Source organism: Scomber japonicus, chromosome 6 (genome assembly GCF_027409825.1).
Source record: "Scomber japonicus isolate fScoJap1 chromosome 6, fScoJap1.pri, whole genome shotgun sequence".
Lineage (NCBI taxonomy): Eukaryota > Metazoa > Chordata > Actinopteri > Scombriformes > Scombridae > Scomber > Scomber japonicus.
Window position 1 is genome coordinate 11,977,981 of NC_070583.1, and position 143,433 is coordinate 12,121,413.

General features: G+C 39.3%; 9 protein-coding genes across 10 annotated transcripts in view; 4 read left to right on the plus strand and 5 right to left on the minus strand.

Annotated features, from left to right (window-relative positions):
• Positions 1-3,789: 3,789 nt before the first annotated feature.
• Positions 3,790-13,146, minus strand: LOC128360567 (von Willebrand factor A domain-containing protein 5A-like). The gene is made up of 13 exons (XM_053321020.1): positions 13,125-13,146; positions 11,509-11,556; positions 11,007-11,209; positions 10,691-10,913; positions 6,463-6,629; positions 6,271-6,385; positions 5,974-6,149; positions 5,799-5,887; positions 5,543-5,687; positions 4,673-4,752; positions 4,458-4,572; positions 4,181-4,339; positions 3,790-3,992 (listed from the first exon to the last, which is right to left on the minus strand). Exons 2-13 carry the CDS (start codon positions 11,546-11,548, stop codon positions 3,885-3,887), a joined length of 1,620 nt encoding a protein of 539 aa, XP_053176995.1. The 5' UTR covers positions 11,549-11,556; positions 13,125-13,146; the 3' UTR covers positions 3,790-3,884.
• Positions 13,147-14,362: 1,216 nt separating this feature from the next.
• LOC128360316 (von Willebrand factor A domain-containing protein 5A-like) lies at positions 14,363-26,576 on the minus strand. The gene is made up of 19 exons (XM_053320717.1): positions 26,555-26,576; positions 24,916-24,963; positions 24,414-24,616; positions 24,098-24,320; positions 23,363-23,529; positions 23,169-23,283; positions 22,872-23,047; positions 22,697-22,785; positions 22,441-22,585; positions 21,626-21,705; positions 21,411-21,525; positions 21,133-21,291; positions 20,841-20,944; positions 20,355-20,575; positions 17,202-17,249; positions 15,943-15,993; positions 14,851-14,996; positions 14,576-14,699; positions 14,363-14,465 (listed from the first exon to the last, which is right to left on the minus strand). The coding sequence occupies exons 2-19, from the start codon at positions 24,953-24,955 to the stop codon at positions 14,386-14,388; spliced, it is 2,286 nt and encodes a 761-aa protein (XP_053176692.1). The 5' UTR covers positions 24,956-24,963; positions 26,555-26,576; the 3' UTR covers positions 14,363-14,385.
• A 1,329-nt stretch (positions 26,577-27,905) lies between these two features.
• On the minus strand, positions 27,906-48,772 carry LOC128360139 (NADPH--cytochrome P450 reductase-like). The gene is made up of 16 exons (XM_053320492.1): positions 48,743-48,772; positions 45,952-46,139; positions 40,400-40,448; positions 39,436-39,564; positions 38,794-38,946; positions 37,558-37,682; positions 35,121-35,210; positions 34,308-34,406; positions 33,559-33,675; positions 33,295-33,413; positions 32,526-32,707; positions 32,224-32,373; positions 31,799-32,066; positions 30,719-30,864; positions 30,131-30,216; positions 27,906-29,825 (listed from the first exon to the last, which is right to left on the minus strand). Exons 2-16 carry the CDS (start codon positions 46,119-46,121, stop codon positions 29,681-29,683), a joined length of 2,028 nt encoding a protein of 675 aa, XP_053176467.1. The 5' UTR covers positions 46,122-46,139; positions 48,743-48,772; the 3' UTR covers positions 27,906-29,680.
• Positions 48,773-50,228: 1,456 nt separating this feature from the next.
• Positions 50,229-53,064, minus strand: LOC128360141 (ion channel TACAN-like). Its single transcript, XM_053320494.1, has 12 exons — positions 52,996-53,064; positions 52,760-52,878; positions 52,538-52,654; positions 52,340-52,399; positions 51,980-52,075; positions 51,762-51,851; positions 51,541-51,606; positions 51,374-51,435; positions 51,179-51,271; positions 51,002-51,066; positions 50,683-50,751; positions 50,229-50,342 (listed from the first exon to the last, which is right to left on the minus strand). Exons 1-12 carry the CDS (start codon positions 53,062-53,064, stop codon positions 50,229-50,231), a joined length of 1,020 nt encoding a protein of 339 aa, XP_053176469.1.
• A 2,668-nt stretch (positions 53,065-55,732) lies between these two features.
• Positions 55,733-63,567, plus strand: gdpd1 (glycerophosphodiester phosphodiesterase domain containing 1). Its single transcript, XM_053320493.1, has 11 exons — positions 55,733-55,869; positions 56,041-56,190; positions 56,438-56,480; positions 56,875-57,010; positions 57,754-57,799; positions 58,068-58,189; positions 58,625-58,714; positions 59,190-59,323; positions 61,117-61,176; positions 61,510-61,561; positions 62,748-63,567. Exons 2-11 carry the CDS (start codon positions 56,055-56,057, stop codon positions 62,880-62,882), a joined length of 954 nt encoding a protein of 317 aa, XP_053176468.1. The 5' UTR covers positions 55,733-55,869; positions 56,041-56,054; the 3' UTR covers positions 62,883-63,567.
• A 7,980-nt stretch (positions 63,568-71,547) lies between these two features.
• Positions 71,548-76,051, plus strand: ypel2b (yippee-like 2b). The gene is made up of 4 exons (XM_053321088.1): positions 71,548-71,750; positions 72,394-72,437; positions 72,819-72,927; positions 75,962-76,051. Exons 1-4 carry the CDS (start codon positions 71,634-71,636, stop codon positions 76,049-76,051), a joined length of 360 nt encoding a protein of 119 aa, XP_053177063.1. The 5' UTR covers positions 71,548-71,633.
• A 12,431-nt stretch (positions 76,052-88,482) lies between these two features.
• On the minus strand, positions 88,483-132,794 carry hip1 (huntingtin interacting protein 1). 2 transcript variants are annotated; one of them, XM_053320713.1, is made up of 32 exons: positions 132,777-132,794; positions 130,711-130,839; positions 114,001-114,064; positions 112,918-113,060; positions 112,679-112,735; positions 111,083-111,163; positions 108,502-108,578; positions 107,611-107,672; positions 106,125-106,265; positions 105,027-105,084; positions 104,795-104,870; positions 104,354-104,497; positions 103,727-103,824; positions 103,372-103,444; positions 103,033-103,216; positions 102,326-102,414; positions 102,006-102,122; positions 101,714-101,815; positions 99,390-99,584; positions 99,057-99,204; positions 98,862-98,948; positions 98,226-98,333; positions 96,121-96,257; positions 95,832-95,942; positions 95,594-95,652; positions 93,715-93,808; positions 92,651-92,751; positions 92,254-92,359; positions 91,923-92,046; positions 91,629-91,690; positions 90,634-90,751; positions 88,483-90,541 (listed from the first exon to the last, which is right to left on the minus strand). In XM_053320713.1, the coding sequence occupies exons 2-32, from the start codon at positions 130,825-130,827 to the stop codon at positions 90,531-90,533; spliced, it is 3,144 nt and encodes a 1,047-aa protein (XP_053176688.1). In that variant the 5' UTR covers positions 130,828-130,839; positions 132,777-132,794; the 3' UTR covers positions 88,483-90,530. The 2 variants fall into 2 exon arrangements, with proteins under 2 accessions (XP_053176688.1, XP_053176689.1); XM_053320714.1 differs by lacking the exons at positions 130,711-130,839; positions 132,777-132,794 and adding an exon at positions 124,152-124,646.
• Positions 132,795-135,894: 3,100 nt separating this feature from the next.
• bcl7bb (BAF chromatin remodeling complex subunit BCL7B b) lies at positions 135,895-138,835 on the plus strand. Its single transcript, XM_053320968.1, has 6 exons — positions 135,895-136,038; positions 136,501-136,576; positions 136,673-136,760; positions 137,561-137,719; positions 138,053-138,156; positions 138,322-138,835. The coding sequence occupies exons 1-6, from the start codon at positions 135,926-135,928 to the stop codon at positions 138,391-138,393; spliced, it is 612 nt and encodes a 203-aa protein (XP_053176943.1). The 5' UTR covers positions 135,895-135,925; the 3' UTR covers positions 138,394-138,835.
• An 821-nt stretch (positions 138,836-139,656) lies between these two features.
• Positions 139,657-143,433, plus strand: part of baz1b (bromodomain adjacent to zinc finger domain, 1B) — a 14,905-nt gene continuing 11,128 nt past the window's right edge. The window contains exons 1-4 of the mRNA XM_053320101.1: positions 139,657-140,374; positions 141,670-141,786; positions 142,844-142,988; positions 143,113-143,305. Coding sequence (XP_053176076.1) covers positions 140,256-140,374; positions 141,670-141,786; positions 142,844-142,988; positions 143,113-143,305 — 574 coding nt within the window. The 5' untranslated portion in view covers positions 139,657-140,255. The remainder of the gene's footprint in view (positions 140,375-141,669; positions 141,787-142,843; positions 142,989-143,112; positions 143,306-143,433) is intronic.

Consider the following 143,433-nt stretch of genomic DNA (forward strand, 5'->3'; position numbering starts at 1 on the left):
GTTTCATGCCAGTCCATCTAATAAATGTTGAGATGTGTGACTAGGAAAACTGATCTGAAGTTATTTTATTCAGATGTCCATAACAAATATAGCCTTTGATATCAAAGAAAATGATTACATGCATTATTGAGTAGTTAGTAAGAATATAGTTGGGACACAATAGTTTTGCGCGTAACCACCATCACATGTTTAATTTAACTTAATAATTTAAGTATTTTTGCAGTATAATCCTCCAAATGATATGTTTTGGGTAGAACATAGATTAAAGTAATGCAGCTAAAGTGCAGTAACTGATGTACATGAAAGCAAAATGTCTTTCTCACATATGTTTTACTGGATCTCATCTTAACAAAGCATGCTAATAAATTCTGCAGGACTCTCTTAAAAAACCTCTGCAGCATACAGGACATCATTTTTCCCATAGTTTGAACCTTTTTTACCTCTACCAGAGGGAAAGCAACTCCTACATACAGTAGTTCAAAGTAAAGTGCATTTCTGCCATAAAAACTAATGTTGTATTATTGTTTGTATTTTTTTAATATATATTCTGTGTGTTTCTATCCACTTACTGTATTTGTAGAAATACATAGATGTGTGTTCATCCCAATCAACTTTTTACTTACAATTCATTGTGAGTGCAGCACGACAAGCCCGACCTTCGGGAAATCCCATTTTGTCTTTAAGAAGAAGAAAAAAAAAGGTCAAGAAAATATAACTTGAGAAAAACAAAAAATATCAACTAATAAAATTCTGGTTTCTGAGTTTATTGCAATGACTCACAACAACACGTAGTTAAAAGTATTACACATGATATTTAAGATGTTCAAATATTCAAAAGTGCAACTGAGGAACAGCTGGCTTTTATCTCATGCAATAATCTAGGTCTAGTCTAGATTTTGTCACAAGGTGAAAAAGATTATAAATGGTTAAATTTAAAGTGCTTAATATTCACATCAAGAGTTTTAATTCAGATGTAACAAATATAGCTTTGATATAAAATAATAGATTACAGTAATCCACACATGCATTACTTGGACTAGATTACATGCATCATTGAGTAGTTACTAAGAATATAGTTTGGACACAACAGTTTTATGTATAACCATCATCACATGTCTAAATCTTTTAAATGAATAACTTATTCAATAATAATAATAATAATAATAATAATAATAATAAACATTTAAGTATTTTTGCAGTATAATCCTCCAAATGATATATTTTGGGTAGAATACAAATTAAAGTAATGCAGCTAAAGTGCAGTAACTGATGTACATGAAAGCAAAATGTCTTTCTCACATATCAAGTTGAGAAAAGTGGAGTTGAGTTATTCGTACTGGTTGACACAGGAGAGCTGTGCACTGAGAGTCATATGTGGCAGTTTTGTGGAGATTTTATTATTCATGTTTTTATTTATTTAAGTTGTTAAACAGTATGTCAGACAAAATAAATGCCTCTGCCTTCCAGGGATAATAGACCCTTAATGATGATGATGATAAGGATGATGAGGATGAGCAAAAGGTAGTAGAAATCAATGTAAACAAAAGAGTATATAAAAGTCAAACAGTAGAATCTACGGAGGATGGTTTTGAATCTTTTACTGGATCTCATCTTAACAAAGCATGCTAATAAATTCTGCAGGACTCTCTTAAAAAACCTCTGCAGTGTACAGGACATCATTTTTCCCATAGTTTGAACCTTTTTTACCTCTACCAGAGGGAAAGCAACTCCTACATACAGTAGTTTAAAGTAAAGTGCATTTCTGCCATAAAAACTAATGTTATATTATTGTTTGTATTTTTTAATATATATTCTCTGTGTTTCTATCCACTTACTGTATTTGTAGAAATACATAGATGTGTGTTCATCCCAATCAACTTTTTACTTACAATTCATTGTGGATGCAGCACCAAGAACCTGATATCGGGGGGCTGACCCACCTTTAAGAAGAAGAAGAAGAAAAAAAAAGGTCAAGAAAATTTAACTTGAGAAAAACAAAAGATATCAACTAATAAAATTCTGGTTTCTGAGTTTATTGCAATGACTCACAACAACAAGTAGTTAAAAGTATTACACATGATATTTAAGATGTTCAAATATTCAAAAGTGCAACTGAGGAACAGCTGGCTTTTATCTCATGCAATAATAAGAGTGATTAGTAGATCTGTGAATGATGATTTCAATCATATTAAAGCATTAAACCATAGAGAATCATTGTGCTTCTTGATACTGTCTTGCTGCCCTAGGCCAGGGGTCTGCAACCTTTACTATCAAAGGAGTTTTTGGCCCCTCTCACAAAATACAATTCGTCTGGAGCTGCAAAACATATTTGACTCTTCAAATGAAGATAACACAGCCTATAAAGTTTTATATGTAGTTGAACTATTTATACAAAACCTAGAATCACAATAAAGAAAACTGTTGATATTGTATTGCTATTTTTTCCTGTTATAACAAATGAAAACACTCTTATAAAGAGGAGGGGGAAACACACAGGCATGTGTAGGCCTACTTTGAAATAGATTAAACACAGAATTATATGAAGACCACTAACAATAACTGACACAGACACACAACAGGCTCGCTGTTCCTCTAGTCCTCTCTCATCTTTCTCAGTGGGGGCGGGGCCGAGCCCTCCATGTGCAGCAGACACAGATAGCAGTGGAGAGTTATCACATATGTTACCTTTACCCTGGACTGCTAAAGCTTAGTCAATATAACTATTACATACAGTAGTTCACACTGAAAGCTGCAAACAATGAAAGAGCATTTCTGCAACAAAAAAATCATGTATAATTTGCTCTGTGTTGATATTCATATACTGTATTCATAAAAATACAAATATGTATGTTTAAATCTAATTCAGCATTTCACTTACAACGTCTAACAGCTGGAGCACCATACGCAGTAGCCATCATACTGCACCTCTTCATCAATCCTTGAAGTGAAAAAAAAGATGAGGTCAAGAAAATATTACATGAGAATTACTTCACAAGAAATATCAACTAATAAAATACTGTTTTTGAGTTTATTCCAATGTCTTAAATGTCATTGAAATGATTACATAAACTGTTCCAGATGTTCAAATATTCAAAATGTGAATAATTGTAAGTTATTACAAACACATGCAGGTATGTGAACAGCTGATAGACACAGTGAGTACAGAGGAAATGCAATAATAAGAGTGATAAGCAGCTTTGTGAATGAAGAATGATGATGTCCATACTATTAAAGCATTACAACACTGTGCTTCTCTACACTATCATTAGTGTGTTTATTAGTTCTTACAAACACTCACTGGGTGCTGGGACATTTCTGCGCAACAGAGGCCCTTGAATGGCCTCGCCATCATCTTTATTGACAGCAATGAAGGCGGTGAAGGAACTGCTTACTCCTGATTGGACACTGAGCTCCACCACCTTCTTCTTCTCTCCTCCATCTTGCTGTCCTCTGTGCTCTCTCTCCTCCATCTCCAGGGAGCGAATCAGAGTCCGAGCAGCCAACCTGTGTACTGTTAGTCTGCAGACACACACACATGCACACACGCACAGACACAGACACACACACACACACACACAAACAAACACACGCACGCACACACACACACACACACACACAAACACACACACACACACGCACACAAACACACACACACACACACACACACACACGCACTCACACACACACACACACACACACACACACAGTTTATATCTCTCTCCATTTCAAGTACTTGGTCTCTAAATGAACTTACATTTTTATCAGTTGAGGGCTATTAATGACATGGAATGAGTGTGTAATTAGTTTTCTACAAAACAAACTGATTATTTTAAGGTCAGTATCTAATTTATAATAACTTTCCAGTCTGACCACCAAACCCTGTTTTACCCAGTGTCGTCTGCAGGTTTGAGACTGAAGTGGAGCTGGTTGTGGGATGGATGACCTGCCAGGCTGTACTTCACCGTCACACAGCCCTCTGCTGCCTCTGGACTCTGAGAAAGCATTACATTTATAGAAATCCATCCTCTTATCATAAATACATACCTGATGAAACATTCAATCTCTTAAACATGGACACAGAGGATGCATCATAGTTTTTGTCACTTTACCACTGTTATTTTTAAAAGTTAAAGTAATCAGACCAGAGAGGTATTTCTCTATGACATGGTGCTGCTCCTACCTGTCCAGTGAGCTGAGCATAAATCAGTGACCTTTGACCCTGGAAAATTGTTGTGATTGGTGGAGAGAGGACAGTGACAGACACTCCCTTTGGTAAATCCCATGTGACTGAGATGTCCACCACAGTTGGCTGTAGACCAAATCGCAGCGACTGCATCACCTGATCAATAAAACATATTCATAAAAAGTTTAAATGCTTTTTTTACTAAACATACTTACATTTGTAATAATGGCTTCTGTTCAAATACAAATGAATAAAAACTACGGTCATGTCTAACTTTTGGTTGCATCCTGTCAGTTCCTGTGATGAACTGAGCGTGACCTCCTCCTTCTTTGGCCAAACCATTGATAAGAGCAGAGCTGGCCCCTTCCCCGATCCCAAAAGAGAAACACCTGCAATAAAGTACTTTTGTTTTTAACACACAGAATTCAGACATGGGACATATTCTGGGAATTGTGGGTGATTGTTGTGTTTGTATTATTGTGGTTTCACCTGTGGTAGCCTGAGTTCTTCCTCACCAGATTTATAACTTCTTTGGTGTTCCCCACCTCTCCATCAGTAAAGACAAACAGCTGGGGTGGAGAGTTTACATATTAGTTACTGTTAGTTACATGTCACTACACTATGAAACATGCAACATGTGCTATAAGTCATTCACATAATTCTGAGAGCAGTGTCAGTGTTACATCCTGGTGTAGTTTGTCTTTTATTTTGAAAGTTATTCTCTCCCTTGTGTTAGTTTTACTTCCTGTGTTTCCCCTGCCTTGGTTCATTGCCTCATGTGTTTCACCTGTCTTGTTTCACTCACCTGTGTCCTGTTTGGTTACTACCCCATGTTTATATAGGTTTTGGTTTTCAGTTCAGTCTTTGTCTGAGTCACTGTGTTGTTTTGCACAGTTGAGTGTTTAATCGTCACTTTTCCCTGTGAGTTAGTTCCTGTTCATCCTGTGAGTTAGTTCCTACTGTGTGTTCTTTGCTGCCCATGTGGCCTGAGTTATTTAGTTGGTTTCTCCTAAGTTGGCCAATAAAGTGCCCGTTTTCCAAGACTTTTGGGTTCACCCACTACACAACCGTGACAGACAGGTTGCTGTTTCAGTACCACACGTGACAGTGAAGTATGGAGAACAATAAAGGTGTGGTAAGTATGAGCCTCAAGTAAACCAGTTTGTCCAACACTATATTTGAAATGGACAAAAAGACCCATTGTTTATAGATTGTAAATGTTACCTTTACCGTGTCAGTGCTGGACTAGACACAAAAACACAAACAGGCAGGAGAAGCTTTTTTTTTTTTAAATTAGGAAAACACCAAACTAGCACACAACTTAAACAGTGTGTGTGTGTGTGTGTGTGTGTGTGTTACTTGTCTTGGTTGACTGGGAATGCAGGGCTGACTGTAAATGTGTTTTAGGGGCTGCAGGATCTCTGTTCCTCCCAGATTAGCACCCATGTTCTCAACTTTCTTCAGAGCCTCTTCCATTGTCTTCTCACTGTACTCCACACTCTTACTGTCAGAAACACAAACCCATGAACACCAGTGCAAACACACTTGTAAAAACAGTGATATTAAAGACAGGAACACATTTTTGTTGACTTAGTGAAATGAGGGAGTGATTTACGGAAAGATGTGCTCATATCTGGACCCAAAACTGTAGATGTTGAAGTAGCAGCCCATTGGTAAACTCTTCAGCAGGAGCAGTAGAGTATCCTTGGAGGAAGAGAGAGAATATAGTGAAGGCCACCGTGTGAGAGGGACACTATGAATGCTTTTACGACAGAGTTAACACAGAATACCCTGGCACTGCCAATGCGAGTCTGTTGTCGGTTGCTGTTATCCATTGGATAATCCATACTTCCTGATCGATCGATTAAGAACACAAACTCTCCACATGAAGCCACTGAAGACATCACAGCCTGGGGGAACTCAGGGTACAGGCTCAGCATCACCACTGGATCACCCATCAGAGTGCCTTAAAAACAGGAAAGAGACAGAAAAATGACCACAAATCTGCTTTTTATCATTTATTACAACACATGTAATCATTAACTTTTAATAACCACCTAGTAACCACTTCTCTAATTTGTCCTCACCAGGCTTGGCAGAGGTCTGTCCTGCCTCCACCACAGCATTGGGTTGGTGGGCATCTTTGTAATAAATCAACAGTTCAACATCCCTGTCAAACTTGTGTCCTGCAGCCAACTTGACCTGCAGTTCACAAAACACACATAGATCAAAATAAAGTCATCAATCACACACAGCAGACACATCAGCACTCTGCATACCGTAGCCTGGGTTTGCTCTGTGTTGAGGTACTGGAGAGGGTCCAGGGAACAGCTGGACTCTACTTTAGAGACTGGACGAGGAGAGGACACCCGGGCAGAGAAAGCCAGACTGTAGGGCACCAGAGAGGCTGGAACAGACGTCACCTGGACGCTGCCACCTTCACTTCCTGTGAACAACATGAAACATGTTTAAAATGTTGTAATCAAAGACACTGAAGTCACTTATGTAGCTGTAAACCTTCAGTCCACCTGATGTTCTGGATGACCTGAGAATACAGAAAACCTAAATATAAATTTTTAAGGACAAACACTCCTACTAGCTACTCTGAAGGAAGACTCATCAATTTTCTACTGCTTATCTGCAGCCACTATAACCTGCAGTTCTTAAAACATTGAGGCACAGTGGTGGAAAATTGAGCAAAGTAGAATAAACACCCTGCAGTATTCAATTTCCTCTTGATCATGGGGTGTTCCCAGGCTAGATGGGTTATATAGTCCAGCAAACTCTGGGTCTACATCAAGGTTTCCTCCCAGCTGCAAGTGTCTTGAATACCTCCAGAAAGAATTGTTCGAAGGGTATCCTAATCAGATTCCTGAATTAAGTGAATTTGAGCTCCTAACTCTGTCTCTAAGGATGAACCCAGCCACCCAACAAGGGAAACTCTCATTTCAGTGTCTTGCATCCACTCCTGGAGTCAGACCTGGGAGGACAACTCAGGAACAAATGCCAAACACGTGATAAAGATGAAAAACAAATCAACTGTTAAACTGACTTGGACACAACACTACCTTATGGGTATTAGAATAAAAAATAAAACACCTCCCACACTCGGCCACCAGTGAGGAGAATAATCATGCTGTCAGTTTGAACACAGTTTCATGCTGTTTATCAAGTGTGATGTCAAGTATGTTTAGTTAGTTTCTAAATCTTCCAGGTTCATTTGAACTTCCTTTATTGAAACTTTGACTTTTCTGTAACTCCAAAGTTGTCTCATTCCAATGGTACAATGTAAATGTATACAGTATGTAGACATTGTTCAATTCATGTAACTCTCGCTATGTATTTGGTTATAGAAGGAAAGTTCTGGGGGATGAACACTACGTAATAATTTCTAAACACAGTGTTTACTGGAAGACAGCTGCAGGTGAGGTTGATATTTGTTTCCTGTTCTTCTGTGGTAAGATAACCCAGTTTCTTTCAGTATTGATACTTCGTCAAACTAAGTTTGCGGCAGCCTCTACATCCAAAAGACCCAATTTTCCCACGAACAAATGTCAGTCACATCAACCTCACATATCGCAAGTACTCTTTCTGCCTGACCATATACTCCTTCTGTACCAGAAATCTGTGTCTATATTCTTTTTATTGTAAAGAATAGTTACACATGTTTTTCTTGTGAATAGGATCATTATAATTCCTTTTTTGTTGTGCTAGATATCAACACACGCCAGGATGCTTGATGTTATGTCTCATATTTCACATTTGAGGCACAGACATACATAAAGCTCAGAAAAACTCAAATGCCAGAAATATGACTCACTCTCTGATCAAAACATATTAACATTACCAACCTATACCCAGCTGGGGTCGGAGAAGCACACTTCCCACCTTCTTGGATAGTTTTCATGAATGACAAGGCCTTAATAGATATATTGAATATATGTAGCTATTATGGTGGCCTGGTCCATGAGACATACATTTCACCCCGGTGTGCCAAGAGGTTTGTTAATAAGTTAAAGAAGCTTTGCAGTATACTAGAAAACATGTGAATGATAATGTTAGTTTTTTATGGTGTGACTGTGTAGAAATATGTAAACCATCCCAAACCATATGCAACCTGCTTTGGTATCATTGTTTTTAAAGTGAACATAACTTCTTAGCTGGCTAGCTAACAACTAGTACCACTGAGACTCACTTGGTTTTTGTTAGCTAACTGGTGGAGGTCAAAGAATGGCTCCAATACTTGATAAACCACATTGTGTCAATTAATATTTATACAGGATTTAAATACAGGAGATACAAAGTATTTGAGTGGTGACCTTGAAAAAATTGTTTAACATGTTCTGATATTATTTTCTGTCGTATAATGAGCGTTTGATGAGAAAATTATTGTTTATATGCAGCTGGTTAGCTAAAAGTCAAGAAAATCAAAGAATATCTAGCTTTGTTCAAACTAAACATTCAAATTTGATCAAGAATTGCAGAAAATGTTTATGTCAAAGGTACACGGAGGAGTTTTTGACTACTAATGGTGCTATGAAGCAAACTAGGTCTTGTTTTTGAAGTGTGAATACACATACATGTTAACCGTACCGTACCGTCTTCTTCCGCTTTATCCGGGGTCGGGTCGTTAACAGTTTGATACTAATTTCTAGACTGACTGTTGGTGGTGCTAACTGCAAATATGCATTTCAATGCCCTGGCCTTGCAAAGACATAAGAAGTATACTGCTCGCCAGTAAACAGGCACGTGCAGAGGGGGTGGGGGGGCGGAGGGTGCTGGAGTGCCCTTTTGTCAATTTTTTTCTGTAAGTGTGTGTGTGAAAGTGTGTCTGTGTAGCTCTTCAAGAATAACATTTAATAACAATTATGCTCTACCCTCGGTCAGTCACATGATCCACATAGACCTGCCGTCACTGCCCTGACGTGCCCTGTTGCTAAGCTGCTAGAGACCGAAGACCCGAGTAGTAATTAAACAACTGATGGCCCTGTGAGTAGGTTTTATGCACGGTGTATTCCTGCAAGATGACTGATAAAGTGAAATTAGCATCTTTCCTGTGTGCGTGCATCTGACTCTGCACACTCTTCTTATACATTATAGCCCCAGTTAACCACACACAGCGTGCTGAGGGGAAAAAGTATGTGGGGCTTCTTTTAGTTTCTTTTTGTTTCAATATGTTTCTTTTGTCATGAGCAAAGTGCATTAGAGAGATGTATCATTTTACTGTCAAGTAAGTTGCAGTGTGTTTCCTATGTTTCTAAAGGTAATGAGGCATACGCTGTGTTATTTCACTAAAACTACAATTTTGGACTATTACTGTATAAATATAACATCAATAATAATTAGAAGAAATTGAATTGTGATTTTTTCAACCTCTCATTAAACATAATTGTTTATAACAAATTAAATATAATATGCATAAATATAAAATATATAACTTTTATAACCTTGTTGTCTTTCACAAAGTTGATAGTCAAACTGAATAAAAGCTCAAATACATTTAACTATATTATTTCTATATCATTTAATTATTTTTTATTAGCATTAGGAATAATGAAGGGCAGATTATGAATCAGCACCATGGAGTAAATCCGTGGCTATACAGTATAATTCTTGAAAAGGTATGAAATGTCACTGTGTGTGTGTGTGTGTGTGTGTGTGTGTGTGTGTGTGTGTGAGAGAGAGAGAGAGAGAGAGAGAGAGAGAGAGAGAGAGAGAGAGAGAGAGAGAGAGAGAGAGAAAGAGAGAATGTGTTTGTGTGTGTGTATTTGTTCATTAGATTGTAGTTTATCAATCATATTTCATTCTGCAGAGATGCCTCCTAAGGAGAGGAGGTTAAAACAAAAACAAAAGGAGCTGCAAGAGGCTATTTACATTACAGAGGTATTCAGTTAGAGAAAACAACAAGAACAAGAACAGTTTCAATATTGTCATTATGTATGGTGGAGATGGAAGGAGAGAAAGAGGAAGACAATCATATGGTATGTTGTGAATCCATGTTACATTCTTTATGAATATGGTTTGCTACAATTCAACCAGTTACAGTATACTGTAAGGTATGTTTCTGTATGGTGTTTCAAATTCATGCTCCATGTACCCCCTTTTAACTTTGAGCACCTGCCCCTCCAAAGGTCTCTGCACGGCCATGCCAGTAAACATGGTTATTCAACATACTGGACTCACAAATGTTTTATGGGGAAGTAAATTCACAAACATGTTTGTAAAGGATAAACACAGTAAAAATCAACTTTAATTTCAGCCTCAAAAATCACAGATTATTTGGGGTCTACTCGTCACCACAGTTGCTGATGCTGGAAGATGTAAAAGGATGAAGAGTAAAAGGTGTTTTGAGATGAAGTGTTCTGCCAGTTTATTGCACAGTGGTTTTTGGCTTCCTCCAGTGTATGTGGGTGCACTCAGCACCAGATGTGTCACTGTCTCAATAAAACCCTCTGTATGGACAGGTGTGGTGTGCACTAAGTACAAAGTGTAGGCTGGTTTTCTTACCCTGAGGTTGGTAGCGAGGGTTGAGCACAGCAGGCAGACAAAACCTCAGCCCGTCATCGGCCTGCACAGCCAGCTCAGTGACGTACTCCAGCCTGATGGAGGCGCTCTCTCCTGGAGGCAGACTGCCCACACTCAGAGAGAATATATCTGGGCTCTGATCACTCTCCTCCAATAGGAAGGCCTGCTGACCGGAGCTCAATGCATCATCATACTCCTCGCGAGCCTGCAGCACATACGGCACATGAGAGTAATGTTTGGTGTGTTGAATTATTTTTCAGATTCATTATAGTGAGAACATCTTTACTGTCCTGCTCACCTGCTGTTTCTCCTTCACCTCAGCTACAATCTGTGTCTGTCCAATCTTGGCACTGAAATGACAGACAGCAGCATCTCCAGGCAGAGGGAAGACAAAAACAGCCTCTAGTGGTTTGTCCTCCTTGTTCTGGTAGAGCAGAGTGGAGACCACTGTAGCCACATGGTCCCTCACCTCCAGCTCCACTTCAATGCTCTTCAGAGGAACTGATGAGACACAGAGACAAACAACACAAAGACTGTGTGAGAACTGCTGTTTTCACTGTGGGTGAAGATATGATTGCAGATTGTAATTAAGGAATTGTTACATTTTAAGCCACACTACAGTTTTACCTGCTTGTTAACGAAGCTAATCATTAAAATACTGCAGAGTCATAGGCTACTGTGCAGCAGGAAACCAGTATGTACCAGATGGCCTTTACAGTCAACATTTGAAGCTTAAATGAGTACAGAAAAGGTTGGACATCATATATGTATGTGTTTGTATTTGTCAAACAGTTCTGTACCTGGTTCCTTCTGGACTGTCAGCAGACCACAGTAGTTCATCTTTGTACCTGAGCAATAAATAACAAGGACATATGAAGACTTAATGCTGCAGTGATCAATAAATAGCTACAATTACTGTACATTGTAGACAACTGACCAACAATTAAAACAACAGCAAAAGAACAGATTTCTTGTTTCTTGTTGTACATGACTGTGAACAAAGATTTGTTATCATCATAATAATCACAGTGATCAACAGATGTTTTAACGATAGGTATCACATCCCATACCCACGCAAATAAGCCACAATTAACCCAAAATATAAACCATCACGAAATAACTAAGTTACGATTCATGCTGAATCACAATACATTCATTCATGGCTTCAGTGACGCCTGCATGTCACTTTCCAGACTGTGGTCTCATTGTTTTGTTTTTTTATTCTAAGGGTGTTTATTTGATAGTACAGAAGCATACAACGGAGTATTAGGGCAAGACCAAGATAAATGTTTTTTTGTTTAGTTTTTTTGGAAATTACGAGAATGAAGTCATAATATTATGAGAATGAAGTCATAATATTATGAGAATAAAGTCATAATATTAGGTCTACAAGAATAAAGTCGTAATATTACGAGAACAAAGTCATAATATTGCGACAATAAAGTAGTAATTAATATTATTAGAATAAAGTCATAGTATTACGAGAATAACAACTCTTCCAAGAAAGAGCATCTTCCTCCTGCGTTAAAATGAGGAATGTAAAAAAACAAAAAATGACAAAAAGTGTTACGGAAATTCATTTTTCATTTTCATATAAGTGATATCATCCAGATGTTTCTGATTTTCAAGTTTTATTTCAGAGCTTTTCCAGATATGCATTTTTTACAATTACAGTAAATAAATAACCTTATTATGCTCCCTGACCTTTTGACCACAGGATGTCAAACTGTATGTTATACAGTTAGTTGGTATATAGACACAGTCGTTTGCACAATCGTTTCATAGTCCTGATCTAATCATTTGATGCGATGTACCAAAAGATGAAGTATTTATTTATTTGTGAAAACAAAGTATAATTTCACAAGATGCTCAACATTCCTCATTTTAACGCAGGAGGAAGATGCTCTTTCTTGGAAGAGTTCTCATAAAATTACTACTTTATTCTCGTAATATTATGACTTTATTCTCGCAATTGGAACATTTATTTCCTAGGCTGATCTCGTAATTATGAGAAAACATCTCGTAATTATGAGAGGAAAGATGCCACATTGGAGTTCTGTCAAGTTGGAAAGATAGTCACAGATTGGGACTTCCGGGATCAATAAATAACAGGCGAAGCGTTATTTAAACAAATGATGCATTTTCCACACCGTAATAACCCGATCTCGTAATTATTATTATTATTTTTTTCTTCTTCTCATAATTATGAGATAAGGTGTCAGTATGACAGAAAAAAATTGAAATTGAAGAAGAAATGTTTTCACTCGCAACCTGTTACCTGTTGCAATATTTCACTCTGATTTGACACGTTATGCAGCACTACTGTTATAGTTGTAGTATTAAAGCTTTCCAAAGCTTTCACTGCTTCTGCTAACAGCTTCGTCATAATGAACAAACACAAAGAAGAAATGCCTACCTTTGACGATAAATATGTCTGAGATTGTAAATATGTGTGCACACAACTTGTGTTTATAAAGCAGGAAGAGCAAAGTGTACACAGTCACGCCTCCTGGGTTTGCTCGATTTTAGTTCAAGAGAGCACTGGGTGGGTGGAGCTTGAATGAGCAATTTCAGTTGATCTTTTTTTTGATCTTGGCTTTATGCTTGAAAAACAAATGTCTGACTTTTTCTCTTTTTTTTAAAGCCACATTGCTTATTTTATATGAATTGAACAGACTTGGCTACATGCATTATTATCTACACAGGCTCCTTAAGTTCTGTCTAATATCATTTACAAATACTAAAATATGTTAATTATGTAAATTACTATTTTACATAATTAACATATAGTGTACATATGTTTTTTAAGGCACACTTACATTTGTTGTATCTAAGACACAACTTCTAATACACTAAAAAAAGTAAAAACTAAATATTAAAGGGGCCCTGCACCATCATACATCAAACATGTGATACATAATATACAAGGTGTAGCTAACTTTTACATGTTCACAGTAGTTGAACTCTATCTCAAAACAATAGTCAGTTCCCAAAATGAACACAGTAACATGTTGTTTTATTGCCATAATTATTTCTCCTGTTCATACTGACCATTAGAAGATCCCTTCATAATGCATTTACAATCATTTGGAATTTATGAAGACAAAAGTGAAAATAGATAAATAAATAAAAAAATGTTTTTACCTGGTTCCTTCTCCACAGGAGTCTTGGGTTAGACAATGTGTTACAGCAATTCATTTTTCATTTTCATATAAGTGATATCATCCAGATGTTTCTGATTTTCAAGTTTTATTTCAGAGCTTTTCCAGATATACATTTTTTAGAATTTAAACTTTTTGAACTTGTTAGGTCACAGTGAGGCCACTACTTTATGTTAAAAGCCTGTGGTCTGGTTTGTGAGATAAGTGTATTGTAATACATGTATGAGCCTACATTCAGTATATTCAGTATCTAGTGAAGACATGATTTCTCACAGTTTTATGCAACGCTGTCAGAGAAAACCAACTCTGTCTTGTTAGATGGCTGATCCTGCATGGATGAAGTACAGTGCAAATATATATTGTCTGTAATTTATATAAGGCACAAAATATCATAAAGGCAGATAGCCACAAAGTAGCAGCCATAATAGACATTCAATGTTGATGAAGTGAATACAGGATGGAGTAAATCTGTTCCTCTCTTCCAGTCTTGAAGGAGAAGCCAGAATAAATAAATCCTTAAATCCCCAGGGAATCTTTCTGCACCTCACATCCCAACAGTGCATTTCCAGCTTCCACACACTCTGTCACACATGGTTCTGACATAAAAAAAAGAAAAATCAGAACAAGCCAGTAATACACTGAATATAGAGTATAACCAGCACACAGTTAAAATCATCAGATCAGCACTTATTATTATGGTGATTACCTTTCTGAGCACGGATCCATGACGCAGCCTTCATAGCCAGAAGCTGCCACTCATCCTGAACATCCAACTTGAAACCATGAAGCCAGATCAGAGCCAGAATGGTGGCCCACACTTCCTCTTTCACCTAATTCACCAAATCAAAAAACACATGAAATGGAACAGGCAGAAAGGAAGAAAAACACCACATAGCACCAAGAAGACAACATTTATGTAAGGAAAATGTTGCTGTAGTCCCAACATTAATTTGTGGTTTTTGTTTTTTTACAGTGACCCACCGATTCAGGCTTTGACATTTCCACCTCCTCGCTGGTCTTTCCCAGCAAAGCAGCCAAAGCTGGGTGGATCTCCCAACAGCCAGACGCCTTCTGGAGGGACACCAACTGCAGCAAAGGATCTCTGTGAGGCTGACTGACTGAGCAAGCTGCATTTAAGGAGAAAATCAATCATTTAATACTTTTGGATTATTACTTGGTGTGTAAGTATGGTGTGTATTTGGAGCGTGGTTTCTTTTTCCATTATGTTTACATAAGTTGTGGCTTAAAAATGTAAATGAAAGTGTTTTCCAGGAATATTTCACTTTATTCTTGTTCCTGTTATGTATGGCTGACTTCAACTTTTCCTCATAATTATTGAAAATTAAACATGAAACATTCCAGTTTGGTTTCTTGCAGAAACTGGGTTATTTCTATCCTAACTTTGATAAGTGTGCAGAGCTGAGAAAAAGCCAGAAAGAGAAAGTCTACCAAAAAAACACATTTTATATTTTGCTCAGTGTTTCTATTCATATACTGTATTCATAGACATACACAGATGTGTGTTCAAACTATATTCTTACTAACTACTCAATGATGCATGTAATCTAGTCCAAGTAATACATGTGTGGAGATTTTATTATTCATGTTTTTATTTATTTAAGTTGTTAAACAGTATGTCAGACAAAATAAATGCCTCTGCCTTCCAGGGATAATAGACCCTTGATGATGATGATGATGATGAGGATGATGATGATGATGATGATGAGCAAAAGGTAGTACAAATCAATGTAAACAAAAAAGTATATAAAAGTCAAACAGAGTAGAATCTAGCTAATAAAGCTAAAAAGCTAATAAATTCTGCAGGACTCTCTTAAAAAACCTCTGCAGCATACAGGACATCATTTTTCCCATAGTTTGAACCTTTTTTACCTCTACCAGAGGGAAAGCAACTCCTACATACAGTAGTTCAAAGTAAAGTGCATTTCTGCCATAAAAACTAATGTTATATTATTGTTTGTATTTTTTTAATATATATTCTCTGTGTTTCTATCAACTTACTGTATTTGTAGAAATACATAGATGTGTGTTCATCCCAATCAACTTTTTACTTACAATTCCTTGTGGATGCAGCATCAACAGCCCAACCTCGGGGGGGCCTCCCACCTTTAAGAAGAAGAAGAAAAAAAAAGGTCAAGAAAATTTAACTTGAGAAAAACAAAAGATATCAACTAATAAAATTCTATTTTCTGAGTTTATTGCAATGACTCACAACAACACGTAGTTAAAAGTATTACACATGATATTTAAGATGTTCAAATATTCAAAAGTGCAACTGAGGAACAGCTGGCTTTTATCTCATGCAATAATAAGAGTGATTAGTAGATCTGTGAATGATGATTTCAATCATATTAAAGCATTAAACCATAGAGAAGATTTGTACTTCTTTATACTATCTTGTCTAGATTTTGTCACAAGGTGAAAAAGATTATAAATGGTTCAATTTAAAGTGCTTAATATTCACATCAAGAGTTTTAATTCAGATGTAACAAATATAGCTTTGATATAAAATAATAGATTACAGTAATCCACACATGCATTACTTGGACTAGATTACATGCATCATTGAGTAGTTAGTAAGAATATAGTTGGGACACAACAATTTTGTTTATAACCACCATCACATGTCTAACTCTTATAAGTGAATCATTTAAGTATTTTTGCAGTATAATCCTCCAAATGATATATTTTGGGTAGAATACAAATTAAAGTAATGCAGCTAAAGTGCAGTAACTGATGTACATGAAAGCAAAATGTCTTTCTCACATATCAAGTTGAGAAAAGTGGAGTTGAGTTATTCGTACTGGTTGACACAGGAGAGCTGTGCACTGAGAGTCATATGTGGCAGTTTTGTGGAGATTTTATTATTCATGTTTTTATTTATTTAAGTTGTTAAACAGTATGTCAGACAAAATAAATGCCTCTGCCTTCCAGGGATAATAGACCCTTGATGATGATGATGATGATGATGATGGAAGATGATGATGAGCAAAAGGTAGTACAAATCAATGTAAACAAAAAAGTATATAAAAGTCAAACAGAGTAGAATCTAGCTAATAAAGCTAAAAAGCTAATAAATTCTGCAGGACTCTCTTAAAAAACCTCTGCAGCATACAGGACATCATTTTTCCCATAGTTTGAACCTTTTTTACCTCTACCAGAGGGAAAGCAACTCCTACATACAGTAGTTCAAAGTAAAGTGCATTTCTGCCATAAAAACTAATGTTATATTATTGTTTGTATTTTTTTTAATATATATTCTCTGTGTTTCTATCCACTTACTGTATTTGTAGAAATACATAGATGTTACTTACATTTCATCATGGATGCAGCACCAGCCAGACCTCGGGGGGCTGACAAACCTTTAAGAAGAAGAAAAAAAAAAAGGTCAAGAGAATATAACTTGAGAAAAACAAAAGATATCAACTAATAAAATTCTGGTTTCTGAGTTTATTGCAATGACTCACAACAACACGTAGTTAAAAGTATTACACATGATATTTAAGATGTTCAAATATTCAAAAGTGCAACTGAGGAACAGCTGGCTTTTATCTCATGCAATAATAAGAGTGATTAGTAGATCTGTGAATGATGATTTCAATCATATTAAAGCATTAAACCATAGAGAAGATTTGTACTTCTTCATACTATCTTGTCTAGATTTTGTCACAAGGTGAAAAAGATTATAAATGGTTCAATTTAAAGTGCTTAATATTCACATCAAGAGTTTTAATTCAGATGTAACAAATATAGCTTTGATATAAAATAATAGATTACAGTAATCCACACATGCATTACTTGGACTAGATTACATGCATCATTGAGTAGTTAGTAAGAATATAGTTTGGACACAACAGTTTTATGTATAACCATCATCACATGTCTAACTCTTATAAATGAATAACTTATTTAATTATAATAATGATGATAATAATAATCATTTAAGTATTTTTGCAGTATAATCCTCCAAATGATATATTTTGGGTAGAATACAAATTAAAGTAATGCAGCTAAAGTGCAGTAACTGATGTACATGAAAGCAAAATGTCTTTCTCACATATCAAGTTGAGAAAAGTGGAGTTGAGTTATTCGTACTGGTTGACACAGGAGAGCTGTGCACTGAGAGTCATATGTGGCAGTTTTGTGGAGATTTTATTATTCATGTTTTTATTTATTTAAGTTGTTAAACAGTATGTCAGACAAAATAAATGCCTCTGCCTTCCAGGGATAATAGACCCTTGATGATGATGATGATGATGATGATGATGATGATGATGATGATGATGATGATGATGATGATGAGCAAAAGGTAGTAGTAATCAATGTAAACAAAAAAGTATATAAAAGTCAAACAGAGTAGAATCTAGCTAATAAAGCTAAAAAGCTAATAAATTCTGCAGGACTCTCTTAAAAAACCTCTGCAGCATACAGGACATCATTTTTCCCATAGTTTGAACCTTTTTTACCTCTACCAGAGGGAAAGCAACTCCTACATACAGTAGTTCAAAGTAAAGTGCATTTCTGCCATAAAAACTAATGTTATATTATTGTTTGTATTTTTTAATATATATTGTCTCTGTTTCTATCCACTTACTGTATTTGTAGAAATACATAGATGTGTGTTCATCCCAATCAACTTTTTACTTACAATTCAGTGTGGGTGCAGCACCAGCCAGATATCGGGGAGCTGACCCACCTTTAAGAAGAAGAAGGAAAAAAAAGGTCAAGAAAATTTAACTTGAGAAAAACAAAAGATATCAACTAATAAAATTCAATTTTCTGAGTTTATTGCAATGACTCACAACAACACGTAGTTAAAAGTATTACACATGATATTTAAGATGTTCAAATATTCAAAAGTGAAACTGAGGAACAGCTGGCTTTTATCTCATGCAATAATAAGAGTGATTAGTAGATCTGTGAATGATGATTTCAATCATATTAAAGCATTAAACCATAGAGAATCATTGTGCTTCTTGATACTGTCTTGCTGCCCTAGGCCAGGGGTCTGCAACCTTTACTATCAAAGGAGCCATTTTTGGCCCCTCTCACAAAATACAATTCGTCTGGAGCTGCAAAACATATTTGACTCTTAAAATGAAGATAACACAGCCTATAAAGTTTTATATGTAGTTGAACTATTTATACAAAACCTAGAATCACAATAAAGACAACTGTTGATATTGTGTTGCTATTTTTTCCTGTTATAACAAATGAAAACACTCTTATAAAGAGGAGGGGGAAACACACAGGCATGTGTAGGCCTACTTTGAAATAGATTAAACACAGAATTATATGAAGACCACTACATACAGTGATGACAGGAGTAATTTAGTATCTTCCTCAACGACACATCCACATGTGGACTGGAGGAACTGGGAATCAAACCACTGCCACCCACTTTAAAATACTTTAAGAGTAAATATAAAAAATAAACTAGTTTGTAATTCTGACTAAAGTCCATATTTGTATATCAAGTAGTCTATCCTATATTTGATCTGCTCAGCTGCAGCCAAATCGCTCTTTCATTGCTCATCATCAACTTGATGCTTTTAAGCAAATGCAATAACTAACAATAACTGACACAGAAACACAACAGGCTCGCTGTTCCTCTAGTCCTCTCTCATCTTTCTCAGTGGGGGCGGGGCCGAGCCCTCCATGTGCAGCAGACACAGATAGCAGTGGAGAGTTATCAACAACTTAGCTCAGTAATTTAACAACATTCACACGAAAGATGAATAGATACTAAATGGAGAAAAATGCTGCTGTAAAGAGTGAGGAACTTTTCAAAGTTACAGGGAGCCACTGCAGAGGGGCTGAAGGGCCACACGTGGCTCCAAAGCTGCTGGTCACAGACCCCCACCATAGGTAATCACATATGTTACCTTTACCCTGGACTGCTAAAGCTTAGTCAATATAACTATTACATACAGTAGTTCACACTGAAAGCTGCAAAAAATGAAAAAGCATTTCTGCAACAAAAAAAATCATGTATAATTGGCTCTGTGTTTATATTCATATACTGTATTCATAAAAATACAAATATGTATGTTTAATCTAATTCAGCATTTCACTTACAACGTGCGCTAGCTGGAGACTTCATAAGGCACATCCCCATCAATCCTTAAAGTGAAAAAAAAATGAAGTCAAGAAAATATTACATGAGAATTACTTCACAAGAAATATCAACTAATAAAATACTGTTTTTGAGTTTATTCCAATGTCTTAAATGTCATTGAAATGATTACATAAACTGTTCCAGATGTTCAAATATTCAAAAGTTATTACAAACACATGCAGGTATGTGAACAGCTGATAGACACAGTGAGTACAGAGGAAATGCAATAATAAGAGTGATAAGCAGCTTTGTGAATGAAGAATGATGATGTCCATACTATTAAAGCATTACAACACTGTGCTTCTCTACACTATCATTAGTGTGTTTATTAGTTCTTACAAACACTCACTGGGTGCTGGGACATTTCTGCGCAACAGAGGCCCTTGAATGGCCTCGCCATCATCTTTATTGACAGCAATGAAGGCGGTGAAGGAACTGCTCACTCCTGATTGGACACTGAGCTCCACCACCTTCTTCTTCTCTCCTCCATCTTGCTGTCCTCTGTGCTCTCTCTCCTCCATCTCCAGGGAGCGAATCAGAGTCCGAGCAGCCAACCTATGGACTGTTAGTCTGCAGACACACACACACACACACACACACACACACAGACACACACACACACACACACACACGCACACACACACACACACACAGTTTATATCTCTCTCCATTTCAAGTACTTGGTCTCTAAATGAACTTACATTTTTATCAGTTGAGGGCTATTAATGACATGGAATGAGTGTGTAATTAGTTTTCTACAAAACAAACTGATTATTTTAAGGTCAGTATCTAATTTATAATAACTTTCCAGTCTGACCACCAAACCCTGTTTTACCCAGTGTCGTCTGCAGGTTTGAGACTGAAGTGGAGCTGGTTGTGGGATGGATGACCTGCCAGGCTGTACTTCACCGTCACACAGCCCTCTGCTGCCTCTGGACTCTGAGAAAGCATTACATTCATAGAAATCCATCCTCTTATCATAAATACATACCTGATGAAAAATTCAATCTCTTAAACATGGACACAGAGGATGCATCATAGTTTGTGTCACTTTACCACTGTTATTTTTAAAAGTTAAAGTAATCAGACCAGAGAGGTATTTCTCTATGACATGGTGCTGCTCCTACCTGTCCAGTGAGCTGAGCATAAATCAGTGACCTTTGACCCTGGAAAATTGTTGTGATTGGTGGAGAGAGGACAGTGACAGACACTCCCTTTGGTAAATCCCATGTGACTGAGATGTCCACCACAGTTGGCTGTAGACCAAATCGCAGCGACTGCATCACCTGATCAAGAAAACATATTCATAAAAAGTTTAAATGCTTTTTTTTACTAAACATATTTACATTTGTAATAATGGCTTCTGTTCAAATACAAATGAATAAAAACTATGGTCATGTCTAACTTTTGGTTGCATCCTGTCAGTTCCTGTGATGAACTGAGCGTGACCTCCTCCTTCTTTGGCCAAACCATTGATAAGAGCAGAGCTGGCCCCTTCCCCGATCCCAAAAGAGAAACACCTGCAATAAAGTACTTTTGTTTTTAACACACAGAATTCAGACATGGGACATATTCTGGGAATTGTGGGTGATTGTTGTGTTTGTATTATTGTGGTTTCACCTGTGGTAGCCTGAGTTCTTCCTCACCAGATTTATAACTTCTTTGGTGTTCCCCACCTCTCCATCAGTAAAGACAAACAGCTGGGGTGGAGAGTTTACACATTAGTTACTGTTAGTTACATGTCACTACACTATGAAACATGCAACATGTGCTATAAGTCATTCACATAATTCTGAGAGCAGTGTCAGTGTCACATCCTGGTGTAGTTTGTCTTTTATTTTGAAAGTTATTCTCTCCTTGTGTATTTTGTTAGTTTTACTTCCTGTGTTTCCCCTGCCTTGGTTCATTGCCTCATGTGTTTCACCTGTCTTGTTTCACTCACCTGTGTCCTGTTTGGTTACTACCCCATGTTTATATAGGTTTTGGTTTTCAGTTCAGTCTTTGTCTGAGTCTCTGTGTTGTTTTGCACAGTTGAGTGTTTAATCGTCACTTTCCCCCGTTTTCCAAGACTTTTGGGTTCACCCACTACATAACCGTGACAGACAGGTTGCTGTTTCAGTACCACACGTGACAGTGAAGTATGAAGAACAATAAAGGTGCGGTAAGTATGAGCCTCAAGTAAACCAGTTTGTCCAACACTATATTTGAAATGGACAAAAAGACCCATTGTTTATAGATTGTAAATGTTACCTTTACCGTGTCAGTGCTGGACTAGACACAAAAACACAAACAGGCAAGAGAAGCTCTTTTTTTTAAATGAGGAAAACACCAAACTATAACACAACTTAGACTTTGTGTGTGTGTGTGTGTGTGTGTGTGTGTGTGTGTGTGTGTGTGTGTGTGTGTGTGTGTGTGTGTGTGTGTGTGTGTATTACTTGTCTTGGTTGACTGGGAATGCAGGGCTGACTGTAAATGTGTTTTAGGGGCTGCAGGATCTCTGTTCCTCCCAGATCAGCATCCATGTTCTCAACTTTCTTCAGAGCCTCTTCCATTGTCTTCTCACTGTACTCCACACTCTTACTGTCAGAAACACAAACCCATGAACACCAGTGCAAACACACTTATAAAAACAGTGATATTAAAGACAGGAACACATTGTTGTTGACTTAGTGAAATGAGGGAGTGATTTACGGAAAGATGTGCTCATATCTGGACCCAAAACTGTAGATGTTGAAGTAGCAGCCCATTGGTAAACTCTTCAGCAGGAGCAGTAGAGTATCCTTGGAGGAAGAGAGAGAATATAGTGAAGGCCACTGTGTGAGAGGGACACTATGAATGCTTTTATGACAGAGTTAACACAGAATACCCTGGCACTGCCAATGCGAGTCTGTTGTCGGTTTCTGTTATCCATTGGACAATCCATACTTCCTGATCGATCGATTAAGAACACAAACTCTCCACATGAAGCCACTGAAGACATCACAGCCTGGGGGAACTCAGGGTACAGGCTCAGCATCACCACTGGATCACCCATCAGAGTGCCTTAAAAACAGGAAAGAGACAGAAAAATGACCACAAATCTGCTTTTTATCATTTATTACAACACATGTAATCATTAACTTTTAATAACCACCTAGTAACCACTTCTCTAATTTGTCCTCACCAGGCTTGGCAGAGGTCTGTCCTGCCTCCACCACAGCATTGGGTTGGTGGGCATCTTTGTAATAAATCAACAGTTCAACATCCCTGTCAAACTTGTGTCCTGCAGCCAACTTGACCTGCAGTTCACAAAACACACATAGATCAAAATAAAGTGATCAATCTCACACACAGCAGACACATCAGCACTCTACATACCGTAGCCTGGGTTTGCTCTGTGTTGAGGTACTGGAGAGGGTCCAGGGAACAGCTGGACTCTACTTTAGAGACTGGACGAGGAGAGGACACCCGGGCAGAGAAAGACAGACTGTAGGGCACCAGAGAGGCTGGAACAGACGTCACCTGGACGCTGCCACCTTCACTTCCTGTGAACAACATGAAACAGGTTTAAAATGTTGTAATCAAAGACACTGAAATCACTTATGTAGCTGTAAACATTCAGTCCACCTGAAGTTCTGGATGAGAGAAAACAAATCCTCAACCCAAATATCAATTTTTAATGAAAAAACATCCTTACTAAATACTCATTAATTTTCTACTCCATTGAAACATAGAGACATAGTGGTGGGATATAAAGCAAAGTAGAATAAACACCCTGCAGTCTTCATTTCCTCTTGAAGGGTCCTGATGTGTGGCTCGATGGGTTATATAGTCCAGCATACTCTGGGTCTACAACAGGGTTTCCTCCCAGCTGCAAGTGTCTTGAATACCTCCAGAAAGATTTGACCGAGGGGTATCCTAATCAGATTCATGAACTAAGAGAAATTGAGCTACTAATTCTGTCTCTAAGGATGAACCCAGCCTTGTTGGTTTTTGGCTTCCTCCAGTGTATGTGGGTGCACTCAGCACCAGATGTGTCACTGTCTCAATAAAACCCTCTGTATGGACAGGTGTGGTGTGCACTAAGAACAAAGTGTAGGCTGGTTTTCTTACCCTGAGGTTGGTAGCGAGGGTTGAGCACAGCAGGCAGACAAAACCTCAGCCCGTCATCAGCCTGCACAGCCAGCTCAGTGACGTACTCCAGCCTGATGGAGGCGCTCTCTCCTGGAGGCAGACTGCCCACACTCAGAGAGAATATATCTGGGCTCTGATCACTCTCCTCCAATAGGAAGGCCTGCTGACCGGAGCTCAATGCATCATCATACTCCTCGCGAGCCTGCAGCACATACGGCACATGAGAGTAACGTTTGGTGTGTTGAATTATTTTTCAGATTCATTATAGTGAGAACATCTTTACTGTCCTGCTCACCTGCTGTTTCTCCTTCACCTCAGCTACAATCTGTCTCTGTCCAATCTTAGCACTGAAATGACAGACAGCAGCATCTCCAGGCAGAGGGAAGACAAAAACAGCCTCTAGTGGTTTGTCCTCCTTGTTCTGGTAGAGCAGAGTGGAGACCACTGTAGCCACATGGTCCCTCACCTCCAGCTCCACTTCAATGCTCTTCAGAGGAACTGATGAGACACAGAGACAAACAACACAAAGACTGTGTGAGAACTGCTGTTTTCACTGTGGGTGAAGATATGATTGCAGATTGTAATTAAGGAATTGTTACATTTTAAGCCACACTACAGTTTTACCTGCTTGTTAACGAAGCTAATCATTAAAATACTGCAGAGTCATAGGCTACTGTGCAGCAGGAAACCAGTATGTACCAGATGGCCTTGACAGTCAATATTTGAAGCTTAAATGAGTACAGAAAAGGTTGGACATCATATATGTATGTGTTTGTATTTGTCAAACAGTTCTGTACCTGGTTCCTTCTGGACTGTCAGCAGACCACAGCAGTTCATCTTTGTACCTGAGCAATAAATAACAAGGACATATGAAGACTTAATGCTGCAGTGATCAATAAATAGCTACAATTACTGTACATTGTAGACAACTGACCAACAATTAAAACAACAGCAAAAGAACAGATTTCTTGTTTCTTGTTGTACATGACTGTGAACAAAGATTTGTTATCATCATAATAATCACAGTGATAAACAGATGTTTTAACCATAGGTATCACATCCCATACCCACGCAAATAAGCCACAATTAACCCAAAATATAAACCATCACGAAATAACTAAGTTACGATTCATGCTGAATTCACAATACATTCATTCATGGCTTCAGTGACGCCTGCATGTCACTTTTCAGACTGTAAATAAATACTTAATCTTTTGGTACATCGCATCAAATGATTAGATCAGGACTTTGAAACAATTGTGCAAACGACTGTGTCTATATACCAACTAACTGTATAACATACTGTTTGACATCCTGTGGTCAAAAGGTCAGGGAGCATAATAAGGTTATTTATTTACTGTAATTGTAAAAAAAAAAAAAAAAAGACGGCTATCAAACTATAAAGTTATTATCAGTATCAGGACTTTGAAACTTGCAAAGGACTGTGTCTATTCTGAAGAAAGAACCACACGGACTTGCTGGTAGCGTCTGGTAGAGGTCGACTGAAAGGACATCTGTGGTAGCGACATTAACTTAGTTTAATATATATTAATAACATTCATTTGACATTCAAAATACAAACCTATTATTATACTATTTGAGTGAATGATGTCAAACCAGCTGTATAACATACAGACTAATATCCCTCATTTGCCACATATGTCTTTTTGTCATTTTTTGTTTTTTTACAATTACAGTAAATAAATAACCTTATTATGCTCCCTGACCTTTTGACCACAGGATGTCAAACTGTATGTTATACAGTTAGTTGGTATATAGACACAGTCGTTTGCACAATTGTTTCAAAGTCCTGATCTAATCATTTGATGCGATGTACCAAAAGATGAAGTATTTATTTATTTGTGAAAACAAAGTATAATTTCACAAGATGCTCAACATTCCTCATTTTAACGCAGGAGGAAGATGTTCTTTCTTGGAAGAGTTCTCATAAAATTACTACTTTATTCTCGTAATTGGAACATTTATTTCCCAGGCTGATCTCGTAATTATGAGAAAACATCTCGTAATTATGAGAGGAAAGATGCCATATTGGAGTTCTGTCAAGTTGGAAAGATATTCACAGATTGGGACTTCCGGGATCAATAAATCACAGGCGAAGCGTTGTTTAAACAAATGATGCATTTTCCACATCAATAACCCGATATCGTAATTATTATTATTATTTTCTTCTCATAATTATGAGATAAGGTGTCTATTTTTTTAATCCAGTGAATGCAATGCGCTTCAGTATGACAGAAAACTATTGAAGAAGAAATGTTTTCACTCGCAACCTGTTACCTGTTACAATATTTCACTCTGATTTGACACGTTATGCAGCACTACTGTTATAGTTGTAGTATTAAAGCTTTCCAAAGCTTTCACTGCTTCTGCTAACAGCTTCGTCATAATGAACAAACACATAGAAGAAATGCCTACCTTTGACGATAAATATGTCTGAGATTGTAAATATGTGCACACAACTTGTGTTTATAAAGCAGGAAGAGCAAAGTGTACACAGTCACGCCTCCTGGGTTTGCTCGATTTGAGTTCAAGAGAGCACTGAGTGGGTGGAGCTTGAATGAGCAATTTCAGTTGATCTTTTTTTTTGATCTTGGCTTTATGCTTGAAAAACAAATGTCTGACTTTTTCTTTTTCTCTTTTTTTTAAAGCCACATGGCTTATTTTATATGAATTTAACAAACTTGGCTACATGCATTATTATCTACACAGGCTCCTTAAGATATGTCTAATATCATTTACAAATACTAAAATATGTTAATTATGTAAATTACTATTTTACATAATTAACATATAGTGTACATATGTTTTTTAAGGCACACTCACATTTGTTGTATCTAAGACACAACTTCTAATACACTAAAAAAAAGTAAAAACTAAATATTATATATTATCATACATCAAACATGTGATACATAATATACAAGGTGTAGCTGACTTTTACATGTTCACAGTAGTTGAACTCTATCTCAAAACAATAGTCAGTTCCCAAAATGAACACAGTCACATGTTTTATTGCCATAATTATTTCTCCTGTTCATACTGACCATTAGAAGATCCCTTCATAATGCATTTACAATCATTTGGAATTTATGAAGACAAAAGTGAAAATAGATAAATAAATAAAAAAATGTTTTTACCTGGTTCCTTCTCCACAGGAGTCTTGGGTTCGTTAGACAATGTGAAAATGTCATTGAACTGAAAGTCAATACTGTTTCAATAATGATGCGGGGTAGTTGCGCCTCCAAATACATTCAACAAGTGCTAGTGCTAATTAGTGCATTGAATAAAATATCATGTCAGTTTGACTGGTAAAATACATGACTGAGACATGGCAGTTTTGTGGAAATTTTGAAATTTTATTATTCATGCAGTCATTTTTTGTTGTTAAACAGTTGTTTGTTGTTTGTAACTGTTTTATTGAGCTTTTAACAGCTGTAACATTTACTATTTGCTATGTTACCACAGAGAAACCAGAGTTAAATTCCTTGTATGTCTAAATGTACTTGGCCAATAAAGCTGATTGATAATTTCATAACCACTAGATTAAGTCTTAACACTTAAGTCTTAACATTTTCTTCAAAATGTTAAGACTTAATAAAAACATTTTTATGTACAATAACTTCCTATAATCTTCTGAATGCATGCACCACTTACTTTCAATGTTTTACCCTTCAGTTGTATTAATTCATGTTCTCAACTAAAAGCAACTGCATCTCAACAATTCTCACAAAATGTAATCCCATTTTATCAAAAGACAGACATCAACTTGAGAAATTATTCCAAATTTATTCATTGAAAAAAAATGCATGCCGTGATACAATCAAATAATCACATCATAAACTGGAATGAGAAAAAGTGACAACGCTGGATAAAGTGTCTCAGATTAGTTAGACTTTCTATGAAACTTTCAGCAGGGAAAGAAAAAAAAAACTGTTAAAAGACAAGAAAAGTATCAAGTGTTACCCTAACACATAAGGCAGTGTTAAAAAGGCACAGGCTGCACTCTTCAAGCTCCTCATATTAACAAAACAAAAAGCACTGAGATGAGCACTGACAGAGTTAAGAGACACACAACAATGTTTGGATATGTCTGGTCATCTTCTACATGTAGTGATGCATATGTGACTGGACAATTTAAAAATATATATATACACATATAAAATTGCCAAACAGCGATTGCTGTCATACATCTTGAGTGTTAATGTCACATGACAAACTCATTTAATATTCCTCTGCTGTCAAATGCATATAAAATAAAATTCAAAAATGCCATTTGGAAGGCCAGATCTGGATGCAAGTTTAATGTTCAAACATTTCACAAAAATAACAGGGTACCTCTAGATTCATTTTGATTATGTTTAAAAGCAGGCTGCTCGGAAATGAAATACAAATAATCTTGCGTTTTTTCAATAAATGATTTTCCCCCTTTGCACCACACCTCTCAAAAGGTTACTGTTACCGATTTAAAACGAACAGCAACTCATGCATAAAAGGCAAATCCCTTGTCAAAATACAAAGGTAAACATATAATGTACCTATGATGCCAGTTTGCTACACCAGTTTCCTCACAAGTTTCATACATTTCTGAAACAACTCATGTATATGAAGTACATTGAAAGGTACTACTGGATCGACAGAGAAACTTGTTTAATGGAAGCACCCTTTCATGCCTAAAGCTTCTCTGAGTGTTATACTGAAAACTGGGGGAGCAACAGGGAAGCACAATGCTCAGTGTATTCACTGAGACATACAATATAATGCAGTCTTATCTGCTCTGGGGTTAAGTCTACAATCAGTTAAACCAAAGGGTTTAAAGCTACAAATGTCTTGGGATGGCAAATTGAATGAGCTTTTATTGTTCAGCTTCGTGTTCACAGTGAATTATAATATGTACAACCACAGGTTGGGATCAATCATCACAAAACTGATGGATCATCAGTTTGGAGTTTCATCAGTTTTGATGAAAGAAAATCTGATCAGATGACAGAATGGTTTGACTCAGCACAAATGTTGATTAAGTAAAAATGTGTCTGATCAAAACTGAATCTGAGATGACAACTCTTGTGCTTCTTACTGATCGTAAACCTACATGATTCATTAAGGAATTTTGAGCCAGCGGGTTTCTTCATCTAATTGGCAAAATATAATACCAGAGCAACCAGATTTGCAGTAAAAACACAGATTCATTCATTTACACCATAGACTCTTTGCAGGCCCTTTGATCCAGACTGGGTAAGTGTACTTTTGGACTTGGACCACGGCTCAGGTGAAGATGACTGGGCATATACAGGCTGGTGGTCCTGATACATGATGTAGTATACATGAGTAGGAAATACAGATTGAAGTTGCTAAAAGGGTTTATAAACAAAACCTGCTGAGGTAGGGTCCGCCTCATGATCTTCTTCATGAACCAGGGTGAGTATGAAGTGTTTTAATGTTTTTTATATTCAGTCCTGATAAAAGAAGACATACAGTAAAACTAAAAAAAATAATTAAAAACAACCGCTTGAGTAGAGCAAGTGAATCTGGGTTCGAGGCTCTTTAACTCCAGACATCTTGTGAGTAGCGTCCCTTGGTCATCAGTTTCTTGATGTAATCTGTGGCCTGGGTGCGCGTCATGCCTCCCAGTTCTTCTGCAATCTCATGGAAGGTCGTCTGCACATCCTTCGCCATGTTTTTCGCATCCCTAAAAAAGGTAGGAAACAGATCCGTTTAGACTTTACTCTGCTTTTTAATTAGAAATAATTAAAATCATCCAGCAACAACGGTCTTTGCATTTGATTCTTGAATAATACCAGTATATAAGCCATCACTGAAATCACCAATTACCCCACTAGGAGGCACTAACACACTGATGAGATTTTCCATTGACATACTGGCCATTTTTCATCAAATTATTTCAGACAGCGGCACAAATATTATTGTATAAACCATAAAACTAAATAAGCATTACTTCACAGAATGAATGAATGAATCAGATGTATTAATTACCCGCAGATGTAGATATGAGCGTTTTCTGAGTGAATCAGCTTCCAGAGGTACTCCTTATTTTCCTTCAGGATGTGTTGCACGTACACCTTTATTTGGGAGAACAAAAGAGAAAACATTGTTGTCGTCGTAGCGATTTTGTACACATGTTTATAGCAATGTGAATGGTGAAAAGTTCCATACACATGCCAACATAGATATGATATGCACTGTCTTTCCATAAACTCTATGTGCTGTATATCAAAAGTACACAATAAGTCTAATTCTTTAAATAGCGTAAAGCCTGAAAATAAATTCAGCAGGAAATGTGTACAATGTATTAAAATAAAATTTAAATCTGCTCTATGCTTGACATATGCCTGGGAAGTTTAAGCCCTGATATCAAAACTGACCAGGGCATTTTTTGTCCTCATATACTGTCTGATTAACCAGCCAGCACCTAAAACAATTGAGATTCTCAATCTCCTATAAAATTCTGGTGATAAGAATCCAGCAAAAATGTTTGTACCCCAAGTGATCATATGTTCTTATCCCATCAGATATGACTTTGATGGTGAGAGACACTTAGAGCAGCGAGGAAGACAAGCCTACCTTTTGCTCCTGATCTCTTGAGAAGGCAACGAAAAGCTTTGTTAGAACTTCATTCTTCTCCGCCTCCTCCAGCTCCTCCTGGTAGATATAATCCTCAGTCTTATGTCTGCAGCCGAAAAACATCACCGTCTCTCCAACCTCCTTTCCTGTACAGGAACACCAGTGACCAAACAAATGGATTACTTTCTGTACTTGCTGCTGATGACTGTGTTTAAGCTTTTCCAGTTTTGAAAATGTAATCAATCAAGTAACAAAATATAAAATATAGTACAGACATTTTTATCAAGAGTAACAGCTGACTATCATTTATGCACTACCAAACAAATCAAATAAATATAGGTTTTAACTGTGTAGATGAATGTACATGTGTATGCCAAGTTTCTCTGACATGTCAATTATTAACCTACATACTTGCTATTAGCAGAAAATGCTGAAGGCCCAAAAACACTGAAAGCAATAACTGACGTGCCTCATTTTATGTGCATTGTTTGATGCTCCAATGATGCAAACTGCAGCCATCATAATTGAAATGCCAAAACAATAGAATTAATACAGATTTGTCCTGTTTCTTCTGTTAACTGCTGCATTAGTTGGATGTAAGGAATGAAAAGGAGAAATTCACAGGAGGACAATAGAACTAACTGTTTATTTCTACATCAATCATCTTCTGAATGTTTGATGGTTATTTATTTGCTCTTTAGAATGCAACCGCCATGAAATTATCAGAAAATAATGTTTTATTTCTCTCATTAACTGCCTTTGTTCTCGCAACTGCTCGCTCAATCACCGCAGCGCTGTCTCTCGCTTTGGTCTCTCGGTCCACATTTGACTATTCAAAATCACAACCAGGTCAGGGTTGAGGCATTAAGGTGCGGTTCAAAACAGACGCGGCAGACGCTTACAGAGGGTTTGGATCTTTATAACTGAAAACTGATTATAGCACTGATTACTGTGTGTATCCAGCAGCTGAAAGAGCACTCGGTTAAAAGTTGAGCTTTCTCCATTTTTGCGGCCACTTGTGTATATTGCACTACACCAAAAAGTAAAAAGGTCAGAAACACACTATGGCCCTTTAAGTACCTTGCTGTTTGAGCCAGCCCCTCTCCTGGATGAAGCCCATGAAGGGAGCGATTCCTGTCCCAGGGCCAACCATGATCACTGGGATTGTGGCTTTGAAGGGCAGGCGGAACTGAGACTTGCGGATGTACATAGGAACAGTGGACTTGTGGCCGTTGTCAGTGACCACTTTGTTCTTTAGCCAGTTGGTGGCCACTCCCCTGTTGATGCGGCCAGTCTTGGTCTGATACTCCACCACCACGGCACAGATGTGGATGCTGTTAGTGTGAACCTACAAAACCAGGAAGACAATTCCTAAAAGTTACTCTCCTTTAACTCTAAGAACAGATTTTTGTATGTCTTTCCTGCCAAACCAATATCAACACAGCCCAAAAATATTTGCAAAAATTATAAAATTCCTGTCCTTCTTTGGTAATATAAACAATTACCTTAGAGGAGGAGGCGATAGAGTAATAGCGAGCCTGGAGACGAGGCAGCAGCTCACATAGGTGGTCAATGGGTGGCCTCAAGGAAGGCATATCCTCCAGAATAGCGAGGATGTTTCTACTGACATCCAACACCCAATTCTGGTACAGTGCCTGTAGAGAGACGTCGACAAAAAGACGAAAGCCCATTTAACTAATCTATTCAGATATGGGTGACATAACTACAGCTGTTAACTTGTTGTTAATTTTCACTTCAAATCATCTGTCTTAACACCACCAGTGACCCTTCACAACCCGTCACTGACCTTGCCCTCGGGGGAAGAGGAGGCCATCTTGCGCATATTCTCCTGGTCCTTGGGGTCAGACGCGTACTGTGCCAGCTCGTAGAGGACATTGGTGCGGGGAGGATGTGTGATGTCCAGGTAGTGAGTCAGGGCTGTGCGGTAGGTGGTGGGGCAGGGGAAAGGGTGTTTCTTGTTGGACTCCTCTGAAAAACACAAGTAACAGATTTTTTGAGTATCTATCAGCTCAACACCTGTTGCATGTTATAAATGTTAAAAAATAAAAAAAATGAATAAATTCTCAGTCATTCAAATATTAATATACTACCACCAACCAAATTTCTGCTCTGATGACACAAAAACTGCAGAACACCTCTGTGTGTAGAACACCTTTTGCTACTTGTAGACAGCTTTTCAACATGTTGTACACCGCATAAGTATAAATCTGTTTGTATGAATACACTGCATGTCATAAAATACACCTCCGTACAGGAGATTAAAAAGTGACTGTATTTATCCACCATTATTTAATTCTCAGTAATGTTGATGTATTAGTTGTGTTACAAAGTCCACCTCATGACCTCTGTGATCAATTAATTTGAATTTCATTCTTAACAAAAGTCAGCACCCTATATTACAGCAATAACACTTAATTGCATTAACTTAACAACATGCATTTCCTGTGCAATACGTGATCTGATACTGCAAGTGTAGATATCATGGGTGGATTCCGTGAGACGTGTCAGGGACGGACAAGTAGAGTCAAGGTGCTTTGGGGTTTTCAATGCCATACCATCAAGGTTGTTGAGAGAGATAACAACATCAAGGTCCACTCCAAGGATCTGCCCCAACTTGTTCACCAACGTAGAGTCATTTGTTGGGAAAACAGCGACATGGTCTCCTGACTCATACCTGAAATCACACGGTGTGACACATTCAGACTTTGACCTGTATTCATTCAGTTTTAAAAAGGGGTTTTCCCAGCTAGTGTTAGAAAAATTTAAAACCACACCAACATTAAAGCATCAATGAACTGCATTAATGTGATCATTCTCACCTGATCTTGGAGCCTGATATGTCTAGTTCGAGATGCATAAGATGCCTATCACCAGCTTTATTGAGTTTGCGGTTGACAGTGACTGGAGCCAGGAAGGGGTTTTTCGAATCAAAGGGCCTGTGAATAAAAGAACATCACTTTAAAATTAGATGAGTACATAATCACAAAAACACTTAAAAATCCAACTTGAATAAAGAAGGACTAAGATCTATTCCTAAATAAATCAGGACTTGTTAAAAGGCATACTATGCTATCTCTTTAAGGTATACTCCACTCCACCCCCCAACCCCATACAAACATCCCTCCACCAATGGCACTTTCCTGAAGGGTTGTGCAAAGGTAAATGCCATAAATCAATCAGAAAATCTAATTTCATTTATCTGATTTACAGCTTTGTTCTTACCATTGCACTCTCTTCATTCACCATGTAGCTTGTTTGCCCACCATGGCTCTTAGCTCACTCTAGTGTCATTGAGCTATGGAAGAGGGGCCAACTTTCAATTGTATTTACAAATATAAACTGACAAAATCCTACAAAGTATGCCTTTAAAGTTTGGTCAAAAAACAGCTGTGAAAATGTGTTTCCCATATCCAGTAGGGGGCAGAAAGCTTCATTTTTATAAAGTGACCTTTGGTAAACTTTGCAGCTGGTTATAAATGTAGGTGAAATGTGAGCAATGACTTAGCAGACAGCATTTCAGTGATGAATGAGTTCTGGTAGTAAATTATGTCTCCAGTTCAGTACTTACGGCTTTTGGACCTCAAAGCTCTTCAGACGGCCAATCTCGCCTGTGTACACTTTGTTCATGTTGATGTCTGTGTGCTCCTTCAGCTCATACTGCCGTATGCTGTGTGAGGAAAAAGCTTAACGTTAACCTCTTCATACACTGTGGAGACCTAAAATAGATGTTAGAGAGGCTTCATTCTTGTTTTTGATTTTTAAAGAAAGACTGGATAAAAAACAAAACAAAAAAAACACTTACAAATGATTACAGATAGGGGGAATTTTCCTTGATTCAGATATAATGTTAAACAACGTCATAAGTCTTAGTCAAGATAAACTTATTTAATAGTTTGGATTGTGCTGCATTTAAAAACGCATCCATGTGACAGTTCAGCAGATGTACAAATTACTTTTATACAAGTCACTGTCAGGTGAAAGTATCCTGCTGTAACCTCTGTCTGTGATGATTTTCAAGTTGAACCTTGACTTGAAGTAGGAGTTCATACCCCCATAAACGCTGCAGGAAATACTACTAAGGTAAAAGTCATAAATCTCAAAATATCCCTGAGTTGGCATTAATGGAAACAGCCTTTTATTTGACGGTGATCAGACTGCATATTATTTGACCCTTGCTTCATTACACATCAGTATGCATTCCCCTCTCATCATCTATTTAAAGTGCCTTTCAAGGATCCTCACACAAGGACATTTTTCAAATAAGAGAGCTCGTAAAAAGGATTTAGGGTCAAATATGACAATTTAAGACTGATTAGACTAACTATAATTGAAGAGTAAAAATCTAGATGATAAAAAACAGAAGAAAAGATCTTAAATAAACCTTGAGTCATCTCCCAAGGCTTCCACTCCAAAGTGCTCGCACACAGCCGGCCAGAACTGCTCTCTCCATGAAACAAAGTCCTCTTCCAGACTGAAAGACAAAACCAGGAGAATCAGGTGAGGTAGTGGATCGACTCATTTAACAGAGGTCAATTCAGACTTCTTATTAACAATTACAACCACAGGAAAACAATGAGGCTAACTTTCATTTCATTCATACAGTCTTAAAGCTGTCAACGGTTAATCCTCTGAGGGGCATCAATCAAATATATTAATGTATTTATATAGCACCTTTCATACAGACTAGTGTAATTCAAAGTGTTTTACAGTTATTTGATTGACATGCTGATAATAAGACAGAACAAAAAAAAAGTTTTTAAAGAGAAAAATAATTAATAGTAATTTTAAAAAGGAATAAATCAAAGAACAATTTAAAGACAACTGGAGACCAAAGCACACAAGGGAAAATAAAAATGATAAAAATGCTTTAAATATAATATTTATAAAATACATGGAAATAAATAATTAAATCGATAAAAATAATTAAATAAATAAGTAAAATAAGAGAGAATAAGAGAAAAGGTTTATTAAAAATTTGAAAGAAAGTAAAATAGAAAACTATAGAATGATAATAAGATAGTGTTATATGAAGTAGACAAAAAGTAAATAAATCAAAAACAAGCACAATAGAATAAAATCAAATGCTATAAACTATTACATTTTTAATCAAAAGCCAGGCTGAACAGGTGGGTTTTGAGTTTCCTTTTAAAACTATCCATACTTCTCATACTATCCATACTTCCAGCTGTTCTCAGGTCCTCAGGTCTGTTCCAATGGCTTGTACCGTAAAAAACAAATGCTGACTCTCCATAGGTTTTAGTTTTAACTTTTAGAACAGCTAAAAGATTGCTCCCTGAGGACCTGAGGAGTCGTACTGGTTCATACACTTCATACACTTCATACACATGTCAGCAATTGTGATAAATATGCTGGTGCTGAACCATGAAGTGCTTTAAAAACAAGTACAATTATTTTAAAATCAATACGAAAGCAAACAGGTAACCAATGTAAAGACTTTAAAATGGGTGTTCTCTCCTTCTGGTCCTGGTCAGCACTCAGGCTACAGATTTCTGAATCAGCTGAAACTAATTTATGAGAGTTTTGGGTAAACCAGAAAGAAGAGCATTATAGTAGTCCAGCCGCTTGTGATAAAAGCGTGAATCAGTCTCTCTGTGTCACTAAGAGAGAGAGAAATGGTCGCACTTTTGCAATATTTTTGACGTGATAAAAATCATAGACCACATGAGCCTTGAAGTTAAGGTCAGAGTCGAACACCACACCAAGGTTTCTGGTTTGTTGGCTTGGGGTATGTCTTAATCTTGCAACCAGTTTCTTTCTCTGAGCTTTAGAACCAATTACTAAAAACTTTTATCCTGGTTGAGCTATAAAAAGTTGTGCCATCCAGGCATTAATATCTAAAATACAATTAAAAAGAAAGTCAATTGGTCCTGTGTCATCAGGAGACATGGCTACATAAAGTTGTGTGTCATCTGCGTATCTGTGGATTTCTTTTTAAAAGAGGTTTAACAAGTACAGTTTAAAAAAGCAGTGGGAGATACACCGTGCTGCATAGTAATTAAAAATAAAGTGCTTCCTCAGACACTAAATTAAAAACATTTTTAAAAAAGGAGGTTAGGATAGGATCAAGGGTGCATGTAGATGACTTCAGTGTTGCTACCACTTCCCTGAGCATTTCAGCATCAACCAGGCTAAAACTGTTCACCTGGACTTCACAAAATGTTTCCTCAGTTGTTGTGGCATTATAAAAACGACTAATATTAGACCTGATGTTGGCTGTTTTCTCCTTGAAGTAATCTGCAAACTCATCACAACTAAAAGCTAAAAGACTAGTGCAGTGGTTTGTAGAGGGATTCATGAGGTGATCAATGGTACTAAAAAGTATTCTAGGTTTGTTGGTTGATCAGACTGGAAAAATTAAATTGCCTGGCAGTATGAATTGCTTTGTTATAAATGTTTAATTTGTCCGTTAAAATCTCTTTATTAGAGTGCATGCCACATTATCACAGCGTCCCTGGTTCGAATCTGGCCAGGTACCTATGCTGCAGGTCACCCCACCCCCCCTCTCTCTCCGTTTCTTGTCGGCATCTCTGCCAGATACTACCTAAATAACAGCAAAAAGGCCTCAAATGAATCTTAAAAAAAAGAAAAGAAAATGTCTTTATGGATATGTAACTTTGTTTTGTGCCATCTGTGCTCTCCAATCCGACAATCTCACTCTCTCTCTCTCTCTCTCTAGGGCATGAATGTGTTCATTTAATTTCACAGCTCATTAGATTCATACATTTCTTGTGTAAATTTCAGTAAAAATGGAAAGTGATTATTTCTTATTTGGCTCAAAGGAGTAAAAGGTCACTTACTTGCCATCATCGTCTCCCAAACCGAGGTCATAGATGCGCTTGGCCCCAAGTTCTTCCAGTCTCTTGTCGACGTATTTTCCCATTGCATTGTAGTGTTCATATGTCTTGTTTCCCAAAGCAAATACCTGTAGACAGACAAGGGCAAAATGAAGACTCATCAGAAAATAGTCTTACTGCTTGTTTTGTCATGTTTTAGCTAACTGGAAATGAGAAAACATAACAAATTTGAGTTATTAAAAGATAGGCAATGGATAAAATACAGAGCAAAGCAAAGGACTGTGCCCAAGAATTTAAAGAGATTTCCCACAGTTCAGTTCTTCACTCAAATTAGGCCAGGAGCGCTGTAACCCAACAATGACAAAGACACAAACATGCACGCAGAGACAGACCAAGCATGACAACACACAAAGCCCGCTCTTTCAGGATGCACACAATGCCGGTTCATGCTAGCAAAATGCTGAATCTCAATAAGACAGACATGCTAATTGACATAGCGTGACTCATAAATAAAGTTGGGGACCAGCAGTAGTGAACAAAATGTAAATTTAAATGGATAAGACTTATATCCCCTCCTTCATTACAGGAGAAATGCAAAACCAGTCTGTATATCCCCCAAGACCAAGCTCGCTATTAAAATTTCCATGTAACTTTACCTCGAAAAAATGTCAAAGGGAAATCATTTGCATTCTTTAAGAGCTTAATGACCTTTCCAGCAGTGTGGCATAAGAGTGTAGGCAGGCAGTATAACAGAGGCTGTATAATCAATGTGCATATTTAAAAAATGTAGGCACATACATATATTCACAACTCTGTTTTGGATTTAGATGAGCTTAAATCATTATAACTTTTCAAAAAATAACAAGAGCTTACATGCTTTAAAGCTCAATCACACAATTATATGTTCACTGACATCATGAATAATGTGCATTTAGTTGTTCCCATTGTGCTTTATGTTGAGATTATTTCATGAGAGACCAAATGAACCATCTAACACTGCATGTGTGTACACTGCTGTCACTGACACAACAGGCATTTCTCACAGATGACATTTTGACATGTCAGTAAGTAAAGCACAGATGTAAATGACAAAATGAATCATGGCTGGATTCCACTTAGCTGCATCAGTATTGTGCATGCTCTCTCTCTGTCACAGTGTACTGGGACACTCAATGTTGTTAGGGACACCTGTGGCATATTCATATTTTATGTATGGACTTGCAGAGAATGAAGACTCACCGTGTAGTTGAGTCCAGAGAGGTCTTCGTCATCATTTTCCTGCAGCCAGTCATAGAAGTCCTGGGCGTTATCTGTGGGGTCTCCTTCACCATAGGTGGCCATGCAAAATATGGCGAGGGAGTTATCGATCTCTGACAGACGGGCCAGTTCACCCTACAGAATGGGACACCAACATCACAGACAGTGAGCACTCAACACGTTATCGGAAACGCCAGAAATCACAACAGAACATTGTGTACTATTATTGTGACTGAAATAGCATGCACAATCTGATCTGAGCAAGTCCTTGGGTCTTTATGGACTCACTTACCTGGATTTAATTTAATTTTAGCACAAGAATCATATAACACTGACAGCTATTATAAACTGCTATCTGACCTATTTGCAATCTGCCACTGGATATGCATTGCTTATTATAATTGTACTGATTATAATCTCATGTCTGAGCAAAGCAGGAGAATCTGAATATTGAACTATTCAAAACCATTGCCATTAACCACTCCTGTGATACTTTATGTTTTCATGACAACTTTGCAAATCACTCTTTAGTAATTACATTGAGTACCATCTAAAAGAATGAAAAGCACCTCTGTTAAAATCGTATTTCTGTAATTTGTATATTGTTCCACTGATGCAAATTACCATGTCATATTCCTCTGGATCTGCAGACATTCCTTTCATGCCGTAGCGCTGAGCGTCTTTGGACAGCCTGTTGGCAAATTCCTCCCCCGTGCCCGTCTGGGAGCCGTAGAAAACAATGATGCTCTTGCCCTGGTAATAAATTAACAGCAAAGCATTTACACTGTGAATGTAAAAACTTCCTTCCACAATTATAATTACAGCTAACCAGTCTCTCATGTCTGGGGGCTGTATTATAACTCAAAACAGATGCAGTTAATCTTTTGCAATTTATTTCAAACATTTTCAGAGTACATTTTTCCTGAACTGCTGTATTTGCAGATAGAGCACTTGTGCATGTAACGGGGATAAAAGAAGTCACTTCATATCAAAGCAAAGACACATGACAACAAACACACAATTCATATCTTATCTTTACATATAACAGCTCCTTCTGTACACACATTTGTGGGAACTGTGAAAAATTTGCCTGCAGTGTTGCCATGATCATTCATAACAAAGAAAAACAGTGACCAAATTAAATAGCGTTGGGGGCCAAAGTTCTTTTCTGCCACCATCATGGTATCTGAACTATTTGCTGCAAAACCACATGATTCAAAACCAGAGTCTTTTCCCAGGGCTGGCTCGAAACAGAGGACCATCAAAGTCAAAACAGCCTTCAGTCGCTCTAAAACTAGAACTGCATGTAGTCTCATTAGCAGGGAGACTGTTTTATACACTATATTCCTGATTCTCTGAGCCAATAACCAGGAAAACTCCACATTAAACTGTATATCTGCAAGTCCAAACAGTTCACACTCTTCTTCAAAAATGATTTCCTAACAGCGAGTAATGTTTTGGAACAACAGCAACAAAAGTGCTCCTGGACAGCGTCAGACAACACGACTGAAAGTGATGAAATTAAATGCCGGGAGGGGGGTGGGGGTGGGGGGGGTGGAGACCGCTTGTTGAAAGCAACGTCACTCACCGTTTTCTTCATTTTCTCGATGAAACTTGTCTCTCTTGTTGTGGGTGCTCTGGGGGGAAAAACAAAACAAAACACAAAATAAATCAGATTTGGAATCAAAATAATTCAAACACAGAGATGACAATCCTGCGATTAAAAACCAACTATTGGTCAACAGCTGTGAGTGTTTCTTCAAAGATATATAATAATTCAAATGGAGAGTAAAACTCAAGAGACAAGATTGTGCAGCATCTGGCTCCTTGACATAAAGATAACATTCATTACTTAAGTAGCTGCAGGGTTCAGAGATGAGGACAGAAGTTCTCTCTCATCTCAATGATCAACATAATGCTTCATGTGTATAACTCCTCCAACTTAAGAATTTGACTTTATGATGAAAAATCTGACTTTGTGTGTATGTCACTCAATTGGAAATTGGATGGGCCTGTTTTCCTGCTGCGGCCAGTGTTAGCCTTGTCCCAGCTCTACCTCGTTCATTACATTAAACATCAATTTTGATTTTATTATTATTTGCCTTATTATGATAGACAATATCTGAAAAATACTCTTATATTGTTTTATTGATTTCAGCCAGACACAGATTTAAAATCAGCATAAAAAAAAGTCCAATTTAACACTTTTTGTATTGTATTTAAAGGATGATTAAATGAGTTAATATTGGCTTGTGTTGCTTTTAACTTCTGTCTTGATGCCTTTTATGTTTTCTGTAAAGCACTTTGAAGCCTTACTGTTGAAATGTGCTATATACATAAACTTGCCTTGTCCACCATCCCTCGGGTGACTATTTGTCTAGTCACTGTTCAGAGTTATTCTCATGTAACAGGAAGTAGCAGAACAGTGACTCCGCAACCTGCAAGTATTAGTCATACTAAAATGCAGAAGCATGTAATCACGTACTGTGCAGAAGCAGAGATTATGAAACATTTCGTAAAAGGGAGTAATGAGGTAGAATCACTACATTCTCCACCTCATGGTAATTTAAAAAGCTTGATTCATATTTACCCTGGAAGTAATTAACAGCCCAGGACAGATCAAAACAACATGAGCAAAAAGCTTCAGTAAAAAGGGGGCACAAGATGCAAAATCTATTATCGCAACAAGTAAAAAAGGCAATGCCGCTCCATTCAGCATCAAAGGCCTGGGCGGTCAGCTGCAAATCTGTCTGAACTGAAAAAGAAATAATAGGCTACAAATGACTGAGCAGAAAATATATGCAAGATTATTTTTTTTCCCCCCAGACACACAAGACTGTTCTCTTTTTGTCTAAACCACAGCAGCTGTCTACATGAAGTACAAACCCATTATACATCAGTGGTCTCTAACTCTATATTGTCTTAAACACACATTTCATTCCAAACATTTATTACCTAAGGAGCCCATCAAGAGAACAGCAGTGGGCAGAGTGCAGGCATGTGGGCCTGATGCCGAACACACCATAAAAACTGTCCCCCGTGGTTAATATGGATTGTACTCCAAAGTGAATTCCTGATGGAAATTTAAAAGCGAGCCTTTGCCCCCTAGCTCGAGCATTCCTGACAGATTTAACAGGATCTGTCTTAACGGTTATCAGCTCAGGCAGCCTCACCGGCCCCGCAGCCGCTCGACCGGTAGGTTTTCTCTGTTCATCATTATAGAAAATTAGAGCGCAGTTACAAAAAAATACAGGTATCTTAAGCAAGTGCAAAATTAATGAATAAATAGAACTTTTGATACATTTCCCCAAATTTCTTGCTCTAAATTAACAGCAATGTGCTAATATCTAAATACACTTGATTTTGGTTTTCAATCTAGTGTAATTTTATTAATAACTGCCCAAACACAATTTCTAAGCATACTAGTTGGCTTATTTAGTTTTATTTATTTTAATTTTAGTACAATAAAAAACTAAAAGGGACCAAATCATAGCTGACAACACATCACTAGTTTTGTGGATCAACTAGTTAATGTCCAAAAATGACCAACATTACAGTAGAAGTGTGCCGCTCGTAGGTTTGTGTTCGCCCTCATCAAACTAAAGACAAAAGCTCTTTCACACTCTCAAAAGATCTTTCTTTAATTACATAGCTACTTCAGACATTTCCTAAAACAGGAATACGTTCTTTTGACATTAGATTTTAATATCATATTTTAGTTGCAGCACGCAGCTCTAAAAAGTTGTTTCAAAGGACTTATACTGCTAACACAAACCCACTGACTGAAATCCATGTTCTGCAGATGTTGCACTTTGTTCTTATCCAGATCAGTAAAATTGGCTTGTAAGCTTAAACATCTTTTCCTTTCTGCAACGTCTTCAGGCCCACTTGAAAACAAAACCATGCATGGATTTGAACAATTACAGTTTAGAGTTCATCATCTGTATATACAGTCTAAAATAACTTTCCATTCATTCATCCATCCATCCAGGAACTAAACCTTTTCAAACAAGCACACAGAGTCGGTGTGGTCTTGTTCTGTGACACAGACTCATTTGCACACATGCACGTGATCTTCTGATGTTACAATTAAGAGATGTGTTTTCCATTTAAAGATCCCAGTGAAGTGGAAATGAAGTATTATGCCATGTTCACTGACAAAGCAGGAAACATGGTGACTGACTCAGTGTTTTAGGAGCTTGTAGAGAAGAAAAAAAAAAAAAAGACAGCGCAATAATTAAATTTCGTTTGTAGTCGAGCAGATTTGATCACCATTTGTTAACATAATGGGAACACTGGGTGGCCTCTGAAACCACTGCTTTGCCAGATGTTGATAGAAACAAACGACTTACAACACACTTACAAATCACTTAGACTCCTAAATCTGGGGTGAGCTATCAGACTAAGTTTCAGGATTAAACAGTGTCTAGTGAGAAATGCTTATGATGATGTCAAGCAAGCATCACTGAAATATATTGCTGACTGTTCCTTACGAGGAGCAGTAAAACAAACACTTCACTGACCTCTCAGCAGCATCTCTCCTGTCCTCTGGCAGGGAGAAGACGCAGCCCATGGCATGCAGCCCTGTAGCTCACCGCTGCCACTAGCACCACTGGCTAGGCCACGCCGGGAACCGCCACGCTCAATATCAAAAGCGGGACGTCAACACTCCACGACCACAGGATGGAAAAATAAAACCAGTCCAGAAAGGAACTCGCAGGTTTTTAAGAGCTGCCTGCCTTCACCTCAGAGGCTCCAGCACAATCTGAACTCTGCCTCTTCCTGTGCTGCTCTCTGAAACCAGCAGCGTCTGTTCCTCTCTCTCCCTCTCTCTCCCTCTCTCTCTGACACACACACACACACACACACACATATACACACACACACACACACACACACACACACACAGCAGCCTACAAGCCCTGTCAGTGTCTGGCAACCGCTGAGGACACAATGGTGGGAAACTGACTTTCCCATAAAATGTAGTCGAGCTACAGACCCACACTTTTGACTCACACAAACACACACTGAAACACTCTGGGTCTGAAAATGCCCCCCTTCCCTCCCCTCCTTCTCCTCACCCCCTCCCCTTTTCCTCTCCGGTCTGAAAGGTGTTAGGAACGAAAAAGTCTACAAGATCCACTCTGAGAATTTGGCCAGTTATCAGAGCAACTCCTCAGTGGACCATTGAAGGGTTGGGGTTGGGGTGGGGGGGTGGGGGGCTGGGGGGCTGTGAATGGTAGTTTTTTTTTTTACTGAAGTGTCCCCCGCCCCCATCTCACTGGAGGAGAGAGGGGAATGTCATTGCTATGGCAACCTCATTTATCATAAAAGGATTCCATTTGTGACATGGCCCTACTCCAATGGCAGCGCAGCCCGCACACACACACACACACACACACACACACATTTAAAAGAAAAACAGTGGAGCAGGGAAAGAAGAATGAAAAAAAAGTAACTCAGGGCAAAGAAAGGGTTTCTTGTCTTTTGCCTCAACTTTCCACCTTTGGAGAGGACTCACAAAAGAAGCTTGGCTCGCCCTCCTCGCTCGCTCTCCAGGGAACTTTCAAAACGGGTTCAGGGCCAAAAACAAAAGCACAGGAAAGACATGGAAGACTACGCCCCCTTCATAACAGTTAGGTAATCACTGCTCCCTTTAAGGGGAGGGGAGACCAGCTTGGCGCTTGTGTCGCTCTGTTCTCTTCCTGTATTCCCGCCCTCCACAGATACACACTCTTCCCAAAGCAAAACATGTTCCCTGAGGGTCCCCCCCCCCGCCTCCTCCTCCCCCTTCCAGCAGACCTCCTGTTTTCACACAAATGGCCAGGATCTTCCTAGCTCAACACTATCTCCATTCACACAACCGTGCAAGACCTCCACCACACAGCGAGTGTGGCTGCGGCTACTGGCTTTACTCCAGCGACCAAAGAGTTTGTGTTGTGGTTGGGGAGGGACTAAAAATGTAGCCAGTGGAAGGAAGGTCCGCGGAAAACAAGCCAAGCCTCCATCACTCCACTGATAAGTGATGAGGAGAGGGAGAAGCTTGCAGGCACTCACACGAGAGAGAGAGAAAGAGGCAGTCAGGCACAGAGAGACAGAGAGACAGAGAGAGAGAGAGAGAGAGAGAGAGAGAGAGAGAGAGAGAGAGAGAGAGAGAGATCAGATAAGTTGCTCAAAGAGAGGAGAGAGCAGGAGGAGGGAGAAAACAAAGGTCGCTCCTGGTGGAACATTTACAAGAACGTTAAGCCGTGCACTCTCACACACTTGCTTCAAGGCCTTTACATTAACAACTTGTACAGAGAATTTGATAGATTTGGAGATTTTTTGTTTTCTTTTTAGCTGCAGATATGTAGATGCAGTTAGATTACTGAGCTATATGTACTACATCACCTGTGGTTTAACTCTGATAAGAACTTACTCAAAAGTTTGGCCCAGCAAATGAGCTCAAGTCACGTTTGCCCGGTGGAGGTGATAAAAAGCTTTGTTGAGTAGCACTAATGTAAGTATAATGAGTCACATACATGACTCATATCAATCATTTTGGGACAACAGCTAAACTGAGTCATCATTTTATGATTTTAAGGTCACTAATTTTGTTTGTACCAAAGTAAATATGGAGTCTCTTTGATAGATTACATTACAAACTGATACTGATTAAATAGGAAGTGATACAGAAGCAAAAAGCAGGCCATGGAAGTGGTTTAGAGCAAGGCTACCCCTGCCTATAGACTTAAGTCTTAAGAGCTGTGATTCCTGAAGGCAAACTTTGAACACAGTATGCATCTATCTACATATGTACTATTTAATGTTTATATGGCTGACCAGAGCTAGCACTTTACAAGAGGCTGTGATGATGCTCAGTACTTGAGGATAATGTAATGTAGAGGAGGATGAACATCCTGTTTCACATAAGCGCAGTATAAAAATTTGCATTTTACGGTTACAACAGCTCCTGCAACTGAAGTCAAAACAAGTGTTTAACATGCAATATTTTAACTTGTGGGTGGAAAGAACCTTTTTTTTCTTTAATGTACCTTTTTTGTAAAACATGTTCGTCAGTGTTTATTTATTTATTTACTTACTATTTATGGAAGCTAAAATCTGTCAAATATTCAAGTTAAAACTCTAATGGGTACTCACGGCGTATCGAGCTTCTTGAATTCGGGGATGGGCTCGGGCTTCTTGCGGGACATGAACCAATAGATGACGAGGCCAACAATTAGGGAGAAGAGGAAGAGGTCCAGGTTACTGAAAAGAGGCTCCTCTTCATCCACCATGGTCTCGGTGTGGGTGGTGGTCTCAGCGTCCATGTTTGTTACGTTGACACTCTACATCAGGAAAGAATAATACTGTTAGAACAGCTTCCTAAGCAAAAAAGCAAAGGCTTTATCTAAAGTATTAATTGATGATCCATTATTTTCTCCACTCATAGTATCAAGTAATCATGACAGATATTTGCAACACCTCATATCATTGTATAATAAAACCTTAGGGTTTTTGAACTACTGATCAGTTGATTAGCTGATTAACAGAAAATTAAACGGCCACTATTTTGATTTATCCTATTTTAAAAACACAATTAAGCAAATGTGTTGGTTACAGCTTTCATATCAGTTTCTTTGTCATACATGTCATACAGTATTTTTGTGGGGATTTTTTGTTTGGGAAAAAAAACATATCATTTTAAAGACAACAAATTATAAACAGACATTTTTCAAACTTTACAGACATTTTACAGACAAAACAATTAATAAAGAAATTAATCTGCAGCTCTACTATTCTACAGACATAAAGATTAAAAAACTAGCTACCAGATTTATTTCAAGGATAATCATTAGTTGCAGCCCTACAGTTTAGAGCATATGTGCCTTTATTGCTTTTGTCTGTTTTACACAACTAGTGATGAATGTGTTTAGTACAAACTGAACAGACAGTAAGCTGTAATTTAAAACCGGTATTTTAAAATCTGTTTCACTCCTGCAGTCTCAGCTAGAAAATCCCAATTCAACCAAGCTGGAATAAAACTGGTTAAACTATTGCACAGAGCAATATTATTACTAACAGATGTGAGCCATATTTGACATGCTATACCTTACAATGACTGCTTTTGTTTGTCAGCATTATTGGACAATTGGTTTGACATAATACACACTTGAAACCTGCTGCTTACAATACATGAAATATCTCTTGCAATGCATCAGCAGCTCTTTTCACACTGAGCATGAGAGGACTTCCCATTCTGAGCTCTCATGTTTCACTTTGGTTTGAGGAGTGAAAACATGGAGATCAAATTTTCTAATTCTATAAGCTGACTAGCCAACAGCTACAGAACAGTATGACTGACGTTATCTTTATCAGATATGTGCACATACGTACTACAAGACTGCTCACTCACTGTCACAGAGGTATAGATGGTAATTCACTATTGATATTAAAACAACAAAAAAACAATACCCTTTTAAAATATCGACAGTGAGGTTGGTGGAGATTTGGGAGCAACATTAGGGCCTACAAGGAAAACTTTGGAGGCTTAAAAGCTGAAAGCAAATATGCTTAGCTATCAGTTCATTAAACACACCTTCCTGAAACTAATGCACTACAATAAAACATGCCGTCATAACAGCTATGACATAAGGGTTTTATTGAAGCTGTGTTAGAGAAGTGCTGATTCAACTTTATGCATGTTACTGGGTTATACTGATATTTTTGTCAAATCGGATACGGATATATTAGTTTTAGGCCGGCTTATCAAATAAACTGCCAGCTCATGTTAAGACGGATATTCCAAAGATTCAAGCAACCAGCTAAGACCAGAAGAGACTGTAACACATATACAGTGTCTCCTGCCTGTTGTTAGGAAATCTCAACACCAATTACTTTGCTTAGTGATCTCCCAGCAGGATTAATTAGCTCTGAAAACAAAACCAAAGTCAGCAGATACAGATATCAGCAGTTACAGGTCCAAACATGGACAAACTAAAGTAAGAGGCAACACTGGAAACGTTCAGTAACGATTTCAATAGCTACTCATTAATTCAGTATTTACATTTTGACAAGTAGCTCTCATACACATGGTTTTAACGATCTTGTTTAACTTGAATATCTGGCCTCCTACCCACTTTTCCCTTTAGGGTATCACAATAGAAGTAGCTGCACTGTGTTTTCAATCCTCGATTATTTAACAGTATGTCAGGACTGAGTGACTGCAGTGTTGCATCTACTTTTATCATGTGAACTCATTAATCAATGCCTAATCTACTCCCTGGACAGAGTGACTTAAGAGACTTTGGTTAGTTGCCAATTAAGTCAAATGACAGAATACAGCTTTAAAAGGGTCACTAATGGTCAATAAAGACATGGAAGGAGTTCACTGGAGTTCATCCTCACAACTCAACTCTCCTGCTTTAAAACAAATAATTGTGTAATAGTAAATGTGGCGGCGCTGAGTTGCCAACAGTGGCGATTCTGAACTTGAACATGCGGAGTTTAGTCACTGCTAATGAGAAAATAAAAGCACGCACAAAATGAATAAAAACGACCAAGACAGCCAGCGGGGATGAATTTAGGGCCCGACTATTCCCTGGATCACAGCACTATTGGTTAAAAGCATGACATTGTGGGAGAAAACTGGCTAGTTTAGTGACAAAAAAGATGTTATGTTAAACAGGATAAGTCAAAAATTAGGTGTTTTGAGACACACACGCAGAGGAAAGTAACAGTACATATAAGTTAGCCTCAGTTTACGTAACTTAACACCGGAGTAGGCACCACTGTTAAGCTAATGTTGCACTAAAGCTGAACATTTCCTCTGTGTCTGAAGGTTTTAGTCCACCATGCGAATGTTTTTATCGCTGGTGTGTAACTCCTGTGGACTGCCACGGACTTAAACTCGATGTAAAAACAATCAAAGTGAGGTTAATCGACAGCTTACCTTCGCCTCTCCTCTCTGTGTCAGCTTCACACTGCTCACAATGCGGAAGGAAACTTTACGCCATGTGTGGTTATACCAACTCGGTCCTGGCGGCGGGGGAGGGGACTTTTGTTCTTCTTAAAATTCAAGGCTAAATACATTATCTTTAGCTGTTATCCCCTCTTTTTTACCATTGCATACATGTGTGTTTTAAAGAGGTAATTCAGCTTCGATTGTTTTTGACAATTAGCACATTTGACTTTAATTTCCGCAAACACGTGTCTTCACTTGGAATAGTCTAAATCCAGCATGTCATGTAACTCGCTCGCTCAATATGTTGAAGGTGCAACAGGCCAAGGGTCATGGTTATGTAATTCAGCCAAAAGACTCTGTGTGTCCCTGACAATCTGACAACCAGCCCCCAGACTCATCACAGCTGTCCTCCTCAACTTTAAGGGTGTTTAGTGTTCAGGGTTCTAAGGACACATGATAGATAACCCACCTACCCTGTGAGCTTTACCTGAATCTATGTGCTCAGCTTCCCTGGGCAATGGTGGGAGTGTTCAGATAGTGGTCCACCAATGTAAATGAAATATTATCTCAAAATAATGTGATACTTATGTCATAAAATAAGTCATTATTTCAAGATACTAAGTCATTATTTTGAGTTAGCCTACAAAGTAATTTTTGAGAAAGTTTCTCAATGACTTTTTTTTAATCACATTAGCAGAAATGGGAATCCATACTTAGTCAAAGTATAGAACAGCAAAATGTACTTATAGTAAAGTGAAAGAACTCATGACGCAACAGGGTGGACACCTGTCAGTGTTATTTTGTATATGATTTGATTATTTCTAGTTTTAATGTTGTACTGGTGTAGGGGGAGCTAAATTGAACTATTTTACTTGTAGTTAATTTGATCTGTAACAATTCTTAATCTGCAAAATAAATAGCTGTAGACAATCGACATGCTCTGAATGTGGTGGAGTAAAAGCTAAAACATTTGACTCAAATTTAGTGAAATATAATGTAACATAAAATTCAAATACTTTACTTAAGGAGAAGAAATTGTAACTGAGTAAATACTTAATACTTAATTACTTCTTCTATGAGTATGTAAACAGTATAGTAAAATGTGATCAATTGGCTGTATTTTATTAGTGCCTGCAGGATTGAGTGTGAATTCGCACTCAACACAAAATAAATCACTAAACCAAATAAAAGTCCAAAGAGAAAAAACATAAAGGAACCAAACATATTTAGACACAAGTGCAAAAAAGACAAAAGCACAGTGGCGTGTGTGGAGCATAATATAACTTTTAATAGCAACTGATTCATTATAACACAGATTTATATTTGTGTGTCTACTATATGTGTTTTGTAGTAATAGCCAGCAGACTTTTTTGATACATATTAATTATAGCAAATAATGTTAATGATACTTTTCAGTCAGACAGGAACATGGAAGATGTTTTTCATGTTTTTTAATCATTAGTAATATTATGTATTAAAGATGCTTTGGTTTCTGATTCCTGCTCTTGGATTTCTGACGAACCACAGCAACAGTGGTGAAGAAATTTCCCATGAAGAGAATGAGGAAGCAGATACCGCACATCAAGACCTGGTACCACATGGAACAGAGATGACAAAACATGAGTGAGCAGAATAGCTCTAATTGATTGTCATTTACTTGACACATAGAGGTATATTGGAGTTACATCCAAACATGCTGGATCAAATTCTTGAGGCTAAAGCCATATATATACTAAATGAAATTAAAACATACATGCCAAAACCATAATATGGGACAAAACAATCTGTAATATCATTAACAAAATGTGAACACACTGTAATAATCCCTCTAGTGGTGTATAGTATAAGCAAGTGTTTCATCTAATGAATGAATCCTTAATGTTATAAAAGCAGGAGCAGGGTGAAACAGTAAAACATTGGGCACTGACCTGCCCTTCTTTACATTCTGGGAGCTGAGCCATTTTGAAGAGAGAGATGCTATTGAAGAGCTGCCAGAACTACAAGACAAAATATGAGGACATGAGTTTTGTTTAAAAGTGAAATGGACATAGTATTCAACTAAGTAAACACTAGTAACCTAAGCACAACCTCAAATCATGCCTGAATATGAGGCTCAATATGACATCGGCAGTTTTTATTAGCTAGAAGTCTAAACCATGACACAGTGTTATTTTTAATGCAAACTAAGCAATCAATTTGAGGAAATTCCACAAGTGCAATGAAATGATTGTGTCATTGTCTACTCACATGACCAAAAAACAGGAAAGGCAAAAGAAATGTCAGCCCTTTCCACATCCATGACTGGAATCCCTCTAAAGACAGAAAGCAATTAGGTTTTTAATTTCCTCTTTTACTGCCACATCTGTTACAGCATGAGGAACCTGAGACATCAGTGTCCTTGGTTTGTTACGGTGTATATCTCACCCACGGTCAGATCCATGTTGTGTCTTTCTCCCAGTGCTCGTAGTCTGTACAGACACCCGCTCTGATAATAGCACTGCAGGCACTGAACGAAACCTAGGTGTTCCAGATGAAAGAGGCAGAAGACAATACTGATCAGGCTTCGATTTGACTTGGAAAAATTTGAACGATGAACATATTCCAAATATTTGACCTTACTTTGATACAAGGAGTAGGCGAGGAACTGGTTCCTGAATAACTCGTACAGGGTCCCATCAGGCCTTAAATGTGATGGGGAGAACATTTGTAATTTTATAGTGAAAATTGCAATTCAATGGATGTTGCATTGTTCGTTATTTGGAGTTTTTATCTTTTCCTCTACTCACCATGTCAGCATTACACCAGATAGAAATGCTGCGATGTAGTGATGGATAACCCACCAGCCTTTGATTCTATAATGCAGGACACATTATATTAGATATGTAGATTGTATTATTACCACTTAAACTAAACTGCTTAAAGAAAGAGGCAAATTACTTTACTATGACCATGTTTTATTTATGGAAAATATGATAATGGTATTTATGTTTATTGTTGTTGGGCTGACCTGGAGCCATTGCTGATGAGGATACATTCCCTGATCGTTAATGTGCAATAATACCACACCAGCAGGAAATTAAGGATCGCATCAAGGAACCTAAAGTTAGGAGCAAAAGACAAGCGCTGGATTTAAACATACTGTACACACAGCATCCAGGTAAACAAACCCATAGTAACCGACAAGGATGGAACAGCCATTAAGCTAAGTGATATCCTGATGCTTACCTGTAGCCCGCAACGAAATAGCACATGAAGGAGAATAGCAGCAGGATGACAGTGAAGCACAGCTTGAACATCTCATATTCATCTTTGTAGGCAAATCTGACAAGGATGTGACAAAGTCAGGACACAATTTATACTACTTGGCTTTTCAAAGCTAATAAAAATAGGGAGAAAGTCAAGTCCTAATTTTGAATCATGGTAATAAAGGATCATTTAAATACTGATTTAAATGGCTTTTGGAACATATAAGTGATAAATCATCTCACTGAGTGGGATTGATACATTCAAAAAACGAAAGGAAAAGGTTTTGACGTTTTGACAATGTTCAGGGTCAGGGTTCAGGCTTTAATGAGCATTACTTACTTTGACTGCTTGCTGAGAAGAGTGACGTTCACATTTCCAAGAACAAGACTGAGATACAGCCTGTAACACAAAACAGTTTTCACTTTATTTAACTTTACATGAAGTCATACATATAACTTTTTAAAGTTATATTTCAAACTTGGTAATGACAGGAACTTGTATCTACTTTAGGAATTTTGAATGACTTGAAGTCATCACCCATTTTTCTTGGGAAGGAAAGCTTCCATTTCAAAGAAAGCATTTGGTCGCATCTTCATTTTCTCTTTTATTTCTTCCAAGGTCTTCCCATCTTCTTCTGATAGTCCTTTGCTGCATCTGATGTATAAAGACAGAGGGAAAAATAAGTCTGTTTCAAGACATGTGTACTAATTTGATGGTCAGCTGAGGGTCCGCTTTGACCATATGTGTATAGACACTTACTTTTTCACAAGATGGGACATCTCCTTGAGTCTCTTTTGCTGACTCAGAATGGAGGAAGAGCATTTGTTTTGTAGTTTGGAAATTTCATCCAGTTTCTGTAAGTACAGCTTGTGTGTCTCCTAGATGACGAAATTACATGAATTTACATCATTAACCAAATGAATCTGAAGATTAAGGTGAAATAAACATCAAAGAGAAACTGAAGGAGCTACAAAAGTCTCCAAAGTGTTTCTTACCTGAGCATGCTGATATTCCTCTTCCAGACCTTTCCACTCCTCCAGAACGTCTGTTAAACCTTGAGGCATTTTGTGAGCACTTCGCTGTTCACACACTACACTGAAAAAAAGACTATTTAAAAAATACTTCTAAATTGTTTCGCCATGAAGAAATGACTTGCACGTAATGCTATGTTGAAATATTATGCTTAGGGGCGTGTATCACGGATTCTCTATGGAAAGTTTATTGCAGACAGTGAACTTTGGCTGGTACAAATGTGCAAGATTTCAGTTTGGACAGTGTCCAGTGTGGAAATCCTCTGGTTATCACAATGTTCAGTTATCACTCACAAAGTTAACAGTGGTTATTGTTGATTATATTCTATACAATGCAAAGACTAGATGTCCACATTTTGTTCTTTGCCACGGTTCACTCAGCACCCTGACAGCTAGATGGTACTTTTGTGGATAATTTCATCTTTAAGGAGATTTTGTCACTTACACAGCAGATTAGCAGCCTCTAGTGGATGAATGAGGGGATTAAGCAGTAATTCACTTTAACATAGAGGCTGGTGTCTATGGTAATGCTTTTGCTTTCATAATTTATTGGTAATTTTGTATTTTGTCTGTGTGTGTGTGTGTGTGTGTGTGTGTGTGTGTGTGTGTGTGTGTGTGTGTGTGTGTGTGTGTTTTTGTTGATTTTTTTTTTTTTATTAAGGTTACTTTTAATGCAGGGGTTTTCAGAGTCTGAGACTGCGGGTCTCCCCTAAGACAAAGCTTAGAAAAATGTTCCCTTCAACCTCACTTAGTTTACTTGCTTTGTTTTACTCAGTTACTCAATGCCTACGGGTTCATGATTATGTTATTTGATCTAATAGACACTCACAGTTGAGCTAAGCTACCCTAATAGTGCTGTTTGACAACTTCAAATGTACACTACTTCAATACATATACAGTAAAGGTCAATCTGAAGGCATTTATTCATTTCTGACTTTAGGAAAGTGGGAAAAACAGTAAAGTTTCCCTGGGGAGGCCCGCCTCACACTTTAAAACCCGCTGTACTAGCCCAAATGTCCCAAACTTTTCCTGTAATTGTCCTTCAATCCACAGGCAGAAACATATCTGCTGCTTCTGTAAGACAAAGCAAACTCATGTTTGAGTACAGGGCAGTGGTTACACAGCGACACTACTCAGAAACAAAGAATGTGTTACATATGAGCAAAAAGTGCAATCCTGACACAATATACACACTAAAAACAACAAACAAATAAACAAACAAGGGTAACATGTAACAAAATACTGTTTATGCATATCTAACAATATATCAATATCAAAGGTATATTATCATTCAATACCAATACATAATGTTACTTGTTTGTTTTGTTTGTGCACTTACTTATTGTTTTTCATTCTTTATTCTTTCTATTGATGCTCTTCTATTTTTGCTAGCCACTTACTGCTGCAATAATGTAAATTTCCCCATTGTGGGACTAATAAAAAAATATCTTATCTTATTTTATCATATTTATATCAATCCATATTCATTTTGCACATGGAGGGAAAAAGGTAATAATTTAAGATTATAATATTTGTCCTAAATGTAGGTATTTTACTACCATTCAGAGTCAGGCCTTATAGTGGGCAAGCAAGTTTGACCAATTTTTAACAAAGACATCAATCTAAGCTCTTAGTTTAAATGTAATTATCTCCATAGTTTATATATTGTAAACTAGGCCAATCCAATCATTTTCTGATTGAGTAAAATGTGAATGGTATAGGAAAACAAAAGGAGAAAATAAAACAACAACAAAAAACTGCAGGTCCCAGTCAATAATCGCACATCTGTAATAAGTTCTTCGGCAGAAATGACATCCACTGGTGAGGGGAAGCTGTTGGGTAGATTTGGTTGATCAGAGGTGCTAACAGAGCAACACAGTGCATACAACAAGCACAGCGGAAACTACTTCTCATTTATTTTTCCAATGTATGTATTCTGAAGCTCTATGGCCGGATGTTCATAAATGCCTTTTCCCAAAGATTCCTCATCTTGAAAACTTCTCCCAAATGGACATTATTTATGAACTTGTCATGGATAATTACAAAGATGACTTTCTGGTCAACAACATCCTAATACTTGGGAAATTCTTTATTCACAAGCCCAAATATATGGTGAAATCGAGGTTTAGTATGTTTCATGATGAGTTTCTCTCTTAAAGCCCTGAAAGTAAGTACAACTGCAGTGGAACTAGGCTATTTAACAATGTAGAATGATATGATTTAAAGCATAAGCCCTAGCCCCTTTAATTTAATTCAATTTTAACTTTATTTTATTTATTGTTATTTCATTTTCATATATAATTTGTCTTTTCTGTAGGCTATGCATCAGTTCCTTCATGGCAATGTAAATATCTTGGTGCCATTATGTTTATACAAATAAAGATGGCTTTAAAAAAATAAATGAAATGGAAAAAATAAATAAAATAAAATAAAATAAAATAAAATAAAATAAAATTAAATTAAATTAAATTAAATTAAATTAAATTAAATTAAATTAAATTAAATTAAATTAAATTAAATTAACACAGCAGAAACGTCAGATACGTAGGACCCATGAATTTAACTAAATATCTTTAAACGGAAGTGACTGTAGTTATTAGCACGACGTCACGGAGCAGAGGCGCGTGCGCAGTCAGCTGAAGGAGGCCGGTCAGTGTTGGTTACATTCTATGGTTTTGACAGCTGTGAAGCACGAAGCCTATTGGCGAAACTGACTGGAGAGAAGAAACCACTTCATCACCTGAACTTCACACAACCGTAACGAGCTGTACAGACTCCTGGACGTTGACACAAACTAAGCTGAAAAACAAAGAAAACCAAAACAATTTGTCGATAAAGGTAAGTTTAATTCTCATATGGTCTTCTCCCGGCTAAGCTACCATTAGCCTAATTTAACTATAGGTTATTGCCTTATTGCATTTACTACATCTGTGCATTGTTAGGGAGAAATGTTGTCCGTCCTGCGTCATTGCAGATATGAACTTTGAGTGTGTTGTGGTTGTTTTCCAGCACACTGACTGAAGATGTGCGCCGCTGTGTATGTCCTGTCCTCAGTGACGGGCTATGTGCTCACCTCTGCCCTGCTGCTTAAATGCCCCACTCTTCTGCACCGGAGGAGGAAAGAGCCTTTCCTTAGCAGGCACATTTCTCATCGTGGAGGTGAGAAAGCAGTGGTACTCATCCTGATCTCATCCTTCGCTAAATGATAAAGGTCTGTCCACATAGATGTCTAAATATGTATAGGTGGACATCCCTTCAATGGTGGAGAACAAGAGAACATTTGATTTCTTGTGATCCCTCTTTGGAGTTAATAAGTCTTTTCACACCAATGCACTATCTTTACAATATTGAAGTATTAGGTGGAGACACTACCACACTCAGAGTTGTTGGGTTTTTTGCATTGTAGGAGCAGGTGAAAACCTGGAAAACACTATGGCAGCTTTCAAGCAGTGAGTAGAAGCCTCAGTCATACTGACACAGCTGTTAATTTGGTTTCTGCATGTGTGTATGAAACATAACTGGTGCTTATGCATGTGATTGTGGAGAGTGTGCACGTGTCATCTGAGCTTGGTGGTTGTCACTTTGTGACCACTGCTGGTTATGTTTGTCTGTCTTTATCAGTTTACCCAGCCTTGCTGTTACTGTATGTCTGACTGGTTTATTTATGAAAAGTGAACTGCCTTATGATTTTATTGAATGTGTGTGATCTACATTTTATACTGTTTGTCCAAATATCACTGTTTGTTATTATTTCTTGACTTCAGTGGTGAGCCTACAGCTGAAAGTCAGTGACTTCCTCCAGGTATAGTTTTACATATGTGTGTTGTGTGTTGGTTTATGCAGTGCTGTGGATCTTGGCACAGACATGCTGGAGTTGGACTGCCACCTGACGAAAGATGAACAGGTTGTGGTTTCACATGATGCCAACCTGAAAAGGTCCACTGGCATCAACGCCTACATCTCCGACGTGGCCTATGCTGTAAGTTGCTGCTCTGCGTCTCATTCCATTTCATATCAACACATCCATCAACATCTAACAGAGAAAAACTACTTCACTTAACTACGCAACACTTCTATGTTCACACACAGTGTAACTTTAGTTAAAACCAATAAATGAAATACTAGAAACCAAGAATATTTTTGAAAATTAATCTTTCAACTTTGTATTAATGTTGAGAATATATTTATGAGGTAAGAGTATTGATGGATCATGTGCCTTGATCAGGTGAGACCCTTACCCGGTCACCTGATTATGTCACATGGTGAACTTTTGCCTGATTTAGTAAAACAGATCCAGCACAAATTCTCATGGAGTCAGTTGACTAATTGTTGTTCTCTTTCTTGTTGCAGTTCTGTAGAATGATCAAATATTTTTTGCAGAGTGTTTCCCAGCTCCGATCTATGTTTTCCTTCAGAAGCCACTCATCATTAAGTCATTTGTGTGTGTTTGAAGGCCAGAGATCATAACATTTTATCTAAAATGAAATTTGTGGAAATACTGTTCACTTCTTTGTGTTGCTATGGCCTTGTAGCACAGAGCCGCATCTAGTTCTTCACATTAATCTTGCTCTGACGTGTCCTTGCTGAATTCCTGTCTTTATATTGGCCATCATTAAACTGAACCCTTTAGTCACACTTATCACACTACCTCTGTATTTGACTTTACAGAATGACTATACACTGTATTTTTGTTAACCACTGGCTATTGTGTTCTCTTTGCAGGAGCTCCCTCCATACCTTTGCAAGCTGGGTGTAACCTTTCAGAGGGGTGAGCATCTCATAGTCATGACTAGTGTAATCACTTCAAAGCTAACAACACCTATGCATATGCTCAGCAACATCAGTAGTCAGTAGGTTTTGTATTTAATGTGATGTTTGTGAATATGATCAAATGACAAGGATCCACGTTGTGTATGTCAGACCATTTATTTTGAATTTGCGAAGGAGTCTGAAATCACTTGCTAGTACACCCCCACCTGTCATATTCAGTATAATCTGGAGCTGACTGTGTTTTCAACTCGTCCTTGTGTGTACAGAATGTTTCTGCGAGGGGGGAGATGACAAACGCATCCCTCTCCTCAGGGACATCTTTGATGCATTTCCTAATACCCCTGTCAACATTGACATCAAGGTCAACAATAGCACACTCATCAAGAAGGTTTGTGTGTGTGTGTGTGTGTGAGTGTGTGTGTGTGTGTGTGTGTGTGTATTTGCTGCTTTAACTCTCGCAAAGCATCTCTCGTTATGCTCTTTTAATATTTGTTTGCCAATGTTACTTGCTGCATACCCACAGGATAACAACTTTAGATTTTTTCATTGTGTACCAAAAGTTGTAGATAAACACTAAGAAACCATCATTGGCATATTTCAAGGTTCAGTTTATTCATCCTTCAAATTTCTGAGGCAAGTCTCTTAAAAGGTTGTTTATAGGCTTCATGCTCCTTTAGTAGCCAAAAACTGAAATATGTCAGCTTTTGAGTGTAATATAATAGACAACATGGAAGATTTCTGTTTGATTTTTCTCACATAATTGCCGTGTACTGTACCATGCATTGTATGTGTTTTCCTGGATGATGACTCATCACTCCTGCAGGTCTCCGAGCTGGTCACCAAATACAACCGAGAGCACCTGACTGTCTGGGGCAACGCCAACAACCAGATTGTGAAGAGGTGTTACAAAGAGGTACGCTGACATGAGATGCATGGCCTTACATTTGCATAGATACCATGCAAGGTAATTTGTCCTTGTTCACTTACAGACTGTATTATGTCCATGTCAGTATTATGAGTCCAATCATGTCAGAAAATGAATCGCTACTGACAAAAAAACAACAGCCTACCACCATCAATAATATCATTTTCATGTAATACTGGGGTGAATAAGATCCTGTAGGCAGGAAGAAGAGTACATGTGTTATTACCAATCTGTCATATAGTTTAGGACACTTGCTGTATATAAAACTTATATAAAACATAAATATAAAAATTGTATTCACTTGTTTGTCAGACTCAAATCAATTTCTTAACATATACATCATCCCAAGAGTCCTTTTTGAAAGTACAGACTCATTTTCACATATCACTTCTTTAGAAAGCCTGAATTAGAAAGAGAGCTGACCCTTGAATCCTGCTTGTGTGTGTATGTTTGTGTTTTGTAGAACCCTCGTATTCCAGTGTTGTTCAGCTTTCCCAGAGTATTGCAGCTCCTAGGCCTCTTCTACACCGGTCTTCTCCCCTTTGTTCCCCTCAAGGAGCAGTTCCTGGAGATCCCAATGCCCTCTATTATTACCAAGTAGGTATACACCGTAGACTGTGTAAAAACAGACAGAAATAAATGTGTTAATGTGCTCTTCAGGGTGTTGTACGACATGACACAGATACAAGTCCTCTACAGTTTTAGTTCGTCAGTCAGATACAGCAGTAATCAGTGCCAATCTGTGAGTACGCAACATTTGATAGCAGTAGTTCAAAGATCAGGGATTGGTTTACAGAGTTATGGAGTTCAGAGTTTTTCCCCCCTCAACTATAGTTCAAGGTTTTAGTGCGACTAGGACAGAGGATTGAACCATAATTCTGACTCAGACAATGAGACTGAACAGGAACTAACTTACTGTTTAGAAAAGATGTTGTAGTGCCCACATACTATCACAAACTACTAGAACAAAATCATCCTTTAAATTGGCATTAATACTTTCCAGCTGCTACCCATTCATTAGCAAGTGTTTCAATAAATGTTTATAAATTTGATCCCTATTTATAGTAAAAGAATTTATTTAAATGGTGATCTGGTGTTTGTCTGAGTGAACAATGAGTGGACATGAGTTTGCAGGTCTGTTATTGACTTTGAAAGCTGTAGTTTGACAAAACATTCCAGTGCAAGGTCCACTTGCTGGAAACTTTCCAAAGCTTTTATACACATCTTGTGGCTTTCATCATCATGTCTGACTCCAAAGAAATACACTGAACAGAAACAGGCTGGAGATCACTGAAGGTCGATAAAGAACTACACGCTGATGAGGGACTCGAGATTTTGCTAATAGAAAATTAATCTGAATAAGCAAGTATCTTTAAAAAAAAGTGTGACTTATAAAGAAGGAAGATGGTTTGAAAACTGAGAATGAAAGGTTTTAACTCTCTGTAACGTGTGGAATAATAAAAGTTACACACACCATATTATGTTGTTCTCTTTAGTTATATGTATTAAATGTAGTTCTTATTTAGGTTTTAAAGTTTGCACAAAGGACCCATCGTTCCAGGCGTAGTTGTACTCACTGCTCACTTTGCAGTGTGACCTTTCTTTTTTTTTTTTTAAAGATTTTTAGGCACAGACACCATTATTGATAGTGGATAGACAGGAAATCATGAGGGGGGGGGGGGGGGGGGGGGGTGACATGCAGTAAAGGTCCTCCGGCCGGGATTAGAACCGTGGTCCGCTGCGTACGTGGCATGCGCTCTAACTACTCAACCACCTGCGTGCCCCCAGTGTGACCTTTCTGTGTTGGTTATTGCGGCCACAGTGCAGTTTGCAAGATGATCTCACTCACTGATTAATACCTCTTGTACTGGAGTGTGTGTCAGGGAATCATAAAGATCAAGGTCAAGAGTAGATTATGCATGCCGAACATTCATTGAAGATTAAGTGATTTCCATTATTTCACTTCTGTTATGGCCACTACAGTGTTTATGTTGTACTACATGATTACATAATGCCACATAGAGGCATTTCACCCTCATTGTTATGTCGTATGTGTTTGATGTGTACATTTTCTCTCAGCCTACTTCATTTACATAAACTTGAAGTTAATAATTTCTTTCATTTCCTTCAAAGAATTTCAGGCTGCTCCATCAAATGTGTTGACCTTGTTCTCATCCACTGTTGTGGGCTGTACAGTATTTGACCAGTGAACATGTCACTTTGTAGTTATTTTTGGAGCTCCAGTAAGCTGTAAAATACTAAAAGTGCATTTATCATGTTTCTGTATACTACAAGACTTCCTTCCACTTCATTCAAAGTGTCAATGTGTCACTGTGGGAGATACATCTACAGTATGAGACTTTTTGACACTTTTCTATGTGAATCTGCAGACTAAAGGATCCTGACAGTTTAACTAAGAGTCAACGATTGATCACCTGGCTTGCAGACAGGTAAGTCGTTCATTTGTCTGAATATTGGAAATAACTCTATCCCCTTAATTTTAACTTCAGAGTAGCGTCTGTGGAGTCTGTCTGTTGGTGCCTTTAATTCACAGTTTTAAACAGTCAAAATGTCTTTCTCTTTAACACATTTGATTTTAATGTGAAATATTCAGAGGCCTCATTACAAAATAATACACACGTATGATACTGTGTGACTATGATTAATGCAACACTTTTACAATTTTACAACTAAACTTGTACAGTCTTGGTCATTCTGAATCTTCTGTCTACTCTTGCTGTACTTACAGTTTCTCCCTGCTGATGAATGTTTTTTCCTTACAGCTTGCTGATGAGGAAAGCTCTGTTTGAACATCTAACTGCTCGGGGAATACAGGTAAAACTACCAGGCTGTGCCCTCTGTGGCCATACTCACAACTGAGAAAACAAGTTTTCTATAAGGAATCTTGAATACATAGAAAATGATAAATGTACATTGTGAAGGTACTATAATAAATAATAGTGACATTAGCCACTTCTATTTCAAGTTAATGTAAAACAGGGTTTGGCTCCAAACCCTGTTTTACAACTTAATTTATAAAATTCCTTTTGTTAATATAACAGTAGTAATAAACCTTCATTTATACTCAAGAGATCATTGAGGGAGGACCCTCATTTACAATGACATTGAGACAAATGACAAAGACAGGAAAAGGAAACAATAACAAAAAATAAATACATAAATAAATGAATATAAAAATAATACAAAAAATACAATTATACAACGCAAGTACAAATAGATGTTGGGATTTTTGAAATCAAAATTTTAAAATGTACAAGTGCTTTTAATTTAAGGAGTTACTTTAAGTTAAAGCCAGTCAGTAGAGCAGGTTTTGTAAAGTCCACCTGGGTGACAGAGCAGCTCTGAAAGGCAATGAGGTCATTTTTCTATAAAGGCTTTATAGATAAAGAGATAGCAGTGAGTATCACGTCTCTCTTGGAGAGAGGCTCATCCAACATTACTAGACAAAATACAATGGTGTGTACCATAAGCATCTCCGGAAATAAATCTTAAGGCAGAGTAATAAACAGAATCAAGAAGTTTGAGGGTTGAAAAGGACAAAAATGACATCGCCATAGTCTAGGACTGACAAAAACTGCCTCGACAACCCTTTTCCTATAAGAAATGGGAAAAAGTATTTAGTTTCTGTAGAAATAGCCAACTTTTTGTCTGACTTGACACATAAGATTTTAAGTATATTGAATGTTTACAGTTAAGAGTGATGGCGTGAATATACTGTAATGTGTTGAAGCTTAGGCGCTTCCCCCTGTATCATCTTTGCTTCCAAGAACCACAGAAGAATTTTCCATAGTATACAATAACAACTGTGAGCCTGTCTGTTTTTGACCTAGATGTAGAAGTGTAATGGCGTAGTTAAGAGTGGTTACTGGGTTATGTCCAAGATTCCTTCGTGCTCAGAAATAGGTTACAGTGGTTGCTAATGAAGTACAGAAGCATTCTTGAGCCTTGTGTGACGCCCTCCGCTGTATGTTAACCGTATGAGTCTTGCGTCTGGTTTCAGGTGTACATTTGGGTGCTGAATGACGAGGAGGACTTCCAGAGGGCATTTGACTTGGGAGCCACAGGAGTTATGACAGATTTTCCCACTAGGCTTAAAGACTTCATGGACCGGAATGGCATTTCTAAGCCCCAATGACCTGCCAAAATCTACCTCACCCCCACCCCCTCCTCACCCCCCCAACTCATACACAGACACACACACCCACCCACAGCAGTGATTATCCTTCAACCTGACTGACCTGCCAAATAAGTCCCCCCACACGTCCACTTGTACTGCATGCATTCCAGCGAGGCCACTCGCACAGTGTGTTTTACAGTCAGTAGGGATCACCGTCAAGTTCTGCAGTGATTTAAGAAACCAGTTGTTGCACTGATAGCACAAATCCATGTATTTTAAATGCTAAAATACTTACAATGCCCACAAACTGTACTTGCTATATGGTATTATCTCCTTTCAGTTGTTTTCTTTGTCCCCTTGTTGCACACACAGGCATTGACATACACATACAGCAGTATGAGATTTATATTTGTATTCTACAGTTATTTAAACACATGTTCCTTCTAAAGTGTAACTGTAACATGGGACAAAATGGTGACTGAAAAGTACAGTTTGCAAATCTTGACTTCTATGAATGAGTGCTTTCAAGTTTGCAGTATAACTGCATATTATGCTAGCATAAACACCAGCAGATGCAGCTGTAATATTAATTAACTTTTTTCATAAATTGAGACAGTTGTTAAATTATAGTTGTTACATTTCTACAGACGCCACATGCAGCCAAACATTTTATATGTGTTATAGTCAACAGGGTGCAGACACAAGCCCCTCAAATACAGTTTTTGTTTCAAATCAACATGGACAGTGTGAGTACTGAGGTGGGCAGCGACCACTGGTGTGTATTTGAGTTCAGACACAAGCACATTCAATTTAATGTATAGGTTTATGTGTAGCTGCTTAGTCTAGAAATGTTTCTGAATCAAATGAACTGACTGAGGTGTCACTTGTCCATTTATTAACCTGAGAGCAATTTGTACAACAGACAATGCTTCATTGTGTTTTTTGGTATTAAGGTTTTCACCTGTGTTATGGTGTTAAACTTCCTATTCAAAAACTTTTATATTTTAATTTGTGGACTTTTAAGTGTACTGTCAAGTTATCTGAGGTACTGATATATTTTGGCTGATTGCTTTATTACAGTGATTTGAAATTGAAATGTATTAAAGACAGCAATTGTCTAGTGATCCTTCGCTGTGGGTGTCACAGTTTGAATGTGTAAAGATTATTAGGATTATCATACCACTCACAGGCTCTAATCCAAACCTGTGACCACGTAGCGAGGGTCAGTAATGAATGTAAGATTGGTTGAATGTACTATATGTTGTTTGCTATTTTACAATCAAAACAATATTGTGGTTAGATTTTCTTCATCAGACATTTTTTTTATTTTTATTGATGTCAAGTGAGTGAACTATGCACAGGACTGGTGTTTATTTTATACCTGATGCTTTGTTCATTCAAAATCATTGCTCTTTGAGAGAAATGCTGATCTACACGTCATGTTACAGATCTCCCAGTAATGAATATAGTATGTAAAATATTTTGATTACATTTTCTGTACTGTACTGAGTCTATGTTTGTTTTGCATGCTGAAGAGATTATTTGTCTGGCTGTTGGGACTTTAACAGAACCAGTTGTGGGAAATTGCTACTTGGTTGCTTTATCCCACATGGAGTATTAGATTCAATGAGAGATTCTTGAAAAACTATTTTTTTCTATAATAATAAAACACACAAATATTGTCTTACGTGGTGTGTAAAAAGAAGATTTCTAGGGTTGTATGTGACAACTTTGCACGGTTGAATTTACCTAAAAAATATCACTTTTCCGTCCAGTGTTAGCATACAGACAGCAGGTGGCGCTGTGGACCGGACTCATTCAAGAAGTTTTCCTTGTATCAGAAAAAAATATGATGCTCAGCATCTTTTGTGACATAAACGTTATTCGCACAGACCCTTTATTCACCACATGTTTGTAGGTTTGTTTATTGACGACCGGAGAGGTATTTTGTGTCCCTCTTGCAATATATTATTCGATAACTACTCTCAGCTCTGTTAGTTTCTTCCTAGATAATTCAGTAAAAGAGTAATTGGTTGCAGGCTGCTGCTCTCAACCAATAAACGTGGTGTTGCTATGCCGTATCTATTCACTGATTGGCTGATCCGCCTGTCCTTCATTCCTCAAGTCACTGTCCATTGGGACGTTTGCCAAAGATCGTAAACTCGGCTGTCAAGATACTTCACCTCCTCCGAAGTTCACCCGTATGATGTTTAGTGGTAGAGTGTTGTTTTGGCAAGCGTAACAACTTTCTAGCATTTAGGAGATAAAGTCCAGTGTTGCAACTGTTTATTTTAAACCAAGAAGTTATACATACAAGTACATTCGCTCATTTTCAAGATTTCTGTGGTCCAACATGAAACAATTCTGTAAAGACTGAACATGGTGCAGTTACTAACAGGGTAATAACACCATACCCATGGTTCTATAATTCACACAGCAGCTAATTAATAAAAAAAAAATGCATCAAGTGGTACATTTTTAACCTTAGCCATCATTTTGCGCATGCGCGACACGGGGTTTTTGATCATCTATAACTGTATCTGCGTATTACAGAAGTACAAGTAATAGACATGCAAAGTCACGCTGCTAAACGTCTCCATGAATCAGAGAAGGCAGTCAATTTGGACAGAAACGGACTGACTAACTATAGGACTCTCTCCTAATTATGGCACGGTTTCTCTGCAGACACGGAAGTAAGTAGGGGTGAACCCTCTCGCTCCGGCTGGCTGTCTCCAGACTCTCTTTCTCCTCCTCTTTGAAACTCTGCTGGGCATCGTTGCGCGTCAAAACATTGCGTCTCTGCAGGACTTGCCAGGGCCGGAGAGAGAAGAGGAAATTTGCCTGGGAAGGAATGCGAAAGGGGGGTTAGGATTGGCACTGCCACGAGGAAAACGAGGAGGTGCGACATTTTCCAGTCTACGTGGAGATCCGTTTTTTTCTCCCCTTCAAAGGTAAGATGATGTCTTCTGCGTTATTTTTTTATTTAATGTGGTGCATTTGTTGTTACGCACTGTTTTCATATCGCTCTATGAATGTTATTTCAGCGTCGATGTAAGCCTCTACAGGCTGTCCAATACTTAGTCATCGATACAACTTTTAACGCAGACTACAGGTAAAGGTACACTGTAATATTCTCATAATATGACAACTTTATTATTATTATTATTTTTTACATCGTGACAGTATGTATGAGTTGTTTGTCATAACTATTTTTAATGTCAGGGATGATGAGCTCTCCTCTACAGTGGTGCTACCATATCTTTGAGTTATTATCATTATTATTAGGGCACATGTTGTTTGTGATGGCTCTCCTGCACGTATGCGCCATCATCCATGTGCGCGCGCCAGGCTGTGGTGGACGTCATAGGGGATCAATGCGGGTTATCATGTATCAGTACGCTCATGTGATCATTAAGTCTGACGTTGGTCACCTGATTCTCATCGATCTGTCAAAGTCATTGCAGATGCTAAAGCCTGTCATGGGTGGTAGTTTTGGTGTATTTGTGTGTGTGTTTGTGTTTGTGTGTGTGTGTGTGCGCGCGCGCGCGTGCGTGTGTGTGTGTGTTTAGCAGTGCTGAGTTGAGGCATCCCTGCCATCTGTGCTCCGTGTGGTGGCTGAAGTTCTGCCCCAGATAAAGTGCGCCACTGCCTGTGACCCGATTCACGCCAATAACCACACACGCGCGCGCACACACACTCTCTCTCTCTCTCTCTCTCTCACACACACACACACACAGACACACTGACACATACTGTAAACCCTCAAGCTGTTCTCTACAAGTCAGTGACAGTTCGGCTGGCAGGTGGAAATGCTGCATTCACCAGAAAAATGAAGTCCACATGAGGGTTTAGGAACAGACATCAAATCACAACTTTTACACTCTTTGTGATCTGTTTTCATTAGAGAGTGTGCATGCGGATAGTTATTGATCATGTGAGAAGTCGATACACAGGGATCGAAGATGGGTGTCAAAGAGTTGCAGGCCTCGAAAAGTGATCTTGTCTGAACAGGATTAGCATACATTAACAAAAGTTGTTTACAATGTGTTGTGCCTACATTCACAACTCTGAGAAACCATAATATATGAATGAGGAATACATAAGTTACGAGCATATAGTGTTTCCTTAAGGATTTCTTGGGCACTCTTTAAGGAAATATACTGGGGGGTAAGTGTGTGAATACATGACTGTGTCCTTTCCATACAAGATATTAAAAAACACCAACAGAGGAAAATTAGAAGCAAGTACAGATAAAGCATGGCAACAGTAACCAGACACACACACCTGGGATGCAGTATCGTCGCCTCATCAGTGAGATTTGATATAGGGTGGGTTGTTGGTGGTGGTGGTGTGGTGGTGGTGGTGGTGGGAGGGGGGGGGGGCAGAGGAGTTTGTTTTTCTCCTCCAGTCAGTGATGTCATGCTGCTGTATGCTGTTGGCCTTGGTGAAACACTGAATGGAGAAGAGGATGAAAGTACATCAAGTACAGAAATTGTGTCAGTGCAGCTTGTGGGCAGTATCGGACACACAGCTCATCCACCGTTGGAGGGACACGAACATCTTCTTCCCTCTTTCTCTCTCTGCTTATTTAACTTACTCTCTGTCCCCGTCTGACTCACATCTCTCCCCTCCCTCTTTTTTCTTCCCCTCTGTCTTTCTCCTGCCCTCGATCATTGTCAGCAACAGCAACAGCGGCGGCAGCAGCGGCAGCATCAGTACGTTACATAACAAAGGTTTTTTTGTTGGGACACAAGGGCCCTTTTGGCTGGTGAGACTCGTGGCACGTAGCCTTTTGTGATGACACCCAGAAATGACCAGAATGGACGGCTCGGTGACCTCAAACAACCCGCAGCAGGACTGATGAATAGATAGAGTGACAGCAGAAACAAATAAATACACAAACAGGCAGATGGAGAGAAGACAAAGAAAGATAAACTGATAAAAATATGGACAAACACTGACGGCACAGGCTAATGTTGTGCATTTGTTAGCAGTTCCGCAGACAGTCTTACTTGTGACGTGTCTGTTTTGATAACATTTTCTGCTGCTGGAGCCTGTCTGGGCCTCTGCGATCAGTTTCTCTAGTCATCTGATCATTTATGCAATTTGTTATTCTGTCAAAAAAGGTTTTTATAGTGCAAAGCAGCCAGCATGGATCGACTCTGCATCAGCACACACATTATTTTCGAGCATGTCCAATGACTGTTGTCCTGTTCTTGGAAACGAATTAGAAATTGTTCTTAAATGTCAAACAGCATCTCTCCAGTCTCGAACAGATAAAGTACATTTTCATCCTTGTAATGTGGTACTAAATCCTGCAAATGCTTTTTATTAAATATTTCTACTTCTGTACATTCTGTAGCCTTCTTGTCTTGTCTCAGTGAAGTTTTTATCTACATTGTAATTCATCTGTAAGAAAATGTTTATGAGATGAACCAATACAAGTTTTTGATTTTATACAGTATATGTTATATTATACAGTGTCAGGGATATCATGGCCAAACATCTCAGGGACAAGGACTGTAGCTAATGACTATTTTCACTCTCAATCAATCTTCTAATCATTTTTATAATTAATCATTTGGTCAAAAATACTCCCAAGAAAGTTCCCAAAGTCCAATTTGATGTCTTACAATGGACCAACATTCCAAAGTAGTAAATTAAGGTGCAGGAATAATGCTTTTTTGTCATTTTTGCATGTGAAATTATATTTTAATGATTTTTAGTATCAAAAATAGATAGAATTAATCAATGAGTCTATTGAAATAAAATGATCATCAGCTATTTTGATCATCAAATAAACATTCAAGTCATATTTTAAACAAAAATGCAAAACACTTGATGGCACCATTACATGTCTCATTCACCCATATTCATACACTGATGGCAGGAGCTACCACGCAGGGTGCCAACCTGCTCATCAGAGGGAAACTAACCATTCATTCTCATTCACGCACCGTTGACGCAGCAACGGGAGCAATTTGGGGTTAAGTATCTTGCCCAGGGACACATCGACATGTGGACTGGAGGAGCTGGGAATCGAGCCGCCAATCTTCCAATTGGTGGATGACTGCTTTACCTCCTGAGCCACAGCTACCCCTATTATGAAACAAACTGCTATTTATGGCTGTAATCACAATAGTAATTGGTTATTGTTACTTATTGTTACTTATTGTATTGTAACAGTAACATATATTGTTTCCACCTACAGCTGCTGACCGGCCAAGTTTGACTGTTGTTGGGGCTTTATTGAAGTGATTCATCATTTACACAGAGGGAACTCCACATGGATTATATATGACCCATGCGATGATGTGTAATATGTTCAATAGTATAATCTGTCCCTGCTGTTTAATGTTGGTCTGCTGAGGGCGCATTAGCAGCATGATGCACTATACATTTAACTGTACCAGCATCCCACATAGTTGGAGTAAACATCTTGTCTATCTGGCCTCACACTGGCTGTGATGGACATCTTTTTGCCCATATGCTACATTAACATTTTAAGTGTTCAGCCAGTTCTATTATTCTGAGTGACTTATGGCAGATGCAGTATTAGAAGAAGAGGTTTGTATTTAATGTAATTAAATTTGAAGCTTAAGTTTGTAGCCTCTGTTCCTAGATTACCTACAGTACCCAAGACTAATCACTGAGCTGTAATCAGGTTGCTCTGTTGTAACTGTTGCAAATATGATTGGATATAAGTCCTCAACTAATAAATATTGTCAATTTCGATTACATGTTTGATTGATAAAATGTCACAAAATAGAGAAAAATGCCTGTCAAAGCCTCCACTGATGATGATGATGATGCCTCCAGTGATTTGTTTGGTTTGAACAAAACCCAAAGATTTTCAGTCTGCAATGATATAGAACAGAGAAAAAAAAGCAAATCTTCATCATACAGTTGGTAGCTTTACTTGAAATTTCACTTTAATAGTTAATATACCATCAAAATATTTTGTGATTAATTTTCTTTGATGAGTCAACCAACAATTTCAGCTTTAATGACATATCTGTAGAAGCCAAATGTAAAAATATGAAGTGTGAACTGGTTTCCTGAATAAATAAGATAATTGATGGTCTATCAGGGATGATTGTGTGTGGCAGGACTAGTTTCTAAATCAACTTCTTCCACGTCCTCAGTTCTAAAATGACTGAAAGGATAAAACATGCTAAAAAATGTTAAATGGTCAGTCTGTGTGTATGTGTGTGTGTGTGTGTGTGTGTGTGTGTGTGTGTGTGTGTGTGTGTGTGTGTATGTGTGTGTGTGTGTGTGACAGGGGTCAATTCTGACAACTGTACTGAGTGTGTCTTTGTGCCCCGATCCCACGCCGCTGGCACCGAGTCAGAGGAGAGAAAACAAGTGCACGTCTCTCACTGCCTTATTTATTTATATCCACCCGGTCCTTCCCATTAGCACTGGAGCCTTTATCAGCCTCTGTCTGACAGTAAAAACAATCATATTGCAGAGCAGCAAAGAAAAGAGGCCTGTCTCTCTCTCTGTCTCTCTCTCTCTCTCTCTCTCTCTCTTTCTCTCTGTCTCTCTATCTCTCTGTTGTTTGTCCTGAACTCACAGAGGCCTCCTGCTCCCATTCAGTATTTTATTAGTTTTTCCAGATGGTTCACTAAAGACTGACAGGAAGAAGAGGAGACAGAATGGGACAGCATGTTGTGAAGGTGATGAAACAGCTCGTCTTATAGAGCCATAGTCCTGTCAACTATAAAACTGTCCATTTTATTTAGTTAGAAAGGTCATGTTGTCTATAAAATACTGAAAGAAAGGTAGGTGGAGTCGGCAGGTAGACGATAAAAGTTGCTTAGTCTTTGTTTTTGTGAGGCTTCTCTGCATCTTCATGAAAAGTATAGCAGTGGGAAATAGGCCTACGTTAGATTTTATGATTGAAAGGATGTGTTTAGTGGCAGACCTGCACTGCTGAAATCTCAACACAAACATTATTACTGCACCATTAAAGAGCATCGGTCCTGAACCATTTAACTTCTCCTGTACAGTTAGTCAAAGCATGCTTCTGGCCCCCGAGCCTTTGGGATGGGTTCCCAGGCCAGCTTGCTAATCTTCTCAGTCACCAGGGCACACCGAGCAGAAGTATTTTAAGGGCTGGGTCTATTTGGATATCATGGAGTGAGCAGAGTGTGAGCCTCACAGTTGTGCTAGGCTAAGCAGATTATCTCTGCAGCCTCGTAGACTTTAACACAGAATGTGAGCTGCCTGTGTTGAAAAGGCCTGCGCTGGTTGAGTTAATGGTAACAGCGACACATCAGTCTATACCTGTAACTGAAGCCCAAACTACTAAATCGACCAGCTTGGACTCATTTTGGGCCACTTGGTAGATGTTGCTGTTGGTTTCCTGTGTGGTGGATGTGTGTATCGTGGTTATCTCATAAAGCAGGATTTCTTTAAGTGTTCTCAGCTTGAAACTTGGAATGTGAAGTGTCATGACTCAGCCTCATTAATAATGCATCACATCACAGCTTTTGGGGTTTTTCATAGACACAAGCAGGTTGGGAGAATCTTCTGAGCCTGCAGAGGACCGCATAATCCCAACGGCAATAATACACCTGTGGCTCCTTTTGCAACATTAGCCTCAACAACCATGTAACCATTAGCCTGTCTTTTGTCCCTCCTGTGTTCAGGTGTTCGCCTCCCGACCCACCGCCCACCACGGCCCTCACCTGTGTGTTGCGGTGCTTCCCTTGTGAGCCGACCTGGGCTGGCAGTCCCTTCTTGCACCGCCCGCCAACCCCGCCCATGGTCAGAATGACGCGCTCCAAGACCTTCCAGGCGTACCTGCCGAGCTGCCACCGAACTTACAGCTGCATCCACTGCCGAGCTCACCTGGCCAATCACGACGAGCTCATCTCCAAGGTAGCCGGGCAGCAACAATGGCACCAGTGACTCTAGTGACTTGACCTCATCTAACACTGGTTCCCCCTGGAAACTGTTTGAAAGCTGAATTTTACAGTGCATTTAATTTCCCAGAATATAATCTACAAGCATTAAAGGCAATTAAAGGACAAGCGCTGAAAATTAAAAGAGGTGGAGAGAGGATGAGGCATCATAAAAATAAACACCTGTATGTCTGCGTCAGCCGCAAACACACGATTTCATGCGGATGGATTATGTTATAAGCTGGTTTGTGAATTGGATTATGAATGCACTATCACTTTTTCCGTGTGCGATTATGAAAACACAGCTCACCTGTACACAAAGACCTTCTGCCGGTCGTAACAACAGCTGCGCTACATAAATCGGTTTTAATGTGTTCTTTCTGTAGCAGCTTGTGTTGCCCTGCTTGGCCTGCCAGAAAATAACTACATTGCTAGTGGTAAAGCTACTTAGGCCACGCCGTTGTGTTATAAGGAGTGTATTGGCAGTAACTTGGGAGACTACACACCAATTTAAAGTACACATACATATAGATTTTGTCCACAAATAATACCCAAGCAGAAAATGATAGCATAGCTTCTTGTTTCAGCCTTTTCATCTCTCTTTCATCTTGTCTCTGCAGTCGTTCCAGGGCAGCCAGGGCAGAGCCTACCTGTTCAATTCAGTGTGAGTGTCCCTCTCTTGTTGTTTTTCACACCTACCTGTTTGCAAATGGCTTTGCAGCTGGCGTTACGTGCCGCACAACATGGCAGTCATATTGTTTGTGAAGCGCCAGTGTTGTGTGCCTCGGAGCGCTGTCATTATCAACTGAATTGAGTGTGAAAATGAGGCTGTTTGAATCTATGCTCCGCGGCCTGGTGCCTTATCAGTATGCACTGTGTGAGTGGGTTTGAGGCAGTGACTCATTCAGAGTACATTATACAGTACATGCAACTGAGCGAGTTTCACTTGAGCCACTTGGACAGAGCACTTTTTAAAAACTTTTCTCTCTCGCTTCTTTCTTTCTCCCCAACTGCCCCCCTCCCCAACTGATTTTCCCTCTGTCAGGGTGAACGTCGGGTGTGGCCCTGCAGAGGAGAGAGTTCTGCTCACGGGCCTGCATGCTGTAGCAGACATCTACTGTGAGAACTGCAAGACGACCCTGGGCTGGAAATATGTAAGTGTCCTCCGGTGATTTGATGCACAGCAAACACTACACAAACTACATCCATGGTTAGGGGATGATCAACGGGGGGTTGTTATGAAAGCACGCCCCTAATTTTATTTGTACCCAAATTATATTTGGACCACCTCCTCTCTCAGGGTTAGTTCAGCTGTAGCCTGAATGAATTATTAGATTGAAGTCTCAGAAAAGATGGAGGCCAGAAGGAGAAGTCTTTATTTATCTTGTTTGACTTGTGATGGTTATTTGATGTTTTGTGGAAGTGAAAGACTTCTGATTTAGACATCTGATACTGTATTTATACATGCAGTATATTCCTTAGGTTTTATTGTAATAGACTTCATAGTAGATGTCATAGCAGTAGTGTTATTATACTAGATTCATATGGCTGATTTTCATCCCAACTGTCATTGCTGAGTGTTAAAGGGGACGTATCATGCACATTTCCGGGTCTATATTTATATTCTAGGGCTCTAATGGCCAATGGAACAACCTTAGCAACAAAGGTTACCAACAGATGGCCATTTGTGGGCATGTGTGAATGATCTGTAATCATCACAAGGAGGAAGTAGAGGTAACATTGCAAATGAAGCCCTGTCTATTGACTTGAGCATTGTACAAGTTCTGGAAATGTAACCATGATTAACATAGACATCTGACATTGTAACAGTGTAAAAAAACTAAAGTTTAGAAAATCTGATGATATGTCCCATTTAATAATTGCTGATAAATCTCATAAAAACTTGCATTGCTGTTGATTTTAACAGTTTAAATAGCATTAAAAGCCTCACTGTGTAACTGTGGCTAAAATTAGAGCTATACATTCAAAGTCTTAATACAAAGCAGTTTTATAACATGTCAAAATACACGTGCAGTATGTATTTAGTACAGGTAGTATTTTAGGTCCCATGGCAGGGTGAACTTAATAGGATGCACACATGCTAGCTGTCTTCATATATCAGCAGAGCTCAACATGTGCAGCTGTCAGCGGTGAACCCTGTCAGCATGGAGGTGAGAGTTTACACTATAGGGCGCGTGACTGTATCCTTTAGAGGTTAACATATACACACAGACACATACAATATCCATGTTGTTTTTCTTCTGAGAGGGCTCCATTGACCATCACTCTTTGCCTAACCTCTAACTGTAACATTCACAGCTACGTGTCTAACCTTAAACGTGGCTCTTCTCAACCTTCTGGGATAAAAATAACAGTTTTCCTTATGACGCCTGGTAAACACCTGGTGAACCAGCTTCACAAGTAGCTACTTTTCTGGGTAGTTTCTATTCCTGTCCGGACCCCACAAGGCAGAGAAAACACATGCGTGCACGAGCGCACAGATACCAGATAGGACTCAATGGAGGGCTGCCATTAATGTCAGTTGCAGTTGTGTTGATTTTCTGCAGTCGTCAAAAGTTCTGGGGAGAGTCTTGACCTACTGCACTTCTAAACCGAGAAATCTGATAACGTGCCTCTGTAGCTCCCGACCGAAATAGCCAAAGACAAAACAAGGTACAGACGCTCCACAGTGAAAGAACATTTGTGTGGGCCCACTCTGTGACTCTCTGTGTTTTTATGAGAGGCTAACAGTAAGTGAGCAGCTTTTTCACATGTGGCTGTTAATAGACTGTAAGCAGAAAGCGTCATTGATGAGCAACTGCGGTTAAAAAAATGCTCTTCAAACAGTTTTAAAAATAGGAGCTGTGTTTCAATGATGGCCTTAATATATGAAATGTTTAGTTAAAGTGGTGTAATAAATACATCACTTAAAACAGGAATATCATCAGTTATTTCACCGGTGGGTTTCCAAAAAGAGCTTTTCAAATTTGGATTTGGGTTTACCATCAGTTACGGTACTGTGGTCAGAAAAACACACACATTTGGGGATATGGGAGGTAGAACTGAATAGAGATGAGGTTGGATTAGCAAACAGCACAGCAACCACCAGCTGAGTGTTATCATGTGACCAGCATGGCTAAGACACACAAAACAGATGCTCCTTAGCACCCCTCTGCTTTTAAATCTTACTGTTGATACAATAGAAACTATTACATATATATAGAGGAAGAGGAATCAGCTGTTGAGACCCAAACATTTTCTTTTTTTTTAAAAAGGAATGACTGTGTGAAAAAGTAGAGTTTGACTACAACTTCATCTTCTTTTAACTCTCATTGCTTATATGGTGCTGTTAATAAAGTGGAACTCGATGTGTGTTTAATATGTCTCTCTGTGAGCGTCTGTAGCCTTTACATTAATATGACAGCAGAAGTGTTACGAGGTCTGACCTAGTATAATTGACTTTTTACATAAGAGTGACTCATGCAAGGATGTATATGTCTGAAGGAGCTTTCAACTTACTGAGTAACATTATCTCAGTCACCACAGGCCATTGACTCTTGTAGTCATACATTCAATATTTAGATATGTGAAGAAAATTTGCAATTATGATGTCAGTTGCTGCACTTATTGATGTATTTTACTTACAAGACCAACACTAAGTTGAGCTAATAAGCTTCTGTGAAGCTCAGACTTTGTCTCTGGCATTTTTATGAATTCCATTCCTAGAGGAATTTTGGATTAGATGCTAGATATATTATCAATACATGTTACAGCCTGCAATATTAGAACTCCACTTCTCTGCTGACTGTCTTGAGAATGAAACCTGTCACCTTTTTGGATTTGCTTGAATATTAGTGGTCAGAGAGAGATTTTTGCAAACATGAGGTATGGACATTCAGCCCGGTTAGAGTTTTGGTTCTGCAGACTCCTCTGCAGTGTTAAGTGACTGACGGTTATATAAGCAGCTTCCATAGAGCCAAAAGCAGAGACATGCCAGGACTGAGTCAAGGATTTTTATATGCAGCTGGAAAGACTGTCTTAAGCAGGGTTTTTTGTGCTTCTTGTGTCTTTTTCCTACACTATCTTGCTCTCTGTCAGTGATATAAACATGTCATTATTCTCTATCCATCTGTCATCTGAATGAAACGGTGCCTCTCTGTCTCTTCTGTCCTCTGTCACACCCTCCAGGAACATGCCTTTGAGAGCAGTCAGAAGTATAAAGAGGGCAAGTTCATCATCGAGCTGGCCCACATGATCAAGGACAACGGCTGGGACTGAGGGACAAGGAGCCGGGACACGACCACAGTGGAGGGGAGGGGAGGGGGCTGGGTGAATGGATTGACGGACAAATGGATGGGAGGGAGGGAGGTTGGGGGGTTGTGTGAGGTGGGTGAGTGTGTGACTTTGGTTTGGCTGATTTACCATTAACCTCTGTAACTCTCTGCCCATCCCTCCCTACCACAACTCTTGATGTAGACACACACGCACACATGCACATGCACACGCACACGCACACACACACACACACACACACACACACACACACACACACACACACACACACACATCAAGGTCCCAGACATCCCAGCTTGACAGAGAGAGACAGACTAGGCAGGCTTGTACGCAGCTAGCAGGACTAGGTGACTGGCCAGCAATGGTAGACGAGACAAGAGGTCTCTTTTTGTTACTGAAATGTGATTCGCTAACTCTTAATAAGGTGGCAACACTCCCTCTGAACCTGCAGGAACTTGTGTATGAGGTATTCTGACTTGTTTAACAGTAATGTTAAAACCAGTTATCAGCGGGTCACTCAGTGGAAATGTATCCAGAAGGACCGGATGAGCCCTGCTGGGGTTCATTGGCATTGCTTGAAGAGCTGATGGGCATTTGCCCTGTTCCCGACATGAATGAGATGACCTAAGATGATTATAGCAAATCCAGCTGATTGGGGCCATGCCAGCTGGGCCAGTGATGAGGCCTGGCACTGAGGCTTGGCGCAGAGGCCCGAGCACATGGGCGTTGGGTTTTGGAGGGTGGGGTGGGTGCAGGGATTGCCGCCCACCAGGCCGCTCACTGAACATGTAGGGAGGGGCAGCGGGAGGAAAGATCCTGATCCAATTATGCAGTGGGTTTGATGGATTCTGGCTGGGATCCACTCCATGCCTTGCCAGCGATGCAGCTCAGGACGGGGCAGGGTGGGCCGAGAGTGAAAGAGATACAGACAGACAGCAACTGACTTGTCCTAAAACCTTGCAGGAATTTGCCCTCGCAGCAGCAAGGCAGGTCGCCTGGGTTTTATTCACCCTTCAATACACAGAGTCATGTAAAGTGATCTAAACTGCTTCGTGTATGTCTGGGTCTACCTTTGTTACTTGGCCAGATAGAATTACACAACATAAGCGTGTCTCAGGTGGACAACTTTGGCTGGGATTCCCAAAGGTTTTGCGAGCACTGTGAGCATCTTTCTGCTGTTGTAGGTCAAAGCAAAGGTGAGAAGACTCTGCAGGCTTTGGGGCGGACTCATCAAGTGATCAGAAAACACAACCCCAGCTGCAGACAAATGACCTCCAAATACTTTGGTTTGAAGAAACTGTTAAACAAATGGCCACAATGCATGACTGGTTTCATGGGCCGAGGGAAAATGCAACTTAAAAAAGATAACTTTTTATGATAGTTACATGTTATTCACATGACCACAGAGGTGTGTGCTGTAGATGCATATGTATAAAAGGTAATACTCATCACTCTTAGGCTCTCTTTCAGTCTGGGATGACTGCTGTTTAACTGCTGTCACACTAGTTCTCCACTAACTGACCAGAAAAAAACACTATGACAAACCTACTGGGCAACATTATGGCGCATTGTACTGTAAAGACTTTATATTCTTCGGTCCTTAATGCTCCAACACACTTTTTTTGCCCAGTTTTAGATTTTGATTCTTGTTTTTTCCCACCTCAGATAGCTTAGTAGATATTCCCTGTGCATCATAGGTCTTTGAGTTATGACACCTGGATAATATTTGAGGTAACGTTAATGGGTAACATCGCTCAGGTACTATGATGGATAGTAACTCTCCTTTGCTAAGGCCAGGATCCTACTAAATGTGCTGAATGTGTTGTTCTCTGATGGAAATGTATTATTTTCAAAAGAGAGAATCCATTACTCCCTCCATCCTGTGGAAATGCATTGTTCATGCATGCACAAGCTAAACTTCTGGTCAGTTTTGTGTCAGTCGTCATCATGTGTTTGTGACAAGAAATGCAATGAAACCTTGTGCTGTTTATACAACAATTAGTAACCACATCCACAATCTTTCTGCAGCAACACAGAAGCATTAGAGATGTAAACGTGATCCTGGTTTGGGAAAGTATAAATAGTTGCCCTGTGTGTCATGCATTGTTTCCTGTTGCTGTTGCGAACATTGCCCTGGAAGTTGCCCTGCTCAAAACTCTCTAGTTACAACCAAATCTAAACCCAATAACTCTCCAGTAACGCTCAGCAACTGACTGCTCAGTCGCAGGCTGTGACATAAAACCCAGCACAACCAAAGAACCCACCCATCAACAATAAATTGACCAAACAAAAGATCTCATTTTGTCTGGGCAATGTGTTGCAAAAACAAGGGGGTGTGCATAGCTGAAAGCCAAGGTTGTGGATAGCCTTTCTCTGTGATATATATAATGCATTATGATTTTGTAAACAAGAGATCTTAATATATGAATATATTCTATTTACTGTATTCACCACGAGGATTACCATTCATGTCAACCTCTGTGTTACAGATTGTAAATAGTGTTAATGTATCGTGTTTTATCTATGATCTATATGATGATGAATGAATATGATTAAGGTCATGTCATGCTTTCTCTCTGGTACCCCACATTGGCTGTACAATACTACTTTTTTACTGAAAATGTTTCAATTTTAATGTCTTTTGTAAAGGAGGATGCTGATGTTGACTATATATCATTGGATCTTCATCTAATAAAATGCACCTTGATATCTGTATGGAATATACTGTTTGTTTCTTCTGACCCAGTTGTGGTATTGGGTGTGATGCACTTTAAAGGAGTGCTCCAACGATATACGGCAGCATTTCATTAAGTTCTTTGCTCAATAATGATCAACAATGATGGCTGGTCATATCAGACCAATTAAGGCTGTAGCATCAAAACACTTGGGTGTATTGAATTGAGCAAGGGTATATTTTATTGCTTATGAATTCAACTTTTCACCTGCAAGAGGAATATGTTATCTCTTCTTTCAAAAGTGACATAGCTTTGTTTTAAAAAACTCCCCTTAGAGCCACTGAGGATATTATATAACTGTTTTCATAGACTTTCTGTTGTAAAAAAAATGTGTAAAAGCTGTGGAGAGTCCCTTCAATCAAGGCGGGCCTTGTCTGTGACACAGAGAACTCGCCTGAACCTTACATGATGTTATATTTCACTTTTTAAAATTAAAATACACAGATAATAACAGCAATGGTGACAGAAATGACTGAATAATTATGATGTAGCTTTTTGTGTGAATTGGCTGCACTGTGACTTAACTGCGATATGCAATGATAACTTTTTATTGTCCCTATGGTAACAAATGCATCATCTGTTACTGTTGGAGTAATAGGGAAAAACAGTAGCAGTAGTAGCTTAGTTATCACCTCCACTAGTGTTTGTCATATCTTTATCTCAACACAGAAAATAATGTGAGGATGACGTTCATAATGTTTTTTTTCTGTGAGACTAGAGTGGATTTGAATATGTGTATATGTGTGTGTGTTAATGTGTGTGTAGGAGGGTTATGAGTGGGTGGGTTAAGAGTCACTCCTGTTAGTCATACATTAATCAGGCTTCTCGTCATGCTTACTTTCCTCTTCTCCCTCATCGCCTTCTCTCCTTCATTCTGCTTTTCTTTCCTCCCCCTCATCTGTCACTATCACCCTTCCTCTCCTCCCTCTGCCCTATGCCATCCTCTCTTCCCCCGTTGTGTTGTTTTCACTGATCCTCCTGGGATGGTCTCTCTCTGTCCGACTTGGCTAACCCACTCCAAATCTCACTGCAGCAGATGGTGCCATGTTTGCATTGGGCCAGGTCTCCTAGCAACCCTGTCTCTCTCTCTCCCTCTCTCTCTCTCTCTCTATTTCCAAAAGCAGAGCAGTGGAGGAGTTGGTGTCGTGCACTGTCTGGGTCTGCCATTCAAGCCCACCCCTTCGCTGTCTTTTTGATTGACCTGACCGCCTCTGTGTTGATGTCTATGTTTACGTCTGATTCTCTCTGTCTCGATGCAAAACTAGGGCGGGGGGCTGACTGTCTGGATTACTATACATGTGTAATGATTAAATGTGATGTGTAAGATAGGCAAAGCAGGACAAAGCAACCAATGTGATCACCCCTTCCCCAGAAACAGAAACATGTGATATGTAACCCTGTGTGACCTAGATTTTACAGATGTTCACGTATGTTGTGATGGCTGGGAAAGATCACATTTGGGTCATGTTGGGTTTAACGATAATGTTCCCCACATTTATGGTATTTGCAGCAGCTGAAACCTGCAAGTGTAAGTCTGTATATATACTTTGATTTTATTACCATTTTTATCATGACATTATTTAACATTGAAAAACTGATGTGTCTGCTGAACAACAACATACAGTCTGCACTACCCAGATAGACAAATGCACACACACACACACACACACACACACACACACACACACACGCACACACACACATGCACACATGCACATGCACTGTACTTTACAAAGACAGGAGGGCAAATAAGGACTCACATCCTGACATGGCATTTGGTTCTTGTCCTTTCATGCTGCCTCTGGCCTGTGGACACACTTACAAACCCAAACTCAAACACACACACATACACACACACACACACACACACACACACACACACACACACACACACACACACACACACACACACACACAGAGAGAGAGAGAGTTGTATCTGCCTACACACAAGGACCCTAAATATAGCTGGTTAATCTCAGTTTTATCCAGTGGTGGAAAGTGTTTATTTCAATTTCGTAATAGTTTGCACCCTTTAAAACAAGGATTAACATGAATCTGCTTCAGGGATTATAATGTAGTCTTAATAAAAACTCCAAAATGAGTTAATCATACTGTAATAATACTCTCACTTTTGCATGGCAACTGTTACTTAAGTATAGGATATAAATACTTCTATGCTATGTCTATGTTGACAGATTGGTATGACATGTAACAAAGATCAACTTGAATGGCTTGAACCACAGACTTTGAAGCTACAGTATGACTACTGGGGCACTCTACACTATGGTTTTAAAATGATATAATTGAGGGGAAGTATAGTGGGATTTACAGCAGATAGAAGGAAACAACAAAGAAACATTATGCAAGTACATTTATATTTTCAATGAATATGGAAGTACTGAAAAAACCCACATGCATCAAGTTAACATAAAGTAATGAAAAAAATCCACTCTTTCTTTTTCTTTTATACTCTTTAATTTAGTCATGATTCCTCACTGTAGTAACTTCTCAAAAAGATCAACTTGAAAAGACCAACACAATAACAACTACATTTGCTATATAGTATACTATAATCCACTTTTTCTGCTCCAAATTGAAACTAAGGACCAAGTTGTCTTTCTCTTATTAATTATGCATATGTCTTAACACTTATTTTATTAACTATTTACAATGAAACAAGATGCTATAATGTTGCCAATTGGTTCTTTCACCTTCAAACTTTCAGTTTTAGGCATTTCGATCTTCTTTCCTTCCCTTTAACCTTAGTTTTGACTGAACTCTTCGATCTAATCCTAAACTCAAGGCTGAACCTGAAATCTTTTTCCACTTTTTTATAATAGCGTTGAAACATTTTGTCCTAGTAGATACAGAAATTCAGGAGTGCACTCTCACAGAAGCATCTAAAGCCTCTAATGGCAAACAGAGTAATCATCCATCATACACAGACAAACAAACAGTCACACACACACACACTCACACACAAAACCACCACTGCAACACTTTAGTATTGCTGAGGGGAAAACACAATACAAATGGAAGCCACAAGCCATGTTATGATGTCTCTGTGCCTGATTAATTGCTTTAATTTACTTTTCCAGCTGCATCGCGCAGACAACACAAATACGTAATCATTCTCCTTGACGTCTGTTGACTTGTAGCGCAAAGAACAACAACTGCTGCTTCATGAGAGCTCTTTTTTTTTGGTAGTTTCAGTAAATAAAATTGTTAGCTTACTTGTAAAGGGTCCTCTCATACAGTACATCTAAGTGGCACTATTGCCAGACATTGATGATCGATAGGAGGCTGTGAAGCGTCCCCAGTGGATCGTCTGAACCAGCGTCTAAGAGTTGTCTTTGTGCCTTCTCTGTGAGAAGAATTATTGGACCCTGAGGGAAGCAAAGTGTTGTATGCTTGTTTGTTTACTCGGGTAGAAGTGCCCACAGCCCACAGAGCAGAGGGGAAGGCTTTTTTACTCGTTCTGTGACCTCATATCTGTATCGAGCACTCAAGAGCAGGCTGTGGCCGGCCTCGCCTGAGTGCAAGCACCAAACAGTGCATTCAGAGGCCTTCAGTGAGGACAGCCTGAGTGATAACACTTTGCTGTTCAGAAGTCTGACAGACTTTTAAATAAACAGTCAGAGCATTCAAATGACTTTACAAAACAGGAGTCCTTTCTTTCAGGTGTCCTTCAGTCACAAAAATTAATCAGCAGTCCTCTAGCTGGACTTCGGACATGCCCAGGATCCACCAGGTGAACTCATCTATGAACTCTGAGCAGAATTTTGAAAAACTTCAGCAAACTGCACTCAATATAAAATATAAGAAAAGGCCTAAATAAGATTTTGGATGATGTACGTGCAGACCTAAAGGCTTCCACAGGATGGAGGATGGACTTTTCAGTGAAGTAGTCCAGTTCAGAAGTTGGGCAAAGTTTAAAGATGACAGGAAACAAGTGGAGCGAGAGCCAATGAATGACATGCAGACATGCCAGCCCCTGTGACCGACCAGTACTTGCATATTCATGGTTTCTGGATTGTTACATGAGGAAGAAGGGAAATATGTACATTTAAGGATTTGTAGTTAGGTAATAAAACCATACCAGACACAACATAAACATTACATAAAACATGTCTGCAAAATGTTACTCTGGTTTGGGTTTCATGGCTTCTTAATACAGTTGCTTGTTTTGACCAGGTGTTTTAGGAGGAATGTTTAATCACTAAATACCAGGAATTATAAAGTCATATCAGAAGTCTAAGTCTCTGTGCTGCATCAGTGACTTATTTCCATGACATCATCATCAGATGTTATGGGGCAAACAGATGCTGAAGATGTAATTATGATGAAAGTACCTTATTCACTCTAATGCAGCAATAATTCTGCTTTATTAGTAAAATGCTCACCAGCCTGTATAATTCAGCTGTTTTCATGGGGATCAAAGTCAGACACATTTCATCTCTCTTCAACTTTAATGTGTCCAATCCCTCTGTGTTGTTTAGTTAGCATCCAGCAAAAAACAAATAAACATTGCTGGGAATGAAACTCAATGAGCTGCATGTTACAGCCAAAAATATTCCTGAAGAGCTGAACGTTTGGTGGTGTGCGATCGGGTTACTGTTATTTTGTTGTGACAGAGTCTTAGGGGTCAGGAGGGCTGCGAGGAAATGCTGGGCTTGCTGACAAGTGTAACATCGGTTCGCACAGCCCCATTAACCAATCATATGGTGTTTTTGTAATGTGATAATACACTGTGGCTGTTTACATTGAAATAATTGTGTAAAGTAAAGATCATTTTTTTCTGATGTCTAATATAAATGTTTATTTTCCTACTAAATTACTTCAGTGTTTTTGTCATCACTATAAAAATCTCCCTCTGGTTTAGTCATTTCTGTCTGTGATATGACTGGTTTCATTCAATAACTTCACTTTAATGTATTTTGTAAAAATCAGGCTGTATTCTTTGTATTGTTTCCTGTTTCAAGATACAGAAAAATGTCAAAAAAGTTTCTATGGGAAACTAGTTGAAATGGTCTCATTTCACGAGCAAGATTTGTTCACTTGCTTTAATATGTTGTTTTGAAAGACTTGATAAAAATATAATGGGGATAAAAATAATGAGTTTTTTTGCAGTGAAATGCTACTCTTTGAAACTAAATCTGGGACAAGGGTCTTACGTATATTAATATGTGTTTCATTAATGCAAGTCATTGTTACATTTTATTCAGGTGGCACTACTCGAACGAAAAGCTGCATAAAGTCTTTCCATAAATGTTACTAATTTGTGAGAGGAAGTGTGACCAAGTAGAAGAAGATCATAGCGGCCTTAAACCTGTAAGTACAAGAACTCTGTGTTGTGATATTTGCATTTTTTCAAAGACTTTTATTGTCCAAGTAAAACCAGCTCCACCATTGTTTATCCCGGGTGTGTCTGAAACCTACAGAGCACACAGCATCACCTCCTTTCCTCTAGTCTGCTTTGTGCAAAGAAGCTTTTGTTCTGGGAAAAAGAAAGATGTACCAACTTTTAAACTCTGGATAACAGCACTGAGTCATACCCTCGACTTAGAGAGAATCCTTAATGACAGACCGCAGGACTTTGAAAGGATTCAGAGAGCAATGGAGGGATGGACAGTTAAGATGTATTGCACAGACAGTGTTGTTGAGCACCTCTGCATAGCAATGCTTCAGGATGGTGGGATGGGAAAGGTGGGGGTGTGCCATAAAAAAACAAACAAGCAGCAAAACCAGACTAATTCAATAATTTTAGAGCTAGAAGATGCATTGTGCCTGTCTAACACTGGGACAAAGGTCGAGATAAATGAAAAAGGCATTAAGACATAATAATAATAATACATAATGTAATAATACAGCAGGTAAAAAAGGAAGAAGAAAAAACATTCTCAATTTTCATTTTCCAAGTTTGTTTGTATGAGGCTGTAATCAGAGGAAGAAAGGTGATACTGACTTGATGTCTAGTCTGATGTAACAGGGATTGGCCACAATATAAAGAACACCTATACAGTCTATTTCTGTCCCACACAGACGCAGATGTTTTAGTTTCTGTTCTGATTCAGCAAATGTTACTGTTTGAGGCAATTACCTATAGCCTCTATTGTTTATATAGATTCAGCAATGAGTTAAGTAACGCTCATAAATCAGACCTCAATTCCCTCTGGTGCAGCAGACTGTTTGTACATTTCTTTCCACAGAGGCAACTTTGAACAGTCACCTGTACCTGTTAGTGTACCTACTGATTGAAAGCATTTATATGTGAGGCTGGTTGGTCCCTGTTGGATCCTGCTTGTGTATGAGTCGAGAGCAGTAGGGGGGAGGAGGGAGGAGGGACAAACACAGAAGCTGCTGCTGGTGCTGCTGCTGCTGCTGCCAGGAGACCTGCTGTAAGGCGGCCCAGCTCAGGACTGCAGAGACTATAAATAGCTCCCAGCTTGACTTTCTCACAGGCACCACCCACCACATTACCCATGTGACAGGACAGCAGCACACAGCAAAACACAGCACCACTGCATATTGTTCCACATTTAATCAGATCAGAGGTAACTGTCTCACTGTTGAGTGTGGAAATAAAGAGGAGAAGTGAACAAGAAGTGCTCAATGTGGCTCTGTCTGTGAAGATCAGGGACTGCATTGAAATCTGTTATAGAGTTAGACTAATAAACTGCAACAATAAGACTATTTTAGGTCCAACAAGTTAACCAACAGACTCTTATAGCTGTGTGTGTCCATTATAAAATACGACATGCTGATAGTTATCAAAACATGGAGAACAAAGATCATTTTGTGATTTCTAATACTGATGTGAAGCATCCAATAATAAGGCAAAATGCCTTTTGAGACTACAGTAATCACAGTATATACATATTTAATTTTGTGCGTCACTGATTTAATTTTCTCTGAGCAAAACCTCTTTGTAAATTCAGGAGGAATTCTTCCTGAAGTCATTTTCATGGACATTTTCTGCTGAGCAGACAGCATGGAGCCCTTAACAACATACATTATTAAAAGCAAGCAACAAGTCACAAATTTATTGGAATAAATCCATAAATATTGTTAAATAATATAAATGGTAAAACTTTATTTATTTTACTTCTGTTCTGTGGTTGGTTGACGTATGTGACATCAGTGGATTAATCAGAAGGACTGTGTGGCTCACTGTCTCACTAGCTAATGAGCACCAGTCCTTTCCAGCAGTCACATCACATCTTAAACTTTAAAAAGAGATAATTAAGCTAGGAAAAAAGAAAACGACCAATGAATAAATAAATACCCAGACTCAAACAATTAAACTAAGGAAAGGAAATCTATAAAGCTGGGTCTTTATGTTCACACTGTTTTAATAATTGAACTAACAGCAATTATTTACTGATGTATTCAGAGATCATTTGAACTTGTCTGATAACATCATCTACATTTTATCATTTTCCATATACAGAGACAAGAAGCTTGAAGCTGCTGCTCAAACATATGTATTAGTTTGAAAAGTTAGATTTTTTCTCAGTGTAGTTCATAAATGACTCCAAAACTAGTTTGTTTTCTTCTTTTTGAATCTGATAAACTTGGGCCTCAATCTGAAGCCTGAGTATTTATTAAAGTGTGACTTTATGAAAGTGGTCCCTAGCCTGACCCCTAACACTGTTAGTTTACATTCACTTGGCAGCAACCTGACAACCTCTGGATTACAGCAGCGTCATTAGATTGATCCTCACACCTCCTGCGTCACTAATCACTGAGTGAGCCGCCTGCCTCTCTGCAGCAGCAATTTCTCTGCCTGTTGTTGTTGATCAGACACTTGGAGCTCATTGGATTTACCAAACCACAAAAGAATTACTGCTGTTTTCAGTCAGGAGTCCTGCAAGTTTATGGTCAGTCTGACAGTTAACAAGGCACACCTGGTCTGTCTGTACCTGACAGTGGTGCGGCTTTAACTGCCAGAAGGGGATAAAGTCCTGCAGGACACCTGTTTCTGTTTGAAGTGATATAAAGGGGTTAACTCTGCCAACAACCATTATTCAAAATATATTATTTCTACCACATTGGTAAGTTGTTTCTGCTTGTAAGCCTCCATTACTGCTGAGACTAGGGGCTCATTTTAACGTCACAAAAGGCTCATTTTAAAGCTACGGTGTGGTAAAGGATGCAAAAAAGGGGAAATAAACCTTATACATTATTAACAGAGTTTGAAAAACTTGAACTCCCTGCAGTTTGGTGTGTAGCTCCTGTTTTTCTGTGTTACTGTCTCAGTGGGAGTCCGCTGCATTGCAGTTAGGAGGAAGTAAGACTCTTATCAGAAGACGTGGTGGTTGATCCTGGAGCACACTTTACCCCAGATTAGGGATTTCTGTAATCTCAGCACAGTGGTTTCAGATTACACTGATTCATTTACTCACAAGTCCCCCACAATGCCCGTCACGCAATGTGTGTCTGTGTGTGTATTTGTGTGCAGGAAGAGCAGGTAGGTTGGTCTCTTTTTGTCTCTAGTAATATCATTTAAGTTTAATGCCAACAAAGCACTTCAAATTGCGTGAGTCAGTACTTTTACTGGAAAATAATCTACACCCCAAAAATCAATTAGGTGCATTAGCCCATCAGCTCTGCTCTGACGTATGTGGGGTTATTGCAGTTATTGAACTAACACACACAGGCACACACACACTCCCACAAGTATCCTATTGTGTCTGCACTGAAATAACCTCATCATACATTGTATATCCTCTCCCCAAAAAAGCTGTCTCAGAGAATTCCTCGATGTTTCTCGCCACATGTTGCATCAGCAGGTAAGAGGATTAATAGAACAGTCATTGTTATGTAACATGTAACTTTTCCCAGAATAAATACTATGCAGAGGGAAAATCGAAAACAGCAGGTGAGAGGACAGGAAAACAAAACTTTTTTTTTCTTTTACATGGATACAAAATAAATCCACAATCACACTTGTGTCTGTATTAACGAGTTGGAATATTTATTTTAAAAACTGAAAAAATAAAAACAAACCCACCAACATAGTTTTAGTATATCATACAAAGACATATTTCAATGTTGCTATGTGAGTATTTGTTTCTCTTTGACTACAGTGTGAGGCAGTTTGAAAGGCTGGCTGAGCTGGTAGGACTACAGACACAGACCCGAGCAAGAGAGAGAGAGTGAGAGAGAGGGAGAGAGAGAGAGAGAGAGAGAGAAAGAAAGGGAGAGAGAGACAGAGATAGAGAGAGAGAAAGAAAGAGAGATTAATAAAGAATATTTGGGCAAAAATACAACCAATCATCACTCAAGGTGCATTCAATTCATCTTTCAAGACACTTGAATGAAACAGCACAAATAGAGGACGTAGCCTCCTTTTAAATGTATTCTAATGAAATCAGCTACCGTCTTGCCCAGGCATGGAAGAAGTGACACAACACAGCTAAAATCATTATTAAATACAAGACCTGGTGCCAACAGTACTGCAAATAATACTTGCTGTAACCTGTCTGGAGCAGCAGATGGGTGGTGTCTTATTATTTCAAGCTCGATTTAGTAATAAACTTTAACTACTTTACTGTCTTGTGACTCGCCCATCTGTTGCACCAAGTGGTTAAAAAACACATTTAAAAGAATTATTGGCAAATACTATTTAACCAACGTCTGTTAAATAACCAGTGTCACAACTGTTTTTATTATTTTAAGAGATACACAGCTGAAACTGAGCATCGAAACTAAGCATGTTAAGACAAAGACGAACTCCAAAAGAATCATCATCACTTAATTGTCTTTGAATAGAAAGAAAGCGTAAAGGTGTCGGGTTCAGAACGGATGTCCACTCATCTCATGGTAAACCAAAGGCATGATCAGTCTTCTCACAAAGTCCACTGGCAGCAAGTTGTGAGCCTCAGTAGGAATATCTGTTAAATAACAACCACTTATGGAAAAAAATAACAACTTATATTAGTTATGGGTGACTTTCATTTGCACCGTTTTGTATCCCTATTTCAATTAAACTGAATGCAGCTGAATGCTTTTCAGATTAGATGAAAGCAAAAGACGATTACTGACAGTAGAAGGCTTGTATGTTATATACACAGCTATGTGGTCATCAGGAAGCGATTGAAAACGCTGCAGTCTGTGTGCTGCATCTTATCATTTTATGAAAGTCCATTGTGGTCCTGCAGATACAGACTGTTAGTTAATTAAAGATTTACAAAACGGCAGTCCGACATCAGTCCTGCGGGATACTTGAAGAGGCAGGATCATGTGATCAACCAGATAAATCTTTAGACATTTCATGAGTAAAAGTGTGCTGTTGGATGGCCTTAGAGCTCCTCAAAACTGTCATGAAGTGTGTTTTTAAAGAGATCCAACGTTTTAAGATTTTCTTGTGTTTCTTCTGTGGTTATATCTGACTTAGCGGGCAGTCCTGTCTCCTGAAATACACCAGGAGCACGGTTGTTCCTGCTGTTCTCCAGGAATCTGTCTGTCAGAAGGCAATGCTGTTACGTAGCAGTTCATTATGTGACTGGATCCCAGCTCCACCTCCAAAGCTGCTGCCGCTAATGTATCTAAAAAATATGCACCAATACCTTCAACTTTATGTTTGTTGTCGGACTTGAATAGTTGTCATTGACAAAAAGAAAAAAAAAAAACTGTTATTACTGAGCAGAAAAGGGAGCAGGTCCCAAAGTGTTTCAGCTTTTTCTATATAAAAAGAAGATCTTCTCCTACCATCTTTAGTGACCGTTAAAAAGGGGGAAATGTCCTAAAATTGACCCCATGTCTACTCATCCGACCTCCCTGTGATGCACTGCCACACTCTGACCTCTGAAGATGTAGCATGAGGTAGTCAGCGGTCTCTCAAGCCCACAGAGAGGATTGTTAGGAAAAAAACTAACTGTGCTACTTCCCCATTATGAAACTACACACAGAGTCTTCACGCTGACAGTTAAGAGTGGTTTTAAGAGTTTCCATGCAAGTTAACAGTCACGGTCGTTACAATGGTGAGGAGGCGAAAGGCAGAAAGTCCAGTGAACCAGTCAGTGGAGTGGCATGGACTTAATAGGTGATAACTCACAGTGAGAAAAAGAAGAAGAAGAAACTAGCGAGGACGTCAAACTGCACCGACAGATAAAGAGCAGCTTGGCTTTATAAGCTCACAACGAAGAACAAAAACACTTTTTAGTAGGAGAGCATGCATGCCATCTTTGTTACACAGAGACATGGTTCTTGGGGGCGGGGGTAGGGTGTGTGTGTGTGGGGCAGACATTCACTGATTTCCCCTCTTGCTGCTGAGAGTTTGGCCCCTGTGCAGTGCATCCTGGGATGTCTTGAGTAGAACTTGTGCTCGTTGCGTCTCTGCTGAGCCTCCTCCGTGTTAAAAATGGGAACCAGGGAAGAAAACACAATAAATAATTGGTAGAACGGATCAAGCTCATGCCCGCTCTTTACCAACGCCGTCCTGGGGGAGAGGCAGTGGGGGACGTTTTCCCTCCTGACTCCTGAAAATCCATTGCTTCCTCCCTCCAACGCCCTCTGTTGCTGAGCCCTTGGTACTGTCCTTATGGAAGCTTCCAGACACAGGTGGGGAAGCAGGTTTAGAAAAGAAGCACCTTTTCATTTGGCTTGGATAACAAACAAACAAAAAAGAGAAGAAAAGAAGGGAGAAAGAGACTGAAAAGTGTGTGTATAAATAGAAAGAGGCAGACAGAAGCCGGTCTTCTGGTAGGTGAGAGGGGTGACTGCTTTCAACCAGTGCCTGTGGAGGAACAGAAGACACAGATTTTGGGTTTTTTGAATAACAGTTTTGGGGTATTTACTATATGTATAGCTGTTGTCCTCGGTTCTCACCCTCGTCTTCCTCGCCCCAGCCCTCTGCTACGCCAGCCAGCTCGTAATGCTTCTTCCTCAGCTCACCCAGACGCTCTCGCTCCTTCTGCAGACGTGTCTCCAGCTCCAAAACCAGGACCTGAGGAAATGCAGGAGGACAATTACACACATGTCATTTCTCTGTGTCCTTTTATTTCCCCCTTGTCACCCTCAAAAAAACTCAACCCTAAAGTGATCATTATTTCTGTGAGTCAAGAGGAGGATCAGATAGGGACAGGCTAGGAGGGAACACACTAGTCTTTTCTGTGCACCAACAATACTAATATTCATTCACACAATTGTAAAATAAATAGATTATCAATATGAGCCTCTACACAAGAAATCTGAATTTTAATTTCATTAGCTTTGAGCTATTTCCTATCAGACCATTTATTGTTTACATAACACATTTTTTTCACATACAATTAACTTGTCTAAATTAGGCTAAATGAGGTTTAACAGATTGGTGGGTTGTTGTATTTTCTGTAATCTTCCTTGTGTCCTTGGGTGCTTTTCAAAAACCCAGTTAACAATCCTTATTTAAACACAGGATTGAGCTGAACTACTGAAAATACACTAAAAATAATCTTCACATCGGAGGCCTGTGTGTGCTTACAACAATGGACCGTGTGTGTGAGCAGGTCCAGACCTTTCTGTTTTGTTTTTCCTCCACTGTGAGGGGAAGCAGGGGCACACAGAGCGAAGTGTTCATACGGGTTTAAAGTTCAGCTTCTCAATGGATGAAAAACAACATGCCTTCAGAGTCCAACGTGGATGTTTTAACAATTAAGACAAAGCTGGAGCATTCACTCTTAAAATAACATTTTCTAATTTTATGGCCCAAATGGATGAGATGAGTTTGCTTGTTACCAATTCACTCTCATAAAACCTGAATAAAGTTATTTGATTCAATTAAAAACAAGATTTTAAGACTCACAACTTAACTACAGGGCTTTCATGTGTACTTTGCTGCTTACCTGGGCGTCCATCTCTTGTCGTTTGATCTGGGTGAGAGTCATGCTGGAGAAGTCCATCGTATCTGTATAACAAATGAATTCTGCTCAAACTCTCGAAGAAAAGGCATCACTTTTCTTCTAACTTATGAGTAAACTTCAAACACTTTGGAAAGCAATCAGGAACCTTGAGACTTAAAAGTGGGAATAGCTAATGACTGGTTATAATATCAAATACGGCTTAAACATACAAACAAATAAACCAGTGAATCAACTGTTAAAAACAATGCAACCACACAGCTGCTGTAATTCACTCACCTGTCTCTTCAATCTGGGATTTTCCAGACTTGGTGGAGGCCACGACAGCTGCGGTGGCCTGAGTGACGCCTCGTGACGCCTGCTGCAGACGATGCAGGTTGGCACTGTCTTTGTCTGCTTTTACCTGGAAAGAGAGCAGCAATGAGACCAGAGATCTACAATACTGTCAGTACTGATACTGTTCCTATTGTATTATCTCAGCAAAAAAAGCAAACAATTTAGACCATCCAATCAGGATTATTTTGTCAATTTCATGCAGCATCTTTGAGGTCAGTATACCTGTATGGATAAAAAAAAAAAAAAAAAAAAAGTTTTCACAATTGTTGCTTACCTTTGAAGCAGCAACGAGCTGTGCTGTGCTGGCAGCTATCTCATGTGAACACACCATCAACTCCTCAAACTTCCCTTTGCCCTGCACCACCAAATCAGCAGCATCCCTGAAATGACACAATGCAAAATAAACGCAGGGTATTCACCGATTGTACATATTTGAATGCCAAAGTCAAATACATTAAGAAACATAAATTATAAATGGTCATCTATGCTCAAAACCTTGATTTCCTGTTTTGTTTTCTTTCAAGGTCTTATCTTTATTCTTGAGGACATATATCCGTTTCTCAGAGTAATTACAGCTGCTTGCTATAAATGTTCCCACTGTTATTTCTATGCACATAAGCACTTTTACACTCTGTTGTAAGTGGGAGACTCAGGGGAGGACTGGTACTTACACCATGACCGTGGCGCCCCATCCCACTGCTTTGGAGGCAGAAATCAGGCCCTCAGTCCAGCGGGAGTTCTTGGCATAAAATTCCTTCATGGAGGCTGCCCCCTGGTGGACAAAAGAGGAAGCGTTAAAGTATCTGTTTCATGACACGCTTAAAAAGCTCTCAGGTATGAGCACAGGGGTCAGACACTGTATCCTGAAGATCCGTACAATCTGATGAAATCCAAGACTATAAAGAGCCTTTGTGAAGAAAGTTTTGGTTAGTTTTTCTTGGTTGTGAATCAGAGACTCTGGTCAGCTTTGAAGATGCAACTTTGTAGTTTAACATTGGGTTGCATTATACTGTAAGGAACCCCTGAATATTATTGTAGGGATTATTTATAGGTGCTTTCTCTGTTTTTTTAATTAGAACAATTTACTTGTAGTCCAAACTACAGTACAATACATACATGTAACAACCATTCCCTTCCTTCCGTAAAGAGAATATTACAAATTATGTTTACATGTGTATCTAATTCTGTATTTTAATTGTGTAAAGTTTGTACATAGTATGCTTATATTTTAACATTTAACAGTTTTATATTCAACTCTCAACTCTTTAATTATCAAAGGTGGAGTAAGAAAAGTAAGAATTTCATTGTACATCACAACGGACTGTTTTCTGTGACTATAGAGATTTGATTTGTATTAACTTTTGGAATCACAAAATTCAAAATACAAAGCTACAAATTCATAAAAGTCAGTTTGTAGAAGTGAGATCTTCAAATTATATTAATTATAATGATGATGCAACTATAACTACAACAGTTGATTAATTAATTAGTCATTCAACATTTAGCTGTTATCTTTGACTCTGGCAAATCATAGCAGTCATTTTTTTCCCCAGTCTTTTTTCTGACATTTTAACCAAACAATAAATAAATAAATTGATAAAATAATTGGATGATTAATAAATAATGAAAATGAACTGTAATTACAGTCATAGATCCATCACTTGGTAAGTAATCCACAAATATTACCACACGACTCTTCTTCACTGTTAACTTGTACAACACCAGGTAAACTCACCCGACCGCTCTCCACGATGTCCCTTTGCAGATCTTTGGAAGACAGAATAAGCTGTTTGATCGCCTGCATCAGCTCTGTGCAGGAGGCCAAGATCCTGCAGGGGGCGACAGAGCAGAGGACACACTGACATAATGCTCTCCTATACAGCATCTGCTAATGCTGCCCTCTCTATTAGACAGGAAGCAAAAACATCAGGACACATGTTAAATGTTGCGTCTGCAAATAGCTCGAATGGAAATCCTTCAGTCTTGTTAGTTGTTACACACATCTCATTTATTTTAATAGACACAACTCAAAACAGAGAGTGACCTGCCTTCTCACTGTCTGTAGTGACAGTTTCCTCATTTTGAGTCTAATTATTGGCCAACTGATGCACCACTGACCTAAATTCTCAATATAGTAGGCCTATTTGTAGCAGCAGTGGTTGTTTGTTTATTTTCATAATAATCTCTTACAGCAGCAGTTATTGAGAGACCAACTTCCTTTTTTTACATTAATAATTAAGTCAATGGGGAAGATGAGAGAAAGTTCAAGTTTAATTGGCTTGATTTTAAAGCTAATTTATAATTTTATGCTGCAATCTTATATTTTTTATTTAATGCTCAATTCGAGCATTTTATGTATGTCTTTCTATTTTTCTGTACTTTGTTTTTATTATGGGGGGGGGGGTTAATTGTATGTTTTAATGTTTCTGTTTTATGTAAAGCACATTGAGTTGCCATTGTGTATGAAATGCGCTATATAAATAAAACTGCCTTGCCTTGCCTTGCCTTGCCTTATTTGCACACAAAGATAATTATTTCACTAGATAAATTATATATCGTTATTTCTTTGTCTTTAGGATTCAAAAATGAAAATATACAAACCCGATTACTGGGCGACATGAATATTTACATTGGTATGAAATCAAAGCAGCTGCACTGATCTGATTTAAAACCTGAAACAGAACGTATAGCCTTGGACGGTTTAGAGAGAGTCAAGCGTCAGACCAATAATGTCATCAAGAGAACTTCCTGGAGCTGTTAGCAGCACAACCTAAATAAAGATCTCTATAACAGTGATAACAGTTTGTGGGGGCGGCTCCTGTGAAAAGGCGAATGAGATTTAGAGACATCAGAAATATCAAAACTATAAAATCCACAGTGAAAAAAGAGAATTCTGAAGGTGTATAGGTGTGAAAGAGCAGTTTCACCAAAAATACATTATGTGCCACACTGACTTCAGACTTCACAGTTTACACAGGCTTTGTGGCTGAACTGATGACATTCTTCACACATTAGCCCCAAGTGTGTGAACGTCTGCAACTGACCAGAAATATCATGTGACCGCTGTGCTGCCGTGTGGAAAAGAAAATCTCGATTTTTTTCTCCAGTTTATTGCCTTTGTTTACATGTTGTGGTCAAAATAAATCATTGGTGGTTTAGTTTGTTACATTATTTATGACAAATGCATCAGTTGCTTTACTCAGCTACTTTCATTGGGCTTTGATTTCTTCTTTAATTTTATTCCAACCACACTGCTGTAAAGGGGAAAAACACAACAAAGACATAGAAAGTAGAATGTTTGTTTGTGGGTCAGATGTAATGTATGTATCTATTTATGGAAAATGTAACATTCTTGAAAAGTAATGATCTTCTTAGTAGCACTCGTTGCTCTTTCCTAAATTTAATTAAAATGCCAGAGCTTATGCAAACCTATTATTATTATTATTATTATTCAGCTGATCTGAGGTTCGAACTCCTCTCTGGAAGACAATAAACAAGCAGTCATTATGCTTCTTACTTATTTTTCAACCTAAAATTGGCTGTTAATAACAAAGAAAAAGTGATTCCAGTCCATTTCCCCGCAGCTATCACACAGCCCCTGATCTGTATTTTACCTCTCATTGACCTCCATCTTGATTCCTGTATCAACGGCTCGAGACTTGTTGAGCATTTCCTGTTGGGACACAGAGAGAAACAATGAGCTAAAAAAGTCACTTTGAAGTTAATACCGCTGTAAAGTGAAACAAGGGGCAACGTTTTCACACAGCATGCAAATGACCACAGCCAGCCTATTTAAATATACAACTGTCATCAGACGCTATATGAAACAAACACACAAACACTATTACGCACCTCTATCCTAGCGGCAGCTGATTCCACAGCGGCGGACGTGGCAGCCATTTCCTGCTCCACTAGATCTCCCAGCTCCCCCTGCTGAAGCTCCAGACCCCGAGGACGCAGTTTCTGAACCCAAACAGAGACTGAAGTTAGTGTCAAGGGCAAAAGTTCTAATTAAAATTTTGAACTTTATATTTGTGTCTAAATTCTGTTATAAAATCAATTGACTGGTGGGACACTGTGGCCCATTTTGTGTGTCAACCCTTCACAAACATTAGAGTGCAAATATTACAGAAGCACCAACCTCTGCAGTGGACAGGATGGCCTCCAGAGCTGCCTTCAGTTTGCAGCTGTCTGCTGTGGCCAGGCTGTCCTGCCCCTTCATCTGGCCCAGCAGAGCCAGAGCCTCGGTCCCACATGTCTTCACACTCTCTGACAGAGCTGTCAGGGGCAGATAGAAAGACAGACTGGATTAAGGCGTTACTGTTATTACTAAACTATACTGGGACTGGGCGATATTTATTGTTGTTGCTGTGCTGTTTTCCCCCTCCTTCTTTCTCTCTGAACCCAACCAGTCATGGCCGCCCACCGACAGCCCAGGTCTGCTTGAGGTTTCTTCCTGTTAAAGGGGAGTTTCTCCTTGCTCATGGGGAAATGTTTGGAAATATGTGAAAAGTGCCCTGAGATAACTTCTGTAGTGATCTGTCGCTATATTTGACTTGACAGCTGAACTCTGTCAGTAAGATATATTGAGACACACTGAAAAACAAAGTGGTATCACAAATAAGTCTGGTTTCCTGTGTTCAAGCTACAGTATTATGTTCTAAACTGAGATGTTCAATCAAGATATCACATTAGGTTAACTCTGATGTGTAACAGTGCCACTAGTAGCCGCAGCTGCAGTGTTAATTACGCTGACATCCCCTCAGGAAACGTGTCCACTAACAGCTGAAACAGCTGCTCTGATGGAGGGAATAAGGAGTAGAGGCTAAAACTACCTCTGCTGCAGCTGCGGGCTCGATCTTCAGATTCAAATCAGGAATTGCACGTTAACCGGCTGATTCACAGCTAACTGTACACACGTTTCAAATGTTGCATTCAGATGTTTTATCAAACAAACACAGGGTCAAAGCAAAGTGTTTTACATTGATTCACATTTGAATCGCTTCAGTTTGACCCGGTTTCAATTCAACATGTTTGTTTTTTGTTGCAGTAATATGGCAGCTGGCCAGAACTCCATTATATTTGGGCATGTTTGGACTTGCCTAGTCTGCTAAAAGTCTACCAGGAGAGAAAATTCTGCAAACATTACTTCCGTATGAAGTCAGCTATTTTGTCTTATCCGTGCATGTTTTGGCTGAAACTCTGCATTGAAGACTATTTAAAGAACTATTTCCAAATGCAATGTGAGTGTTGCCGCAGGACATTCAGATTTGCACACTGATACTGAACAAAAGCATTATGACAGACTCACCATGAGATTATTTTCAGAACATTATAATGAATTGTACATTATATCTCATTAAACATGTAGACAATACTGTTAGCTCATATCAATCTTTGCAGGATTCTGCAGAGTTTTTGTGATTATGTCTGCCACAAATGCTTGATTGTCCAGTGTCCTTCCTCAAAAATGACAATACTGTTGTTTTATATGCTCTTATTGCAGTAAATGTGGATATTGGGAGAAATTGCAATCAAAGGAAAATAATGCGACCAATGAACAGTCACATGTAATCACTTCCTTGGATAAGAACATACTGCATGTCACTGAAACAATTATATTTCAGAGATTATTTTCTAATGTATTTTCTGCACATGAGAACAATGGGCTCAAAATTACATAAAAAAGAAAATACTGTACTTGAGTTGCCTTTATAAACCTTTATTAAATAAACTTTCACCTCAACATTAGCACCAAATAAAATCAGTCAGTAATGCCCTTAAAATAAATCCATTAAGATAAAAATATAGTTTAGTTTCCAAAGTGCCCATTTTTATGTTTGAGCTTATGAGATTATGTCCATCTGTACTGTCTGAAAACATCAACTTTTGTTCTTCTGCCTCACTGAATGCCAACCTCATTCAGGAACATTTGGGAATTGTTTTGCATTGTCTATCTATCTTCTATATTTGATGTGGGAAAGTTGTGGTAATTTAGCAAAATTGCAAGCTCTCGCAAATATTATGGAGATTTGGTTTAATTTGCGTTAAGTACTACGTCGCAACGATCACAATTCCTTGGGAGAGACTCATGTTGCACATCAAGAGGCATGGATCACTCACAGACATGTCAAAGCATGTACACATCTGGGCTGACTGACTGACTCCTCCCAGATTAACATCAGACAAAAATCTTTTCATCTCTCTCTCTCTTTCATTCTCTCGCTAATGCACAATCCAACTTACCATCTGCTTGATCCACAGGCACCATGTGAGAGGTGGCACTACCCTGAACGATGGTGTCACCCACCAGGTGGCCACACTGGGTCACCACTCGTACAAGCTCAGACACACCTGCTCAAAAAAACAAACAAACAAACAGGTAAATAATCTTCAATCCTTGAGAAGTTCTTCTTTCTCTTGCTGAAAATTGAAATTTTAGTCTATCTACAAGTAGATAGAAAGCTGTAATCCTCAACAGAACGAAAACAGCGGATAAAACCTGCTTTAGTATTAATTAAACCTGCATTTTAATTTTCTTGGCCACAAACAAGCAGCAGAAACAAACTGTAAACACAACACTGACATGTTAGGTCCTTCATTTAGCATTCACTATAAGTCCAAGAATCACTACCATTTAGCTCTGTTTTGCTCTCCACCAACTCTTAAAATATTAATATTGTTGCTGAATGCTCCACTATGTTCACCAGCTAGTCACTCATGCTTAAAAAATAATGCAATAATGTTTGTGGTTGTTCAGGTGAATAAACTATTAATGAAAACATTGAGAAGCACCACAGTGAGAGTTAAAATAGCTTATATTTACAAGCTTCTTACATAACCTCATCACATATGGTTTTACATGATGTATCTGTATCTTACCTGTGCTGTCAGTTAAGAAGGCCTCTCTGGCAGACTGGAGCCGGTCCATACAGTCTAAAGAGGCCTTACACCTGGATGCTAGGTAGTCTGCAGCGATGGAGAGACATCAGACATGTTAATTCATTAGTGTCTCATTACTGCAGCACTGTTCTGTGTTTTATGGAGTTCAATCATTCAGCAAAATGTGTGTCTGACCTGCAGAGCTGGTGCAACTGATGTGTGCTGGGTTGTCTATCTGTGCCAGCGAGTCCTGGATGATCCTCTCTGCCTCTTCCACAGCACCCTGGAGACTGGTCCAGCGAGCTGCGACCAGCTGGCTCTCCAACGCCTGCTCCCTGCTCTCCTGTGGATGCAGACACATTTGAACTCATCACACCACTCGTGAAGATACTGAAGAGGCACATGTGATGAAAAGCCGACTTTGTTCTTAGGGATTCTCCCACTTTGTATTGAATCCATCATCTGCATTCTGTTTATCACAACTCATCAAGAAAGTTAATTACAAAAAAAGCTAATTCAACCCTTCACCTTCTCATTAAGCTGATTCTGCAGAGATTCTGCTGACTTCACCCCGCTCTCCCTTTCGATGGCCAATGAGCTTTGGACTCGCTCTAGCTCCTCCCCCTGTACAGCCAGCTCCGACTCCACCTTGGACAAAGACTGGACGAGCTCCGCCTTCTCAGACTCCAGGGCGGCGATCTGAGTGCTGAGCACCTCACTAGACTGCAGGGAGAAAATAAAAAGATACAGAAAGACAAAAAGTTAACAATGAGACAGGAAGGACTTGGTTTGGGAAATACATAACTGTCAGGACTTGTCAGGATGTGGTGATGCATGATGTAAGCGCTCTGACCTCACAATAAAAAAGCATTTTGTCTTCAGCCACTGATCATAACAACGTTGCCTCTATTTAAGTTTGCGGATAGGCGTACAGTCTCCAGAGAGATTTGGCTTGAGGTTGAGTTTACGATCAAACAAACATTGGGAAGCTGCGGTTATGCAGCAATGTAATAAACATGAAACAAGTAGTGACGTCAGACCATCGTGTGTGCTGGAGATCGTGTTATTGTGTTGAAGGAAGACATGAAAGTGTTCTGAATGTAAGAAAAACAGGTGAGAGACCAGCAGCCAGGGAGGACGGTCCGACATAGAAGGACAAAGGAGGAATGTTGAGTGAGGAAGGAGAAGCAGAACTTTTAAGACTATAAATGTAAACTGTGTGGCAAAGAGCTGGAGACTGGAGGCACGTGACAAGAGCAATAAAACGTAGGCTGTGCGTGAAAAGGACTGTGGAGATTAGAAAGATGGAGGAGGACAAAAAGAGTGGGAGGCTGGGAGACAGATGAGAGAGACAGAGAACGGTGCATCAATCATCCTCTCAAAAATATTCCTGCAAATTGATTTTTGCTAACTCTTGATAAGATACAAGAACCAACTGAGGTGTTTTGTACGAGATTCAGACTGCTTCTGTGTTTTCATTCAAGCCTCCTCTCTCAGATAAATGCCTTCAGCCGCCTGTTATAAACATCAACTTGGCATCTGTGAGTTCCACTTGGCTCAGCTGTGCAGAGATGACAAACGCAGGCAGGGAGAGAGGATTATAAAGAAAAATAGCAAAACAGGGTGAAAACTGTTTTTCTATTGTCTAAACAATCACCCCCCCCCCCCGCCCCCCTCTACAGTGAAAACCGATTCATTCAATCCCTGATGTCAAGGAAATGTATTAGCACATCAATTCTGTCAGAAACTGGATGTGTCTCAGCTTCTGAAATGGGTGATGGAAGAACAGTTGGTGACAAAGAGGGGAGAAGACAAAAACTGAAATGTTGGGAGTGACAGGGAGGTTGACAGACAGAGTTTATGAAGTACAAGAAGCACAAAGACACTTTTTTGAGTGTTTTGAGGACTGTGTGTGAGTGTGACAGATAGGAACATGTTTTTTTTTTGAAAGTGGTGGAACATTTAACTTTCACAGAAGCTCAAGAACAGTTAACTTCCAACATCATCAGACATAAAGTCACAATTTTACTAGTCTGTCTTAAAACCCATATGAACAATGAAATGAAATGGGTTTTTCTTGCTGTAATCATTCCTCCTGTTCATACTGACCATTAGAAGATCCCTTTATAATGCACTTACAATGGAAGTGATGGAGGACAAAATCCACAGTCATCCTTCTGTGCAAAAAAATATTTATAACTTTATCTGAAGCTAATATGAAGCTTCAGTCGTCCAAATTAGTAAAATCAAGTAGATATCTTTCAACATTACAATCTTTTTAGTGTCAGTCCATCTTTTTCTTTTCTATTATAGTTTACACTGTCTTTTTGCACTAGTGTCCTGTCCTATAGTCAATATTGTTTCTGCACTATAATCGTCTCTTGTACTATTATGTTATGCACAGATTTGTTCAGTTTAGGTCTTTACTGAGTTACAGGCTCCTTCAACCACAGCTCAACATGTAGTTATTTTAAGACAGACTTGGAACATTTTTGAACCTATCTTTTAGGTTTTAGATGATGATGAAAATGATGATATCAGGTCCCAAGAGCAGCCAATCCACACAGTTTCACTAACACAGCTACACACACCATAAATGTAACTCTAATAGAGATGCTGAAAGGAGCATAATATTACGTTTTATCCAGACTGTACCCTGTTAGGAGCACCCAGGTCTGTTAGTCAGGGTGAAAATGTTTATGTTTATGTTCATTAATCTGTTCAACAGTCAGGATTATTTTCTTTTTAATGGAAAAGAAATTGGAGTCTTAATGAATTAGTCCAGAATTGTTTTTTGCAGATTCACAACTATCGTGTTGTTAAAGAATGTATTCGAGTTGAAGAAGACTGACCTCTTGTGATGAGGCCATGGTGGTCTTCAAGGAGGCCAGGTCTGCCCTACTGGACACCAGCTCTCTCTGGAGCTCCTGAAGCTGCTGCAGCTGATCCCTCTCCTGGACAAAAAGAAAAAAACAAGCCATCAGGTTATTTCAGGTAAGTCACATGAGCTCCGTTTGTGAACAGAAATAAAACCCTAATTATCTCGTATCTGCTCATCAAAGCTTTGGTTACATGCTCCCTGTAGTTACTAACTCACCACAGTATGCATGTTTGGTGCTGATACAAAATGTATGTCATCCTCACCTGTCTGTCTGAAGCCTCCTGGGCAGCCTTCACCTTCTCCTGCATCTCTTTCCTCACTTCGTCCACTTCATCTTGTGCTGCCCTGGCCACCGTCATCTGCCGGGTCACCTCTGCGTTCTGCACACATGCAGAAGGACATGGGAAACAGATGCATGCATGCAGAGAAACATACCAAAATAATTAGGACTTTCAGCTTGGGGGAAATATAAAAAGGACGCTACGAGGACAGAACTTAATTTAGTTCCAAAGTTTTTATAGGAGTGCACAAGGACGAAGGGAAGGATTTTATGAATGTTTGATGTGAGACTTGTTTTTCTCACCTTCCTCAGCAGGTCTGCGTGACTCTGAACCAGCTCTGTGTACTTCTCCTTCAGTTTGGTGTAGCGTTGCTCATTGGCCTGAGCTTTTTCTGCAAAGAGACAGTAAATGACTGAAACGTGTGGAAACTGCAGTTACAATACATCAAAACAACTGATTGTTATCTTGTTTTCTACTTCCTCTATGTGAAAAAATTAATGAGCATTTTAAATTGTTGCTCTCTGTTTTGTTTCTGGTCTTAATTTTGTATGAGGGTAAGCAGATTTTTTTTCTCACTGGAGAACATTGGGGCAATTAAATAATTTAAATTCTGAGAGGAGGCAGCCTTCCCTAGAAATACATTTACTCTTCCAAAGTGCCCCAAACCCACCCATGACACATTGATATTTTAAATATCTGCAGTTCACATAACTTTGTAGAGTCACTGATATAACCAGAAGCAGATGGAAGAACCAGAAAGTGTGTATAAAGACAGTAAATATCATATCCTGTTCTGTTGAAGTGGGACAGCAACAATTGTTAAACCCACTCCCCTATCACATGGTAGTGTTTGTAACAGATTGAATTTCTCACACTTAAGAACAAAATGAATGGGTGAAAGTTTAAACTCATAAGATATGTTGCTGTAATTTACATTTCCTCAACGCTACCTGAATCGTATCTATACATTAGTAATAAGTGATAAGGACAAGCTGATAGAAGTGCTCACTCTCTATTTCCGTCAGGCTCCGTTGCTCCTTCTCCGTGTCCTCTCGGACCCTCCGCACGTCATCCAGCTCTGCTCTCAGAAACTCGCTCTCTCCTGCGGCCTGCAGCCTCAGGTGGCTCTGCTCCGCTAGCTCCGCCTCCAGCTCATTGACACGCCCCCGCAGCGCCTGACACAACCGACCACTCTGGTGAGGGACGCAGTGAAGGGGAGGAATAGGAAGGAGAGACAGAGATGAAGAAAAAGGTGATTAATTTCTTTAGTGTCTGTGTGAAATATTTACCCTCTCTGCAGGTGGAATAAATAATGGGATAAATAATGGGAGGTTAATCTCCTCTTTACCTCCAGCCTGAAAGACTCTAACTCTTCTTTTAGGGCCTGGATCTCCCTGGTCAGCTGTTCAATCAGACGGTCTCTGACGGACACAGAAAAAAAAATCTCTTCAATCAATTAAACGCTTCATGATCTTTGTTTCTAATTTTGTACTGCAGTAACCTAAAATGAGCAATAAGGTAAATTGATGATCAGTACAGTACATGGAGTGAGCAGGCTGCGATGATAAGATGTAGAAAAGACAGGTGTATATTTTTTTTGGTGTAAATGCATGTAATAATGACTTCACTCCTCCTTTAACTGTAATTGTGATGATGAATTGTGATTAATATTCAAATAGGAATGTGGCATTTTGAAGCCTTACTTGTCGTCCTTGCGCATGCCGTTCTGACTGTTGAAGTTGAACGGGTCGATAGCAGCTGAGGTGCCAAACAGGTCGTCAAACTTTGTCTCCACAGCAGCCTGGGTGTTTAAAAGTGTTTGACAGGAAAATTAAAACAAAAAACAAAAACATTAACATGGTCTGATGTCTGTAATCATTACATATATGTTCAACATATGTTTCCTGTAGCTCTATGTCATCTAGTGAACTATATACAATGTGTCTATCATTCAGCTGTTTTGCATCTGGACTGCACTGTGGGTCCAAAATGAACTCATCATATCCTATGTTCACAAAATTGTCAAGTTCAGCTTCAAGCAGCTATGTGAATATCAACATCATGACATGCTAACAGAAGTAGGCTAAACAAGAATGTTAAAAATAAGACTATTAGTGTGCACACTCCCGGCAGGTTATTTCCTGTTTTACCTCCTCCACTTTCCCCTCTTAGCATCTGTTCCCTGCTGAACATTCCCACTATCAAAACATCGCTCTTAAATTTTTGATTGATGATTACAACAGCATGTAGCCTTGAGCGAACCAGCTCACAGAACAGATGGACTGCATTTACGCAGGCACCATTCAGGGGTACTTGGATGGTTTAGTTACCGGCAGTGAGGGGACATCAGTGTCCACCAGGTCGTCTGTTTCCACCACGTGCTCTGACTCAGGGGACGACGACTCGGCCGGGATCACGACTACGGGGCTGATGTGCTCCGATAGAGCTGAAGCACGCAGGAAGTTAGGAGGATTCTGCAATGATCACACAGCACAGTTTTTATTTTCATTATAGGAGAATGTTTCTCAACATTTGCAGCATTAAAAGAAGGATGTGCATAACACAGTTCCTCGAAAGCATGGCAAGAATAGTTTAAGAGTCTATAAATAACTGGTATGTAAACTTAAATAATGAAAAGGCAGAGGTGTTTGATGGAAAGTGATTAAACCTATTCGTAAACCGAAGCATGAATCAGCACTCATGGGTTAACTTGGAGCTTAGGTGTGTTTATTATGTGGACAATGTTAAGATTTAGGGAGGGCAGTCCTCACCTCAGGCAATTGTGGGATCTGAATCAGCCTCTTGAAGTACTGCAAGTTACTGGAGCGATAAAACAGACTCTTTAACCTGAAGCAGAGAGAAGGAAAGATAAGAACATGTATTAAAAAAGGAGAATGGTGAAACTTTGAAAATGTACTCAAACTAAAAGTTCTCTGAGTCACAGTGAAACTGTGACCAATTGATTTTCTGCCTGTGTGTGCAACTGTGAGTGGAGGTTCATACTTCTTAAACTGTTCCTGGAAGCGATCTCTGTGGCCCTGGAGAGTGTCTGCTGGAAGGCCTGCAAGTACACACAAACACACACACACATACACATCAGTGGCCGAGCATGAAGAGTGTTCAGGTGCTGCGAATACATCTATGCTTGAATACACACACGGATGATGGGATTTGTGGATGAATATATCAAAGCTGTCAGGTGAAACCCTCCAAATCTACAAAAACGCCAGCTTCTCAGAAACTGAGAAAAGGCTTTTACAGATGCATTTTGGAGTTCATTCAGTGGGGCTTTGAAAGCTTTCATGAGCTCAAGGGGTCAGAGAAATTCTTAAACTCAGAAAAGAGCATGTCATCTCTGAATCTTTTGAAGAAACACATATTTTTTGCACCTCAAGATGTTTAAGAGCTGAAAGTAAAACTCAACAGTTAAACCCAGTACTGATTAATAGAAGTAGGGCTTTGTGCAAGAACTGCTCCTATGACCAGATTTGTTTTTCAGTGATTTCAGAGAATCTGTGGCAACTTTTTGAACAACATTCGTAATTCAGAGTGGTCCAGACCTGTTGTATGAATATGATTGTCTTTGTTCTTTGACTAAAATACAATATGACTAAAATAAACTTAGGCTAAAGCAGAATTATTTTTTTTAACAATATTACCATCATTGGTTTGTTTTTAGATGTAACTGGCATATTTTGGTATATCTGTTTTTACTTCTGTCACTGGCAAAGCATTTTTTGTCATGCTTTGGTCTGCTGATTACACAGAGCAACATTTGAAGTTCTGCACTGTGACAGCTTTCTTTTTACTCCTGTAGGACATTTTTATGAATGAAGCCTTGTATTAGCAGTTATGGGGTGTTGATGACAAAAAAACCTGCACTGTTATGTACTCTATGTGAACTATTATTAAAATATGTGGCATTTCCCTGTAGCTTGGAGTCAATACAGGTCAAATCATCAAGACTGGTGATAATAAACTTTTCAAAAGAGTGCAGAATATTTATGTCTTCACCAGAAACATCCAGAAACTTTGATTGAGTGCTGTTTCTGTTGAGCCTGTAGTTGTACCGTTTGACCAACAGAGGTGTACGTCACTCACATGAGTGCAGCTTAAACAGCAGCTTGACGGTGTAGTCATACAGGTGGCTGCTGTCCAGGATGACTTGGATGAGGGGGGCAAGACGACACTGGCCCGCTGCCGTCACTGACACCGACCGAGACATGTCGAGAGAGCTGAATACTGGGAGGGGAGAGACAAACACACACCCAATTGATAAATACACATATAGGATCAACACACACACACACACACACACACACACACACACACACACACACACACACACACACACACACACACACACACACACACACACACACACACACACACACACACACACACACACACACACACACCAGTGATTATTGATGCAAAAACAGAGTTGTTCTGCTGGACTCTGCGTTCATTACACTGCCTCAGTTCAGCCACTAATTATAATAATTAAGTGTGTAAAAAGCAACACACCTTCCACTTGCACTGATTGAAAAAAAAGGCAGGAAATAAGGGTTTAAAGTGGAGCTGAAACCTGAACACTAACAGGATTGTCTGACTCTCTCCCACCATCATTACGCCCTTCTTTCATTTCCCTGCCGCCCTGCTCACACCCTCACCAAAGCCTGAGAGCCTCTGTGCACTGCAGAGGTGTGGTTTCCTGTGCACACACATAGAGGAACACACACACACACACACACACACACACACACACACACACACACACACATACACACCTTAGGCCTGGTCTCTTTAACCCTGACTGACGTGATGCTGTTAAAATACACCAGACCAGAGGAGGAAGCTGACAAGGCCTTTGAGATTAGGGTATGAGGTCATCAAACACAGACTGTTATGTTTTTGGATTATTAAATCACACCCAGCGTCCTACTCGCTCAAAATACCATGTTACAAGAAGAAAAGTTGCCCATTTTGGCATGAACACTAATGGTAATATGGTTTACGCAGATGACTGTAATGCTCGTAATAAATCCTCCTGGATGTCTTCATTTGTCTGGAAACAGGAGGAGGAGAGAGAGATAATGCCATCATCAGATTCCAGAATGAAAAGTAAGATAAATAGAAACCAGACTGTAATTTCCTCTTGCTCATTTATGTGGAGGCGAGTGTAGTTTTTCCAGCATTTCTTCTGAGCTCCTGGTCACATACTGGCCGTCTATTTTTAGTGCTGTCCATACTTTAAGAGACCTGGGATGACTCACCCAGACAACAACAGGGCTACAGTGCATAAACTGCTAATAGCCTTGTAGCAGACTGAGTCAGATGAGGTGGAGCTCTGACGTTACTGCTGATATCATCTGTCAACATCTGTCTGTGGACGGTCTGTGTCTATTTCTGTGCTCCGTTACAGATGGAGACCTTTTAGTCAGACTGTGTTCTTCCTGTCTGTCAAAGTGTGAACTCATGTGCATCAATCTGCATATTTGTGCCCATGTGCAACGTCATGCTTGCTATCAGATAAGCACAGCTGGTAGCATGGAGCAAAACAGTCAGATGGACCAGAATAACTTACCACCTAAGAAGAGGTTGAGTTCACACTCCAGGTAGTCAAACATCTCTACTGTCAACTGGAAGCTGGAGAGAAAAGATACAGAAATAATTAATCAAAGTCTTTCACACGTCTATTTTCGAGAAAGTGATTTCAAGTTTATACACATATTCTGGCCTCTGTTTATGATTTTCCACTCGCACATGACTGTTGTTTCTGTTTCCTGTTCCTGACACTCACAAAACACTGGATAAATGCCTTCCTGTGCTCTGATTTGCTGACTCATGCGCACAGCTGGATCTCAAATAACAAACACCTGTAACTGCTTAATGCAGCTGTTACAGAACTTGGAATAAATCCAACGGGTCACAAAAAGATTAAAGCGATAAAAAAGGAATTCTTCTTCTGACATTCTTCACATTTTTTTTCTTCCTTTATAAAATACAACATACTTTCTCCTCTTCAGGTCTATGAAAATCTGTTTTGTTTTGCAACTGTCCAATAACTAAACAGCTTGAAGGATGTTCTCTTTTTACTCGCACCATTAAGTTTATGTTTGCTCTAGATAAGATTATTTTGAACTTTTTATCTCAGCTTTGTGGTTTTACAACAGTGTAAAGAGTAAGCTTGGCTGAGATCATAACATTTAAACGTGACTATGATCTATGATGAAACACAAAAATATGCTCATCATTTGAATTTGTCAAAACAGTTTTTTCCACCAGCTTGTGTAAAAAACAACTCTTGTCTGATGTAATATGTTCCTGATGTGGCTTATTCATACATGAACGTCATGATCAAAATATGCATCCAGGTTCATTTTATTTCACAATTGTGTCCAAACAGTTGAGAGATTCATTCATAACCACAATAACAACAACAACAACATCTGAAGCAACGACACACCACACTCACAAGTTGTTAACGTCATTCTCTCCCGCCTCGTCAAGCTGTCTGTTTGACATCTGCAGGTTGCCGGGGAAACGAGGGTTCTGAAAGAGAAGACCACATGAGGAAGCTTTAAGCTCAAATAACAAGTTCAATGACTCTGCTGTCCATCTTATTTATTGGCCAGGTGAACAAGAAGTGATGGAATATAAGTACATACATTTAATCAAGTACAGTCCTTATGTAATTACTGTACTATTTAATACTTATACTACAATACAGTTCAGAGGGAAATATTGTCCTCTTTTCACTACATCTATTTGTAACTTTAACAACTAGCTGCTTTACAGATATTACATGTAAAACACATGATGATGATATACTGTTATAGATTAAACTATCCAACAGTATACAGTGTACAAGTTCAACTTATAACAGTTAAACTGTACTTCCATCTCAGTACATCCGTAATCTTAATCCAATAATCTAACAGTACAGCAACAGGGGCCAATAGTATTTATTTATACTGAAAAGAAATGTTGCTTCTTGGTCCTTCAGTTGGATGTTTGAGCTTTACTGTGCAGAGTAATTTATGAGTTTGTTTTCATATTCATCTGCTGAAGGTGGAAAGTTTCTTCATCTTAAAACAGAGATCAGAGTCTAAAGTGTGTACCTACAAGCATGATTTGTGACATCACAACTTGTTTTTTGAGGCCAATATGGTGCAACTTACATAAATATGATGTTGACACTTGGACCCTCTTGTCCTCATACACTAAGAACTATTCATTGATTCTTGATTTTTCAATGAGGTAGAAGGGAAAGTAACTTTTTCTGTGTTTTTTAAGTGACTTAATTTAGTGATATTTTCAATGCACACCTATCAATGGTGATTTTACATTACAGTACTGCTAAATGATCTGTATATTTCCTCTACCTCTGCTGACTGGTGTTTTTTTAAACCTCTAAATGTATCTCCATGTACAGTAAATGTCCTGTGTTTGTTCATCAAAACTAAACCCTGGTTATGTATGAAACATGCTGTTGACTGGATGCTTGTCACAATGGATTTAAGTGGAAGCACAAAAACTTGCAAACTACACTCGTTTCTCTCTGCCTAAATGGTTTTGTGGCTGAATACTATTTAAAGTTTAATGCTATTTCTTTGTAGTGAGCAGGTGCAAGGATACTAAAAAGACAAAAAAGATCCCCTGTGGTCAGGTGACAGATGTAACTTTGTCTGTACTGAATATTTTACACAGTGGTGGGCAAATAGTGGCCTGAGCCAAACCCAGCCCTCTAGCCAACGTGTTTGGCCCCTGATGAACACTCAAGTTTTGACTTCCATAATTACATTAAGAGTTTTACCTCATTACAATGCTTGTGGAAATCCCTGCAAATATAACCTTGTTACATCTGATACTGCCCCCACATGAGGAGAGAATTACAACCATGTTGCACTGTGTTATCTGAACAGTGTATGGTGCTAAAATGAAATCTCATAAGACCACCAGATATCAAATTTTAATTTGTGGATTGTAATGCTGTTTTAAGCACAATAGCTGTTCTTCACAAGCACAAGTAGGTGGCAGTCTAAGAGAAAATCTAAGGCAACAACAACAGACTTTCAATCATCCCTAAATGAAGCAAGTTGCTGTTTATCTTAAATGGATTAACTCATAAAGTACATCTCTAATCTAATTGTAACACAGAATGTATATTCACATATGAGCCATTTCAAGCCAAATTAGTGTTGAAATAAGCTCTAACTCTTTTAGTCCTCACTTACAATCATAAAAAGGGTAATTAATCTATTTTACCCTCCAATTAATTTAAAGAATTAAACTAAACATATAGGCCTGCATTTCCACTGCACTGCTTTATGGCTTCCAATGAAAACTCTTGTAAACACTTGCTCACTGCTCTCATAAGGTATTATGATGTAAGGCACCATATTTTTATGTAATATATGTACATGTAAACATTATATAGGGATTATTTTGCAAGTAAAGATGATGCAGGCAGATATATTCTCCTCAGCTCGCCAGCTCTCAGCAGCTTTAAAGTTAATATGAGACTGTGTTTACAGGAGCTGATTGTTGATTAATTGACCTTTATAGAGTGTGAGGAGACGTGTGTGTGCACTACTTCCACCTCTGTGAGCTGAACAGTTATTTTTAAGATCAGTTTACAGATTAACCTGTGTGTTGACGTGTGCGTGCATATAAAGACATGATTTAGCAAATCCTGGGCACGGAGGGTTGAAATAATAGTTGATTAGTCACATTATTCCTTTGATTCTCCAGTGGCGTCTTGGTGAACACAACCCTCATCCCAGGGTAACATTGATTTAGCCTTCAGCAGAGCAGAAACTAACCACCTCTTCCTGTGATTGCATCAACACAGCATCTCCACCTCACCTCCTGCTCAGCTGTCTCATAAAAAGGCTACATTACAGATTCTTGAGAGGCCATTACTGTAAAAGCCAGAATTGTCTATGAAGCCAGACCCCCCGCAGAGACACTAGGCACTAAAAAGAGAGTCTAAGACAAAGATAATGAGTGACGAGGGAGACTGGTGCTTGGTTTTATAGGCCAGGCCAACTCACTTTGATGTGAAACTCCATTTTGGTGATGAGCAGTTTGAGGTAGATGCTGCACAGCTTCCCATAGCCTTCACTCAGGTGACCCTGGGGGAGAGAGAGGGGGGAGACAGGACAGAGAGAGTGAGACAGAGACATAAAGAGGGAAAAAAAGGATTTGATCAAAGGTAGGAAACAACCTCTCCTTCTCTTAGAAGACTTGCAGGTTCGCTTATTACTGAGGAAGCAAATCTTTTGATATTTTGAATAAATTCAGTGTGGCACTCTGGCTGAAGGCAGCATTCAATAAACATGCAGAGCTATTTACATACTGCAGATGAGCTCCTACCGCACTGAAAAGCACATCAGAGTTTGGAGCAGGTACAGCTCACTTTAGTCTGTGTGAAAATGCCTCTGATCTGAGAGTGGGGGACAAAGTTGAATAGCCATTTTACTATGTGTCCAATCACTTCTCACTTCCTCTCCCTTTGAGCCTGGGAGAGCGGGTGGCGATGACACAACAGGAAGGAGAGGCCACAGCCCCGGTCACAGGGACCAAACTTCCTGTATCCTCCTGCTTAGTGACATCAGCAAAAACTGACAAAAACAATTTAGGTGGAGTAAAGTAGAATGTTGGATTACAGCATCTCCACCCAACAGTGTTGCTTAACACATAACTGAAGAGTGGCTGTTGAAATTTGGTGGCCTAAAGGAGTTTATGCAGGCTTACACAACAAACCCTGTGACTGTCTCCTGTTATATAGTATGCAGCAAGCATGGCACCAAATAATGTCCCATTATTGAAAAAACCTAAACAGGTGAGAGCAGGAATTACACACAAAAAAAACTAGTTTATATAATAAACAAATAGTCTGTCACTCCACTCCAACAGCAGTAAGCTGACTAGACAAAATCTTGTACTGTAATGTGATGACCACAACAATGAGGACAGCTGGTGGCTCTACTCTGATGCTTTATCAAACCACAAGCTCCCTTTTAATTATATTTCATTTTAAAGGGCAAATCACACAGCAGAAACCTGCTGTTGCACTCCAATACATGACGTCAGTGCAGGTGTTTGATGTCAAAGGGGCTCTCCAAAACCAGGTTGGCCATGATTTCCTTTAAATTTCAATTCAGCATACGAAATGGCACATGCCACTTATGCTGAGCACTAAACAATAAGCTAATAAAAATGTTCTTGTCGTATCTGAATTTGAATGGAAATGTTGCTGTGAAGTCTCTGCAAATATTAAAACCTGTGAAAAGCTGAAATTAAAGATTACCACAGCATGTCCACCACCAGCTGCTCTTCAATCATGAGCTGATAGAGAATCAGCATAATACCTGCCGCTGCCTGTTCTCAGTGTAAGACGGTTTTCACAGTATTTCTACTGTGTATCAAGCGGCACGTCAGCTTGTTGCAAAAACCTGCTGTAACATCACAATGGAGGTTGATTTACTATTGATTTTTCTTTTAAAGGTGAGAATAAAGGTTTTACATTGACAACTCCGCCTGTTATTCAACCATGTTTCATCTATTATTATTCAAGATGCAAAGTCATCCTCACACTCACGACTGCATGCTGTGACCGCATAATGAAACTATCTTTTCTTCCTTACCCACATCCTGCTCATATCCGTTAAATCAGCCTTGTTCCTCATGGAGTCCTTTATCACCTGAAAAGATGGCAGCAGGAGAGGAAAGGAGCAGGTTTAATTAACCGAATGTAGATGAAGTTTGACATAAACTTGAAATTAATCATTAGTATGAGTATTGAGTGGATGGAGTTTTAGACAGTTTTCAAGATGTCTGTTTTTTCATATGTGAGTGGAAATGGTGTTATGTGGTCTTTACGTACGTTTGGATGTCCGTCTCGCAGTAGCTTGTGGAAGACGTGGCAGAACTTCCAGCAGAGCACTGCGTTGCTGGAGAGAGGAAGCCGGTTGACCGCCGCCCAGAAAGTATGGGCGCCTTTCTCATGATGGGTGCCCAAGATGCAGGGTGACAGGGACAGTCAAGGATCACTGGCTCATATGGCAGGACATTTTTCCTCTGTGGCTTTAATATGACTCCTGCCCAGTATTACATCATCATCTCTTTTCCTCTGCCATTTCCTTCTCCCAATTTATGTTTCTCCCTATTACTTAGTCTGGACATCTATTTTTATGTCACTCTCCAGTCTTAACAGAGACCTGATAAACTTAAGAATCACTTCTTTTTAAACCAATCATCACCCCCCCCCCTCCCTAATTTCCCCCAGTTTCATATCATCAGATGACGAACAGTTACCGCTGCAATAAAACAGTTATTACTTTAAACTGCAGTAGTTGGAAACATACGATATGCTGTATGTTGCCAGGTTTGAAAAGCCAAAATGAGCTGGCGATTATGTGCCAGAGTTTGTCTATGAAATATGGTTAAACTATTTTTAAATCCCAAATGACATGCTTTTTAATTTACAACATCAATACCAATAACTCCACAGATCTAGTCAGAGCATACATTTTTAAAAAATCATACTAATGAGGCTCATATATACATTCTGTTTAGCATCCTCTCTCCTTAGGATTTTTAAATAACAGACCTGGGCTTTTTAGTGTGTTTGATGAACCAGAAATAGAAGAAAGCTCCAAGCAGCACTCCTCTCTGTCTACTTTGTGTTTTGTGTCAAACATGACTGAAGTAGCTCTGCAGCAGAGCCACATGTAGATGCTGGGGTTACACTAAGTTTGTTGTTTTGATCTTGCACTAACGTAACCCTCCAGTTACAAAGAAACACTTCAGTCTCTCCACACACACAGGCACACACACACACACACACACACACACACACACACACACACACACACACACACACACACACACAGGAATCAGGACATATTTCTTCTCCTCACATACTCACACACACACACACACACACACACAGACAATATAAGGATATTCCTGGCATGCTTCTCTTTGACAGCGACCTCCTGTGTGTTGATGGCCTTATTGATGCTGACAGCCTGTAGAGAGGAGGAAAGGAAGGGCAAAGGAGAACAGAGGAGAGAGATGGAGAACACAAATCAGCCCACAGTTTTTTTAAAACAATGCTTACAGGAAAACCTTTAGTGTCAAGTGTTTCATTTCAAAAACTTGATACCCTTCCACCTTTCAGAGAGCTGCTTTTCCTTCTCTAACCACCTGGGGAACAGGAAGCGGCAAAGTTTGGGTAAAAGGTGATTGACCCATTTTCTGCAGAGTTGGTATTCAAGGCAGCAGCTCAGAGGCCTGAGCTCCTCAATGCTTTTGATGAGCTCTACCGCCTCAGTCACATATACCATCACATCTCCCTTTTACCTGCAGAATATAGTTGGCCATCTGAAATTACGGACAAGCAGCAGACCGTGTAAGAGGGAAAGAGATGTCAATATAGTGTGTGATTTAGCTTCTAATGCACCCATCAAGAAAACATCCTCCTCCTGGCTAAATCTTAGAATAATAAATAGTGCTTCTTTCCAGAATGAGGACAGGAAGACAACACTGAGACAACCAGAAGTCTTCATTCGTATTTCTGAGGAAGCGATCTTTGGTAAACATGTTAACATGACGACTGGAAGCAGACAAATGAGGCTGCACCAACAATCACTGGCTTGGGGATGAGCGCAATCTGTCTGTGCTGCTACAGTTAGGACAAGCTAAAACTGAATCACTCTAATTAAAGTATCATTTAACCCATATCATAGAGACACAGAGTTGTTGCGGCAGTGGTGTTTGACAATAATTCCCCTCAGTGAGAAATGGACACAGCTGCTGCTTAAAACCAAACAGTCCTTTTTCATGTTTTGGTAAAGTTTGGTTTTGGTTTATTTATTTTATAGAATGTAAACGATCTTAAAGACAACAGTGTGGTATAAACAGACTACGAGTTTACATCCATGCTATTGGATCTGATGTGAATGTCAGTTTTGCAGATATTTCATCACAAATTAGATTTTTACATCATGATAGCGCTACATTACCAAAGTTATTACCAACTCATAAAGTTGTAATGAATGTGTGTACCAAAAGTCATAATCCATTCAATAGTTGTTCAGACACACAAATGTGAAACTCAAGGTGGTGCTAGAAGAATCTAAAACACATTAGATGTATCCTCTAGGGACCATGAATATTTGCACAACATTTCATAGCAATCCATCCAGAGGTTGTGGAGATATTTCAGTCTGGATCAAAGTGGCAGACTCAACAAGCCATTCATACAGCTCACCACAAGTGGGGCTGAAAATCATGTCAATAGGTTTTATGTGTTAGGCGTTAAAAAAGCAAAGTCGAGTGGTGAAATACGTTTCAAAAAGAACGTACATATTGTTCCCTCAATATGTTCCAGCTCTGCATTGTTTGAGAGCTTAAACCATTTCAGATGGCTCTTGAAGCAAGGTGCAGCATCTGGCTGGAATATCACATTGCACATGAAAGGAAAAAATAAATATACATCCCTTTCAACTCAAAACTAGGTTAGAAAAACTGTGCCTGAAATGCTGATATGGAGACAATAAAGCCAAATGTGCATTTAGTGGATAGGGTATCATGAACTGCGAGCGTGGCGGCTGAGGTCAAGAGAGGACAGGAGGCCTGTTTCATAATCTCACTTCCCACAGATGTCCTGAGTCTGCTCCTCCTCTTCCAGTATGTGAGCTGTCAGGACTGGAAGTTCACCGTGAGGAATCACTGGAGGAGGAGGAGGAGCGAGCCAGAAGGAGGGGAGGGGAGGGAAGGGAAGGAAGTCAGGAATGAAGGGAAGGAGAGAAGGGACAACTTGGGAGCACTGTCACTCTGATCAGTCTGTGAAAATGATTAAAAAAATTCCTGAATGACTACATCTATAGCCCTCTGACACAACATGTCCTAAAAGCAAAGACACAAACAAGCTACCAGGTGTTTCAAATCTCAGTACAGAGAATATTTTGCTAATAAAATGAATCCCTTGAATCTTGGATCATGAAAAAAAACAGCAAAGAATCAGGTTTAAAATGCAGTTCCTGCCTCGTCTAAACAACGACACTTTAGATATCCCCTCACACACAAGTACGGTGTCATCTGTATGACATATCATCACCAGGCCGTGCGACCTGGCAAACACAAGCTCTGTGTTTGCAAAAAAATCTAATTTACGAGTCTGCTGGAGTCACTGAAGCAAAAGAGAGAGTGAAGACAGGCTCGAGCCGGTGCAATGCAGAGCTGGCTGCTGCTTCAACATATCTGACTTTAAAAATTCCTCACTGTCTGTGTTGGGTTGGTAATCCTGCCAACGACGAGATGTCACCGCAGCGTGTTTTACAGATAACTGACCATGCTTTCATGACCTGTCATTAAACATGCATGATGTTTATTAAATATGTACAACACCTGTCTTGTTGTATCAGCATTTGCCAGGACTCTGGGTGTGTGTGTGTCAGTACTGTAAAAGGTCACCGTAATGTCCACGCTGTGCCGAAACTACAATCTGCTTCCTCTGCTCCAAACCATGAAAGAAAAGTTGAATTTCAGCATGTGGTTTGAATTCATTATCATCTCTTATCTCTATGAAAGCCCCTGCCCACAGACTCATTAGTAGATCAATTACTGGACACAGTTAGTTGTTTTTTAAAAGGCATGTAAAATAATAAATGACACAATGATTACTTTAAACTAATAGAATCAGAAATGTGTCGCAGGTTACCTGTATATGAAACAAACAGGAGGAAAACTTGAAGACTTGAGATTTTAAGAGATGGCCACTGAACTCTGTCTTTCAGTGTCACATCTACAGATTGGCCACCACCATTAACCGTTGTGTCTTTCAGTTTCTTTCATTAACATATGTTGCTATGTTCTTACATGTGTGAATGGACCTCTTGTGTGTTTCCAAACCTGACTGGCTCATAATTGCTATGTACTAAATAACTCAAGTAACTCAAGTACCACTAACTATACCTTTTTCTAAAGCTTTCAACCACTTTTCACAATCTTTTCATCATGTAATCTAAGTATGGAATATGATGTAGACAGAGAGATCACGAGGAAAGCTCCTGGAAAGGCTAAAAGTGTAGGTGGCCCTTGAAGATGATTTTGTCTGACTTCTTATTTTACTCAACATTTGCAGCTGTGTTTGGCCCTTGGTTCATTTGGTTACGCAAGGTTTTACAAACATGATAGATTGCTTTATATTTTCCTTTTTTTTCTTTAGGTGAACATACATCTCCATACAGGATGCAAAATCTACTTTTGTTGTCCATCAGCCAAAAACCATCTACTCAGCCTCATTCATATTTTACCAGCATTTGGCTGTTGACTGATGCTACTTTTGTCATCTGTCTCCATATAACCACAACAATAGGCTACAGATGTTGATATATAACACTACTAGTTCATTGTTAGAGGGCCAAGATAAACATGGACACATTGTGCAGCTATGTACATTTAATTGGCATCGTTGACATCTTTAAATGAACCAAACTACCCAAGTTACCCTTCCAGCTTTTAAGTAAACAGTATGACTGTGTGTGAATGTGACCTTTAACACATACTAGTGGAGGATATTCACAAAAACTACTTCAGTGCATAGCTTAGCCTTAGCATTTTGTTGACAGTCTACCGTGCATTAGCAAAGAGGGAAGTGACTTGTGTCATTTCCTGTGACTTGTGTCATTTCCTGTGACTTTGCTGGTTGTTTATATATTAAAATAACAACGAAGACATTATCTCAAACAGGGTCACTGCAGTGAAGATGATACTAAACTGAGATAGTTTCGATATCAGATGCTGTTGGATATTAATATCACATTTTGATCACAATAACATTTTAGATTTTTTTCCCCCCATGGGTGTGTTAATTCAAGTTGTTTTGCTTCCCCTTTTCTATCCGTCACTCACTCACACACATACATACAAAAATCAAGGGTTGATTGAGAAACTCCCAGCGCAACTGGTTCCCACATGAGGATGACCCAATTAGCCCACAGTGAGACTTTGTACTTTGTGTTTGGGTTGAATGAAAGTGCCAGCTGCCTAGGACTGCTGGCATTGGCTGAGGTGGCTTGCTGGCATAGATGCATCAATGGCCTATTAGCTCCTCGCAGTGTGGCCACGCAGGGCAGCTGACGAGGAGAAGCCATGAGAAATTCAAAAATCAGAGGTGAGAAGCAAGCGTATATGAGGACAAAGTGCAAAGATCACTACCGGGAGGGAGGAGGGGTCCCTCATTGGTTTAGCTGGACTGAGATCCCATCCACACTCCCTCCCTCTGCACATCCTCCCTCATGCCTTCTTTTCATTCATCCCTCATTTTAAAAACACAATTTTCATAAGGATTCAAATCGACGATTCCCCAACTGAACACAAAACATCTTTTTGCATCCTGGTGTCTACAGAACCATCTTTTTTTTCCACGGCTTTAGTTTTGAACAAAGTGTTATTGATACAGTGTTGAAAGCATGTTAAGTTAGCGCTGGCAAGCACCAATCAGCCTTTCTGTAGAAAGCAAGGCATTGATATGCTGATCGTAGCCTGGCTGTGTCCACTGAAGGGCCAGCGCAGAGAGACAGACAGATGGAGAGATGGAGAAAGAGGAGAGAGAGACGGAGAGAGAGAGAGAGAGAGAGAGACAGAGAGAGAGAGAGAGAGAGAGGGGGGGGGGGGGGGGAGCATCTTCTTCGTCCTAAATGAAACATCCGTCAGTCATTGACTCAACTTCACTATCCTCTGACTCCTCTGACAAAGTTGCACAAGCATGTGACTAATGCATACCTCAGCAATTGGATTTCCATGTTAGTCCTGGAGATATGTCATCCCAATCATGATGACAGCAGAGAAAAAAGTCAGCAGAGCTCTTAGGATATGTTTGTCTCTGTTGTGGCACATTTAACGTTAATAATGAGACAAACCCGCAGCCATGTAGTGTTCAATCATGAGAAAATGACTGTGGAGGAAACTCACCAGGGCCAAATGAAAGAGGGGCAGAGTAAATTCGGAAACACTTGTTCTCACTGGATTTAGATTCTCATGGTTGAAGAGGCGGGGGAGGTATCCTTGTGTGACCCTGATGATTTAGTATGGGAGTGGAGCAATTAATCTAAGTTACAGTACTATGATTAACTAACCCCAGTCATTAAGGTCTAGAAGGAGGAAAACACAGAGCTGGGAGCACCCATGATAAACTTTACAGGATGTACAACGCAGCACATTTGTCACATTATGAATTCTGACTGGCTGTTGTAGCATTCCCAGTATTGAGAAATGTTTAATCATAAAGCCATGATCTTCATCAGGGCATATGCTTGACAAATAGAGCACTAGATGTACACCCTGGGGGTCTAAATGTGGACTCTGATTTGAGCATTTTGCTAAAGACTGAGTGACATGATGTGTTTGAGAACGTTAGGTACTGTAATTGGTGCATGTTTCCTTCCCTGTTATTCATAGACATGCGTTTTCATTACTTAGATGTATCGACTGCTTTCTGCAGTGATTTTTCTTCTGTTTTTGTGACATGTCGTATACTGTATGGGGAGCTTCTCATGTATTTCGACCTTGGCATCGGTCTTGAACTCCACTGACTTTGATATTAGAAGCACTGTGATTCTCTTGTGTCAAACATTTGCCCCAATGAACGTGAGACCAAAAGCTTGACTTTATTATTAAATACTTGCATTGGATAAGTGTGCAGAGCCTTCCTCTATCAATATTTGATGTTTTAGGCCTGCTTGCACCTCAGTAAGCATCTTATCTTCTCCAATCAAAACCGCCTACTATCTCTGAGAAGTCACCAAACCTAACTAAGGACAAGGACTTGCACTTTCTCTTAAGTGTACTTCACAACTTGGTAGTAAATAATTCCAATTACACTTTTCCCTTGTTGAGATTTCAGTATAACTGAATGGTGGTTCAGACATAACATCATGCATCATGCACAACGCCACCGCTGCTGCTTGTCCAGCTACTGTGCAGGAGGATGGGTGAATAGAGAAAGGGATGGAGGAAGGGATGAAAACAGGAAACATACACAGCTGCCTGTGAATGCTGAGGTGCAGCGGAGGAGGCATGGTCTCTGTGGCTGACGCACACAGGGTGGTGGTAGGAGTTGTGGTGGGGAGGGGGTTACATGCACTCAGTCAGGCTTCCTGTCTTGGCACACCGTGCACTGCCCATTTCCTGACTGCCTGCTGAAAAATGCCCAGCTCCCCCCTCCCTCTTCAGCTAAAAACCTTGCTCAGTCAACCCAAATTTGGGTATTAATTATCTGAATTCATCAGTATGAGAAATTCTTACACATAGACATAGTAATTGAACCCACTGCAAGAATAACATATAGATTATAGCAGTTTTAACATTTACTGATTATGTTCAAGGTTTGTTTAAACTAGTTTACATCAGTATTGTTTGTAAAATTGATGATATTAAACTAGAGGAAAGTTTAACTACTAAAATACATGTCTATTTCCTCAAAGATCATACAGCTCCCCTCTTGGTACGACCAAAATAAATATTTGAAACCGAAAGCTAGCCTTAGCACGGTGCATTACACACAGACACACACACACACCCCTCACCACAGGCTACAACAGCATGAAACGGCACATTTACGAAAGGCATTCAAAAATCAGATAATAAGTGGAAAAGCATTTGGAGCCCAAACATTTTTCCAAATCCAACTCTGCTCAATTCAAAAGGTCACCGTGCTGAACAGAGCCCTCTGTGTTGCTTGTTTAAGGACCATTTTACGTGTTGCATCTGACATGAACATCCGCTCTCACAGAACAGTCACTCCACACCTCTTGAAAGCAGCCTGGCTGGCACTGAGGAGGAGAGGGAAGGTAGTGGAAAAGATGGTCTTTTTTAGAGCAGCTATTTTTTCCCCCGTGTGTCTGACCAAAACAGAGTGAAAGACGCAGCTGTGAGAAGGAAAAATCACAAACTCACAGAGGCCTTACTTGAACGCAACCAAAACAGTCTGTACCATTACCAACACAGTGAGAAGTACTGAGCGGCATCTGCAGAGAGAGCTGTGCATCATCTATCCCGTTGATATCAGGGCATTTGATGATGCAGATAAGCCCAATGGGATGACATCGTCTCCAAAGAGCCTATTAAAAAGCATGAAAACAGAGCTTCAGGATAATTAGAGTCTGTGACCTCAGAGCACCAGGCTCCTGTTCCTGAGGGCAGAGGTGGAGGACAGCAGCTTGTTAAAGACAAACACACACACACGTGCCAAAGGTTGGGATCCAGCATAATTAAACTCTCAAGCCTACACCCACATGGTAGATGTAAGAGCTTCTCCTAATAAGACACTTCTCTGCAGCCTTGTGTGAAGAAAGGTCAGCTCTAAAGCTCTACCTCTTGCAGGACCGGTGATGTCACAAGGACACATTATAAAAAGGAACATCTGTGCAGCTCCTCAAGGCTCATCAGCCCACTTGCTCATTGATCAACACTGAACATGTGTGAACATCACAGAGGCTACGTGTGTGTGTGGGTTTTCATGAGGACTCAATGGTGGGTTGTGTGGTTATCTAACACCAATTAAATCCTCACACAACTGTAAAACACCTGAAGTAAACAGTGTGTTTGTAAGGCAACTGCCAGCTCAATTTGTTAGATTTGCTGAAGAGATCTTTTGATGTGCACGTGTCTTCTTAGAAACCTTCCTGGAGGGAAATACAGACCTGATATTGAGAGATGAAATATTCATTACTCTATACATGTGCCATTTCTAAACAATAACACAGGAAGTCCACGATATTGAAAGAATGCCTGATATTGAACTGATCTGCTAAGTAATGAATCAGTATGTATTTCTGTTTATATACTTCTTACAAGCCAATATTTAATGAATAAAGTTCATATTTCACTCTGACTTAACTTCTACAAAAGAACATTTTCCCACTTTTTTAAAATAATTCCACAATAATGTGAGCTCCAGTATTAGCATAGAAAATGCAAGGAGGTCCCTGTGATGTAGATAGTTATGCATATAATGTAGTTACAAGGTATCCAGTATTATTTTGCATTGGGATCTCTGTTGCATGTCTTCTCCACATTTCCTGTCTGCCTCCACCGCTAACTATTAAATAAAAGGAAAAATGCCACCAAAAATGCAAGAACAGGATGTCTGAAATGAATGTTGTATGTTTTACATGTGAGTTGAAGTCATTGAGGTCGAAAGATTCTTGATGCTTGGACTCTGGACTAACTTTTGTGAACATCTGCCTGTATATAAAGTCTCCCAGGTGCAGTATAAACAAGTCTAGATAGAGTCTGCTGATAGAAGTATTAGTATCAGCATCAATCTAACAGCCACACTGAAGATTATTGTATGTTTGATATCTGTAGAGAAAAAAAGCCATCTCTGTAAACCTTTTACACAATCAGCTTCTTAAATCCATTAGGCTCTACTGTGCATCACTAACTTACATGCATTATGGGAATATACTGTTGCTAAGAGTCTTTCATCTCACTGGACTTTGTTTTCATACCAGTGTGTGAGAACAGCCTTGAGGAGTTCTGCTAGACTCAAAACACAGAGCAGTTTCCTGATAACATAAAGAGGTTTTCCGAAAAAACTCTGCAGCTCGACTTAATGGAGATCCACCGGTGGAGAATTTCCATCACTACTCCTACACCGTGTCTGCACTGCATGCCCCCACTGACTTCATGTAGGCAGCTGAGATTTGTTTCAGTGATCAGAGCCATTTTCCTGTTTGAGTTATCAAAGGAGACTTCCTGCATCCAATGCCTCTTTTACTATTATAGTGCACCTTTTTTTTCATTGTTCCTCACAGTATCTCCTCCATAGAAACTGCTCAGAGTCTGGAATGAGTGCTCTGGGTGTGCTTTAATCACCCACCCACCCTCCCCCACACCTATACAAGGGATAAAAGTACACCCATCCAATCCATGTTGGCAGTGAAAGGCCGGTCTTGTTGCTTTGGCTCATATGCACCTGCTCCAGTACACTCTGGACACTTTGTCTGCCTGTTAAGTCTCTATCGCATCATTCACAGCACTTCCAAGCCAAAGCCAAGACAAATGTGCACAAGATAGTCTGTGCGAAAGTCTGTTTAGCTTGCAAATATGTACTCAAGTTCACACTGTTAAATATTGTTTTAATCTAGCTGTGATAAAGACAATCGACCACCTCATTGGACTTTTTATTCACCCGTGATGAATTTGTGTCATACAATGAAGGCACAATAGCCTATCTGATCTGCCTTTGAGTTTGTCTGCAACATACAATCTCTAATTGACATTCATGTCACATTTTAGCTGTCTTTTGCTGAACTTTCACCTACCACCTCCAGCTGTAGACAGAGAAGAGAAGCTGAACCACACATCTACATTTCCATGTCTCCGACCTCAATATAGACCCAGTTATAGCTGCAAAAGCTTAATAATAATGATCTGTTCTCAGTGGTTTTGGTTGCCCTTCGGTTGATTTTAGCATCCTGTCTACACAGTAAGTGAAGATGAGGCAATCATAACAATGCATGATGAGGCAAAAATAACACTGCATGTCTCATTCTAATGATTTCCACTTGATTACAGTGGACTTCCATGTAGCTGGGACCCATTTCAAGGACCCTGTGCCCCAGTTTGCAAACCACTGGAATAAATGTTGCTGCTAAGACCTTCATGCCCTTCTTCTTCACAACAAAAACTTCCCACAGCCACACTGAGCTGCAATATCTACAGACAACAAGTGATGTGAGCCGAATAAACAAGTGAAATGTTAGTAATTTGTCCTCCTTGACATGGACATTTGAGATGTGCCATCTTTTCATCTATTTTTGGAACAAATCCACTAAATTTGGGGTTTAGCACTCCCCGGAGAATCTCATTGTTGACGTACAACCTCCTTTTCCCCAATTCAACAACAAGTCCCTGCTTGCACGAAACATAACTTGCATGTATTCGCGCGAACAGCCCCTCATATGTGTGCGTGCGTGCGTGATTGCGCGTGCGCGGAACAGGACTTCTTGGACACCACCCCCACCTCCAAAAAACCTCGGTCTGTCTGTTGCTGTCGGCGATTTAAGAGAGTGAAAAAGAAAACAAATGTTGTTCAGCACTTACAATTTTAGTGGGATCCATGATGGTAACCCCCCCTCCCAAAAAAAGCGGTGAGGATCCTCGGAGCCGGAGAGGAGATCAGCTTTTCCTCACTCGCAGTAATTAGTAACGGGAAGGCGATTGAGGCAACAAATGCATTTGCGAGGAGAAGAGGAGGAGGAGGAGGAGGAGGAGGGGGGGCGTTAGCTCAACATGTGTCCCGATTTGGTATTAAAATGCTCCCCTATCCTTCCCTAGTTCCTTCCTTCCGCGTCCCTTCTCCTTTCTCTCCGAGCCCAGTACGTGCGCCCTTTATCGGCGAGGACTTCCAGCATCCGACCGCCGAGAAGCCGAACTGTCCGGGAGCACAAACACGGAGGAGCGCCGCCGGTAACACCCTCACATTTCAGCGCTGCTTCCCCTTCAGATCACCCTGCACATGTGTCAGCCCACATAGCGGCTACGAGCTTAACAGTAGCTATCTTTATTTTGCAAATAGCCCGCTCTCCTGTTAGACAATAGTAGTATGGGGCCTGCTGCCGAGTGGGATGGCTCAGCCCCCGGTGGTTCTCAAACTGGGGTCCGGGGACCGCCGGGGGTCTTAGAAGGGGGGGAGGTGGTGGTGGGAGGGAGGGAGGTAGAAAGAGAGAGAGAGAGGGGGGGGGGGGGGTCAAGGAAATGAAAAAACAGCTGGATTTCCACTCCTTTCAATAGGAGGCAGCACAGATATGATTTCATAAGTGGACAGCTGCACTTCACCTGCAGCACAGAGGGAAACATCTGCTGGAGTGATTGATCAAAGGGTCATTTGCAAGAAAAAGGTGTGGGGACCCCTCCACCTCCACTGCATCCTGCTCCCCCCAAACCTGCCACAAACAAAACAACAAAACCACACTCTTGAACACAAACCACAAATGGCTGAGGTAACACCACTAGAGCTGCAACGATTCAGATAATCAATTTTAAAGAAAACCATTGCTTAATGTGGATATTTTCTGGTTTCTTTAGTCATCTATGATTGTAAACTGAATATCCAACAGCTGATCAGTGAATTGATAATAAAATAATAGTAATTTTCAGCCCTAAACACCACAAAGAAAATATCATGATGGAACATTTTGTTGAGCACACAGCTGAAGCCTGTTTCAGATGTGAATACCTGCATGTTTATGTTTTCATACAGAATGCAGTGAAACTGTGGATTTGGAAAACACATGCAGCCTTGAAAGGGCCAGTTTCTAAAGGTGGAAAAAAGCTCAGTTTCTACCATGAGAGCAACTCTTGGTAACTGATGCCCCCATCTGGTTTCTCTGAGACTGGCAACCAAACTCACTTGGGTTGTCACTTAGGTTAAGCAAGTAGTAATTTAAGCTATGAACACATTGTGAAACATAATTTTAGCGTTACTTATATAATATATATAACCAAACAATGTGAAATGTAAATAATAGACCAGCTGTGTATATTTGCCATTATAACTGAAGTTCTATTTTCCCCATTAAAAGAATGATTATTGTTTTTTTTTTTATTTAAACATGCCCAACTTGGAGACACTGTTCTCTCTGTGGAGCTGGGAAGTTTGTATCCACCATTCATAAAATCAATTCTTCCTTTAATAAATAAAAACAATCAAGACTGAGCAGAAGAAGAGGAAGAGAAGTGTTCATTGAAGAGAAAGGTTTTTAACTGGGACTTAAAAATTGAGACGGGGGCAATCATGGAGGTGAAGGTCTTGACCTATAAGAACGACGTAGATGTAAGAACTCAAAGCTGACTAGCAGAGTCATATGCTATGTACAGTATATATGTATTCATTATGTTGTTCCTAGCTATAGATGAGTAAAGACCACTGTATGTTTTGTGAACAAAGTGTTGAGAAATATCTGTAATCAATTATATAAACAAAGCTACAGATCTAATGTATCTAATTTCCAATCAGTTAGAATCTATCTGATATGTCACTTACATTTGAGAATTGTATGAGTTTGTGTTTAAATTAAATCTTCCAATTATAATGTAAATTAGAGTTAGAGGATAATGATGCTATTCTTGATCCCACAATAAACACTGCACTCACAGAATCCATCTTTAATCCAAGGCACAGTTTTAAAAAGGCATTTTTATACAATCACAGTCTATCAGCTGACCCACTGAGGCCTAGCTGGCGACAGTAATCAATATGCTACTCATTATACCATCGGGGCTGCACATTATACCTTCAGGCTGCTGAACATAAACAGTCTGTCTCAAGACAATGCCAGCTCTTTTCCACAGAGGCTCTTCACTTCCTGGTACGACGTGGGCCCTTCGCCGAGGGCAGCGTCACAGAGCATTTCTCACATACAACAGTCCCACTCTGTCTCTGCCAGCACGCTGTTTCACTCAGCCTCTCAAAAACCCCTGAGCCCTTTTCTCAAGTGACACTACCTATGGACTAAAGCACACTTCTTGTCATAACTCAGTTGTAGCAAGTATTAAAACACCTGTTGTTCATTTTAATGCTCTATACAGATTATGCAACAGTGCAATTTACTATAGCTCTCTTCCCCAATATCTTTCCCTTCAAAAGGTGACTGATTCATAACTGTGGGAACACTGAATTGCTGCAACATGATATATTACGAGTCATATTTAAAAAAAAATGAAAGGTATAAACTGAAAAACGGAAGCAGCTCTGATGAGGGTAAGCCATATTAAAGTCCTTTGTTTTCACTGTGTCGTGGTGAAGCCACAACTGAACTTTAAACACAGGGGTTAAAGTCCTCCAACGTAGATGTCTTTTTCCCTGACTCACGACTGATTCTGATGTTGAGACATACAGTATAATAAACCTTAATAGCTATGCCTGTTTCCAAGAATTATGATCCCTACTTGGAGTTTTTCACATTTAAATATTTTGGTTTCAGGGTGTTAATATCAGGCTCCTCATCAACACAGGTGGAAAAGCTAAATAATGACTGCGTTATACAAAAAGGAAGTGGTTGAGTAAGACTGAAACCTACCTCCCACGCCTGTCATCTGTATACGCTATAAGAGCAGTTCCATTTATGACTGATGTTAGTCTGCTGCATTAAAGTAGGCTTATAGAGTATTATTAGAGTCAGATATCTATCAGACTATGTTATTACAAAAGGTGAAATTCTACTTGTACACTGTGTGCAATTTGGCCATAAATGAGCTTTCACTTTCTTTTTGATGTATTATATAAATTAACAGCAGTCCATGTAATGTTGCAGCTTCAGTCAGTACAGAGGGCCACACAGAGTGCTTTTTGTTTTTTCATTTGGATGATCATTTCAAATGAGGCCACTCATATTGAAGCAGGCTAATTTGCATACCACATGTGAACACACAGATGATGTAGGTTTTGGTCTGACCTTTGACCTCAGCTGCATGTGAAACAAAAAAGCAACACTTCATCTCTGTCTCTCTCCCTTTCCGCTTTTTACTATGCTGCCCAAACGCAGAAGAAAACTCAAAAAACAATCTGTAAATCAAAGCTATTGTTAATGCCGCCAGGAACTCATCGGTGCACTGAACTGTGTTCTACTTACTGACCTGTCACTCATGTCCAGCTCTATTATTCCACAGCCAGTCGGTGCAATGAGGCCACAAACTGCCGCCTGCTGTTTCTGCTGCCTCAGTGCTTTTAATGGTCTCTCTTTCATGGATGCATGCTTGTCTGTGTGTGTACTGCACGTATGTGGATATCCCTCTATAACTTCCCTGCATTTTGAATTGCAGGATGTAAAAGAAGGCAAGGGAGACTTAAGACAATGAGCAACGGAGGGGGTGGTGAAGAGGGGGGGGGGCAACAGGGTGAAGAGAAAGACAAAAGACAGAGGAGAAAGGGAGGCAGAGAGACAGGGAGATTTAAAAAATGCTTGTCTACGTCCACCCTGCTGAGTCCTGCTCGTGCCCGGGGGCCACGGCCCCGCTCCTCCCCTGAATTCCACAGCTGCCAGGGCACCAAACAGCACTGGAGAGTGGACCCTAATCCTGGTGCACACACACATACTGTAAACAGATATATGCATTCACATACAAACAGCAGAGACCTCCGCACATAGAAGTGAAGGGGAAGGAGACGGCTAGCAGGCAGACTTATTTTAAGGCCTTAATTATGTAATGTACAATGTGGTGTTACTCAGTGGCTCACGCTGCATGTTCCAGACGAGGAACTGGTGCCCCAGAAGCCTCCCACAAGCACTAATTATGGTTCATATCGGTCCAGAGATTACTACCTACACCAGCTTTCAAATGAGAAGTCTCCTCTGGCCCTTGCCAGCTCTGGGACTGTTTTGCAATCTAGGAAAGAGTAGACATCCCCGACATTTTGGAGCCTAAAGACAAAGATTATAAAAAGTGTGTTGTTCAGTACAAACTTGGTTTTTCTAACCGCAATTGGGAGCACAATAGGAACACACAACCAAAAAATGCCCGACACAAACACACCAAAAGGTTAAATCCCCCCTCTAAACTCTAAATTAAAGAGTCAGCTGCTATTATGAGGCTAAACATGTCATTAAAAGCAAGCGTTGTGTGCTATCTGGCTGCCCTGTTCTGTTCTGTTCTTTTTATAACCCTGTGTGGACACTGTCACAGAGAGGATTTTGAACACACCCTGGTTGTTTACCCAACTCAACTGAGAGACAGGCGAGCAGTTCTCAGGATCTTACACACCTAAAGCTTTAAAGCCATGAAACTAGAGACCTCGCTATGTATAGTCAATTCATGTAAGTGCAGAATATTGAATGCAATGGGATGACGGTTACTGAATGATCAACTGTTACTGCTGCCTGTCATCTCTAGAAAAATGCTTTACAACCACTTTAACATACTTTTCTCAAGTTTTTAACACATGAATAATACAGAACAACAACCTTTTTAATGTAGGTTTATCATTTTAAACATTCCATTTTTACCGAATGCAACTTCCTCAGATCTGAGGAAATCTAAAAATCTAAAGACAAACAGACGGTTGCTTTTCAATAGAGGAGGTGAAAACCAGCCACACTGCAGATTTAGGCAGCTTTAGAGCACAACAGATCAGATGAGATTATCTCTTGTTGATCCCCCGTAAAGTCGACAGCAGATTCATTGATTCCTGCACCGCCTGCCACAGCACTGGTCAAAAATCAACGGAGAGAAAAGCCAAACAGGAGGTAATAACATCATTACAGCAGTACAAAGGTGAAACTGGCAGCATTAGAGTCAATAACAATCCGGCTCAATGTGTCATGCTACTCTAGTCATGTCAGGACACTGATAAATAAGCAGTGAATCAAACTCTCGCTTGTTTCAGCTTGCATGAATATTTTCACCCTCCTTTAATAAAGTGAGCTGATTTGCCTTGATGATCAGCTGCACAGCTCTTTGCTCCATTTAAGTGAGCTCAGGGTAATTGAGAGCACTGATATGTAAGAAACGGTCAGAGCCAAATATCCTGCTCTATCAGCCTCATGAAATCAGAGCTGCACACACTGACGAGGCACGAGAAGATGTTCATGTATTATGTTGCTCCCAGGAGGATTTGATCTCAGGAACATGACAGTGACCTAGTGACCAGGATTGGCTTGGGACACATAAAGCCACGCATGCGTCTCACCCCGCCTCTAATCCACACTGCTACTGTCACGGATGGGAGAGGCGTGAGGGGTTTTGGGGGGGGGCTGCGGCCATCTAGACGCAGAATTGCCAAATACCTGCTGTGCACATTTAGGCTGTGTTGACTGTGCTGTCCAATTTAGAGGCGGCTGTAAACGGGAGAAGCACATTGCAGCAGTTTGTCTGCCTTTAATCATCTGACCTACTTTCCCTCCCCTGTGCCTGGTGTGGGGAGTGGGAAAGGGAGGGGAGACCACCAGGCAGGAAGCAGCAGGCTCCACAGCATAACAGCAGCCTACATATATATATACATTCATATGCTCACTGAGAGAGACTGTCATGCAAAGTCTGTGAATTAATTATTCATCAGCAGCCTTTGAATCAAAACTAAACATAACAAATAGGGAAAAGAAGCTCTTTGACTTGAAAGTGATGCACTTCCCAGATCACAACATCAACACTGATCCTGATGCAGTGACCTCTATAAGGCACTGACAGCCTGTCATACTTGATGCAGCTCCCACAGAGATCCAGCTTGTCTCAGTCCTGTCTGGTTTGTCCAGCAGATAGGCTAAACAGCAGTTATCTGAATCCAAAAGGCCATTGACCTACATTTCAACAACTCTTTTGTTGTTGTACAGTGGGCTCATTGGTATGTCTGCAGAACACAGACTGACAGCAGTGAAAGTTAACACTGAAATAAGCCATGATCTAAATCAGGCACAGTAAGTATCAAAACTGGAGGTACCACTGTGAACATATTCAAAATAAAACATGTTTTTAAAAAAATAGAAAAATGTTTATGGCTCCTGCGCTTCTTTTCTGGCTCCAGTTCACAATGCGTGGATTAATTTAGGAGCTGACAGTAAACATCCTGACATGATTACTATCCTCCCAGCTCATGAAGTGCTTCTCACACAAGCTTTCACCCATCGCTTTCACTAAATGATCTAAATGGAATAAAACGCTCACATACCTGCCCTCTCTCAAAGTTCTCCTTCTCCAGCTCCAAGCTGTTGGCCCCTCCTGTCCGGCGGATCACTTTGGGGATAGCGTTGGGTACTTGCTGCATGGAGCTTTTCACTCGATCCATTGTCGTCTGTGGCTGGAAAACACAACAGCGAGCAGAGGGGGGGAAAAAAAACTTTCAGCCGATAAAAAAAGGCTATAAAGACTGTTAAAAAAATAATAAAAGCTGTATTAACTATGGCGGGCAGCTGTCCATGCTGTCGCCCCGTTCACTGGACCATTTGGCCTTTCTGTCCAACACCCCAGTCAGTCAATGACAGGAGCAGCGAGCAGCCTGAGCGGCACCAGAGTCCTGCATGTATGAAGAGTCAAGTCAGGCAGGCTGAGAGGAGCGAGCGACTTCCGCTTTCACTCTCAACATAAAGCCCTCATTATCCAGCATGCTGCAACTTCACCTTCAAATTAAATGAACACAGCTGGTTGTACACTAAAACAGTGGTTCTGCTCTGTTTTTTTTTTTTTACATCAAGGACCCCTAAACTGACCTTAATGACACTAGGGACCCCCATCTGATAAGACTTTTTCTTTTAAGTGTTTTATTATAGAAACTGTATGAAACCTATGACCAAAATAGTCATAAATTCTGTCATTATATTACTTATGGATGGAAATATAGTGAAAATAAATGATTCCCTTTTTTTACTAGAGACCCCCTGAAACTCCCTCACAGACTCTTGGACCCTACTTTGAGAACCACGGCATTAAAGCCTTGAGGCTAACCTTTTGTAACTTGACACAATGCTTATTAGGAGGACAATATGTAGCATATTATCATAACTAATTAATTCATGCATAATTGGGTTTTGATTTGTACAATGATAACAACAACAACAACAATAATAATAAGTAGAAGATGAAGAAGAAAAAGAAGAAGAAAGTTTATTAGCCCTTCTCAAAACAAGAGATCACAAAGCAAAAAACTAATATATGCAGACAAACTCCTGAGGTAAAGGACACACATCTTCAGAAGCAAAACAATACAAATACAATAAGAAATGTAAAAATATATATGGAATATTTAAAAGAGGTTATTCAAAAGCCTTTTGAAAGATGTGTTTTTGTAAGCAATTTAAAAGATGATGCTGATTTTGACAGTCTGAGTTCATCAGGCAGGTTGTTCCTGAGTTGAAGTGATGGAACAGTAAAAGCTCTGAGCCTTTTAGTTATGCACCCTGGGGTGATTCTAGGATCAGACCTTTAGGGGGGCTCAGCTCCTAATGAGAATTTGACATACAATGCTCCTCAAGTGTTTAAAAAATATATAATAATTATTTTTTTTATTTTTAGGTGTGCTGAGATCAAATTTAGGGGTGCTATAGTACCCCTAAATTTTCTTGGAAACTCATAAAATGTTCCTGTCTGATGATCTCAGACTGCTGCAGGTTGATAAGGGATGAGTAATCCAGAGATAAAGTCTGGTGGGAGGCCATTAAGCGCTTTAAAAGTCATAAGAAAAATCTTTAAATCAATTCTGTAATAAACTGGTGACCAATGAAGAGACATTAGAAGGGTGTAATATGATCTATCTGCTGACTTCTGCACAATTTGGAGGATTGTTTTTGATTTATGCCAGTTAGGAGATCATAAACGTTGGGAGGAAATGAGAGCATCTATGATGGATTCTGTGTCTCTGAAGCTCAGATATAAATGGATTTTAACAATGTTCCTTAGATGATAAAAGCAGGTTTGGACAATCTTAAGATGAATTTCAAACTATAAGATTTCAGACAGAAGACTAACGTTGGAAAAGAGGCAAAGGGAGGATTTTAAACCTACATGCGGAGTGTGAGAGCTAATGATAGGGTTAGAAGAATGAATTTGCTTCACTCTCAAACAATCAACATCTGAATGTGCAAATAAAATAGCTGTTAAAACGTATAACTATTGTAAGCTTTACAAGATTTTTATTTAAGTATTTTTTATTACAGCATTTAGTCCCTCTGGCATGTGAAAGTATATACCTGTTTAATAAAGCTCTTTATAAAAATGGATCAGTAAAAAAAAGAACATTACCAGTCTCAGGTAAGAAGATGAGAAACACTGGGCTGTGGCTTCAACAAACACCAGGCTGATCCTCTAATTTTTCAATATGAAGTCTAAAGCAGGTCTGGCCTTGGACAAAAACTTGATATCACATGAAGGTGAGTGAGAAATTTGGTGCAGGAGAAATAAGAGACAGGAGGTTAGCAAAAGACACATTTTAACACATAAAATGTATATATATATAAAACAAGGTAAAGAACAATACTTCCTCTTCTCTTCACACAGATTTTTGTGTGTGATCTTTGTCGCCCCAAATTATGGACTAACCAAACAACAACGTATCTACTTTGTTTGACTGGTAAAATGGGGAGCACACAATAGACTCTAGATGTTGATATACGTGGTTATACTATATCATCTTGCTACATCTGCACAGTGTGTGTTTAAAGCATGGAGTAAGAGAAAATCTGAATGCATAAAAAAAAGAAACATGATACATTTCCTTTTTTTAAGATAAATAAGGTAACTGTACTGTCTGTCACAAAGAAACAGAAATTTCCCTTTGACAAAGCTTAACATTTATAATACAATACACATTTAAAACACACACACACACACACACACACACACACACACACACACACACACACACACACACACACACACACAGTTAAAATTACAGCTGATAAGGACAATATTAGACAAGGCAGAGTAAAGCTCCTGTTTTAGTTTATTCAGGTTGATGATGTTTTTCCGAGTCAGTGGGACTTTATAGTGTCGACCTGATGGCAGTAAATGGAAGAACCGGTGGAAGGGATGAGATCACTGACCAGGTGTACAGTTCAGAGAGGTGAATATGAGGTGAACCTGTTATTATGCTATAACCTGATTAGTTATGCGGGAGAATTTGATATTATGTTTAGTGGTGAGGGCGTTTTCAGTTGAGTCAGAAATAGATGTGATACAGGAGGAGCCCTGTTTGCTCTGCATGGCTCAAGGCTACCCTCAGCTGGTCAAACATGAGTACCACAAATAAAGAAAGAAATGGTTTACGTTTAACCAAACTGTTGTCTAAATACAGACAGTAAAAACAATCCAATTTCACAAATATTAAAAAATATAGAAAAAGTGGGAGGTCCAGTTTGAAGTTTTCTTTCTGCATAAAATATCAAATATAACTCACAGCTTAAGATGGCACCTTTCATATAAGATAAAAGTTGGGACCAAAGTCCTTATTAATGGTTAATGAATAATTCGCCAACATTTTATGAATCATCTTTTGGGATGTCAGGTTATGAAAATGATCTCTGGCTGTTTCAGAAATTATACTAATTATAGTGGCTAGATAAAAACTCATTAATTAGCAACTTCATTTTTATATTTGAAGACTTAATGGATTATTAATGACTCAATAGTTTATTACAAAATTAGAAGCTAATAATCTTTTATTAAAGATTTACTAACATTTGTCACAACTTAACACTATTCTTATAAATTGATTATAACTTATCTATAAAACATGCACACATGATTTATGAACCATTAATACATCCATTTGATACAACTAATAAATCTTTCATAAATGCTTTATTCGCATCCTCCAAAGGTTCTCAAGATAAATCGGAGGTATCTCAAGATGATTAAAGGGGGAGGAAAGAATGAGGAGAAACAACGTTCTATGACACAAATCTGTATCAGTTAAAAAAATAAAAGATCTACTCTGGGGCAGCTGTCGCTCAGGAGGTAGAGCAGGTCGAACACTAATCAGAAGGTAGGTGGTTCAATCTGGCACCTTGTATGGAAGCATCTACCTTCAGTGTACCTTATGCATATGTGTGAATGGATGAATGTTAACATGTACTATAAAGTGCTTTGAGTGGTCCTAAGACTAGAAAAATGGTATTAAGTGCAGTCTATTCACCATTTATTCAAATGAAACAACCTGAGAAGTGAAAAAAGGAAATGAGGCTTTAGTGGAACTGCTAACAACTTCTAAACATCTGAAACATGACAAAGGGCCCCAACCAAAGCCAGTGAGATGGCAATAGGTTTTTAATGGATGCTGTTTCTCTTCCCAGTTCTAGTATTAAGGGTGTATTGTGATTTTATTATTTTAAATTGACTCATGTATTACTTTATTTTACATTGTTTGTCTGAAACTTCAAGTTGCTGCCTTTCTTAGCCCGGACACTCTTGCAAAAGAGATTTTTAATCTCAATGAGGTTTTCCTGCTAAGATACAAATCAGACTGTGCTGTTTCATGTTGTCACAAGCCAAGTTTGGGAACCACAGACTTCATTTTTCATGTATTGTATTGGAGACGTTCATGTAAAAGAATTAAAGGACAGGTTCACATTTCTTCAAGTGTCCATATGATAAGAGAAAGAGGTTTTCCTCACTGTAAACATTCCTCCGGTTCATGCTTAGTATTAAAAGGAAGTACAGAAAGTATAGTTATTGTGTGCAAAAATGCATTTAAAAGTTTATCTGATGCTTATATGAGGCTTCAGCAGTCTGAATTAGTCATACAAAGTGCTGACACATTTACAGTCTTTTTAGCACCAAATTCCAAACAAAAGAGGGATTTGGACACTAAAAAGACTGTAACGTTGAAAGATATCTACTTGATTTGACTGAAGCTTCACATTAGCTTGAGATAAACTTCTAAATACATATTTTCACAGAAGGATGACTGGGGATTTTGTCCTCCATCACTTACATTGTAAATGCATTATGAAGGGATCTCCAAATGGTAAGATTGAACAGAATGATTCAGCAAGAAGTCATATGTTAATGTTAATTTAGGAACCTGACTAGGCTACATGTAGTGGAGTAAAATGTACAATATTTCCTTCTGAACTGTTGTAATGGATGAAGTAGTCTATAAAGCAGCCTCAAAACTGAAGTAGCAACTTGAGTAGGCTCATGTATTGTACAACATACTGTAAACTGAAACTTCCAACTATGTCAACCCAGATAAATAAACATATAATGAAGAAGCATAATCAAAAAAAATGTGCTCCTCCTATTATGATTACAGTACCTACAGTATGAGCATGTAAAGGAGGGTGAAGCTTGAAAAAGAAAAAAAACCCCCACTGATATTAAGAAATCTCGCGAGATTACCACTGTAACGGAGAGCTGGGGCTTGGTCTTGAAGTTTTCGGATGCATCTGTAGATGAATCATAACAGCATCAAGATGTCGGGACGATCAGGCCGCGCTGAGACCCGAAGTCGGGCTAAAGATGACATTAAAAAGGTGCTGGCGGCCATCGAGAAAGTGCGCAAATGGTATGTAGGCTGTGTCGGGGACAATATGGAGGGAAATGTGTTAGTATACCGCGGTCTGATATCTACTGCGTCGCTCAACAAACTTCAGTCGGAAAAGTTAGATGATTGACGGAGGTGTTGACCAATCCGCGCCCGTATTTGACAGAAGAGGCGGGGCTAGCTGAGTTTTTCCGCCGAGAGCTGTCAATATGGCCACAGCCTCACATGCTGAGCGATATATAAATTACACGACTGCTCTGTAGTCTCATCACAATGACACCCTACGGCCTTTTCTCACCATCTGTACATGCTCGTGTAATGTACACAGCGGCACTATAGGATATTTGATAAGCTGCCATATCTACTGAGTACAGAGAAGACATGAGGCTGTATGCTGTATTGATACAGATTAAAGCAGATTATATTGTGTTACACCTGAACTGAGCTCCGGTCTAAAATGAGTCAAACTAATGTCATCCCCAGGGAGAAGAAATGGGTGACAGTTGGAGACACATCCTTGCGCATATTCAAGTGGGTGCCAGTGACAGAAACAAAGCAGGTGGGGGTCTCTATCATACAGACTTTTGTGAATATCCATGGCTTTAAAAAAAACAAAACAAGCAGTCTAATTTGAGCGTCCACTTTCTGTTATTAGATATATCGCACCAAATCCACAGGTGGAGATGTTAGAGGAATGAAAGATGTGGTCCTGGAAAACACTAACTCCTTACTGGATTTCACTGGTGAGTCTTGTGCAGCGGTGGAAGAAGAAGGAGTAAGATTCTTTTCCTGAATAAAAGGACCAATACAGGCATGCAAAAACACTCCCTTACAAGTACAAGTCCCCTATGAAAAATCATTTTAAATAGTAAGTATCAGCAAAATGTAGTTAAAGTATCTGGTCCCTCTGATTTATATATTATATATCACATAATTAGATTATTAATACTGAAGCATAAGTATAAACAGCATACTATACTATGTAAGCAGGATACTATTGTAAGTTGTTACTATGTATGTTATCATTTTATATACAGTTAACTAGTTTAGTCCAGTGGTTCCCATCCTAGGGGTCAGGCCCCTCCAAAGGGTCACCAGATATATTTTTCAGTTTTTCCAACCTTTGATTTTTGGTGAAATATTGGATTATTTGAACATTTATTGAAATGAAACCATTTGAAGTTTAGAGGGGAAAAAACAGTATTTGGTGGAGCTGTTAACAACTCATAGACATCTGAAATGTGCTTTTTGTAAGAGATCAAAAGCCTAAAAGGTTGGAAACCACTGGTTACATCTATAGCAGTATGTTGTATTTTAAAAGCTTGTTATATTAACTGTTGTGTTGAATCTTCATGTAAGCAATGGAAGTATAAAGTAGCATTAAATGGAAATACTCAATTAAAGTACTTCAAGTTTGTAGTTAAGTACAGTTCTTGAGTAAATGTAGAAGAAGCCAAAAGACACAATATCTAATGACCGAACACATTCAAGAGTTGAAGCTATAATCTGATGTTCAGTAGAACTCCTGTGTCCCTCACTTCAGATGAAAACAGCAACCAGAGCTTTCTGTCGGACGTTTACCAGCCCAAGATGGACAACAGCAGCAGCACCTCCAGCTCGCAGCAGGTCAGCCCTCCACATGCCTCGAGCCTCCGAACTGAAGACTCTCAGCCACCAATGCTAGGCCAGGAAAGTGTGGATGGTATGTAGATGGTCCTGTCAAGCATCTTTTAACTCAATGTGTTACACTATTCCTATTAATTGAAAGAAGTAAATGTAATAGATGTTCGTGCATATAATGTAATTACTCCTGGTCATCAGGTAATCACAGTCACAGCTGTAATCACCAATCAAGCCAACAAATAAAACCTAACTTTAGGGATTTATTGGCTCAGTTTGCTGTATATAATTGATGTTAATGGTTATAAACAAGAAACACAAAGCAGTTTACATATCTATCATTTTGTGTTGTATTCCTTCACTGTCTAAGCTGAATGAATGAGAATATAATGCCCTGACTCCCTTGTGAATGCAGAACCAGTTCACTCTGGACAGGAAGGAGCCGATGAGCCTCCCACTCTGATCAAGGAGGACCTTCTTTCATCAGGAGCTGCCAGCCGGAGCACCCCAGACACTCAGGTTCACTTTCTGAAAATGATCTAAAGACAGACTACAACACTTTGATATTAAATGTGTATTTAAAATCTTATTTGTCTCAAGTACATGAAGTATAAATGAATCAAAATTAACTATGTTCATATTTAATGTAAGTGAACTGTCTAAATGTTTACTCTCATTTAACAGGAAGAACTGGATGAATCAGGAGCTCCTCCTTTAAAGAAGATTTGCACAGGAGAAAATGCTGTTCTGAGATAGCTTATTTATAATCGCTTTCTCAAAATGCACACAAAACTTGTCCTCAGTTGTTGTCAAATTAGCTACGCTTTCAAAATTATTCTAAGATTCTCTTGTCTTAAATACGCAAATATTACTCATTGCATTTCAGCAAATGACAAAAATAAGCATTTACTGCTAAATCTTTCTTTGTTTGTTAAATGCATGTTTGCAAATTCTATCACTTTTTTTTTTTTTAGTTTTACAGGACATTTTGAAAAAGTGTTAAATGTGTAGCTTTATGCAGATTGATGTTTAGATGTGCCATTATATAAAAAAATTGGATGCCCTTTCTGGAGCAGATCTTGTTTTAGCTTATCTCATGCAGGAATAAAATGCTTTTTTTATATTTATAATATAATTTGCCCATGTTTATAACTGAAGATGTTTTGTAAATCATAATAAATGCTATTTTCCATTTCAATTCAGTGATGCTGCTTTGTTGGATATCTATTCTTCACCATATTATCTTGAGGCAAATCATTCTGTCATGTCACATTACATTTCTACACTTAGCATTACTTGGTCTGTAGTGCAGTCTATATTCCCTTCGTACAGTCAATATTTCATTTCAAGCTTTATATTCCATTTCAAAACTACTATTTGTCCATTCTGTAAATAGATTTTAAATGTTTCATTTGATTTAGGTAATACTTTGTTTATTTCATTATTATTATTATTATTATTATTACCTTACATTTGTTATTTTTATTGTTATATATTGTGTTTGTGGGAGCAAATGCCAAGACAAATTATTTTATATGCTGCATTCTTGGCCAATAAAAACTGATTATGATTCTGATATAAGGCAGGCCTATATTATGAAAGCATGTCTTTATGTAGGCTGTCCTATTGTCTAATCAGACCTGTTCAAAATGGAGCCCAGACAATGGGGGATGTGATGATTCACACATAAATAAAGCCTACTTTAGTTTCAACGAGCACACAATCTAAATATTGCAATATATTTCTAGTATTCAACGAGTTAAATGTATCATATAATCTTTATTGTCATCAGCTGACCTCTAATTTATATTATCGGGTGGGCGTGGTTTATGTGAATGGGGCTGTCCCAGACTGACAATAGACGGGCTACACCAGCCAATGAGAGAATGTGTTACATAAATTTGATGAGGGCGCTTTAGTGAGGCACCCAATGAGTGTCGAGAGAGGGCGGGACATGTGTGCGACGCCGCTTGCTGCCGGGGAAACGGGAGTTCCGAGGGTGGACGGAATTGTGCCGGTGGACTAAAAACTCCCGCCATTTCGACAAGGAATTAACCTCTTGATTGATCCCGGTTACTCTTTCGTGAGAGTTGTTTGCTCAGTTATCTGATAAGAAGAAGCTCTGACAGTATGAAAACGCAACAAAGACAATTACTTACGCGACAACAGGCCTAGTTTGTGAAGACTTTGGGAGTTGCACAGCGCGCCAGACCTCTCCTGCTTCGGCTGCGAGTTTGATTACTGTGCGGTTTGCATCCTTTCACGCTCACCCGGAGGAGCTAAAAAGTTTATCAACTATTATCTAGAAACCTGTTTTGTATCCCAAGACACTGCGTTAAAACTCCAACATGACGCCGCTGTTAAAGGAGAGGAGACGGCTCCGGTGAGGCGGGAGAAGCGCTCTGTTATTGTTTTGCCTCAGCTAGCTGCTCCGCTAGCTGCTCCACGTTGAGCGCCGGGCCTGCCGGCGGTAACGTGATACGTGCTACCGTGAGGTTGATTAATTCGTTGCACTTTGGATACATGCTAAGGACATACTGTTATAGATCCCAGTACTAGTTTGTCGCTAGAAGATTTGATTATATCTTTTGGCACCAGTGCCATTTGTGGAGTTTGCAATGGCACCGCTTCTGGGCCGGAAACCTTACCCACTAGCTAAGCCGCTAGCCGAGCCGCCAGGCCCGGGAGAGGAGGTGTACATCATCGAGCACACCAAGGAGGCCTTCAGGAACAAAGAGTATCCTTTTAAAACATGATGCTGTTGCACAGTCTCTGTTTATGTATCTCTATTTGTCCATCTGGATTCACCCTCTCTGTCCTACACACAGGCATTAGCCGGCTAACGCTAACTATTTAGTGGTACCCGACATTTTCTGGATTTGGTGTTTCCCCGCATGTGCAGTTTTACTTTGGATGACAGGCTTGCTAGCTTATTATACGGACAACGCTCTTTGTAGCTACCTGGCTAGTTCAGTTAGCTAGCTGAAAATGTGAATATGCGTGGCACATGGTACAATTATTACGCTAAGTGAATGGTAGAGATCTGCTAAAAGCCATCGTTTCACTTTCAGCCTTTATCGGCCCCGCTGTCAGCTGCTAGCTGGCTGCTAACTAACATTAGGTGTCCCATTATGTCACAATAGCCCGTCGTCTGATTCACCGGCTCGATACAGTCAGCGCTGGAGCTGCTGAGGTGGACAACAGACACGATTACATGCTGATTTAACACAGTATTTTGGGAGGTAGTTGGGACAGGGTGGCTGTGGTGTAATAGTTAGGTAACTTTACCTCCTTTGTTTAGGCGTCTCTATGAAAACATTAAACGTCATAGGTCTGATACTGTCAGCAAAAGTATGGAGCCAGTTATGAATACTTCATAAGACACATGTAGTGCTAAAAGTGGCCATTTATAGACATTTTTGTGTACCAAAGTTATTATAAAAGGTATTTACACTGTAAATGCTGCAGATTTGTTGTTCACATGACTTTGTCTATCTTTTAACTTCCTTTAGAAACAGCAACAGTATGTGAAGCCCAGGCCTCTGTGTACCTTTTCACATTCTCCCATCTACATTACCATTAACAATTGGCAGTCTTGTTCCCTTCATTTTATGCTTTAACCTTCATCAGAGGCAGCACAGTCAAACAGTCCCATCAACAACCCATGGGAGTGTTTACTTTTTTCAAACTCGAGAATTTAAGGTTGTCAGAACTTTTTTCCCTACTATCAGTGGCTCATTATTATTTTATCCCAGGTCCCTAATCTTTTTCTGTTTTGCATTCTTTGTTACACAATTTTCTCACTTTTGTGTTCTTTTGTAGTGTATAACTACACATTAAGTGTTTGCAGTGGAAATAGTTTTTGTGAAGAATGGGTGCTCCTGGCCTCAGCCTCACTGTTGACATCAGTGCAATTAACTGGTTGATAATGAACATGTTTAGCCTGCTCTTGGTTTTTTTACTAAGTAAATAGCTTAACGATTGGGATGTGTTCGTAAGTGTGTTGTAATTTCCTTGACAAAATGTTTACAGAGAGTATGAGGCACGCTTGCAGAGGTATAGTGAACGCATCTGGACATGCAAGAGCACTGGGAGCAACCAGCTGACGCACAAAGAAGCGTGGGAGGAGGAACAAGAAGTCACCGAACTGTTAGTATTAAATCCAGATTTGTGTTTTATGTTCACATTTCCATCCAGCTTGTAAAATAAGAACAGTGTACAGACTATCCAGACTTTGTACTGGCTGTAGATTTGATAATGGAAACAGTATACGTGTGACTAATACACAGTCACAGTTAAGTGGGTGGCATCAGTTTGCATTGAGATGTCCAGTAAAACTTTGGCTGTGCATCTATTTAACCAGCAGGAAAAAGAACACTTCGTTCTAATTGCAGATTATCTTCTTTGACAATAGCTCAGTAGTATCACAAACGAGTCATACTCTTTCAGTGAAGGTCACGTGGCTTGCTGTTTTGCTATGATTGGATAAATCTGGTGCTCCTCCTCTTATTCTATTTAGAGGGTGTGTGATTGAGTCATCCTTGAATCAGCAATGGCCTGGTTAAGGTTCATTTTATTGTGATCTACGAATGGGAAAACACTAAAACAATTAGTTCATCTGATAATCTTGGACCACTGTCTACAGTTCACTTATCACCAGCCAAGTGTTCATGTGCTGGACGTCTGTATGTCCTGTCAGAGAGGATTGAACCAAAATGCAGCCAGGAGAGATGTCACAGCAAAGAAAGAGCCGTGCCCAGCTGCCCAGAGCTTAAGTCACTCAGGGTCACAAACTGCATTTAAGCTCTTGTCTAATTATATTAGCCAACAGATTTTACTCCCCCTACTGGCTGCTCTTGCCTTTTTTTTTTACCATGTTATGTAATTCTCTGGTGCCTATGATGATTGAGGAGTCAGAGAAAATCGGGAGCATCAAAGAAATCCAAACAATGTGACAAATCACATCATGAATAGATTACACGCATCCATGACCAATTAGGTCTGACGTGGCAGTGGGCTTGGTTGCTGTCAGTACAGTTAAACCTGTGTTTGACTTTATACTGAACAAAGTGGAGCAAAATATGAGGAAGATGCAAGATTTAAACATTAGTTATTCATTTATATATATATTGTGTGTGTGTGTATGTTTTTTTTTCTAACTTTAAAGCTTTTTTTGTAAAAATGATTGACTATTTTCTATGTGCAGGCTTCAGGAGGAGTACCCCCAGTGGTTTGAGAAGCCAGTCCTGGAGATGGTCCACCACAACACAGTGTCTTTAGACAAACTGGTTGAAATGGCATGGGTAGAAATCCTCACCAAGTACGCTGTTGGTGAAGAATGTGACTTCCTGGTCAGTTTGACTTCTTAAATCTCCAAACTTGTCTCATGTGTCGGTTGTTTTCCAACGTCTTTTATGGAGCTTATGATGGTGACTTATTACTGACCACCTGTACTCTAAACACTTTTCAACTCAGGTGGGGAAGGACAAAAGTTTACAAGCAAAGGTGGTGAAGATTCATCCACTAGAAAACCCAGAGGGCGAGACAGGGGAGAAGAAACTTGAAGGTGCCTGTGACTCTCCATCCAGTGACAAGGAGAACGCAAGTCAGGAGAACCAGAGGAAGGAACCTCCTCCCCGTGAGGAGGAGAACAGGAGGGAGAGTCTCAGTGAGTGCAAGCTTAAACAACCAAGCACATTGAAAATATTACACAGCATGGAAAATCAGACTTTCACAGCTTGTAGTGTTGTATAAGAAGTTAAGAATTAAAAATGTGAAGACATGTTTCACGGGGAG

What these genes read in the sequence shown, in the direction of transcription:
- LOC128360316 (XM_053320717.1), bottom strand. Translation starts at nt 24,955, where the DNA reads ATGAACTGCTGTGGTCTGCTGACAGTCCAGAAGGAACCAG. An exon ending in CTCGCATTGGCAGTGCCAGG is followed by an intron (nt 22,786 to 22,871) that starts GTATTCTGTGTT and finishes TCTTCCTCCAAG; the next exon opens with GATACTCTACTGCTCCTGCT. An exon ending in AAATGTCAAAGCCTGAATCG is followed by an intron (nt 14,700 to 14,850) that starts GTGGGTCACTGT and finishes TTGGTGAATTAG; the next exon opens with GTGAAAGAGGAAGTGTGGGC.
- bcl7bb (XM_053320968.1), top strand. Translation starts at nt 135,926, where the DNA reads ATGAATCATAACAGCATCAAGATGTCGGGACGATCAGGCCGCGCTGAG. An exon ending in ATCGAGAAAGTGCGCAAATG is followed by an intron (nt 136,039 to 136,500) that starts GTATGTAGGCTG and finishes TGTCATCCCCAG; the next exon opens with GGAGAAGAAATGGGTGACAG. An exon ending in GGAGCACCCCAGACACTCAG is followed by an intron (nt 138,157 to 138,321) that starts GTTCACTTTCTG and finishes CTCATTTAACAG; the next exon opens with GAAGAACTGGATGAATCAGG.
- gdpd1 (XM_053320493.1), top strand. Translation starts at nt 56,055, where the DNA reads ATGTGCGCCGCTGTGTATGTCCTGTCCTCAGTGACGGGCTATGTGCTC. An exon ending in TCTCCGACGTGGCCTATGCT is followed by an intron (nt 57,011 to 57,753) that starts GTAAGTTGCTGC and finishes TTCTCTTTGCAG; the next exon opens with GAGCTCCCTCCATACCTTTG. An exon ending in ATAGCACACTCATCAAGAAG is followed by an intron (nt 58,190 to 58,624) that starts GTTTGTGTGTGT and finishes TCACTCCTGCAG; the next exon opens with GTCTCCGAGCTGGTCACCAA.
- LOC128360139 (XM_053320492.1), bottom strand. Translation starts at nt 46,121, where the DNA reads ATGGACGCTGAGACCACCACCCACACCGAGACCATGGTGGATGAAGAG. An exon ending in GCCTTGGGAGATGACTCAAG is followed by an intron (nt 34,407 to 35,120) that starts GTTTATTTAAGA and finishes TTCCTCACACAG; the next exon opens with CATACGGCAGTATGAGCTGA. An exon ending in GCTCATATCTACATCTGCGG is followed by an intron (nt 29,826 to 30,130) that starts GTAATTAATACA and finishes TACCTTTTTTAG; the next exon opens with GGATGCGAAAAACATGGCGA.
- LOC128360567 (XM_053321020.1), bottom strand. Translation starts at nt 11,548, where the DNA reads ATGAACTACTGTGGTCTGCTGACAGTCCAGAAGGAACCAG. An exon ending in AGGTGAAGGAGAAACAGCAG is followed by an intron (nt 10,914 to 11,006) that starts GTGAGCAGGACA and finishes TATGTGCTGCAG; the next exon opens with GCTCGCGAGGAGTATGATGA. An exon ending in AAGAACTCAGGCTACCACAG is followed by an intron (nt 4,573 to 4,672) that starts GTGAAACCACAA and finishes ACTTTATTGCAG; the next exon opens with GTGTTTCTCTTTTGGGATCG.
- LOC128360141 (XM_053320494.1), bottom strand. Translation starts at nt 53,064, where the DNA reads ATGCCTCAAGGTTTAACAGACGTTCTGGAGGAGTGGAAAGGTCTGGAA. An exon ending in TCTGGTGTAATGCTGACATG is followed by an intron (nt 51,436 to 51,540) that starts GTGAGTAGAGGA and finishes ATCACATTTAAG; the next exon opens with GCCTGATGGGACCCTGTACG. An exon ending in CTTTCCTGTTTTTTGGTCAT is followed by an intron (nt 50,752 to 51,001) that starts GTGAGTAGACAA and finishes TTTGTCTTGTAG; the next exon opens with TTCTGGCAGCTCTTCAATAG.
- hip1 (XM_053320713.1), bottom strand. Translation starts at nt 130,827, where the DNA reads ATGGATCGAGTGAAAAGCTCCATGCAGCAAGTACCCAACGCTATCCCC. An exon ending in AAATGGAGTTTCACATCAAA is followed by an intron (nt 108,579 to 111,082) that starts GTGAGTTGGCCT and finishes CTTCTCTTTCAG; the next exon opens with AACCCTCGTTTCCCCGGCAA. An exon ending in GACAAGAGATGGACGCCCAG is followed by an intron (nt 90,752 to 91,628) that starts GTAAGCAGCAAA and finishes GCATTTCCTCAG; the next exon opens with GTCCTGGTTTTGGAGCTGGA.
- ypel2b (XM_053321088.1), top strand. Translation starts at nt 71,634, where the DNA reads ATGGTCAGAATGACGCGCTCCAAGACCTTCCAGGCGTACCTGCCGAGC. An exon ending in GCCTACCTGTTCAATTCAGT is followed by an intron (nt 72,438 to 72,818) that starts GTGAGTGTCCCT and finishes TCCCTCTGTCAG; the next exon opens with GGTGAACGTCGGGTGTGGCC. An exon ending in CGACCCTGGGCTGGAAATAT is followed by an intron (nt 72,928 to 75,961) that starts GTAAGTGTCCTC and finishes CACACCCTCCAG; the next exon opens with GAACATGCCTTTGAGAGCAG.